This window comes from Babylonia areolata, chromosome 16, assembly GCF_041734735.1.
Source record: "Babylonia areolata isolate BAREFJ2019XMU chromosome 16, ASM4173473v1, whole genome shotgun sequence".
NCBI classification, from domain to species: domain Eukaryota; kingdom Metazoa; phylum Mollusca; class Gastropoda; order Neogastropoda; family Buccinidae; genus Babylonia; species Babylonia areolata.
Genome location: NC_134891.1, coordinates 12,035,569 through 12,156,334, shown reverse-complemented (window position 1 = coordinate 12,156,334; position 120,766 = coordinate 12,035,569). Strand labels below are relative to the sequence as shown.

The 120,766-nt window shown below is 42.9% G+C and overlaps 2 protein-coding genes across 7 annotated transcripts; both read right to left on the bottom strand.

Annotated features, from left to right (window-relative positions):
- Positions 1 to 18,991: 18,991 nt before the first annotated feature.
- Positions 18,992 to 66,175, bottom strand: LOC143291155 (uncharacterized). Of its 4 annotated transcripts, none has more exons than XM_076600838.1 (6): positions 66,073 to 66,175; positions 37,742 to 37,946; positions 35,463 to 35,749; positions 33,852 to 34,010; positions 32,940 to 33,165; positions 18,992 to 28,420 (listed from the first exon to the last, which is right to left on the bottom strand). In XM_076600838.1, exons 2-6 carry the CDS (start codon positions 37,944 to 37,946, stop codon positions 27,501 to 27,503), a joined length of 1,797 nt encoding a protein of 598 aa, XP_076456953.1. In that variant the 5' UTR covers positions 66,073 to 66,175; the 3' UTR covers positions 18,992 to 27,500. The 4 variants fall into 4 exon arrangements, with proteins under 4 accessions (XP_076456953.1, XP_076456955.1, XP_076456954.1 ...); XM_076600840.1 differs by lacking the exon at positions 66,073 to 66,175 and adding an exon at positions 56,450 to 56,640; XM_076600839.1 differs by lacking the exon at positions 66,073 to 66,175 and adding an exon at positions 44,359 to 44,562.
- Positions 66,176 to 98,191: 32,016 nt separating this feature from the next.
- On the bottom strand, positions 98,192 to 112,207 carry LOC143290884 (protein FAM167B-like). Of its 3 annotated transcripts, none has more exons than XM_076600428.1 (4): positions 111,639 to 112,207; positions 106,668 to 106,939; positions 105,522 to 106,171; positions 98,192 to 99,116 (listed from the first exon to the last, which is right to left on the bottom strand). In XM_076600428.1, exons 3-4 carry the CDS (start codon positions 106,071 to 106,073, stop codon positions 98,859 to 98,861), a joined length of 810 nt encoding a protein of 269 aa, XP_076456543.1. In that variant the 5' UTR covers positions 106,074 to 106,171; positions 106,668 to 106,939; positions 111,639 to 112,207; the 3' UTR covers positions 98,192 to 98,858. The 3 variants fall into 3 exon arrangements, with proteins under 3 accessions (XP_076456543.1, XP_076456545.1, XP_076456544.1); XM_076600430.1 differs by having other exon boundaries at positions 98,192 to 99,113; XM_076600429.1 differs by having other exon boundaries at positions 112,048 to 112,207.
- Between the last annotated feature and the right edge of the window lie 8,559 nt (positions 112,208 to 120,766).

Here is a 120,766-nt window from a genome sequence, read left to right as displayed (position 1 = left end):
TCACTCTTTAACCTTAGGAGGCTTCAAGCAAAAACCAAGGTGAGGACAGACACCGTCAACGACTTCCTGTTTGCTGATGACTGCGCTCTCAACGCTGCCTCCGAAGCTGACATGCAACACAGTGTCGACAAGTTCTCTGCTGCCTGTGACAACTTTGGCCTCACAATCAGCACAAAGAAGACTGAGGTGAAGCACCAGCCAGCTCCAGGAAAGCCTTACGTTGAACCAAACATCTTCATCAACGGGCAACGACTGAACGCGGTGGACAAGTTCACATACCTGGGCAGTACACTCTCTCGCACAGTTGTCATCGACAACGAGGTGAATGCCAGACTCGCCAAAGCCAGCGCTGCCTTCAGCAGACTCCATAAGAACGTTTGGAACAGGAGAGGCATCACCCTGGAGACGAAGCTCAAAGTATACAAGGCCACACTGCTCTGTGGATGTGAATCATGGACGGTCTACAAACGCCACGCCAAAAAGCTGAACCACTTCCACACCACCAGCCTCAGAAAACTTCTCGGCATAAAGCGGCAAGAGAAGATCCCTGACACAGGTGCTCACTCGTGCAAACTTGCCCAGCATCTACAACATCTTGATGCAGGCCCAGCTGCGCTGGGCAGGCCATGTAGTTCGCATGCCAGACCACCGGCTCCCCAAGAAACTGCTGTACGGCGAACTCCAACATGGCAAGCGCTCCCATGGAGGCCAAAAGAAGCGCTTCAAAGACACTCTGAAAGCTTATCTGAAGGCCTTCAACATCAGCCACGACACATGGGAGCTGAATGCAATGGACAGACCAAAGTGGCGTTCAGCTGTCCACAAAGGCGCCAAATCCTGTGAGGCCAACAGAATCGCTGCAGCAGAGCAAGGCAGACAGGCCAGGAAAAGCAGTGCCAGCAAGTCCCCGACAGCCGCCACCATCCCCTGACCAAACTGCGTCAGAACCTTCCAGGCGCGGATTGGCCTGACCAGTCATCTGCGCACCCACAGAACCAAACCCACCCACCCCCAGGATGACTAGATGGTCCTCGTCGATCCCGACGGACGAACCACACCTTCCAGACGAGTTACTAATACCAGAAGGCTGGAAGAATAGACTACTGAAGAATCGAAGCCACTCCGAGGAAAAAGATCCTCACAACTGAACTGAGCGCAGAACCCGGGCAAACAGCCCCGAAGAACACCAAACAGGTACAACTGCCTCCTTTGACAGTCGCGGGCGAAAAGCCCAGAATCATGTTGTTGAATCGCAAAGAAAAGTGGCAGCCTGAACTGAGATCGATCCGAGAACCACGTGCAATCAGCACAACCCACACTGCTCTCTAGCTGGATGGCGTGGGTGAACAAGGAGGGGGTTAAGTATGCACAACTGATTTGTCATGAGATGTGACAGTGTGTGTGTATGTGTGTGTGTGTGTGTGTGTGTAATGCACGCATGTGCATGAACACACGCACACAGACACCGCATTGGACAACACAACACACACATGCACACACGCACATGCACAAACTGATACACATAAACACACATATGTGCATGTGAATCTGTGCATGGAGTGCCGAAGGATGTGCCCTCAGTTCAGTGTCTCCGAATGCGCTGTGTGTGTGTGTGTGTGTGTGTGTGTGTGTGTGTGTGCGTGCGTGCGCGCTAAATGTTTTGTGTTTGACTGTCAGTGGGTGTAGTACGCCGTGTGCCGTGATGTGTCGAAGTGTGATCGTGTGTCATAAATGAATTGAGTTCCTGTGTGTGTGTGTGTGTGTGTGTGTGTGTGTGTGTGTGTGTGTGTGTGAATCTCAGTATAACACATGCACGTGAATACTGACATACACATACATACACACGCACGCACACACACACATGAGTGAAGACAACTGTTGCTTATTTGTAAAGTGTGTGTGTGTGTGTGTGTGTGTGTGTGTGTGTGTGTGTGTGCCCAACCAGTCAATCAGCGGTGTGTATGATACACATGTGTGTGTTTGAAGGTGTGTATGCCGTGTGTGCGTGTGAGAGAGAGATCTAGAGTGTCAGTGCCAGTGTGTGCCAATCACTAGGATATGCGCCCCGTGCGTGCATGTGTGTGTGTGTGTGTGTGTGTGTGTGTGTGTGTGTGTGTGTGTGTGTGTGTGTACCAGTGAGTGTGTGCCTGTGTGTGTGTGTGTGTGTGTGTGAGTACGTGCGCGCGCGCTCGCGCGCGTGTGTTCTTGTCCACTGCTTCTAACGGATCCAGTTTTGTGCAGCCGGCCTGTGTGGGTCAGTAGACTGACTCGAGATATCATGGCGCGCGGCACATACTGACCGGCTTGGACACTGACACACGTGGCGCGCACACACACACACACACACACACCGTCAGCGCCCGGGCGGCCACACCCTAAATGGCACTGGCACACAGACACTGTGACATACAAACACCATCACGGCTGACGGCACACACATACACACACACTCACTGGCACACACACGCACGCACGGCGCACATATCCTAGTGATTGACACACACTGGCACTGACACTCTCGACCTCTCTCTCTCTCACACACACACTGATGGCACACACGGCATACACACCTTCAAACACACACATACACACGCGCGCGCACCATCACTGGTATACACACGCTACCACAAGGACGAAATGAGTCAAACGTAACTCGCTGAGGCCGAAAATCCGCCATCTTTGATCAGCAGATCAACTTCGTCCCTCACCAACTTTTCATATAGTTCTGCTGTATCACACACTGCTTTCCAGTGTAAATAAGAAAAAAACATGGTACACATACATACAATACACACTTTTTCACCATGCAGCCATCGCTGAAATACATACACACCACAAACAACAACTAGTGGAGACTTTTTCTGTGTTTAGGTTAGACTCGGAAATTCTGCCGGGGTGAATGGCCCGGTCAAATACACTCCGTACAGTTGTACAGTTATCGTAAGACCCCCTGGACAAAATAATACATGCTGTTGGTTGTGAGTGTGTATATGACTGTTTCTACAGCCGTGGGTCTGTGTGTATTTCACTATGAATCCTGAACGGAATGACACGTCAGCTCAGAGCAGAGGCTGCAGTAAGCCGCTGTTTTTGCTACTGACCATTCCTGAATATAACGGTTCCCAAACCACTCGAATCCACGACATTTTTGTAATCTACGTGTGTTTTGTTCACACATATTTCACACTAACATCGTGAAACGGGTGTGCTGGGATAAAATATTTCGGACTACCTGTGCGTCAAGACTTGAAAGCCGACTGACGACGCCATTATCAATCCGGCGTTCAACGTTCTGGTCAGTGAAAACACTACAAGGAAATGTCCATTATCCTACCTAAAAAGCCACACATACTAACTATAAAACTACAAATATTGTTTCCTGGACACTAAGAAATATGCTGAATCATAAAAAAGTATAGTTATTTTCCCCTGATACAGACACAAATGTGGACTGAAAAGATTACTAAGCACAAAGAGGGACTGGGACAATGGCAGACCAGCTCCAACTTGTGGTTTGTGCGGGTCAGAAAACTGCTTCAAACTCCCCTCACATAACCGTGAGAGGCAAACAACTGGTTAAAATCAATAGAAGACAGTCACAGCCATTTGTTCATCACGTCAAAGGACAGACTGAAGCTAAATTCTGGGGGAAAGGAATGATTTTGTTCAACGAACTCGTTTCAGTTGGTCCCAAACATCAGAATTATTTATAAATTCCCTTTCAGCAGAAGCAAATTACGCTTTGTTTTATACGTCAAAAGAAAGCCTGACTTTAGCAGATTCCAGTGATATGCATTGTGTGTGTGTCCTGAGAGTTGCTATCCGATCAGAAGTCATGAAATGCCGAACATCAACAAACACAAAATTAATTGGCGCTGTCGAGGCCTGACGAGGGCCGATTTGCGTGTGTCATTGTAGTTCGCTTGGTTTGCATATATTCAGAAACGGCAGCAACTGTAGCATGCCTACAGCGCCCTACCAACACCGAAACGTCAGGGATTCGAACCCCCATGAGACCCCCATGCAGAAGGCATGAAGACATGACCCCACCCCTTCAGACCTCTCTTCCTGTGCAGCTCCTCTGCCCCCCGGGCACCGACCCACCCCCACTAACTCATGTCAAAAATGATGCAGACACTGAGAACCATGCAAAATACCATAGAGGAGCAAAACCAACAGCTCCAACAAGAGAGGAAGGTAAGAAAAGTGGAGAAAGAACAATTATTGGCTGAACTGAATGCACTGCGCTTAGTCAAGTCCAAATCCCAATCCACTCCTCCCTCCCCACAACGGAGCGCAAGCAGCACCCGCCCCGCTGCTACCCCCGGCCAACGGGTAGGCAACAGGCCCCAAATCCAACCCCCCCCCCCCTCCCCACCCCAAAATGTCAGCGAGAGCGACCGGATGAATCCCTTCGTCGCCTCTGCTGCCATCATAGTTGCCCTAACACGCACCACATCCAACCGAAAAGGACAGACACCCTTAACCCCCATGAGCAACCCAAATGCAGGATATCCATCCTTCAGTGGAACTGCAGGACGATCAGGGGAAAGACCCCTTCCTCAGCGACTACCTGCGGACCCACACCGGGATAGACGTTCTGCCTTTACAATCCCTCACCCCCCCCCCCCCCCCCCAAATCCTTCCCACTCATTGACGGGTACTGTTACCCACCCACCATAGGGGTAGAGAGGGACAGGGTGGTGGTGGCCACATACGTTAGTGCCAGGCTCCCACACACCGAGTTTGACATCCCTGAACTACCAACAAACTGCAGACTAGCTCTCTGCACAGTGACTATCCCCACGAACAACAAACAATTAATTAAAATAGCAAACGTCTACTACCTGTAGGAATTAGACAAAACGAGGACGTAGCCTGGCTACAAAGCGTCAACAGTAAGGACGGCAGCTGGGTGGTAAAGGGCGACTTTAACACCAGCCATAAACAAACTAGCTTCCATCAGTACAGAATCCGACTTGAGCATACTTAATGACGGCTCTTTCACTAGAATAGGGACAACAAACCAGCGAAGCACCGCTATAGACCTCACCCTAGCAACCAATGACATAGTCCCAAACACAACTGGTACAGAGCAGATGACCACCTACAATCTGACCACCTCCCCATACACATCACATTAGGACAAATACACCCAACCTCAACCGACATTGACGAAACACCAAAATACATGTACCATAGAGCCGACTGGGAGACTTTCGCCTCAAACCTTGAAACGAAATGCGCAACGACAGACCTTGCGCACCCCGACATTGACATGTACTACCACAACATCTGCCACATAGTCCTCCAGACGGCAGACATAACCATCCCCAAAAATATCCTAGGTCGTAGAGGAAAGCACTTCCAAACGGCAGAATGGTGGGATGCTGACCGTCACAAGGCCACAGCCGCCAAACGAGAGCAATGCACTCATTCCAACGAGACACGTCAGAAGCCAACAAGATTGCTCTAGAAGAAGCCACACACCAGTGCACCATCATCACCACCAAAGCCTGCCAAGACCACTGGGAACATTTCTGCCGAGAGGAAATTCGGTCCCCACAAGACAGCACCAAACTCTGTGGAGGAGAATCAAAATCGCCCGCCAACGAGCACGCCGACCAGAACGACCGCTCATAGTAGACGGGAAGCCAACCAAGAACAACCAACAAAAAGCAGACGCACTAGCAGAAGCCTTCGCTAAAGCCAGCCGAACTGTCCATCTCCCGGAGAACGCCAAAAGGCTTCGACGTGATGCAGAATCAACCTTCCCACAACCCACCCATGACGACACAACTCCCATCAACAGCGACCTCACTATAGGTAGTGCCACTTCACGCCATGGGAGCTGACAACAACTTTACAGGAGGGAATGCTGTCTCATACGCCACGATCCGCGGGTTTCCAGATACGATGGTCCGGGTTCTTCACAAGTAAAACAAAGACAGACGGGGGGGGGGGGGGGGGGGGGGGGGGGGGGGGGGGAGAGAGAGAGAGAGAGAATTTCAGCAAAAAGCCTGCAGATCAGACTCATAGGATGGGTGCAACAGCTGAGTGATTAAAGTGTTGGACTTTCAATCTGAGTGTTGGACTTTGAATCTGAGTGTTGGACTTTGAATCTCGGTAATAGAGCCTGGTGGGGTCAAGGGTGGAGATTTTTCTGGTCTCCCAGGTCAGCATATGTGCAGACCTGCTAGTGCCTGAACCCCCTTCATGTGTATACGCAAGCAGGAGATCAAATACGCACGTTAAAGATCCTGTATTCCATGTCAGCGTTCGGTGGGTTATGGAAACAAGAACATACCCAGCATGCCCACCCCCCAAAACAGAGTATGGCTGCCTACATGGTGGGGTATCAATGGTCATGCACGTAAAAACCCACTTGTGTACATACGAGTGAACGTGGGGCTTGCAGCCCATGAACAAAGAAGAAGAGAAGAAGAAGACTCATAGAATTTCAACTGTCATCAAGCGAGATACACACTCACACGTAATTTCAACAATCAACAAATATAGTTTTATTAAGTCACTTGAATCTAAGGCGGGTGACAAAATACATCTGAAAGACCAGACAGTTGACAGCAAGAATATCTCCCTGGTCAAGTCAACAGGAACGTCTGTTGTTTCTCTCAATGAAACCCTACAGAATAAATAAGTCATGTATAAAGCCAACACACTCTTTAGACTGGAAAGCAAGTGAACAGTGGAGGCACAAAAAGTGGAATGACTGAAATACATATATATATATATATATAGAGAGAGAGAGAGAGAGAGAGAGAGAGAGAGAGAGAGAGAGAGAGAGAGAGAGAGAGAGAGAGAGAGAGAGAGATGAGTTTCAACTAGTTTTAAACCTTTCATGAGTAGCCCTGTGATTTTCTTTTTGCAATGAAAATAATTTTCATTTTCATACATTGCAAAAACAATGAACTACAAGGCAGACAACAGCAGATTTATTTCAAGGCTGTTTAAGAGTTATTTATTTTAGGTTATTCTGAACTTGATGTCTATTTTTTGTTTAATATTGATATCAGTTCAGAACAAGATACCAAGAAGATTAGACAGTTCTTTTAACAAAGCTTTATTTTATACAGTGCTCAATCTGAGTCAAGGCACATTTCATTATCTGTTAATGGATTAACATCACCTTTGTTTAAATATGCATCATATTTTGGTTTTATTGTCCGTCAATCCATTGATCCATTGGTCATTTCCCTTTCCTACCATGAATACTGCTCAAGTTGATATGAATATGTAGCATGTAGTATATTGTAATATAAACAATAATAATAATAAATAACAATAATAATAATGATAACAACAATCATACATCATCATCACCATAATAACAAAACTGTAGATACGTCTGGATGAAAAAGGGGTATATTGAGCCAGTCATATTTTTAAAAAATCATGACTTTTCAGAGAGAGAGAGAGAGAAGAGTGCTGAGTACTAAACAGTACTGTTCAAATTATGCATGTCACTGATGCAGATTGTGGCATGATGTACCACATATCCTTGGAATAAAAAAAAATCATGCAAGGTTTTATGCCAAGTTGAGTTAGTCTGGGGAACAATGTGATTACTGGGGAACAATGTGATTAAGATAAAAAAAAAAAAAAAAAGGTATTAGAAAAGTAATTGGTGGTCCTGTGAAACTAGTCAACAAATGTTTCTCATCACAATTAAAATGTTTGTCCCCTGTCACGGTTAACCTCCAACATTCACTTGTTTGCATCTATGAACAGGCTTTTATGAGTATGGGCATTTCAACCCAAATATTTGGGAAGCTATATTCTATCTTTGAGGGTGTCCATGCTGGGTAAGTTCCTGAACAGACATGGATAATGGGATCTTTAAGTAATGAGTGAATCTAGTGTTCCTCATGTGTAAATGCACAAACAGGGATCTGGCACTAGCAGGTCTGCACATATATTACCTGGAAGTTAAAAAAAAAAAAAAAAAAAAATCCTTTAACCCACCAGACACAGCAGGGATTGAAACCCAGGACTCTAGGACTGAAAGCCCAGTGCTTTAACCACTCAAACCTAGGACTGGAAGTCCAGTGCTTCAACCACTCAACCCTAGGACTGGAAGCCCAGTGCTTTAACCACTCAACCCTAGGACTGGAAGTCCAGTGCTTTAACCACTCAACCCTAGGACTGGAAGTCCAGTGCTTTAACCAATCAACCCTAGGACTGGAAGTCCAGTGATTTAACCACTCAACCCAATGATTGGAAATCCAGTCCTTAACCACTAGATTATCTTATATTCTATGGTGCTAAGCATGAGTTACTCTTTTTACAACTAAAGCATGTGCAAAACCTGCAACTCGAATGAAAACCCCTATGCTCATGAAGGCTCATGTTGATGAAAATGTTTCCTTGCTTTTCATGAATTATTAAAAATACAAATTGTGGGATCAGGGAGCCTGGTAAAGAATAATATCTAAGAAAATTACACCAAAGGCACTATGATAATGAGTACAGCATTGTTTATCTCCAACATTTGACTTTTCATTTCAAAACACAAAACAAAAACAAAAACTTCATGGGCTTGAGGTGGCCAGAGAGTTGGTGACAAAAACAGACAACTACCCAGCTGGGGAACCTGAGTTTATAAATTGAAAAAAACAACAAAAACAACAAAAAAAAACCCACAAAAAACGAGAGGATAAAATGAGGATTACCTGTACAGACACAGCTGGGTGGGACAGAAGACCCGAACAGAAAGTGTCCTGAAAACACCACAAACTGAGCACACAATACTGACACAGAGCATGCACAAAGTATGTGGCCTTGCACTGCATTTTTTGGAGTGTATGTTTTTGTGTGTATGGTGTTTTGATCACTGCCAGACCGACAGAAAATGTTGGTGCAGACAATAAAAACATTGCATTTGTAAACAATTTGAGCTGTATGCTCCAGCTGTATGCTCCCTGACATAAATCAATCAGACAGTTCCATCTCAAACTCCACTCATTCCCCTGCCCTATTTGATGCTCTCCCTGTTTAACTGCTTCATAGACATTTCTTTTCTTGGGCAAAGATTGTCTGTCAGTTTTCACATTAGATATTAAACTAAGGCCCATCAAGCATCAAGTTTCAGGCATCAGGCATCAAGCATCAAGTTTCAGGCATCAGGCATCAAGCATCAAGTTTCAGGCATCAGGCATCAAGCATCAAGTTTCAGGCATCAAGTTTCAAGAAGAGACTTGAGTGAGCTTTTAAAGCAACAAGTGTTGGATGCCGAGCATCAAGATCGATGATGCCAGGTGCTGTGATGCCTGATAAGAACTTGTCCTATTCCCCAACTGCAAATTGAGGTTGTCCCGAGGAATGACAATCAGAATGATGCCTGCTGCTTGTTGTAGTGTGCCAGCTCCACACCTCGCTGAGGGTTTCAAGTGTTCTCGCTGCAACCAAACCAGGCTTGAAAACATTATGAGCCGGCACAATGCCCTGTGGGCGATGGCCTTTAGCAACACCCTTCTATTGCTGACCTTTAACCAGACTGAACTTAAAACTCGTTTTGCAGAGCAAAACAGCTGTTCACATTAAGACTGAACACTAAAATTGTGATAATGACGGTGATTAACTTGTATCTGCATAAATATGCTCATAGATTCCTGAGAGCACAAATTCAAGTTTAAAAAAAGAAGAGGAAATAAACCAAACACAGAGGAAAACAGCTCTTCAATTGAAGACTGACCAAAGTTGGGGTAATGAGGAGGGTTATGCATTCATCTGCACCTGGGTGCCTGACTGCTTCATCGGGCACAGTGCCCAGGTCACAGTCAAAGTGGAGTGAGTTTGAATCAATGTCATCCAACATAAAAAAAATTGGCATAGTCGCTGCCTGTCTTAACATGTTGTCATTCTGGTGTTGTCAGTGTAGTGTCAGATCGCTTCCCTCCTCCATCAGCACCCCCACCGTCTCAACTTTTGTTCGACATTGGCTTCTGACAAAAAGAAAGAGTCAGTTAGTTGCTGTTTCTCTACTTTTGTACTGGTTTTAAGACATAAAAAGCGTGTGGCAAATAATGCATCCATTAAACATGTGGAAATAATTTCTTCATATGTGACTTATGTACAAAAGATAAATGCAGGATACTCACCTTGGAAGAGTTCAGTTCTGTCAACTTACAGATCTTTTGTTTTCAAGAGCAGTAGAATTCTGAATCAAATCATACAGTTCTTTACTGCCGAGTCATTTTTCAAGCTGAGTTCCGAAATATTGTGCATTTTACATGAGCATATGAGAACACATTCAGATGAGCTTTTGACCTTTTCTTAGCATCCTCCGAAGTGGAGGGTTCCACACAAGGAACAACACCCACAAGCCCCGTCTCAAAGGTGCTGGCAATACTCTAAAGACACAGTGTCAGGGCAGCAGAACTGGTTGTTTTTGACTCTACAAACATGGACGAAAGGCAGGAATGCCTCCCAGAGCAGCAATCTTAGTAAGAACCAAACTCCCCATGCTCTTTTGCTGCATGCTTGTGGCTGGCCACATCTGTACACTTATGTGGATCCATTTTCTGTGTCTTGTAAAATTCTACAGAAACAAGTCAATGACCACTTGGAAACTTGTACACTTTTCTTCCAGCGAAATGGTGAAGTGATGCTGAATTCTCTGCAAACAGCAGTGTGTACAGGAAATGGAGTAAGCACCACTCACAACCAGACGTACTTTCTTGAGCATGAACCTCCATTCTTCAGTAGGAAAAAACTGAAGCTATCATCCACAATCCACTGAATAATTGTAAATTTGGGCCGAGACATGGATTTTTCACTTTTTTTTTTCAAGCTGTTCATCGTGCATGTGTGCCTGTGACAGGTGTTGGTGTGGTCACTGTCAGACCTGAGTGCAGCATGTGCAGCCTGCTTAACTGAAACCATCTCTTGTTTTTCTAACATTTCAAAACATGCCTGCCTTTATCAAGTGGTCTTTTACTGTCTTGTGGACCCTGCATTTTCCTCTGCACAGTTCCTGGGTTTCAGGTTCACAAGCAAACAAACACAAAAACACAGATTTTGGCTGCCCATGTCTCAGCTTTCTAAGTTTCTGGGAATTCAGAGCATAATCAACACCTTGGTCTGTTTATGGCACACTTTCCAGACAAATGGTTGCACGGAACTAACCATATGAATGGGGACAAAATGTTCATAGTACTGATCATAAGGTGTGAACAATCATATCTTTTTTTCTTGTTAGTTCTTTCACTTACTACCTGCAGTAAAAGAAAAGGTTAAATTGTTATTATCATTTAAAAAAAAAAAAAAAAAGTTTCATGAGTTGTACACTTTCTGATAAATTTTCTCTGAACAGTTACACAAATGTGCCCACACCCCTGTGGAAAAGGGCACAACAGTAATGAATACTGTCAACAGGGCCACCCAGAGAAGGCACTAGCACATCCATCTATGCCAGGTTCCAAAAAAGAGCACAACTGTATGCAGCAAAGAGAACTGAAACTGACAGGACACATGCTTAACTGTAAATACTCACAGTAACACAGACACAGACACACACAAACACACGCTGGAGCATTTTATAAAATACACAGAACAGGCATAAATTTACAAACTGCAAATCTCAACACAATTAGTGCAATTTACAAAAGTAAACAATCAACCACACATGAAAACTAATGTATCATGACAAATCACATGAGAATATTTTTCTTCTCAACATTGCACACACACACACATACACACACTCACAACACACACAGCGAAAATCACCAAAAAAAATCAGCACTCAATTTTGAAAACAAAACAAAATTTAATACCTGATGCCACCAATTCTTCTCTCTCTCTCTTTTTTTTCTCCACTTGTGGAAAACATCAACCCTTATCTGCTGCAAAACATTTCTTCCCACATCAACAGCATGAACAATGAGCTGAGCAGAAAACAAAATCCCACTTGGGACGAAAACCAAAGGCACACACGCAAACATGACGTACACCAGAACATTTCAACGAGAATAAGGACTAGTCCTACCATGAATAAAAATGCCCTTGGGGCTGAAATGAAATGACACACACACACTGTCACGCCAATAAATTAAAAACACACGCAACAACAGTGCATTGCAACAAACCGGAACAAAAGTGCACCAAAACTGAGGAATAAGTTATTATGACACAAACCATGGCAAAAGAAGAAGACAAACTAACTCATGAAAGCATCACCAATCCAAACAGTCAACCTTGGCTTCCTGCTGTCAAACATGTACATGTTTATGGACTGCGCCATGAGCCTGCATTATTTCAAAACAACTTTCACAAATGTTGAAAAAAAAAAAGAAGAGAAAGAAAAAAATTCAGGTATATATTTTTTGGTAAATCCACGTATTTGGTAATGTTCACAGATATATTCCAGAAATCATGAAAGATATAAGCATCATGCAAATGTTTGAACATGATGTCAAACACACAATATTTTAAGAACTGAAAAAAAAGGGGTGAACAGTGTTATAGCTTTCAGGAATCATTGAAAATGACGATGTAAAAGCAATATCAGAATACATAATAGTTGGGCACACACACAGAGATGCTGGCACTCAACAGAGAGAATAGACACAAACACACACACCACAGAGAACACACACACACACACACCACAGAGAACACACACACACACCACAGAGAACACACACACACACACACACACACACCACAGAGAACACACACACACACCACATAGAACACACACACACACCACAGAGAACACACACACACACACACCACACACACCACAGAGAACACACACACACACACACCACAGAGAACACACACACACACCACAGAGAACACACACACACACACACCACACACACCACAGAGAACACACACACACACACACCACAGAGAACACACACACACACCACAGAGAACACACACACACACACACCACAGAGAACACACACACACACCACAGAGAACCTACACACACACACCACAGAGAACACACAACACACACACCACACACACCACAGAGAACACACAACACACACACCACAGAGAACACACAACACACACACCACAGAGAACACACAACACACACACACACCACAGAGAACACACACACACACACCACAGAGAACACACAACACACACACCACAGAGAACACACACGCACACCACAGAGAACACACAACACACACACACCACAGAGAACCTACACACACACACCACAGAGAACCTACACACACACACCACAGAGAACACACACACACCACAGAGAACACACACACACACCACAGAGAACACACACGCACACCACAGAGAACACACAACACACACACACCACAGAGAACACACACACACACACACCACACACACCACAGAGAACACACACACACACCACACACACACCACAGAGAACACACACACACACACACACACCACAGAGAACACACACACACACACCACAGAGAACACACAACACACACACACACCACAGAGAACACACACACACACCACAGAGAACACACACACACACACCACAGAGAACACACACACACACCACAGAGAACACACACACACACACCACAGAGAACACACACACACACCACAGAGAACACACACACACACACACCACAGAGAACACACAACACACACACCACAGAGAACACACACACACCACAGAGAACACACACACACACCACAGAGAACACACACACACACACCACAGAGAACACACACACACACCACAGAGAACACACACACACACACCACAGAGAACACACAACACACACCACAGAGAACACACACACACACCACAGAGAACACACACACACACACACCACAGAGAACACACAACACACACACACCACAGAGAACACACACACACCACAGAGAACACACACACACACCACAGAGAACACACAACACACACACACACCACAGAGAACACACACACACACACACCACAGAGAACACACAACACACACACCACAGAGAACACACACACACACACACCACAGAGAACACACACACACACACACACCACAGAGAACACACACACACACACACCACAGAGAACACACACACACACACACCACAGAGAACACACAACACACACACACCACAGAGAACACACACACACACACCACAGAGAACACACACACACACACACACCACAGAGAACACACACACACACACCACAGAGAACACACACACACACACACCACAGAGAACACACACACACACACCACAGAGAACACACAACACACACCACAGAGAACACACACACACACACACACCACAGAGAACACACACACACACACCACAGAGAACACACACACACACACACACCACAGAGAACACACACACACACCACAGAGAACACACAACACACACACCACAGAGAACACACACACACACACACACCACAGAGAACACACACACACACACGCACAGAACACACACGCACACCACAGAGAACACACACACACCACAGAGAACACACACACACCACAGAGAACACACACACACACCACAGAGAACACACACACACAGAACAAACACACACACCACAGAGAACACACACACACACACACACCACAGAGAACACACACGCACACCACAGAGAACACACACACACACCACAGAGAACACACACACACACACACACCACAGAGAACAAACACACACACCACAGAGAACACACACACACAGAACAAACACACACACCACAGAGAACACACACACACACACACACCACAGAGAACACACACGCACACCACAGAGAACACACACACACACCACAGAGAACACACACGCACACCACAGAGAACACACACGCACACCACAGAGAACACACACACACACCACAGAGAACACACACACACAGAACAAACACACACACCACAGAGAACACACACACACACACACAGACACACCACAGAGAACACACACACACACCACAGAGAACACACACACACACCACAGAGAACACACACACACACAGAACACACACACACACACCACAGAGAACACACACACACACCACACAGAACACACACACACACCACAGAGAACACACACACACACCACACAGAACACACACACACACCACACAGAACACACACACACACACCACAGAGAACACACACACACACCACACAGAACACACACACACACCACAGAGAACACACACACACACCACACAGAACACACACACACAGAACACACACACACACCACAGAGAACACACACACCACAGAGAACACACACACACACCACAGAGAACACACACACACACACCACAGAGAACACACAACACACACACACACCACAGAGAACACACACACACACACACACAGACACACCACAGAGAACACACACACACACCACAGAGAACACACACACACACACACAGACACACCACAGAGAACACACACACACACCACAGAGAACACACACACACACCACAGAGAACACACACACACACAGAACACACACACACACACCACAGAGAACACACACACACACACACAGAACACACACACACACACCACAGAGAACACACACACACACCACACAGAACACACACACACACCACAGAGAACACACACACACACCACACAGAACACACACACACACCACAGAGAACACACACACACACCACACAGAACACACACACACAGAACACACACACACACCACAGAGAACACACACACACAACACACACACACAACACAGAAAACAAAGTGAAAGCTGATGCATGAGGCATGAAAGAAAACTATGGTGGTTTCAAACATGTACAACAAAAAGGGACAACATGTACAACACACATGCATACACATGTATTAACACATACGTAACCAAGGACTCTTCTTACACCTCAGAGTACATCTATGGGCAGAAATGTATCCTTAAAAAATGTTGCATCAGCACCAAAATCGAAACAACATCAAAATATATAATATATATATATATGCCAATTAAATAACCTTATTCAATATTATCCATTATCAATGTACTCAAATATTTTTACCAACAGGAATGTATGCAAACTTTCACCATCAATTATACATTCCACAGATGCTATAATTCATCAGTATTTAATTCATGTGACCTAGCTGTCTGCACTCAGTACAGTAGTTTCAAAGCCAACCACACTCCTTATTCTTTTAAAAACTTGTTCTGTAATGATTACTTTTTTCTACGATTATCATCATGCTTGACAGACTACAAATCAGAGCACTGTTCACACATCCATACACAGTTCTGTCCACACACTGTTCACACGTCCATACAGTTCTGTCCACACAAAGTTCACACATCCTTACAGTTCACACATCCATACACAGTTCTGTCCACACACATCCACACACTGTTCACACATCCATACACAGTTCTGTCCATACCCAGTTCACACATCCACACACTGTTCACACATCCATACAGTTCTGCCCATACACAGTTCTGTCCACACACAATTCACACATCCATACACAGTTCTGTCCATACCCAGTTCACACATCCACACACTGTTCACACATCCATACAGTTCTGCCCATACACAGTTCACACATCCATACACAGTTCTGTCCATACACAGTTCACACATCCACACACAGTTCTGTCCATACACAGTTCACACATCCACGCACTGTTCACACATCCATACAGTTCTGCCCATACACAGTTCACACATCCACACACAGTTCTGTCCATACACAATTCACACATCCATACACAGTTCTGTCCATAGACAGTTCACACATCCATACACTGTTCACACATCCATACAGTTCTGCCCATACACAGTTCTGTCCATACACAGTTCCTACATCCATACACAGTTCTGTCCACACAAAGTTTACACATCCATACAGTTCTGTCCATACACTGTTCACAAACCCACACAGTTCTGTCCATACACTGTTCACAAACCCACACAGTTCTGTCCATACACAGTTCACACATCCATACAGTTCTGTCCATACACTGTTCACAAACCCACACAGTTCTGTCCATACACAGTTCACACATCCACACACTGTTCACACATCCATACAGTTCTGCCCATACACAGTTTACACATCCATACAGTTCTGTCCATACACAGTTCACACATCCATACAGTTCTGTCCATACACAGCAGTCAGTATGATGTACTGGCAAACACACACACAACACATCTGTGTTATTGGTGAATACGAAACAGACACAATTCAAACACACACACAACACATCTGTGTTACTGGTGAATACGAAACAGACACAATTCAAACACACACACAACACATCTGTGTTACTGGTGAATACGAAACAGACACAATTCAAACACACACACAACACATCTGTGTTACTGGTGAATACGAAACAGACACAATTCAAACACACACACAACACATCTGTGTTACTGGTGAATACAAAACAGACACAATTCAAACACACACACAACACATCTGTGTTATTGGTGAATACGAAACAGACACAATTCAAACACACACACATCTGTGTTATTGGTGAATACAAAACAGACACAATTCAAACACACACACAACACATCTGTGTTACTGGTGAATACAAAACAGACACAATTCAAACACACACACAACACATCTGTGTTACTGGTGAATACGAAACAGACACAATTCAAACACACACACAACACATCTGTGTTACTGGTGAATACAAAACAGACACAATTCAAACACACACACAACACATCTGTGTTACTGGTGAATACAAAACAGACACAATTCAAACACACACACAACACATCTGTGTTACTGGTGAATACGAAACAGACACAATTCAAACACACACACAACACATCTGTGTTATTGGTGAATACAAAACAGACACAATTCAAACACACACACAACACATCTGTGTTACTGGTGAATACGAAACAGACACAATTCAAACACACACACAACACATCTGTGTTACTGGTGAATACAAAACAGACACAATTCAAACACACACACAACACATCTGTGTTACTGGTGAATACGAAACAGACACAATTCAAACACACACACAACACATCTGTGTTACTGGTGAATACAAAACAGACACAATTCAAACAGGATCAAACAAGTAACTAAATGAATGGATCAGGGGTGGATTGCATGGGCCAACTTAGCAGCGCTAAGTTTGCGTATTGTTACGAATGTTCCAAACTCCACGGTAAATTCCATATACTTAGGAACATTCTTAACTCTATGAAAACTTAGTGCTGCAAAGCTCACCTCATGCAACACGGCTCTCAAACACAAAGAAGAATTCTTAAAAACTGTGACGCTACTGCAAACTCCGAAATTTAGACAGTATCGACAAACTTTGCTGTCTGTTCTGCAACAAATAGGCTTGTGACCTGATCAACAAGTAAGTACTGCGCAACTCTGCCCTTGCTCCAACTCAACCCACTGTACCCTTGTGCTTCCATCTCTCTCCAGCAAACAACAGGTACAAACAAATCAGGAATTTCATGTACCTCCCCCCAAACCCCCTCCACATGTACACACAGACGAAACAACATCAACAACAAAATACAAAAACAAAAGCACAAATTTGTCATAACTGACAGGTACACCGTGTACAGATTCTGTGATAACAGATTTCAACTAAGAGTGAAATCTATGCAGTGTACATTTTCTTCAGCTGAATAGTAATATCACCACACACACACACACACACACACACACACACACACCTCACTTCTGCTCTGTAAAGTCTTCACTGACATTTATTTTTGGCTCTTTTCTTGAAAACAATATGTTACTACTGCTGGCATTCTGTTAACTACTAGACTGGACTAGGTCACTCTGACATTTTAACAGTAGAACACTGACGACACAAAATCAAAATTTAACATCCATCTCATGTCACACCCACACATTCTGAATACTGAGTGAAAAAGTAAACAAACAAGTAAAAACATCATCCTTGCCCCCCCCTCCCCCCTTTTCCCCGCCCCCAGCCTGCGCTTCCCCCACACCCCCCTCCCCACCCACCCCCCTCTCTCTCTCTCTCACACACACCATAGCACATCAAATGGACACAAGGCATTTGGAATAACACTGGGGGAGAAGATGACCACCCCAAAAGGAGCACACTCCTGTTATCTGCAGCAAGTTTTTAATTCTTATCAAACAACACAGTGATCCATGCGCCATGTTTTCGCAAGAGACACGTCCATAAGAAACCTCCACACACACACCAGGGGCACTGGGGGTGGTGGGGGGGATTGGGGGCACATTGCAATCAGTTCAGGAGCTGTCTGAACCCCACATGATCCCTGACAGACACAGTACAAAGTGAACATCACACTGATACCCTGATATACATCCGAGGCACAAAGTGGAATTCCATGATCCAAAAATATTATTTCCATTATTTTCTTCTTTTTTCTTTTCTCTCTTTCAAAAAACAAAACAAAAAATGTACAGTTTCCATCAATGACATCAAAATTCTTATTTCAAAAAATGAAAAAAACACCCAACGGAACTGAAGCTATTATGTATGACTGCTTTGCCAGCACTGTTGAGAAACGAAGAAGAGGATATGGGACAACAAACGCTTCACAAGTAAAATGAAAAAAAAAAAAAAAGAGAAAAAAAAGGAATGTTTCCCAAGTATAAAAATCCAGTCAGTGAGAAAACACCACATGAACATTTTGACCAAAAAAAAAAAAAAAAAAAAAAAAAAAAGGCAGAAATACTCAAGACCACACAACACCTTATACATAAAAAATAAAACAACAAATGACATGCCTCACACATTCCCAAAGAAATGAGTACAAATGAGCACTGAGAGTAAAGTCAAACAAATGAATTGTAACTGAACAGACTGAGTGCAGGACTAGACGGTGGGGGGGGGGGGGGGGGGCATGGGGACAGTGCCGGAGACAGAAAACCTGGAGACAGCAACAGCAGGGATGGGACCAAACACACCTGACACCTCCCCAGGCTGCTGGAATGATCAGTGCTTATCACAAACCCCGACTCGTGTGGTCCTGAAGGAAATCACATCATTGAAATCACAAGCAGTCAGACAGGAAGGCCTCTGCCTTCAACAACGGCAGAGAAAACATTAACACAATGGCAATGGCACGGCATCATTCCACTTGGTCTCAACATTGGCACTGTGGTCGTTTCACAGGATTTCGGCTTCCATCGTCAAAAAGGGGGAATGAAATAATAGTACTCTTTCTGCTTTTCAGTTTGCAGTTTGTCCTGTTTAATTCATTGGAGACATTTTCTGATAAAATATCATTTAAACCAACTAAAGAGCATATGTGATGATTTCCAGTTTTGTAGATACTATCATGTCTTACATGTGTGACGTTTCTGCCTTTCTCTTTCATGAACATTTTCTTGTATCTCTCTTGTTATCTTTTCCACCTTCTTATTTATTTATTTATTTATTAAAAGATGTCACTTTTGTCAGTGGGACTTCTTGTGTGTGAATGTGGAGCAGGGTCAATCATGATTCAGATGACAAACCTATGACATATGATGCTTTAAACTGCATTTCTTTGCACATTAACAAATGTTTATCTGATTTTAGCAGGAAGTTTATTCATTTGCTTTCATTAAATACCTGATTTTTAAAATGATTCAGTGTTTTCTGTCAACTGTCAAGTATGACTGCAATGGAACATCATCTGTTTAGTGTTTGTGTTAGTAGTGGGGATGAGGGAAGGTAATGTGGGGTGTGTGTGTGTGTGTGTGTGTGTGTGTGTATGATGCGTATTTGTGTGTCGACGCATATGTGTGTGCCTGTGAGTGTTTATCTGTTGTATACAAGGGTACTGACAGCTGCTTGTTTGTTTCACTGAGCGTTTCATCTACAGAATTATCTGGGCAGAGAGCAGACCACCATTTCACCTGTGGCAGAAAATGTAATGTGATCTGAGTGATCTCAGTCAGTCAGTCTGCAGGATGCTGAAGTCAGAAGCTACGGCCAATCTCTCAGGCCATGAACTTTTAACTCATTCTACCCCACAGCTATATGTATACGTCTGCTGCAACTCTCCTGCACAAACACTACATGAGACTACCATAGTTAAAAACAGTATGGTTCACTAATATGGTGAAAGTTGATGAGGAACTGTCCATTCAATCAGTCAAACAAAGCTTTGAGAGAACATTTGTACCTGGTCCACCGGCCAGTTATCATGGTACAAGTTAACATGGACTAAAATGAGTTAACCTGTGCGGTCTTTACAAAAACAACAGCAATAGCAACCGTTATCTGTCGTGCTGACAGCCAAAAGAAGTTCATTCAGCAAACACAATCAGCCTCTCGCCACCTTTCACTGTAGCTGAAAACTGTAGACATGAGCACTGCAAAACTCCCTGAAGTAAACTCCTCTTATTTTAGCCCTCGTGCATTCACTCCAAACACTAAGAAGAGTTTCTCTGTGACATATCATGAATGCAAAGAGTTTTAAAAACAACAACAACAAAAAAACCCAAAAAAAACTATGGCTGGGGATATCTTATATCAATCTGAAGAAAACGTGGATAACAAAAGAAAAAACCCCACCTGAACTGAAGCAATTTTTTTCTTTTTTGATCATTTTATTACACCGAGGTTGGTTGATGCAAGCCAGGTTGATGTGAAGGCTGGGGGTGGGTGGGGAAGGACAGACAGAACCCATCTCTCCTCACTTCCCGCCCAGCCCTTGACACGGGGCCAGGCCCACTGTTCTAAAAATAGGTGGATAGCGCATGCCTTCTTTGAGCCCCTTTGCTAACTGAAGCCAATGGAAGTGTTCAATCAGACATTTTACTACTTTTGTCAGTATAGCGCGAAACGGTAACTGGCTATGATGACTGCTTCATGGCAAGCTTTCACTTGCTCGCAGCGTCAGTTAAGCTGACATTCCTGTGTGTGCCTCCACAGCAAGTTTGAGCTACGTGTCACTGTACTATTTTCCTGTCATAACTTTGGTAAATAAACCATTGGCACATATCAATCAAAACGCAACATTTGGCATGTCGTGGGGGCAAGCATAACACAATTTGATACGCGGTTATAGTTCAGAAACTATCACCAGTTAGCAGACGACTTCTCAATGGACTGACAGCCGGATACAAGTGTCAGTATGGTGTCCAGTTGGCCTCAGCTTTCCTGGCCAATGAGCTGTCCATCTATTTTTAGACAGAGGGCCCGGCCAGGCCCCAGGGAGGACAGTGCAGTGCTCTGGGTCCTGAAACACCTGCCACACCCATCACTTCCTACTGCTGACCACCCTGACAGCTGACTGCACACAGGCCACTTGAGGCTGCAGATACCAGCACAACAGGGGATGGGGCAGAATCACACTGAACACTGTCAACAACATCCTGAGAAGGGGGAAAAGCAACAGACTGGACAAAAAAACCACCCCCACCCCCACCCCCCAAAATAAACACCAAACAACAACAAAACAAACAACAGGTATCGATCGACAGGACATTAACAAAATTTTTATTTTAAAAAGCCATCCCCAAAACCAACGTGTCGATCAGCTGAAAGTATCACTGTTTTCAGTGGGACTGACCAAGTGATTGACTGGGTACCAACACACACACATATGAAACAACATATTGAGCAAAAGGACGTATCTTGACACATGCCGACAAGCGCATGGAGGTGGTTTCTTTGTGAGCAATATTATGGCTGGGAAAAACCACACACACAAAACAAACAACCAAAAAAAACCAACCACCAGGTCGACATAACTAAAGCCATTATATACACAAAAGTGTTTTGGACTAGCGATGCACAGACTTCAAAACGAATCACACAAGTACAGGGAGAAAAGCAAAAAAAAAAAAAAAAAAAAAAAAAAAAAATCCAACATCACTAAAATCAGACACTACGCCAATGAAAATGTACAAATATCAAAGTCTTCCATCAAAAATGTACAAAACACCGTAATCAAAATTTCGTAGAAATAAAATCATGTTCTGTTTTGATGCCAAAATATAAATCAAACATCAATTGTGAACCTTCTGTAATTGTAACCTTTGGTAAATTGATCATGTGATAAAAATGGCAAACTGTCAAGAACAATATCAAGCACAAGCCACTGTGTGTGTGTGTGTGTGTGTGTGTGTGTGTATACAAATGCAGGCTCTTGTATGCTTGAAGTGCTGTGTGTATGTGTATGTTTCAATGTGTGTTGCTCATTCATGGGTCTTGACATGCATGCTTTTCTTTTTTTAAAAATATTTTATTATCATATATTTATTATGAGGTATGTCTTACAGAAAATGAAATTTTGATTTGGAGTTTAAAAGTTAACAATGCACTCATGTACAATATGATATTTTGTAACCAGTAGAACTGATGAATAAATACTGCATAAGTATCATTCAAAATATCCAAGACAAGGTGGGGAAAAAAAAACTGGTGTTAAAAAAAAATTAAAGAAAAAAAAGAAAAGAAAAAAAGCCCACCATATTTGGCATCATGGTCATCAACATATTTACAAATAATACATCTTTGGTGTTTTTTTATTTTTCATATTTCTTTTTGGTTGATTTTATACCCATACAATGCATGCAGTAAAAGAGATGAAAATCTGACGCCACTCCAAAACTGGAGGAGTAAAGCTAGTACTTTGAGTAAAAATATGAAATGAAAACCACTTAATCTCAATGAATCTCTTCACAAAGAACACAATGGCCCTCACTGTGACTTCACACACACACACACACACACACAAACACACACACCGCACAAACACGCACACCACACACACACACACACCACACACACACCACACAAACACGCACACCACCACCACCACCACCAATGGACACCTAATTTTGATGAAGACATTTTTTTTTTTTTTCAAACAAATTTGGAACACCTTAACGAATGAAATCAGAACAAGTGTTACATTTGATATGCTTCTTCCATCCCCTCCCTCCCTCACACATAATATTACGAAAGTGATTTGAATCATTCTTGTGTCAATGATAAAAAAAAAAAAAAATGAAATCAAAGAGCAGTCAATGTCGATCGTGAGTTACCGCCCCACCAAATGGCACCACTGATTCGCACCATGATACACAATCATCACAGATTTCCCTGAAAAGTTTTTGTATGCAGTACAGAGACGAGTGACATTAGAATTCTTTACGCCCTCCTGTTACTTTGGGTGCCATCACTCAAGTTGCTGTGAGGTGGCTCAAACACCACAGCAAAGGTCACAGCTTGATTCAAACTTCTCATCCTTTCTTTTCTGTTTGTGATTTTTTTAAATTTTATTTTGATTATCAAGCCAGGGTAAAGTGATATGCGAAGATCTGAAAGACTTTTGCCAGACTTTTCTATTAAATATCAAGAACAGAACAGGTGCAAATATGATCCAACATTTAATCTCAACAGTTTTAACTGCCTGATATAATTAACATGATATCATATCACTGTTGAGTTCACTTAGCATTATCTCCCCTGTTGAACCAAACAGAAAAAAAAGCAGTATGTAAAAACAACAAGGACCAGACAGAACTGAAACCCCTACTTCACCACCGGCAGAGAGTGGATGATATGTACACTTCTCCTGATCCCAGAAAAGTGAGATATATTCTGCACTGACCTCCACTGTCTGAGGACTAAATGACAAACACGTAACCAAAATGTACAAAATTAATAAAGGGTGTTCAAATCCCAGTATAATGTTGTCAACAGAAATACATACGCTACAGCATTTTAACGCTGAACATAACTTGGAATGATTTTGAGAATGTAACTTCTTGTGTTGAAAGAAAAAAGATGACAGTGTCAATTTTACAACAAGGAGTGATGTCATAAAACTGTCTTGCTACAATGCTCTCTGTAACTGAAAATATGCAAGTACTCAAGAAATTGCACAGTTAGCAACACACAGCTATGAGCAATAAAATCAAATTGATGATCATTAAAACGATGGAATGACACACATCTAAAGAAAACAACAACACCACCAAACAATGATTAAAACCAAAAAACAAACAAAACAAACCAGCCAATGAATTAAGAGTGAAGACAGAAAACTCGATGACCAGACAGTGGAAAATCTCAAACTGAACACTGCACATTCAAACAGTTTTGAAAAAAGAAGAAAAAAACATAACAATTATGATTGTATTGCAACATTTCCAAGACATCTCTGGTGGCATTATTATGACTTGTATTTACAAACAGCAACAACAGAGAACAGGACTTGAAAAGGTAACATCTGGGACAAGGTTTCGTAAGGCGCTCATTGGTTAACGCTATCACCTCAATTGCACCACGGTGTGACTCAGTCAACAAGGTTCAGTACTTGCACAACTATCATAATTGAATAATACGTCTTAAAAAAAAATCGTCAAAGGCCACGATAATATTCTCTTATAAAACCGTGAATTCAAAAACGATCAAATTCACACAATCCTTGAAACTGCACAAAACGTGAAGAGGGATTAGCGCACCAACCAACCATGTCTCCTAGAACTTGACTGCTTGTCGCTAAAAAAACCATTTTCGACTGTTCAAGTGTCAGCATTTCCTGACTGCAACAAATGTTGACCAGCACAGCTCTGTGATCCCCCCTCAGACAGGGAGCCGTCTCCACAGACATCAGGCAGATCAGAACTGACTTCCTTTTCATTGTGAGTTGTTGAATCACAGCCCACCAATCATTCTCTCTCTCACAGCAGTCACCACCATGCTAAGTTAACATCACATCTCAAAGATGAGGGACTTCAATGACCAAACTTTTCAGCTTGAAAAGAAGCAAAACAAAAAACAAACAAAACAAAAAAATCCAGCCCACCATCTCCCATCCACCCGTTTCCATGACCACAAGAAACAGGACAGTGATTATTGCCTCTCTTATCATTCCTGTGAGGAGGGGGAATTTGTGACAGAAATGAACAAGTGAGTTTGTGTGCAAGGGATTCTGCAAACACAGTCTAGCAGCCAGCTTCATCTCCTTTCAGTAATATGTTCTTGCAAACTGTCAACAGGATCCACATCCTGATATCTGCTCCCATCGGGGCTTACTGTCTGCTGTCATCACAACAAATCATACAAATGTGTCGTATTTGTTTGTCACATTTGATCGGGATTAATAAACTAATTTTTGTGATCTATGATGCTGTTGTTAAAATAAATTTGACTGGGAAGCAGTGTTCCAGGATACACTGAACAGGAATTTCTATAATAATTCATATGCACAAAGCAAACACACAAAATGGCCAAGCATCGCTAAGCGCACTGGTTTAACCTAAAATACTACTTTAAGGGCAAACGTAAATAGTGTCAAGCCTTTTAATGCTGGAAGTTACTTCTTAAAGTTAATGTTTTGGATGTATGTGTAAAAAAACAACAACCCAACAAATTCACAAAGCATATTAAGATTCACGTCCCATCACAGGGCAGCGGTGGGTTACGCTGCGGGTCAGGCACCTGCTTAGCAGATGTGGTGTAGAGTATATGGATTTGTCTGAATGCAGTGATGCCTCTTTGAGAAACTGATACTGATACACGGCAGAAATTGCCACTCCCAGCAGATTATGCATCAATGTAACTTCTATACAAAACAAAAGAAAGTGCTAAGTCGTAAAATGACTTCTATTAATCAATACATCAACTAGTAAGATTAAAAAGCTGAAGTTTTGTGGGGGAAAGAAGTTCAGTAATTGTTGAAATATTTGATTCCCCTGCCCTTTCTGGCAGTGCACTCTCATCGTAACTGAAAATGTAGAAAGAATTTTCAAAGTAATTTTCGTGCCAAATTTGGTGTCCCAGGACTTACCACCACACACACACAAACTGAAAGATAACTTAATGCACAGACTCTCAAAGCAACAGAAACGACAATTTCACATTGCATTATTTCAATGTGGCCAGGAGTCTATGCAATCATCAATGAGAAGTAACCACAGAATCCCAACACGGGAAGGTGAGGAGGGTGGTGGCGGTCAGAAATATTCTTTAAAAGCTGAAAAGGTTGGCATATCCACCAAATAATTCAATACTACCCTGATCTGCATTTTTCATTTGCAGTCTCTTCTCTGTTCCATTCTCCTCTGTCTCTCATGCAGGGAGATAAAACCCGTTTTCATTGAACAATCTCATTTCAATCTGTTATTTTGCAAAATGCACCTCTTCTAAATATCCTGGTTTCCCATTAAAACCCAGCTAAACAGATGCTTAGTAAATTTCATGAACGGTATAGATAGTCTCTTTCACCTCCTTCCCATGATGCTTTGAGATAACTAATGTATCTTTTTCAATTAAGACACCTTTGACTGACTCATTCATAGCTGTGATTCCTTTAAACAACTCTTTTAATGAAAAAAGAAACAATTCTGTCTTCAGTGCCTCAATAAATAAATACAGGATCGATCACCTCCATATAGTACAGTTACTGTTCAGAAATCTCAAATATTATAAGCATGCAGGTTCAGGACCAAACCAATGGAATGCTGCAAAACAGGAATGCTGTCGAGGTATGATTGTGCTTTTTGTCAAGTCCCACAGTTCATCCTGTCGCTTCGTTAACGCCCTTCAATTCTCTCCGTTGGTATGATGCCGTCTGGGATAGCAATTCCCAAGCCGGTGCTGCCTAATCCAAAATATGATCTACTATCCCAGGGGTTGTCCGGCAAGATGGGTCGTGATGACTGGGGTGTGTGGAGCTGCAGGTGTTTGTTCAGCTCATACTTTCGCACAAAGGCTTTTGTGCAAAGGTGACAGGCATGGGGGCGCTGACCGGCGTGTATTGACTGCACATGTCGCTTCAGGTGGTCACTACGGCTGAAGTGCTTGCCACACATGTCACACTCATGCGGCTTGATGCCGGTGTGTGTCGACAGGTGTCTCTTAAGGTGAATGTTCTTGGCAAAATGCTGACCGCACGTTGGGCAAGAGAATGGTCGGGCACCCTTGTGACCCCGCATGTGGACCTTCAGGGCACAGTATGCTGTAAAGGGGTGCTGGCAGTATTCACAGGGGAATGCTGGATTGTGCCCTGAGTGAACTCGCATGTGCCCTAGGAGGTGGGAGCGGGTGCTGTACCGCTTGTCACAGCCGTTACAGGAGAACCCACTCTGGGAGTGAGTACGCATGTGCTTGCCCAGGCTCTTTTTGTCAGAGAAAACCTTGAAGCACAGCTGGCACATGTGCTGGTCGCCACGCTTCACCGCCCCATCTCCATCTTCGTTTCTAGAGTTGGACAGATCGCTGGGGGAGCTGGGAAAGCCGTTCTCCAGGATCTCCCCGCTGTCCCTGAAGAGCAGCTTGGTGCACTCCTCCTGATGCTGGCTGAGGTGGGCCTGGGTGTGGAAGATCTCCCCGCACATCAAGCACAGCGGGGACGATGATGGACTGTCCGTGGTGTCAGAGGGAATGGAGTCTGAGGCATCTTCTCGTAACAAGGGGCTGTTCATGGTTAGGTCCAGGCCTTTCAGATCACAATCTGTAACAAAACAAAGTGAACTCAATTGCCTTTTCAATAAACCACAGATGATCTGAGAGAGTTTAAGCTCCACAGAGTGTGATTATATCTGCTGGGGAATGTCAAGTACCTTGCTTTTGTTTCAGCTGTGACCCACTTCGACCAAACATGTATCACAAACACACACCTGAGCTAATTACAACGTGCCCAAAGAAATGACCAAATAAAATTTTATACTTATTCCAGACCTATTCCAGGCCTAAATGAAAGTTTTCTTTTCCAAACACATATTTATACTCAGGCCTAGTTTGCATCAGTTTGACATGGTACAGTATATGACACCAAACACAAAGTTATACTGTATAAAAAAAACAAAATGCTGTCTGCTATATCATAGAATGAGATCAGCACATATCCTGGTATCAGTGTTCCATTTTCACCACTTTTTGACTTTTGTGTAAACAAAGTGAGTCTATGTTATAACCTGGTTTCAGTTGTCTGTGTAAACTTAAAGTTGTCATTTTCTCTGGAAATACTTTTAACACTAAATTTGGCATTTAAATTAGAAAAATTCAATTCTTTCCACTTATTTTGCTTAGAATGACAATGCACCTCTTGGATGGGTAAAAAAAAAAAATTAAAAAAAAAAAGAAGCCAAAATACTGCATAATAAATATACTATTAAATCTAATTCTTTATTCACAAACCTCAGCACTTTGGTTTGATATACTGAATCACTGATTAATGGCAGTCACTTTTATCAATTTTTTTTGTTCAAATAGGGATTTCTTTCATTTAGTATGGATACACTGATGAATACATCTCTTTGGGGCAGCTAATAATATGGGAGATTAATCTGTTTTGAAGCATGGGCTTTCATTTGTTTTCAAACTGATCTTTCTCATCTGAAACACTGCATTTTAAAATTATACTTAGCGTCAAGACCTTTCACAATGTACATTGGCCCAAGTGGTCTTATTTGGAAAATACAAAATCGATAGCGTACACCATTATATTAATATTCTTTTAGCACGGCGTGTGCAGAGATTGCTCGCAGAGTTGAACAGCCACATTTTGTTTTTCATATAGCGTATCTGATCAAGAATCCAATATGTGATTATAAAAGGAGGCGAAGAAAGAGAAAGATTTGTGCATGCCTCATCACTTACTGGATTATGCCCCAAAATGCGATTAAAAAAAATCAACAAAATGAAATTCAGTACACTTTTTACTGTCAGTTAAAATACAAACCCAAAGTGTTAGCTCCCTTGGTAAACCTAGAAAATTTCCAGTTTTGACAGCTCTCAAAAGCAAGTCCTTCTCACCTCAAACAATGCTGTCTAGTACTTTGATTTTGTCCTACAAATCAGTTTAACAAAACACTGAAGTTTCATATCAACATTCATACCATTATCAAGAACAATTCTTAATTCATGAGATTAACCTCGACAGGATTAACCTTGACACATCCTGTCGACTGCTAAACAGGCTTCATCGAAAGTTTTTATCATAAGCGTTCTTCAGACACAGAAAGCTATGATGCCATGGATAATTACTCTTATTCACAAACCATTCTGGCGCCCAGCAAACTGAACATCGTTTGAGCGACAGTATTCAATGAGAGGAGACTGGGGAAAGTTTTATGTTGCCAAGGTCCTCAACTTCCACTTTCAGACATTGATACTGCACTTTTGTCTTCTTGTCTTGTCTATTTTCCCGTGGTAATCCCTGTGCAGGGCAACAATCCACAATGGGGAGGGGGTGGGGGTTGGGGGGGTGGGGGGGGGGCTGTGCTCAAGGAAACCGATGCTGATGTATGGCCGTTCAGCTCCTTAGTTCAGCCAGGGGCCCCACTCAGCATCAGTCAACAACAACAACAACAACAAAAAAGCAAAACAAGAGAGGCAAGGCCTTCAAGACTCACTTGTGATAAATTAAGTCCCCTAGCATTAATTACAGAGTAATTTCCCTTTTTTACTAGCTGCACCAAAACGTTTGGAAAATAAATAAAAATTCCATGCTTAGCAAAAGAAGCTCCTGTTTGAACAAAAAATGATAATAATGACTCATATTGTTGTTGTGTCAGAATAAGAGGTCAAAGTGCCAAGTTTAGAGAATACAAAAAATATAAATATAACAGTAAATGCAGTTTGCAAATAATTAGGCTTCTTTTATTATTTTTTTGTGCTCATCCCAGAGGTGCAATATTGTTTTAAACAAGATGACTGGAAAGAACTGAATTTTTCCTATTTTTATGACAAATTTGGTGTCAATTGACAAAGTATTTGCAGAGAAAATGTCAATGTTAAAGTTTACCACGGACACACAGACACACGGACACACACAACCGAACACCGGGTTAAAACACAGACACACTTTGTTTACACAAGCGAGTCAAAAAAAACACCCTGTCCTGCAGCTACAGTGAGCCTACTGCTCACAGCCAGGTCTCAGTCCTAGTCCTGATGGCCCAAGGAGAATACACTTCCTCAATGATTTTAAACAATAGGAGGAGTTTGTATTATACTCCATGTTTGGTGATACATATACTTACCATGTCAAACTGATGCAAACTAGGCCTATCGGTTTGCTCTGCTTGGCCAAATTTCGTGCGGCTAACAGTGAAAAGACGCCCCTCTTTGCCTGGTCCGCTCTTAGCCAATCAAACGCCTCTAAAAGCTATAAGCGCTGAATCATTCCGTTGGCCAAGGCTCTCCACGCCATCTTGTCAGGTTTTCGCTCTGTCTCGTCGTGCGCTTTTTTTGGCTATTAAGCGTGTTCATTTGGCCTTATTTTGTTGTATGCGGCTTGTCTGTATATTTTTCTTACATTCTGTGTACTTGTTTCGACTCGGCCCCCTCGATTCGTTCATATGCTAATATATATTGATTTGAGTATGTTTCATCTCTGATTTGTCTCTGCACAAGATTCAGCTATATAAATATAATAATAATGTTCATTGTTGTGTAAAATATTTTGGTGTGTGTGTGGACTGGGTGGAAAGCGGGGAAGAAGAGAGACTTGTTTCAATATAGTGATATCATTGTAATATCATTTGTGACACTATGTTGTTTATGTACACATATGTGCTTTGAACACAAAATATAACAATGTGGAATGCATTTACTAAATTATCAGTGTACAAGAGAGAGAGAGAGAGAGAGAGAGAGAGAGAGAGAGAGAGAGAAAGAGATTTTTTTTTTTGAGGATAAGAAATATCAAGCATTGGTGTTTTTTTTTTTTTGGTTTTATTTTACATCCAGTCCCTGCCCTTGATTTGGGTCTGCACTACATGATTTTAAATAAAGGCATAAGAATGGTGGAAATAAAATGTAGGGAAAAAAGGAAAATGACAAACACACACACATGAACGCACCAAACAACTTTCCTTCATTCATTCATGCCCCCCATCCATCTCACCTTCTCTCTATCTATGCCCCCCATCCATCTCACCTTCTCTCTATCCATGCCCCCCATCCATCTCACCTTCTCTCTATCCATGCCCCCCATCCATCTCACCTTCTCTCTATCCATGCCCTCCATCCACCTCACCTTCTCTCTATCCATGCCCCCCATCCATCTCACCTTCTCTCTATCCATGCCCTCCATGTGTGTGTGTGTGTGTGTGTGTGCGCGCGCGCGCGTGTGTGTATGTGTGTGTGTGTGTGTGTGTGCGCGCGTGTGTGTATGTGTGTGTGTAGTATTCTTATTTGTTTGTTTTCTAAATAATCAAACTGTTTCTTGAATGGTACCAGTTAAGGCTGTTATCAAAATTAAAGGTTCTTCCAGACTCCCCCCCCCCCCGCCCCCCCCTCCAAAGACTTTTCCACCCATGGAAATGGTTCTCTCATTATTTCCCAAGACTTTTTCAGACTGTCGGGACCCAGTGCAAACCCTGTAGCAAACAACAACAACAACAAACAAAAAAACCCCACCCCACAACAGCAGACCTGCAACCCTCTTGCCAGACCTAGGTACCCAATGTCATGTGAGACTGTTGACTTGTACACATTTTACGTCGCTCAGCCTTAAATTTGTATGTTTTATTGTAAAGCACAGTGAGCCCCATGTGAGGTGGGGGTACTGCACTATATAAGCCTGCATTTATTATTATAGATGGTACTGCGCTATATAAGCCTGCGTTTATTATTATAGATGGTACTGCACTATATAAGCCTGCGTTTATTATTATAGATGGTACTGCACTATATAAGCCTGCGTTTATTATTATAGATGGTACTGCACTATATAAGCCTGCATTTGTTATTATAGATGGTACTGCACTATATAAGCCTGCGTTTATTATTATAGATGGTACTGCACTGTATAAGCCTGCGTTTATTATTATAGATGGTACTGCACTATATAAGCCTGCATTTGTTATTATAGATGGTACTGCACTATATAAGCCTGCATTTATTATTATAGATGGTACTGCGCTATATATGCCTACAATAATAATTATCATGATTATTATTACTATTATCATTATTATTATCATTATCACTCTTCTTCTCATTATCACTATCATTATCATTACCCGAGTCTGCAGAGTCCTGATAGGTGCGCATGTCAGACGGGGACAGGTGGGTGGAGACGTCCAGGCCCGAGGGAGACACCTGCTGGCTGAAGCTGGCCGGGGAGAAGCGGGGGGTGGAGTTGGTGGGGGAGGCGGGCAGGCTGTCCCCGTCCATGGGCTGCACCAGCAGGTCCTCAGGCAGGAACTCCTTGAGGCGGCTCAGCAGGCCAGGGAAACTGTGGGCCAGCTGGGGGGACACACAGCACTCTTTCTTGTTTTCTTTTTTTTTCCCCCCAAACATTTTTATTCACACAAAGGATTACATACAAAATACATATTTTACATTAGGAAACGTACAACAATATATTGATCCGAATATCAACCATTCCGCATCAAGCATCACATTGGCAGAACAGCAAATATTCATTCAAACATTGATCTGTGTGATATTATAGCGCACGATTTACAATGAAGTTGTAGTAATGACAGAATTTAAACTATCCATTCACACAGTGGGGGTGGGGGCACCCCCGTCTCAGTGAGTTCACATGGAAAAAAAGACTTCATAACATTTGTGTTGAACACCCGTTATAACACTTGTGCTGATGCAGATTGAAAACACTCTTTATAGCATTGAAAACACTCTTTATAGCATCTGTGTTGACATTACATTGTTGATACAGATTGAAAACACTCTTTAGAACATGTGTTCACATGACACTTAGCATCAAGCATCCGTGGACACAGGGGTGTCAGAGGGAGTTCACAAGGAAAGAAAACACTCTCAGTTACATCTGTGTTGATGCAGACAGAAAACATTCTTCTAACATCTGGTTAAACGCACCCTAAAAAGTAAGCATGAACCTGTTCATTTCCAATCCCTGTCTCAGCTCTTGGGAACCAAATGAGAATTCATGCTGGCTAGACACTCACCTGGGCAGCGTACTTCTCTCGCGAGTGACTTTTATGCTGCACCCAGTGTCGGATGGCCTTGACACTGTCCCGGTGACCAAGCACGGAGGATGGCAAAGCATGGAGAGCCTCGATCATGTCGTCCACCTTCATCTCCAGAAAACCATCACTCTCCAGCACCTGCACACACACAGTCCAATACAGTCCAATACCTTTACACACACAGTCCAACACCTGTATACACACTGACTGATAATCTAACTCATTTCATCTTGCATGCTCTGACAGCCAGTGTGCTTCTTTTTGTTTCTCAGTCTGAGCTGTGCTCAAGCACTGAATCTGAATTCATCAACTCATTTTTTGACTTATATAATTTTATCATGTACTCATAAAAACTGTTGATGTCTTACAAAAAAATATCCACCACACACAAAAAAACAAGAACAAGAAAAACACAAAAATCAAATACAACAAGAAAAACACAAAAACACCACTCATCCCACACCCTTTCATTTTATTTTTTAAACCTTTCTGATAAAGTAAACAACTATGGAAAGGATGTGACTTTTGAGAAACTTCTGGGCACTGATGAAATCTGGACACAGTTCACTATTTTCAAGCATTTAAAAAATATTTTATACAATATTGTGTTCACGGTCATGATTACAAGGCAGTGTTTTATACTTGGCAAATATGAAACAAATTCTTCTGACACATATTCAGAACATTTGATCATGCTAATCATATCTAGAACAAATGTTGTAAACACTGACAGATAAGGCAATATAAGTGAATGGTCTATGTGAAGTGTCTATCTTTTTAAAATCTTATTAAAAAAAACTATTGCAAAAACCTCCCTGGCAGGGAAAGTTTCACAAGCTGTAATCCTTGCAATTCTGAGCAGGTTAACACTAATAAAGACAGACAGGCAGGCAGACAGACAGACAGACAGACAGGCAAACAGACAGAGGCAGTCACACCGTGTTAACTTTTCCATTAAGGTTCCTTTAAAAAAAAAAGAAAAGAATCTGATCTGGATAAGGTTTGAATACTTTTATTTAGAGTGACAATATCAGACTTCTCCAGTTTTCAATGACGCTGTAAAACCTTGGCGTTGGTATCAATAGGTATGATACAGACACACTTGTGATGAAAGCAAACAACAAGAAAGACAGACCATGGCCAGCACAACACTTAGATACTTATGTGGAGTGTTGGCCTAGAGGTAATGTGTCCACCTAGGAAGCAAGAGAATCTGAGCACACTGGTTTGAATCACACCGGCAGTCACCAGTATTTTCTCCCCCTCCTGAGTGGTGGTCTGGACGCTAGGCATTTGGATGAGACAATAAACAGAGGTCCTGTGTGCAGCATGCATTTAGTGCACATAAAGAGCCCATGGCAACAGAAGGGTTGTCCCTGGCAAAATTATGTTGAAAAATCCACTTTGAAAGGAAAACAAATACATCTGCAGGCAGGACAAAAAAAAAAAAAGAAAAAAGAAAAAAAGAAGAAGGGTGGCACTGTCAGTGTAGCGACGCGCTCTCCCTACAGACAGCAGCCTGAGTTTCACACAGAGAAATCTGTTGTGACAAAAAGGGTAAAACACAAACACAATACAAATACAGCTCACCTTGTCCAGATCCTCCTTCAGCACTTTCTGTGCCTCCATGGCCAGGTCCGTCATCCCGCTCCGCAGCGCCACCATGTAAGTCTGCATCGACGTGTCGGGGCTCAGTGTGGACTGCAGGAACTCTGTGCACAAGGTGCACAACTCTGAGATCTGCAGCTGCACTGCTGTGGGCAACAGCGTCCAGATGTTTTTCTCACTGACGCAGATGGAGGATGTGTAGCAGAATTCTATTATCTGCTCCACTGACACGGCGTCAAAGGTCTCAAGCTTGATTTCCCTTGGCACCCCTGCCGAGACGAAGGTCTCTGATGATTAATGAATTGTCAATACAACCCTCATTTTTCACACGTGTCTGAAGGTCTCCAACAAAACAATCATTTTTATTATTATCATTAGTGATACTTACAGAGCACCTAAATTCAGTTAAGAGACCAAACTCTTAGCACTTTACAATCATGGAGTCATATGCACTTAAGGCTGCCTTCCTGGGTAGGGCTGACTGACAGCTGCGTTTATGCGCTCATCATTCATTTCCTGTGTCGTTCAATTAGATTTCAGTCATGCGCATGCAGACACACGTATATCAAATGGCAGTCAAGTAACTCAAAGGAAAAACAGTCTAACACACATGCACACACACACACATTCTCGACTCCAAAAACCTTTCTCGTTAAACCTTTTTCACAAAAATGCCTCCTTCAAACTATTTGCTTGACAAATACTCACTCACAAAAGAAAGCAAAGCTCAGGTCAGGTCTTAATATTTTTCATGTCAAAATGGATTTCTCTGCATGATATTCAAGAAGCTCTCCCTTATAAAACTGCATGTGCTGTGGTTATGCTTTTCCTTGTGCATATGTCTATTTGTATTTCTTTTTATCACAACAGATTTCTCTGTGTGAAATTCGGGCTGCTCTCCCCAGGGAGAGCGTGTCACTACACTACAGCGCCACCCATTTTTTTTTATTTTTTCCTGCGTGCATTTTTATTTGTTTTTCCTATCGAAGTGGATTTTTCTACAGAATTTTGCCAGGAACAACCCTTTTGTTGCCGTGGGTTCTTTAACGTGCACTAAGTGTATAAAAACATACTTGTGTCTTCATGAAGTGTCCTTTGTGCACATGCATGTGTGTGGTGTGTAGGAAAGGGAGATCTAAGAGTAACTTTTAACCCTTACATCACCTGCTATATTCAAGCTGCTAATAGCTGCTAGCTGGCTAAGTCAGCTGCACAGTACAGCTGAAAACGGCTTGCAGCAGAGTAGCCAGTGCAGGGTTCAAATTTCGTGGGTGCCTGGATGCAAATGCTACGAAAAGTTGGCTTGGGCATGCAAAGTTTCTGTTGAGAGTGCCCAGATGGCACTAAAAAATTGAAAGAGGCGAAAGAAAATTAATCAAAAGACACACCAAGAATGCAAGCTCGAACGCGGTCGACTGAAATGTAGTCTGCTGCAGCTCGCTTTACGGAGCAGCATCTTTGTGTGTATGTGATTGGATGTTGACGTTCATGGCGCGTTAGCGACGAACGATGTTTCCAATCTTCAAAGTTAAAAGAAAGGCTCCCAAAACAGAGACAAAAATGCAGGATGACAAAAAGAATAAAAAGCAGGAATACAAATCGAAGTGCCAGCGCGTGTACAATGAAGCCTGGCAGAAAGACTTTCCTTGAAATACCGTTGAAACAAAGGAAGATTTTATTTCATTTTATAACGCTGGCACCCAAAACCACAATTAGGCACTCAAATGTTTTGTCCGGAGTGCCCAACTGGCACTAAAAAAAAAAGAGAGTTAAATTTGAACCCTGCAGTAGGAATGTGGGGTACTCATTTTTTCCTTGTCATGTGGCACGAACTCTTCTCCACTGTCACAGTCAGCAGCAAATTATATTCTGCCAAATAACTTTCAATAAGACTTGCAGATTGCTGTCCCGAAAAGCATGGTCCAGTTATAATCTGAACTGATTGAAGAACTCGCCATTGTTCAAACTAAGTTAAAATTTTTTTTTTAAAAGCCGTTGAAAATCGCACCAAACTGGATGAGAGTTGGTTCAACAATGAAAAGGATATTTCCGGTACATGTGGAATGATGTGCTGACTAAGTTTGGTGTTATTTTCTGAAGAGTAGTGCAAGATTGTGAACACTAATGCTCAAGTTGCCGACCGGTGCCAAAGCGTTCTGCCTACAAGTCGCCGTGCGGTCACTGTGGTGTTCTCCTGGCAAGTCGCCCAGCAGCGACTACAATGACCAAAGGGTTAAAAGCTTCACTCTGCCTTCACCTACCATTGGAGGGAGAGGGGGGGGGCCCCAAGAGAGGACCGAAATAAGGCGAGGAGGCCTCTAGCACCAGGCGGTGGGCGGGAATCCGGAGTTCACCACATCTGATGACAACGTCACACAGCTGGCCTCCGATGCGCAGTCTGTTGATGGCAGACACCAGGCAGGTGGCATGGTTAACCGATGTGTAGTGCAACGCTGTATCCATCATCTGAAACACAGGTGAAATTTACAGGTGAAAAGGTGTATCCCTAATATGAAACAAAGCTATACATTATGGGTGTGATGTTGTATCCATCATCTGAAACACAAGTAGAAACTATAAAGGAAATGTGTGTCCATCTATTGGAACACAGGTGTAAATCATAAGTGTAATGATATATATGTCCACCTTTCGAAACCAGGATCGTATGTAGTGTAATGAACATACACGTGTCCATCATCTGAAAAACTGGTATAAATTACAGGTGAAATGGCGCGTCAACCTTTTGCAGTGTAATGTAATAAAACATATTATAATTTGTGGTGTAATGTAATACAAATAGTAAGTTTATTTTCTCAAAACAGAAATTAGCATGTGGTAGTTTATCTGATCCTGCCTGTATCACTGTGTCCCTGCAGTGAAAGACTGGCCATTGGAGATTTTGTGTACTGTGCTAATTATCAAAAGCATGGGTGTAATGCACTGTGTCGATCATCTGAAACACCGATCATCAGGTGAGTGATGCAATGACATGTCGATCACCTGAAATTGGGTCATGAGATGTGTAATACGTTGGCTTGTTTGTGACCCAGTTACCTGAAACACGTCACCAAAGGTGTAAAGCAACGCAGGGCCCTACCCATCACTCGAAAGACAGTTCAACGCACTTCATGTCTCAATACATTTTACAGCTATCTACAATTGACATGTGTAATCTAAATTCTATTACAGATAAAGAGTGTACAGCCAGATAAGTATTCATCCATTTCATGTGTTCAAAGAGACAAAAAAACATACAATATTTTTTCTTTTACCTTGCAAATTCCTGCATACACCTAAAGGCAGTAAAGGTTCATTACAATGCTTCCCAGTTTTTCTTTCATTGTTTGAAAGACTGAAAACAAACTGAACCAAGTTCACTGGATCAAGTAACTGGCATCCTAGGTATTGACTAAAGCGTGTAGCAATTAATCAGGGTCAGCCTCAGTGATTCTCTCTCTCTCTTTCTCTCACAGTTCTTTTACAGCCACCATTAAGGTATAGATGGGCGCGTCCTATGATGTCATCAGTCCTCTCACCCTCCCCACTCCCTATAGGTAGACTGGGCAGACAAACATGCACACAGACAGATACAGAGAGAATGACAGAAAAACAGAGAGAAAATGAAAGAGGGAGACAGGCAGACTGATACGGACAGAAAGAGAGAGATAATGGACAGAACTGTGTGCAGACAAATATGCAGCAAACAGATAAACAATCTACCCATAGCTGAGTACCACATGGAAACTTCAACCTACTGCTGAGCAGAAATGGGACATAGCTAAGAAGAAAATGGGAACTACTGCCCACAGTTTCACAGATAATGGGTACTTTTTATTTTTTTATTTTCTTATTTTAGCTTAAAACAGATAATGGGAACTCCCATCTCAGAGCCTGTAGAAATCGGAAACTCCTACCCACAGCTAAGTAGATTATATGAACTCTTACAGCTGAGCAGATAATGGGAACTCCTACCCACAGCTAAGTAGACTATATGAACTCTTACAGCTGAGCAGATAATGGGAACTCCAACCCACAGCTAAGTAGATAATATGAACTCTTACAGCTGAGCAGATAATGGGAACTACTACCCACATCTAAGTAGATAATATGAACTCTTACAGCTGAGCAGATAATGGGAAATCCAACCCACAGCTAAGTAGATTATATGAACTCTTACAGCTGAGCAGATAATGGGAACTCCAACCCGCAGCTAAGTAGATAATATGAACTCTTACAGCTGAGCAGATAATGGGAACTCCAACCCACAGCTAAGTAGATTATATGAACTCTTACAGCTGAGCAGATAATGGGAACTCCAACCCACAGCTAAGTTGATTATATGAACTCTTACAGCTGAGCAGATAATGGGAACTTGAACCCACAGCCGAGCAGATAATGGGACCTCCTACTCACAGCAGAGAACATAATGGGAACTCCTACCCACAGCTGGGCAAATAATGGGAACTCAAACTTACAGCTGAGCAAATAACGTGAATTCCAACCCACCGTAAAATGAGATAAACGCATAATGGAATCTCCCATTCTGAGCTAGGAGATAATGAAGACTCTGACCCACAGTTAAACGGATAATGGAATCTCCCACTCAGAGCTAGCAGATAATGGGAACTCCTACCCACAGTTAAACAGATAATGGAAACTCCCACTCAGATCTATCAGATAATGGGAACTCTGACCCACAGATAAACAGATAATGGAATCTCCCACTCAGAGCTAGCAGATAATGTGAACTCTGACCCACAGTTAAACAGATAATGTGAACTCAGACCCACAGTTAAACAGATAATATAAACTCCCAATCAGAGCTAGCAAATCATGTGAACTCTAACCCACAGTTAAACAGATAATGTGAACTCTAACCCACAGTTAAACAGATAATGTGAACTCTAACCCACAGTTAAACTGATAATGTGAACTCTGACCCACAGTTAAACAGATAATGTGAACTGTTACAGCTGAGCAGATAATGGAAACTCCAACCCACAGCTAAGTAGATAATATGAACTCTTACAGCTGAGCAGATAATGGGAACTCCAACCCACAGTTAAACAGATAATGTGAACTCTAACCCACAGTTAAACAGATAATGGAAACTCCCAATCAGAGCTAGCAAATCATGTGAACTCTAACCCACAGTTAAACAGATAATGTGAACTCTAACCCACAGTTAAACAGATAATGTGAACTCTGACCCACAGATAAACAGATAATGGAAACTCCCAATCAGAGCTAGGAAATCATGTGAACTCTAACCCACAGTTCAACAGATAATGTGAACTCTAACCCACAGTTCAACAGATAATGTGAACTCTAACCCACAGTTCAACAGATAATGTAACCCACAGTTAAACAGATAATGTGAACTCTGACTCACAGTTAAACAGATAATGGAAACCCCCAATCAGAGCTAGCAAATAATGTGAACTCTGACCCACAGTTAAACAGATAATGGAAACTCTGACCCACAGATAATGGAAACCCCCATTCCGAGCTAGGAGATAATGAAGGCTCTGACCCACAGTTAAACAGATAATGGACACTCCCAGTCAGAGCTAGCAAATAATGTGAACTCTGACCCACAGTTAAACAGATAATGGACACTCCCAGTCAGAGCTAGCAAATAACTGGAACTGCTTCCCACAGCTCAACAGAAAATGGGAACCCAAAGGTGTATAGACAATGGTCTAAAATAAGAAGACTGGATGGAATCATACCATCAATTGCCAACTGATTGGTAGTGGATGCATTTTTGAAACCTTTCAACATACATTATCATATATTTTGAAATAATATTTCAGAGTGCTGCTCAAATCTACAGGTGTTTGCATATATTTCTCATTTTGTCATTATATATATATATATATATATATATATATATATATCAATCAGTATATGTCTAATGATCTATAATGCTCTCTCTCTTTCCCTCTCTCCCTCTGTGGGACAAATGGCTGTCATATAAAAGAAGCACCAAGTACACAATCTCAAAACAAACTGGATCTCTGCAGCATTACCACTATATCAGTCATCATTATCATCATGTCATAAACCCTCCACAAAATAATGGAAACAAACTGCAACATTCTGAGATTTTTAAGGATTAAAAAAAAAAAATGCAAAGGATGTGGAGAACTGGGGATCTGTGAAGAGGGGAGAGATGGGGTAGGAAGGGGGGGGGGATATAGTGGAAAGGGGAGAGGGGAGGGGGGGATATGGTAGAAGGGGGAGGAGGAAGGGGGAGGGGCTTCAACACATCCTTCATAAAAAGGATATGGGGAAGTTAAGGATGGGGGTGTGGGGGAGGTTAGGAAATACTGGTGGAAAGGGGAAGGGGGAAGAGGTTCACCCTCCAGACAAAGAAAAGGAAAACTTTTTTTTCTTCATATAAAAGGATATGGAGAACTTAGGAATGGGGGGAGGGGGGAGGAGGATCGTGGGGAGTGTGGGGTGTGTGGGGGGGGAGGGGGAAGTGGGAGGAGGGGGAGGAAATACTGGTTGAAAGGGGAAGGGGGAGGGGGTTCACCCTCCAGACAAAGAAAAGGAAAAGGTCCCTCTGTGTCAGAAGAGCTGTGACAGACATATGTATCCTGTTAGCAAGGGGAGATTCGTGAAGGGAGGAAAAAAACGATGACGAAGAAAAGCAAGGCCTCTGAGAAAACTGTGGTCTAAAATAGCGTAAACCCCCATTTCCTTTTCTTTCTTGAAATAAATGTGCTTGGTTTAAACAGCATTTCTTATTTAGAACAAGTCACAATACACCACAATCACACTCACATATAGAGATAAACATGATAACAAGAAAATCTTATCCATAGTTCTGTCCTGATGAAATTGTATCTAAAGTACGTGACAGATGTTTTTGCAGCTAGTAATGCATAAACTGTTGACAAATGATTTTCATGTGTTTAGTTTCCTCAAATCATACATTAGATGCGAGAAAAGTTCAAAAAGATGAATGCTTACCACACCTATGTATTATAAACATGGGTTACATGAGTGAAGTGGAGGAAGAGAAAGTATCCTGGAATTGGTAACCTTATACAAAGCACATGGTTTGAATTATGTGCCTTTGTCTTGTAAGGACTGAAGTATATAAGAGTAAGACTATCAGTATTGTTTGTTTTATGTCATAAACAGATTGAACTGGATATATCTATGTTTCATTACTGTTTGCTTAATACTCTTTTCTTTTTATCCCTGTGAAGAGAGAGAGAGAGAGAGAGACAGAGAGAGAGAGAAACAGAGAGACAGAGACAAAGAGACAGAGATGCACTTGTGTGTATGTGTGAGTGCGAGTGTGAGCATGTGTGTGTGTGTGTGAGAGTGCACAGGCGAACATGCACACAACAAGAGTATGCGGGTGTGTTTGTATGTGTGCATGCACGTGGGTGTGTGGAAAATAAAAGAACAATCACTGACATGGTAACATGACTTCACCATCCCAGATCTGTAAACTAAATGCCTTGCTTGACATTGGCATTTTACAAAATACCCCCCTTCCCACTCCTTGAACACACAGTCAACAGTGTCAAAATGACCTTGGTTGTTCCTGTTGAGGTCCAATGAACAATGATAAGTCAGGTCCCACACATCACAGGGAGGGAGGGCGAGACAGAGAGAGAGAGAGGCAGACAGAGAGAAAGAAAGGCATACTGAGACAGACTGAGAAAGAGTGACAGAAACAGAAAGACAGACACAGAGAAAGACAGAGTGAGAATAAAAATAAATAAAAAATAAAAAAAGAGAGGGAGAGAGAGTGAAGAGAAACACACACACACACACACATGAATATATGTGTATATATATAGAGAGAACTCTGAACACTGAACTGTTTAATGTCATTAGCTGTAGAGCTCAAGTGACATAGTTATGACAATAGGTACAAATGAGAACAAAAATGGTGCACAACAGATAAAATGGAACAGAAAGGAAAAACATAACTGAAGCGGAATGAACTACTAAGGGATAATCCAGAGAGAGAGGGAGAGAGACATAGAGAGAGAGGGGGCAGGGGGGAGGGGGAGACAGAGAGACGGAGAGAATCAGACACTTAATTCTCAAAAACATCTCACTTTGGGCTTTACATCCCACTGTGTACCAAACCAAATCAATGCAGTTAAAGTAAAAAAACAAAAAAATTATACAAAGCAAGCCCAGAAACTGTCCTGTGTGGTTGGCTGTTTGGCCGGCAAAGAAAGCACAACTTTTTTCATTTAAAAAAAAAAAAAAATTAACTTCAGTTTATACCAGACCAACGGAAAATAATCATGAATCAACATGGGAATTTAAAAAAAAAAAAAAAAAAAAGGGGGGGGGGGGGGGGGGGGGGGATAAAAAGCAACTGGTGCTTCATGTACTCTTTGGTCAGAAATTCACCACTGCCTATTTTCTTTCAATTATCACTTCTGTTGTAGTTTTTTGTCATGTCTTTGGAATATAAATCGACAACCGATGAAATGAAAATTACTAACCACATGTCATCTTCAGCTCAGTTCTGTTTTTTTTTCTTCTCCTTTTGTTGCTGTTGGTATCATAAGTTACATAAACAAAATTACTATTTAAAAAAAAAAAGAAAAAAAAAAAGAAAAAAAAGATTTAATTAACAGATCGCATATCATTCCCCCAAACAATGAACAAGCCTGATTCCCTTAAAATTCAGGAACGAACAAGAACGAACGAACTTCAGCAACCACTACTCACCCACACACCCATTCCCGCACGTGCACAAGTACACAGGCACCCTTGTGGTCATGGAGACCCAACCACAAAAAACTAACGACCCAGGACGACAGGACGACTAAGAGGACCTTACACACCAACCACCACCAACACCCCAGACAGATGAAGCATAGCCACTTACTGCTGCGGAGCCTCTCCACACACACGCGCACCACACACACACAGAGCAGCAGAAGCAGCTACTAGCAGAGAGAAAATGCCTGCCTTCCTCCTTCGAACTCCGCTGCAGAACTGAACGGGCTGGTATGGAGGGTCCGGGGTCCGGGGAGCCAACCACTTGTCGTGAGGGGACAACAACAAAGACGCCCCGAGGGCCGGCCGGCCGCCTGAGGAAAGTGTGATATCCAGCCCACGTACACCACGCTACAGGGATGGCATTCACGAGGGTACAGAGTCAGTGCTCACCACTACGGGCCCTTGAGGCCTCCGCCTGCTTACACTCCTGCCGACATGCTCAATCAACTACGAGCGTCCTGAAAGAACTGCCTTGCTGTTGCTGTTACAATCGCATTGCTTAATTTTTGGGACCCTTTTCCCTGCTAACTAGTTATGGGAGCGCATCGCCCATAGGTACCTGTAGGATCTTTGGTAGTGGTTGGTGTAGTTATACAGAGGGGCAGCAGTGACTTGGGAGTGACGAGAGACAGAGAGAGAAAGGGGGTGGGTGGTGGGGCAGCACAGATGGCACAGAGCCCTACCAGAAGGGGAGAGGGTTGTGAGGGTGGGAGGGGGTGGGTTGAGGAGGGCAGCTTTTCTTTTCCCCCCTTAGACGTTTCGTGCTTACAGAAGAAAGAGATGGAGGTGTGAAGGGGGGGGGGGGCAAAGGGAGAAGAGGGGTGTATGAGAGAGAAAGTGAGAGAGGGAAGAGTAGGGGGGTGGTAACTTTTATCCCCAGGGGGTTTGTTCAGTTTAATAGAGAGAGAGAGAAAGGTGTATGTAAGGTGTTGGGGGAGGAGGGGGGGGGGGGGGGTTAAGCATGAGGAGACAGAATGGGGGCAGGGGACGAGAAGACAGAGTGGGTGGGGAAGGGAGGGTGGGTGGGACAAGGACACAAAGACAAACATCAAAAGAAAGAATGGGGGTGGAGGGGTGGGCAGGGGGAGGGGGCTGGGGAAGGTGGGGGGGGGGGATAGGCTGGCCAAGAGTGAGAGGTAGGGGGTGGGGGTGAGATTGTGAGCTTGTTCGAAGGGAAAGAAGCACTACTGTTTCAAAAAGGGGCAACCACTGCCCCCCCCCCTCCCCGCCCCTCCCCCCCACCCCCAAATCTTTCTCGCAAACTGACAATAATACCCACATGGATACCAATATTAATAATACGATGTGCTGCGTCTTATCTGCAATGCTTTCACTGGCATTCCCTTACAAGGCTGAGCCCCCTCCCCTCCCCAGCCCCCTCTGCAGTAGGTGCTTACTTTGAACTACATCATTATTTCACGGAATCGGTTTCCAAGTGAAGAGACGAAAATACAGACTGACCGCACGTGCAGTGCACACACCCATGCAATGCCCGCCCGAGCCTGTACCTGCATACAGACAAAGACACACATTCATGCACACAACACACACACACACACACACACACACCATAGCAACAACACTTCACACACAAAAAAACACTCACATTCAAGCACACACACACACACACAGCTACAACATCACTTCACACACATGAAACACACACAACAACAACAACAAACACCACCATAAACGCTTCACATGACTCAACAGCGTGAACACCCCCCCCCCCCCCCCCAAACACCCACCACCACCCCCCGCCGCCCACCTCCCCCCACCCTGTAAATCGAACTGCTTAATTAAATAAACACAGCAACGGCCACACCCCACCACGAACTCCGCCACAAGGACCACCAACTACACAAACGCCCCAGGCCTGAGAGCCCAGAGCAGCCCAGTGGATGTCGGCAGGACTGTGCAGGAGGAAAGTGATGTGCGCATCGCCAAGGAGGGACGGAAAGAGGCTTTCCTCCTTGACTCGGGGAGGAGGAAGTAGAGGGAGGAAGCGCGCCCAGAGATGACGGAGGAGGAAGAGGGGGAGGGAAGGGGTGGAGAGTGGGGAGGGGGTGGGTAGTAGGCTGGAAAGTGGAGGGGGCTTGGGGGGTGGGGTAGTGGGGAGGGAAGAGGATGTAAAAGAGAGAGAGAGAGGACAGCACTTCACTTGTGTTACCCTTCTCTCCTGTCACGGGTCTTATATGTATTGTGAAGGACGTAATACACAAAGTGTTTGTACCAACCAACACCATCTGTTTTCTTTTTCCTTCTTTCTTCAAAATCATTTTTTGTTCCCAAAGTCCTTCGCATTTCTACACAAACCGTCATCTGGAAACTGAGGAACAAACAAGCTAGCTGGCTTAAGCTTTGCCATAATTATGAATGGATGGATGGGTGGGATGACGGATCATGACGGATGGACGAATGGATTAATCTACATGAATTCACGACAGGACTTATTTATAATATAAGACTGTCTAGTAGTCCAGTCGAATTCATAGTATTAGTACTGTGTGACATTTTCAAATAAAACACTGTATAAACCAACGGATGAAATGCATGGGGAAAAAATGGACAAAACAATTACTGATCCCCCCACTCTCATCCCGCAGCAGTGACTGTTCCGGCGGGCCACTGAGGCTGGCACGGGCTGTATGTAGGGATCAGTTCAATTTGAGGAAGTGAAGGGTCCGAGACAGGACGACACGTGTTACTATCTGCCCGTGAGAGACATCCCATGACTGACGTCAACTGAAGGAACACGGACACACAGACACTGCTTACGTCTACGTACTTTTCTTCGTACTACTCCTTCCACAAATTCTACCACGAATACCACATTTTTGTACTGCTACTACTACTACTACTACTACTAGTACCACGACTACTGCTGCTGCTGCTACGTACTGTTATTATAGTTAGAGCTGCTGCAACAACACACATACATGCATGCACATACATACACAAGCACACGCACACCCATACACACGCGCTCGCATTTGTTTGCCTTTTTCATATCAACCGCCGGTAATACCCCCACCATCATGCGATAAGGTGAATTACTTGATTTGATCAATGACAACACATCGTTTGATTCTAATATCACAGAAGCCGATGTGAAGAATTCTATTCGTTATAACAACCACATTTCCTCTTTTACTTTTCCCCCGACACTCTAAGCTCGTTAGCTTTCAGTCACCGCCGCAAATGCCCCGCGAATCACCGGCGCAATTAGTGTCAAGAATCCTTTGCATTTCCTCTGTGTTGTCAAGTCCACGTGTTTTGTCTTGCTGTGGGGAGGGGACAGAGTCCTACAACGATGCCCTGTCCAAGAACTGATCGCGCAGGAGATTAAAAATTTATAACAGCAACAGAAGTTTCCACTCTAGTCTTTCGGGTTTAACTATTCATAACTAATCAGAACTTTCTGGTTAAACAGCCTGACCTCAGGAGCGTTCCCAGGCCATGTTCAGACGGTCAGTCACTGTACATTATGAGAGGGATTTATCAGCAAGGGGAAAAGGAGAGATGGGATCACAAGAGAGAGAGAGGAGAGGATGTGGGAAGAGAGAGAGAGAGAGAGAGAGAGATGGGGTGGGTGGGTGGGTGGAGGGAAGGGATGGGTGGATGGAGAGACTGGTGGGAGAAAGGAATGGGAGAGCGGCTGAGGCTGAGGGACAGAGAACGAGGGAGAAGGCAGATAGAAAGAGAGAAGATGGAGGAAGGATGAACTGATTTATCAATTGATAATCAGGTTGCCATAATCAGAGATAACTAGAGTGTGTATGTTCTTGGGAGTAAACGGATAAACTGCAATATTATCTTCATCACATCCTTAAAAAAAAAAAAAAAAAAAAGCACTGGAAAGAGAGAGAGAGAGAGAGAGAGAGAGAGAGAGAGAGAGAGAGAGAGAGAGAGGGGAGTGTGTGTGTGTGTGGGGGGGGGGGGGGATTTAAGTTGAGAAAGAAGAGAACACAGATCGTTGTCTATTCATTAATCTTATTGGGTTACTTTCGTTACGTAACAATCGGAGGTTTCCATGAACAGAAAAAAGGGTTCCACTGTTCATTAACATAGACGACACAGCGTCATTTAGCAGCCCACCCACCCAACCTTTACTCCCCCCCTCCCCCCTCCTTCCACCTTTCCTCCTCACCCACCCACCGAGCAGCCATCATCACGTGCCTCTTGAGTTCTCTCCCCTCTCTCCACACACGTCACAGCGGTGTCAGGACGTGTCACCCCCGCCCTCCCCCCTCCTCCCACCGGACCTAGCTCGTCACAGTTCTCTTGTCTGTCTCCCCCACCACCCCCCTCCCACTCTCCCCCTCCCCTTTCTCCACTTCCCCGGTCCGGATCACATCCCTCGTACGGGATTTGCGTTGTTTTAATTAAAACGTATGGTAAAACGTAAGGGCCCAGAGGCTATTATGCCATGGGCTTTTCGTGTTTTTTGTCAGTTCTCGTGCGATTCCGATTTGAGCTGGCAGTAAAATCTATCGCTGTGCCGGGTGTGTGTGTGTGTGTGTGTGTGTGTGAACGAAAGATGAAGAATACATCTTGATGAAACAAACAGAAAACCAATGCAGACTGGCGTCCTTTACCAAACTATATTTCTTGCTGTGCGTCCTGTCCAAAGCACCACCAAAAGAAATATAAATTATGTTTCTCTCAGTCTTTTTTGTCCACTTGAAAATATGCCATAAGCGCCACCCCCCACACCCCCGCCGCCCCCCTCTCCACTCCCCGGGGGGAGAGAGAGAGAAAGAGAGAAAGAGAGAGAGAGAGAGAATCCAAAACGGTTTTTGATTTTTTCTTTTCAGAGACTGCACTGAACTACGTTCATTGTTGGCTGTTCTTGCTTTTGAAGCGTTTCTCGACGTAGGCTGGTGGCCGTTTTGCTTCGATTTTCATTTTTTGTAGTTAAAGAGGCCCTCCCAAACACATTCAAATGACAATAATGATTATCATGAACTACCACACACTCTGAACAATGACCCTCAAAATAAAGTGGAAAACCACTGAAAATGTGTTTCAACACGGAAATGGCACTATCGTTTCATCTAGGCACCAAAAATTGCCTTTAAAATATGTCCTTGAATATAGGATACTAAAACTGGACTTCATCTAAAAACATGGGAAATCACCCTTGGATCTGAACATGAAGACGAGAAGACAAGTTATAACTAAAGTGACGATTATGGACTTGAGAAACGGATACAAATAGAGCCCCGACAACTCCGCGTTTGATTCCTGATGGAGCATACTTTTTTTTTTTTTTAAACCCACAAAGACAACAATATTATTGACACCACCTCCACTACTACTTACGGCAACAATTACAACAAATACTGCTGCTACTAAAAGGAGAATGCCGACTTACGGTACAACATGATTATATATATATATATATATATATATATATATATATATATATATATATATATATATATATAACACTATTTCAAGAATGTTTGAACAAACTGTTTATTATTTTCAAGTAAAAATTTATCACACTGGTAAAACATGGCCGCTGGTAAAACAGTGCGTAAAGTCCCCAAATAACAGTTTGACGAACGGATCCGACTGGCATTTTAAAAACATTTTTCAGCAATCAGTAATCACTGAACATAATTATTTGCTATGTTCCTCAGAAAAAATGAGAATTCCTCCAAATATGTAGAGGTCCTGAGGCCCCTTCCATGTCATAAAATCTGAAAGCAGAAGTAGTACATTTGGGTTGTATGTACGTATGTATGTATGTATGTATGTATATACAACAAAGGAGCGTTACGGATTTAGCAGTGTCATTGGGTTTCAACGCCTTCTTCCTCTCTCTCTCTCTCTCTCTCTCTCTCTATATATATATATATACGGGAAAAACAAGAAAAGGGAAGGTGAGGGGGTGTGGGCGGGGGGATATCATGCCAGAGTGTGTCTAAAAGAATCAACAGGAGAGGCACGTCCAAAATGCCAAGTTTGAAAAACAAACAGAAAAAAACCCACAAAAACCCAACTACTACAACAACAAAAACCCAACAACAACAAAAACCCAACAACAACAAACCAACAAAACAAGACTGAGAAATAGACTGAGGAAGGGTGTGTGGCCATTTTTGAGGAAGTGTCTGGGTTTGTTCCAATGTACCTTTTATTTACTTGTGTGCTAGCTGAATCAGTAGCGTAAGCATCACGGACTTGAAGTTGTGTACTTTGTGTAATGGACAGAGTTACAACTCTTCACTATTTGTTAGTCATTTCATCTCCTGGCCTCATTATTTGTTGTTGTTTTTTTCACACTTTTCCTCCATCCTGCTACGACACCCCCCCTTCCCCTCAACCCCACCCTGTCGCCATCAATGCGTGCCACGCTTCAAATCAGTCATGCGATGGTCGGTGACAGTCCAAAGACGAAGCGCGAGCGAGGCTGCTGCTGCGCGTGCGTGCGTGTGTGCGTGCGCACGTGCTCTTGATCTGTTTCGTGGATGAAAAGTGGTACAACGTAAATGGAGCTCACTGCGGCGACTTAGTGGAAGAAGAGGAAAATCCGCCTCAACAGTCAGTCTGGTTAGTTCGTATTATCGCACCGCCGCCAGGTTTCCTGTCCCCACTACCTCCCCCCCCCCCCGCCCCCACTCTCCCCATCTCCCCTCCTCTTCTTCCGCCTCCTCTCTGCCCCCCCCCCTCCCCGCACCCTCCACCCCCACCTCCGCCCTGCTTCCTCCGCGAAATTCCCACACACACCACCCCTCTCCCGCTTGCCACCGCCCACTTCCAACACCCCCCACCCCACTCACCCGCCCTCAGGCCCTCCTCCCCCATCCCCCTTTCTTCCCCGCCTTGTTGTCGAGGAGTGTTACGGATTTAGCAGTGTCATTGGGTTTCAACGCCTTCTTCCTCTCTCTCTCTGTCTCTCTCTGTCTCCCTCCCTCCACTCCGTGTACATGTGTGTATGTATGTATGTGTGTGTGTGCGTGTGCGATCGATCCCTCCCTCTTGTCTTTGTTCACTTCGGGGTCTGTGCTTCTGTGATCCTCTCTCACTGTGTGTGTGTGAGTGAGTGAGTGAGAGAGAGAGAGAGAGATATGAGAGAGTGTGTGTGTGTGTGTGTTTTATTTATTGAGACATCTTGCTATAGCGCGCGCGCGCGCGCGCGTGTGTGTGTGTGTGTGTGTGTATGTGAGCGAGTCTGTGTGTGTGTGTGTGTGTGTGTGTGTGCGAGAGAGAGAGACAGCGTGAGAGAGAGAGAGAGAGAGAGAGAGAGAGAGAGCTCAACAACACCTTTGTTCCAACATTCTCATCCACCCATTTCAGTATTGAAACCACTCGCCTCCACATCCCGAATAACCCACTGCTAGCGTCCGACTCAGGACAGATCTCCCTTCTCACTCTTCTCGACTTGTCAGCCGCCTTTGACACGATAGACCATTTAATCCTTCTTTCCCGTCTTCATTTTACATTTGGTATCAACGGCACTGTTCTAAACTGGTTCAAATCTTATCTCACTGATCGATTCCAGTCTGTCATTGTTGATAATTTCTAGTCTGAACCTGTTCAAACACGGAGCCCCACAGGGATCTGTTTAGGCCCAGTGCTCTTCACACTGTACACTGCTCCTCTCGCTGAAATTATCAACTGCCATAATGTCAGTCATCATTCTTATGCTGATGACACTCAGAAAAACTGTCGTCACTCTTGCAAGCAACATCCAACTGCTTCCTGGACATTCAAAACTGGATGACTCTAAATAAGTTACAATTGAACGTGGACAAAACTGAAGCAATGATCATAGGAACTAAACAAAAACTCTCTTCCATCACAACTGACACAATCAAACTTGGCAGTACATCCATCCCTCTTTCCAGTTCAGTCAGGAACCCCGGCGTTGTCCTTGACAACACACTGTCCATGCAAAAAAAAAAAAGAAGAAAAAGAAGAGTCAGACATGCCAATCCTGCTACTGTCAATTGCGGCGCATCAGTTCCATCCGGAAATATCTGTCCACTGACGCAACATCTAGACTTCTCGTTTCTCTCATTCTCTCTGGCCTTGACTACTGTAACTCTCTATTGTCTGGTTTGCATTCTTCATCCATTCAGTCCCTCGAGCGCATACAAAACTCTGCTGCCCGACTCATCCTCAGAAAGAAAAGATCTGAGCACATCACTCCTCTTTTGAACATCTCCACTGGTTCCCTGTCTCACACAGAATAATGTACAACATCAGCACTCTATGTTATAAATGTATTCATAAATCTGTCCCTTCTTATCTCTGTGGCTGCCTTCACCTCTACACTCCATCTCGCTCACTTCGATCGGCTTCGGATCCACTCTGTTTACGCATACCCAGATTTAAACACTCCACCTTTGGTCGCCGTTCTTTCTCTGTCGCTGGACCTTGCAATTGGAATGAACTTCCTCTTTCTCTTCATCAAGTCTCCACACTCAGCTCTTTCAAGTCTGGCCTTAAAACCCACCTCTTCCCAAAATAGCCTCCCTTCCCTGCCTCTTCCTTGTCTTCAGTTTCTCCAGTTTTAGAGTTATGCACGCGTGTTAATAACAGGTTCAAAGGCGCTTTGAAAATTTGTCTCTGCACAAGATTCAGCGCTATATAAATACCATTATTATTATTATTAGACAGAGAGAGAGAGAGAGAGAGAGAGAGTGTGTGTGTGTGTGTGTGTGTGTGTGTGTGTGTGTGTGTGAGTGTGTGTGCGCGCGCGCGTGCGAGAGAAAGAGAGAGAGAGAGAGAGCGAGCGCGCGTGTGTGTGTGTTTGTGTGTGCGTGAGTGCTTTTGTTTCAAAGTAGCCCTCTTCACAAGCGGCAAGTGAATTGGGTGATTATCTATCATGGACAGACACACATAGGCGTGGGAGGCTGGGATGGGTCTGAAAAGACCGAAAAAAAAGAAAGAGAGGAAGAGAGTGAGGAAGAAAAAGAGAAACGGGGAGAGATAATACGAATACAAACGTTTTACTGATCAAATACAAAACGGGAGAAAGAAAGTGTTAGACAGAGAAGAGAGAGAGAGAGAGAGGAGGGGGCGGGGGGCGGGAGAGAGAAACCTAGAAAACTGGGAACAGGGACAGAGATAGAGAGATAAAGACAGAGTGGAGGATACAAATAGACAGTTGGAAAACCAGAGGAAAGAAAGGGGAGGGATAAAGAGAGAGAGAGAGACAGAGAGAGAGAGAGAGAGAGAGAGACAGACACAGAGAGAGAGACTGACAGACAGACACACACAGAGAGAGAGAGAGAGATGGGAGGGATTGAATAGGGAAGACGAACTCTTGGGGGTTATTTTTATGAACAGTCTGTGAATGGCGATTACATTTCTAATGCCCATTATTATACTCTGGTGTGGTTACAATGGTTGGTCTTTACTTCGCCACCTCCTTGATCAAGCAAAACATAAGCGCCCAGAGCACTTTTCTGGATAGAGCGCGATATGTATTCATCATCATCATTATTATTTTTATCGTTATCATTATTATCATTATCAAAACTTACCACACAGTTTTGACATGATTGGTAAAATGTCACCACTTCATGAACCCAAAATTTAATACATTATTGATTATTACACACCTCGTGTCCCTCCCATAAACTATACTCTGTCTCTTACTTTATACAGTTATACTGTTAAGAGAGAGAGAGAGAGAGAGAGAGAGAGAGAGAGAGAGAGAGAGAGAGAGAGAGAGAGAGAATAAAACAGAAAAAAACCACAACAGAAAATGCCGTGGCTGGCAAGTGAGACATCTTGAGAGCGTCTGGACCAGTAGGAGACTGAAGACGACGTCTTGTCTTCGCTCATCCTAACAAGTTGGGAGTGGCTGTCTGACTGGGTCTAAGTGGCTGGATGTCTTTTTGGGTGCCTGCCACGGCTCTCAACCACACTCCCATGTCACATCAAACAAGGGTTTTTTTCCTTGTTTTTTGTTGTTTTGTTTTTTTAACAGGAAAATGTCAATACTCTAACAACATGGTGATGACCAATTAGGAACAAATGATCTTAAGAAGTCATGTATTCAACACACACACAAACACACACACACACATGTGCACACATCATATCAGCAAGAGGAATGCCACCTGACTGAAACCAGAATAATGTTCAGACTTCTCTTGTCAAAGAGTGCTGCTTGCACTTGAAGAATTTGCGCTTCTGCATGAAACTGATGGATTTATTTATCAATTTATTAAGACAGCTTGCTATAGCTCATATTCTTGAAGCTCTTTGCGCTTGAATTACATAAGGCTTCCATAATCATGCTGATCATGTGCAGTGATCACAAAAAATAAGGCTTCCATAAATTGTGCAGATCATATGAAGAGTTTACATAACATAAAGCTTCTCTAAATTATGCAGATCATATGCAGAACAGCTAAATGTCATTGCCAACCATTTATCAAAAAGATGAGCAATAAAAATTATACATATCAGTGGCATTAGGATGTCATTTGGTCACTGATTTTATTCAAGCTGTCAATTCCATCCTGCAAGCTAATGCTTTTTACATCCAGAGCTTGTGTTATCACTGGCAGCATACTGTGTTATAGCTTGTGTTATCACTGGCAGCATACTGTGTTATAGCTTGTGTTATCACTGGCAGCATACTGTGTTATAGCTTGTGTTATCACTGGCAGCATACTGTGGTGATAGGAAGACTCAAGACTGCTGACAATTTTCACTCATAAGAGATTACATGACAGTGGTATGTCAGAAGGCAGAACCTACAAAGTGATCCTTTTCAATGTCTTTATTAGTGGCCTGCCACGGGCACAAAACACCTGTCAAGTCTTAATCTTGTGTCAAACAGGGATTCATTCTACAGCAGCATCAGTTCACCATTTCAAAATAATAATTAAAATAATTGTTAAAGTGATAACCAATACTACAGCTGATACAAAATATACTCATTAATCTTCAACACATCTGATCTATGCAGTGTATTCACTTGACATATGGAATAAAAACCCAAAATAATTTTAATTACAAGAGTGAAGTAGACCATTTACAGGCAGAAATGTATCACAAAAAACAAAAATGACAGAGTACTTTTTTGGTTGTCAGGTGGGGAAAATGAGGTCTACATTTGCTGACGGTTAGGAAAACATGTAAATGGTCCAACAATTGAGACCAACAGAGGGGTGTCACACACTGTGCTACTAAAAGTTTCATTTTTGTAACACATTTTACATACTACAAAGGCCAACAGCTGTAGGGAACCTGTGTTTGGAGAGAGGAGCAAGAAAGCACTAAATACCATACCCTATAATTATAGAAACAGATTAAGACCTTCTGGTCTGAAAACTATGGGCAGGGCAGCACATCATTCAGACAAAAAGAATACCATCACTAAACTGAATAATTAACCAAACTGTAACAACTAGCTGTTCACAGTAACTTGATCTACTAAGTCAAGAAAAACTACACTGATCAAATTTTTGCTTGTTTGTTTGATTTAGCACTGTCTAAACAATCTCTGTACAGGTTTAGTGACCACATGCATGATTGCTAAATAAATTTGCGAACAAACTAACTTTCATTTCAAAAGAAGAAAAAAGCAGCAACATACTGGCTCACATGAAAAAAGCTACATGAGTTTTCACAGTTAAGCTAATCTTGAGTGCACAAACTTCAAGACCTGACCAGTACTATCAAAGACACAAAGACAGGACAAAGAAAGGCCAAGTGACAACACAGATTGTTCATGCCGATGATAACTGAACATCAAAAAATAACCTTGAGCAACAATGTTCCTGTACATTGTGGCTAGGTTTCAAGTTGTGAAGCCCACATTTCTCATTGGCTTATAATAAGTGAATGAAAAAAAACAACATACCAGACCACACACACACACACTCACACACACTGGTGAGAGAGAGAGAGAGAGAGAGAGAGAGAGAGAGAGAGAGAAAGAGATGGAGAGAGACAGACAGACAGAGACAGAGGGAGACAGAGAGAGAGAGAGACCCACATGAGACCACACAGTAACAGGGAGAGATACACGAGGACAGTTCCATTCCGCACAGAAAACGTCTCGAAGACCAAAGGTAACCATAACATCCCCACCCCCTCCAAACACACAGTCTGTCACACACACACACACACGCACACACACACAAACACACAAAAAGGGCATGCAACAAAAAAACCAAACAAGCGAACAAACAAACAACCTTGCACAATTCATCACTCACGGAAGCAAAAGAGATCCCCAGTCCGTCCCACAGTCGTGCATGCAGACAGGCTGACAGACAGACGGACACACTGGCGAGCTGGTATGCAAGGGTATATAGTAGCGGCTGAGGTGGATGGGGAGAGAAGACCCTGCTGTCAGCAGTGTGTCACCACACACACACACACACTCAGAGAGACTCCAAGCCGACTGAACGACCACAGTTCGAGACACCCCGTCCAGGCCTTCACTTCCCGTTCGCCCCCTCCCCCCCCCCCCCTCCGCCCAGGCCGAAGTCAGTCAACAACACGCCCCCCACCCCCACCCCGAACCACCTCCGATAAGAAATGCACGATCATACAGGTCCTGTCAAGAACCTCCCGCTTTCCGTCTATCGTCTTCCCTCCAACCGCCACCCCTTCACCCCGCCCCCCTCCCCAGCCAACACCACCATCACCCTCCCACCCTACACAACATTCAAGTGCTCACTCCTTTACCGTCCTCCTCCTTCCCCCAATCCCCCTAAACCTCCTCTATTCCTCTCCACCCCCACCCCCTTCCCCCACACCACCTCTTCAACTCCGTTCCCCTTCCCCCGTTCTCCCCCACCCCCATCCCACCCCCTACTTAAGACTCTCTCCTCTTCCTCCCTCCAACAATGAATCGCAACATCTTTCTTTTTCCTTATCGCACTACTACTTCTGTCCCCAGCCTCCTCCCCTCCCCTCCCCCTCCCTTCTTCCCCCAGGCTGTCCGCCCTCCGTCGTCTACTTGTTTTTCAAAACGACAAACTGCTAGCTCCCTGGGGGTAAGAAGGCTGATGATGAGAGAAAGGTGTGGAGGGTGGTGGTGGGGGGGAATGGGGTGGGGGGTTGAGGGGGGGGTGTGGGGGGGGGAAGGGGTGGCGGCGGAGGAAGTGAGGGGAGGACAAAGGGCTGTGTTTGGGGTGGATGATGATGGGTGAGACTTAGTGGCTGGACGTTGGTGGGGAGTTGGGGGAAGGGGGGGTAGAGGTAAAAAGAAAAGGGTGTGGATGGTGGGGGTGGGGGGGTGGGGTGGGGGTGGGGGGGGTGGAATGACAGGGGCTAACACAATGGTCATTACGTCAGCTTCACTCCAGTCCGCAAACAATGTGGAGCTAATTGATAGTCCTCCCCCACTCCCCCCCCCCCCACCCCCCTCAACCTCAACCCTCACCACCCCTTCCTCCTGCCCGCGGTCAGTCAGGCAGGGAAGGGGGGGGGGGGTCATTTTGTCTGCTGGGGGTCTCTCCATTCTCCGTTGTGTGCTCCCTCCCTCCACCTTGTATTGATAGGGAGAAGGGGGAGAATCTTTATCACCAAACCGTGTATGTCTAGGGCAGGGGGAGGGGCAGTTGGGAAGGGGTGTGTGTGTGTGTGTGTGTGTGTGTTCGGGCATACGGTCAGGAGGGGGGGTGACCAACCCCATTCAAAGGTTAAAAGACCACACTCTGTCACAAAACCAACTGGCGGTGTCTCTGTTTTGTACAAGCTAAGACAACGACAATGAAGAACAAGAGACAAAAGAAACCCAACTTATGAAGTTAATCTCATAGTGTGAAAAAACGTATTATGCTGAAAAGAAATATCCTCTGTCTGCCCATGTCTGCTCTTCCTTACAGAGAGATGAAACAAAAAAAACAGAAAAGAATCAACAACCGTTGAAATCAAAACAGAAAAAAAATGATATAAGTAATCAATGGGTAAAGAAGAGTGGAGTGATTTCAGTACAACAAGTGATGATGTGAACATGATGAGCTGTCAATTAACAGCGACAGCCATTTACTTTATAAACAGCAATCACTTTCTCTCCTCAAATTACTTACACACTTTAAAAATTTTTTTAATTTTTTTTTTTATTGCAAATCACTGTGAGTGTAAACCAAACAGAGGTTGCCTTCCCAACAAACCTTACAAAAGTGTGTGTGTGGAGTGAGGTAGGGTGTGGAGGTCGTTGTTGTTATTGTTGTGTGTGTGTGTGTGTGTGTGTGTGTGTGTGTGTGTATGTGTGTGTGAATAAATGCCAAAAAACAACTGATTACTTCTGCAGTTTTTCTTTTATTCTTACATTTACAGTCCATATCAGGGGATATTATTACTTGTTCCACAAAATATTAACACCTAATCAAGTGGTACATTATAATTTGATCGCTCACTTATTAAACTTGAAAACCATTCCATAGTTTAAATAATATAATCTTTTAACAGGACAGTCCATCAAACAAACCAGCTACTGAACAAGCCATCAATCAGAAATTATCAAACAAATGATTCAGCAACAGTGACAGGTCATCAATGAGATATATAGATATTTTATATATATATATATATATATATATATATATGTGTGTGTGTGTGTGTGTGTGTGTGTGTGTGTGTGTGTGTGTGTATACATACATGTGTATGAATATAATATCTATGTCTAGATAGGCAGACACACACATATATATATATAGAGAGAGAGAGATAGAGAAGGAAAGGAACATTATCGAAAACAGTAAAAGCCGATTTGACAGACACATGGACACACGCAAAAGCAGAGACAGAGAGGAAAACACACACACACACACACACACACACACACACACACACAGACACACACATGGAGAGAGGAAACAAACACAAACACAAGGAGAAAGAGAGGGACAGAGGAACATATATCTAGTGTTGGCCGAGTGGTAACGCGTCCACCTAGGAAGTGAGAATCTGACTGCACTGGTTTGAATCGCACCGGCAGTCGCCAGTATCTTCTCCCCCTCCACTAGACCTTGAGTGGTGGTATGGATGCTAGTCATTCGGATGAGATGATAAATCGAAGTCCCGTGTGCAGCATGCATTTAGCGCACGCAAAAGAACCCACGGCAACAAAAGGGTTGTCCTTGGCAAAATTCTTGAGAAAAATCCACTTTGAAAGGAAGACAAATAAAATTGTAAGCAGAAAAAATACAAAAAAATGAATGGCGATGTCAGTGTAGCGACACACTCTCCCTGGGGAGAGTAGCCCGAATTTCACACAGAAATTTGTTGAGACAAAAAGAGTAATACAAATACAAATACACACACACACACACAAGGAGAGAGAGAGCGAGAGAGAGAGAGAGAGAGAGGGGGGGGGGAACATACACACACACACACACACACAAGGAAAAAGAGTGATACTGAGGAACACACACACAAACACACACACACACATAAACACAAGGAGAAAGAGTGATATAGAGGAACACTCACACACACACACACACACACACACACACAAGGAGAAAGAATGGTAGAGGAACACACACACACACACACACACACACACACACACACACACAAGGAGAAAGAGTGGTAGAGGAACACACACACACACACACACAAGGAGAAAGAGTGGTAGAGGAACACACACACACACACACACACACACACACACACAAGGAGAAAGAGTGGTAGAGGAACACACACACACACACACACACACACACACACAAGGAGAAAGAGTGGTAGAGGAACACACACACACACACACACACACACACACACACACACACACAAGGAGAAAGAGTGGTAGAGGAACACACACACACACACACACACACACACAAGGAGAAAGAGTGGTAGAGGAACACACACACACACACACACACACACACACACACACAAGGAGAAAGAGTGGTAGAGGAACACACACACACACACACACACACACACACAAGGAGAAAGAGTGGTAGAGGAACACACACACACACACACACACACACACACACACACACAAGGAGAAAGAGTGGTAGAGGAACACACACACACACACACACACACAAAGGAGAAAGAGTGATATAGAGGAACACACACACACACACACACAAGGAGAAAGAGTGGTAGAGGAACACACACACACACACACACACACAAAGGAGAAAGAGTGATATAGAGGAACACACACACACACACACACAAGGAGAAAGAGTGGTAGAGGAACACACACACACACACACACACACACAAAGGAGAAAGAGTGATATAGAGGAACACACACACACACACACACAAGGAGAGTGATAACTGATATTGAGGAACACACACACACACACAAACACACAAGGAGAAAGAGTGATACAGAGGAACACACACACACACACACACACACACACACATGCGCTTGCATGCGAAAGGATAGACAGAGGGGGGTCGGGGGGGGGGGGGGACACACAGACACACACCACCAATGCACCAATCTGCACAGGACAGAGCTATACAAGCAGCAGCAGGACAGGAGGACTCCGGAACCCGTTCATACAAGACACGGTGCAGCGATGACAAGAAAAGCCCGGACAGCCAGCCAGCCAGCCACCGCTGGGACATCACTTGCAACTCCCCCCAAAACCTCGTGAGGCCCCCTCTTTGCCAGATAAAACCCACGCACTTCCCAGCCCTTGTCCACCTTCCAGTCCTGTCCTGTCCTGTCCTGTCCCGACCCATATAGATCTCAGGGGCTACCTATATATGTATATATATACATATACCTCAACAACAAGCAACTGAACACAAGAGGGCCACTACCAGACCTTCCCACTGCCCCTCCCCCCTACACGCCCCCCCAAGCCCCACACCGCCAACGTCCCCCCTCCCCACCCCTCCAATCCACCCACCATCTCAATCCCCAGATAAGTCCAGCTGGGAGCAACCCCCCACCCCCAACCCCGACCCCCCTCCCTTGTGCTGTGAACAAAGTACAACACAATGTACTGCTGTACACAATGCAAGTGGGTTCAGTACAGCCCCTCTCCTTGCCTGAACTGATCCCCTCCCCCTTGCTGCTAGGTTAAAGTCCTAATCTGGCCCCCTAATCTGCTTGCTGGCTTGTTCTCTCTCCCTCCCTCCCTCCCCACCCCCCTCACTCATAGATTAGATTACAGGAGGTAACCTATACCTTACACCTACTTGTCTACATACTCACTCACACAGATGAGTTCGACAGCCATGAGGGGTGATGTGATTTCAACAGTCAGCATTTTGGGGGTCGAAAACAAGTTAACACTCTCCAGCCCCCTTTATTTTTCTTTCTTTTTATTTATTTTCTATTTTTTACTCCTGCCTTGTTTAACCACCTCACACACCACCCCTTTCTTCCCTTTCCCTCTACCTTTTACATCCAAGACATCCAGTGAAAGTCACTGTTGTTTCATTTTCTGATCCTATTCCCATGTGAAATGGGAGACAATGTAAATACTCTCTGTGTGTGTGTGTGTGTGTGTGTGTGTGTGTGTGTGTGTGTGTGTGTGTGTGTGTGTATGCATGCATGTTTGTGTGTGTGTGTGTGTGTGTGTGTGTGTGTGTGTGTGTGTGTGTGTGTGTGTGTGCATGCATGTTTGTGTGTGTGTGTGTGTGTGTGTGTGTGTGTGTGTGTGTGTGTGTGTGTGTGTGTGTGTGTGTAGTTTGCAAATTTCTTAAAACCAAAAACCTGCAGCACAAAACCTAACAGTTAGAAAACCTATAACTAAAGGCAAACCCTACACAATGAAACTGAAGTGTGTGTATGTAATGTATGAAATTGCGTGTGCATTTATGTGTGAGCCTGTGTGAATGAAATGTGGAAAAAGACATAACAACAACGACAACACACACAACAACAAACAAACAAATAAAAAAGACTGATAAACACACACACATGAAATCAGCATTTGATTATGATTATATGCTCTTCGTTCTAACCCTCTCTTCTTTGATAATAGCACTTTATAAAAAAACAACAACAACAAAAAAACCACACATATGATTATATGATATATAATTTTACATGTATGAACAGACTTTTTACATGTTTGACAGAAACTTTAGGCAGCCACATGATCTTGTTTCCATAACCCACCAAATGCTGATATGGACTTCTGGATTATTAACATGCATGTTTCATCTTCTGCATGTCAATATATGCCAAATGCTCACATGGATGGCAAATCTTCAACTCCTATGTTTATCCTCTGCATGTGAATACACACAAATGAGTTGGGGCACCAGCAGGGCGTATGAACATACTGCTGACCTGGGAAGAAAACAATTTCCAAACCTGAAATTCACCACACCATGGTGCCAGAATAAAACACAAGACCTTCGGACTGAAAGTTCAGTGAGCACTCAAAACCACCTGAGTATGGTGCCTGTCTTTATCAAGTTCAATACTGAATGCTGCCACTTGCTTCCCTTTTACTTAAAGAAGAAATAAGGAAGGAAGGAAGGAAGGAAGGAAGGAAGGAATTTAGTAAATGTGTGTGTGTGTGTGTGTGTGTGTGTGTGTGTGTGTGTGTGTGTGTGTGTGTATGCCACTGTGTCACTGGCACATATCGTGACTTATATTCAATCTGTCAGATTTCATGTTGGACACTTCTGCTCTGTCAGGTTTTGCTCAGTTGAGTGGAGACCCTATCTCTTTGGACAATGATTAAATGTTCAATCAATCAGTGCAAACCCCATCCACTCACTCTCCCTTGATAACAACTGAAACCAGCTATCTGGATGCATAACCACACTTTCCCCAAAGCACACTTCGTGTTCTGCAAAGCGTGTGAGGGTACCATTTGCTCATGGCAGCTTTTATGCAACCCCCACTCAATGGAGGGCAGTAATGTTTTGAATAATCTTTCCACTTTTGGGTGAGACCTGTACAGGGAAATGTCTGATGGGATGTAACCCCTGTTACAGTGTTACTGGGGAATCTGAATGATGGGACACTCTCGGCTGGTCCACAAGCTCTTTCCTCACACACTTGCATCCTTTGCCAAAAGGGGACATGATTTTCAAATGCAGCTGGAGTCCTGGTTCTTGGTATGGGAGCAAAGTGAGAAAACCAATTAATTAAAATAAAAAAAAAAAGAACGAAAAAAAAATCAAACATGAAAAAAAAAAATCAAGAGAGAAATCAAGTGAGAGGCAATTTGTTGCTCAAGTTCCCTGGAGTGTGCATGCACGAATATGCATGCTTGTGTTTTTTTGCTCTCTCTCTCTCTCTCTCTGTGTGTGTGTGTGTGTGTGTGTGTGTGTGTGTGTGTGTGTGTGTGTGTGTGTGTGTGGTGTGTGTGTGTGTGTGTGTGTGTGTGTGTGTGTGTGTGTGTGTGTGGTGTGTACTTATGAGGAAGAGGTGTGTGACTGGGGAAATCAAAGGGAGGATGAAGGGCAGAAAGAGAAGGGGGAGGTGAAGTCACACGATTGAAAACAGCAGCTGCTGGGGCACCAGTGAAAATGGACGTGAGCAAGTAGATACGAACAACTTCAGCAAACATCCCGGCATGAACTGACACAATGTGCTGGTCTTGCTGAACTTAGAAATATGAAAAACAAGCACTCTACAGCCAGCAGTGGGTGAGGAAATTTCGCTTGTGACCCAAACTGAATTTTTTCTCAAGAGTTGGGCCCCTGTTTATGCATCTGATTACAGCCACAGGACATTACCGCAATGACTGAACAACTTTTGGAGTTTCACAGACCCCCCTCCCCACTCCTTCCCCAGCCCCTAATACCTGCACCCTGGGCCTTCCCACCCCCCTACCCTGCCTCCACAACTTCCCCTCTCACAGTGATCAGGAAGCAAAATGAAAGATACACTTCAGTACAATGTGACATTATAAAAAGCAAAAACAAACAAACACACACAAAAAAACAAGGATCATAACTCATGTTTCCAATGGGGGAAGAACAGTTTGAATATGAAGAGGTCACAAAAAAGAAAACAAGCAACAACAAAAAAAGAGTGTGGAGGAAAATCATGATGGTCTCTAATTTGAGTGGGGGGAGGAAATGTTTTTCTCAAACACACAGGTTATCAAGTGTCAACTGTAGGGAGTTATTGTTGGGTTCTCATGAAGATCACAGAGTCGGGAGGAAAAGTTTGAAGTGGCTTTGTGTCCTGTTTGGGTGACTGGTACAAGTGATGGCTGTACTTGTGCATCTGTTGTCATCCAGAGTACACATAGTATACTTTTGTTTTTAGTTTGCTATGGTAAATATGAGTACTTCCCCAAGTTAATACCTAGAAGTAATAATTCATGTATGTATGTACACACACACACATGCATACATATATTATGTGTATGCTGAGAATGGTGTGTGTGTGTGTGTGTTTGTGTGCACGCGCGCGCGTTATACATATTATTTATGTAAGAGGCTGAAGGGAAGAGAGGAGAGATAAAAAGAATATATAGAAGCATGTGTTCATTCAATTTTATATTACTGGTAAATAAATCCAAAATGTGGTTAACAATCATTAAAAAAACAAAGAAGCTTGATATGGATACTTATTTTGCACCTAACGTGGTACAACTGGCTGCCTGCCTGGGTAGAGTTGACCGACAGCTGTGACTGGGTGCTATCATTCATTTCTTGTTTCGTTCAACCAGTTTTCAGTCATGCATACACACACATTCACACAAACGTGTAACAACTAATTAACATGTTTGACATTTATCAGACCTATCTTTAAGCCTACATTATAGTTATTACACTCCATCTGTAGACAAAGAAAATAAGCATTCAACTTGAACTCATATCAAAGATGCTAATGTTTTCTTTTCCTTGCATTTTTTCCTTACATTGTTTTTCTACAGACTGTATTATTCTCTAAATCCGACATAAAACTTATAAAATCAATCAATAGATCTATATTTTCATGTCTAGAGATGACTGTGTGTTTACATTTGCTATTTTGATGTCAGCTAACACTGGAGAACTTACTAACATACATGCTCACAACTGAAATATAGTACTTAGAAACAACATACACACTATATGTTCACAAAATCTTGTGTAGAATTAGAACCAACAACACACATTTGACTTGTACCTACACACCCGTGTCACACACACACACATATATATATAACTGGTATGATTTAAAAGCAAAAACCAACAACAACAACAACAACAAAAAAAGGACAAGAAAAAAAGACAACACCCTCCTAAAAACAACAACAACAAACAACAAAAAAACCCAACAAAAAGCAAAACAAAAAATCCCTACTCAACTAAATAAAAACCTGAAACATTTCCATACTTGTTTTTCTTCTCTCTTATTTTGTCTTAAAAATAAAAATCGGGAAAAATTTTGGTGGATTATTTTTTCTCTTTTTTCCACTTTCTCAGATCTATAGATACAAGCTGCAGACGTTTTTTGTTTTTTTCTTTTTTCCTCCAGGTTTACCACTAATACCAGGCCCTTCCCTAGCACTTATTTTCATCCCCGTTTCGTAGAGAGAATGATGTGGCTATTAGAGGTATCACATCACATGTCCTAAATACACTATCCTCTGGTGTAAAAGGGACACAACGACTTGATATATCACTGATCAACAGACCAAACACTGTCGTCATACCTTACCTCTGCTTCCACATGAAAGAAAGTCAGGGCAGATCTGACGACGCGACGGTCACTAACAAATCTGGTATTCACCCAGGCATGCAGTAATACCGACTGATCGCCTTAGACCACACTGACGTCGTTGTCAACACCCCCTCCCAAAGCGGATCACACGCGCCACCGCCTCCCTCCCGTTCCCAAATCCACCCCATACGCTCCCCAACAAAAGCTGCCGATTCAAGAAAGCTAAGCAAATAAAACAAAACAAAAAACCAGTTACTACGGAACTTCACTTACCTATGGATAGTTCTGTATTTCTGGTTCCTCCTCCCAAATCGAAAGAGGGTAGAGGGGTGTATTCGGGAGAACGTCTTCCTTCCCTCTGTTGAGGGTGTCGGCTGTGCCAGGGAGGAGGAGGAGTAAATTTCCCCGAAATGTGTGTAGACGTCATCACTGATTGCGAACCTCACGGGAGGCTATGCAGTTTTGGTCCGCCTTGATTCGTTACTGAGGGGATATGTTTATCTCCCTTAGAAATGAGTCTCCATTCACAAATAGGAGTAGTATTTTGACATAGAAAGGACACTTAATCTATGCAATGGGAATGTAGCTCTAGCAGAATATGAACAAAAACACACAGATGCACACTTCCACGCCCACACACAAAACCGATATCAAAAGCGAAAATCAGATGGCCCCGGGGTCAGAGATACAGAGAGACAACTCGATGAAGACAGAACGAAATTACTGAAGGGATATATATATATATATATATATATATATATATATATATATATATATAAGAGAGAGAGAGAGAGAGAGAGAGAGAGAGAGGACAAATTCTTTATTTCGAGGATAATAGATAAGCACTGGTGTGCTTTTTTTACATCCAGTCCCCGCCCCGGCTGAATAGGGTATACACTACACAATATTAAATAAAATGAAAACATGGTGTTAGTAGAAATACATAACACAGGAGATAAAAATCCAAAAAATTATCTTTAAAAAAAAGAACAAAAAAGAACACTCACACACACACACACACACACACACACACACACACACACACACACACCAGCATGGCATACAGGCACAAGCATGGTGTTAGTAAAATGCGTAGGAAAAAAATGAACAAAATGAAAGAAACACACACAACACACACCGCACCACAGACCAGAATGGGGGATGGAGGGTGAGGGAGGTTCTCAGTCAACCATACACATTTGACAAACAGTATCATTAAAATGAACGATTTACATAGCACATTATGGCGTAAGGTGGGAAAGGCAATGTTTTTTGAAGGTGGCTGGACAAAGTTGTTGTTTAATTGTTTCTGGGAGTGAGTTCCATAGGGTGGCGCCTGAGTAAACCAGACAGGATTTGAAGTCAATTCTTTGGATTGGGATATGGACTTTAGGTTGGGGGGGGGGGGGGGGGGGGGGGTTTCCTTGATGAATTTACAGAAAATTTGTCTATTAATGTTGGTGGTGCGTTACCTGTCATAATCTTTTGCATCATGATTCCTTTATTATACTTTACGGTTTAGTGGGATGATATTTGCTTGTTTATAGTCCGAGTCTAAAAGGGAAGTCTTTTTAAGGAGTACCAGCTTGAGCCCCAGTTTATGAAGATTCTGTAGTAGTAGTAGTAGTCTTCAGTTTAACGTCTTCCACTTTAAGTGATATTAGACGGGGGGGGAAAAAAGTGGGGGTGGGGGGTGCGGGGGGGTGCGGGAGGGTGGAGGGCGAGGCGTGGTGGAGGGAATGGTATTGGGCAGAGGGTGAAAAATGGTGTGTGTGTGTGTGTGTGTGTGCGTGTGTGTGGTGGGGAAAGATACAGAGCATTGGAAAAAATAAAGCATTAAAACGGGAGATATAGGCACAATATAGAAGGAAACGCTAACATCAAACACCTGTAACAACTATAACAAATGTCCAATTGGACTATGCAGCAAACCTTCTGCAATAGCAGATAGCATCTTGAAATTGTCAAAAATACATTCAAAAGAATTTTCCGAGAAGTTTGGTAAAAACGATTTCAGACTCTGACATTCAAAGAGTATGTGTTTTCTAGAAATAGATTCTCCACATATGCATTTAACATCTCTGCTGAACTTTGTTATAAAAGCGTTCAGCTTTATCCTGTTTGATAATGCCCGAATTTGCCTTAATCTGAATAAATTACTGAATGTATTTGATTGATTGATAGATTCCGGTTGTTGAATATTATTTATACTTTTATTTAAAACTTTGCCATTTTGCTGGTATACTTCCCTGACTGCTCCGTGATGCTTTTTTCTAGTAAGCGGTACCACTCTTGTACAGACAAAGGTACATAAAGGTATGTGGTTCCCTGTTGGTGTTTTACACCTTTTCTTGCAGCCCTGTCAGCCCGTTCATTATATAGGAGACCAAGGTGAGAAGGAACCCAACAAAAAGTTATACGTGTTCCTATCAAATTCATAAGATGTACAATGTGACTTATTTCTATTATTATTTTGGACTTGTTCTTACAATTTGATGAGTTTAAAGCGTATAATACAGATTTTGAATCAACACAAAATAAGACTTGTGGAAGGCAAACTGGAAGATCAAGAATATAATTTAAAGCCATAAGAACAGCGATAAGTTCAGCTGTGAATATTGACCGATCTTTACCAATATGGTATGATCGTTCAGTTTTCTGTTTTGGTATAACGAAAGTTGAACCTGCTTGGCCATTGTCTAGGAGTGAGCCGTCTGTGTAAATATGTAAGTGGTCACGGTATCGATTCTGAAGGTGTAATCGGACTTCTGTTGTCATGATATTTGGATTTTCTTTTTTTGCAATGTCAGTATGATTGATATCAAACTGTGCTTTACTCATCTCCCAAATGGGGCATGGACTTACTGTTTTCTGCGTGTCTACATTATCTGGATTAATTTCGGACTTTTGGAAAAGGTTTGACACAAACGTGCCAATTGGTGTTAGATAAGATATCGTTTTAGCTCTTTTTGGGAAGTTGTTTTCAGATGTAATTCTTACTTCCTCCGATGTAAAATTTTCAGTTGTTGAGCTTCTCAATACGTATTTAGCACATGCCAGGTTTCGGTATTCATCCAAAGGTAATTCTCCTATTTCTTTATATGTTCCGAGGGTTGATGCGTGGAAAGGTACGCCAAGGGCAAGTCTATATGCTTTACAGTCAATGCTTTGAAGTTTCTTTAACAAATACTTTGGAGCATTGAAAAAGACTTCTTGTCCATACGATAGTTTGGATCGAATAAGTGATGATGATAAATGTTTCAATATCGTTGTATCTTGTCCCCAGTACTGTTTACTTATAACTTTGAGCAAGTTTAAATATTTTCTTGCTTCTGTTATTATATATTCGATATGGGCATTCCAAGCTAGTTTTGAAGTAAGCATTAAGCCTAAAAATGTTATCATATCTCTGTACTGAATGGGCTCGTTTTCAATTTTAAATGTTGGTAACTCTTTGGATTATTACCATTGTTAAAAAGCATAATGTGAGTTTTTTCTGCTGATAATGTAAGACCATTGTCGACAATATACTTATTCAGTTTATCTATTTCTCTTTGGTATGTTTTCTTAGTATAGTTTAATGCCCTTTTTGATGTATTTCTTTTCATAGTTACATTCATCCACATACATATATCATCTGCGTATTGCACTAGGATCACGTCTTTTGATAAATGTTGGGGTAAGTCGTTCAGCAAGATGTTAAATAGAACAGGGGCAATAACAGAACCTTGGGGTAATCCCATGTGAAGAGTCTTAGGATTTGAGTATGTATTTCCAACTCGTACTTGTATACGTCTTTTATTCAGGAAATCTTTGATATGATTATAGAGACGCCCTGAAAAGCCAACAGATTTCAGTTTAAAGAGTAACTTTACATGCCAAACTTGATCATAGGCTTTCTTTATTTCAAAGAAAGTTGCAAGAACGTTTTTTCTTCTAGCAAATTGTTTTACATGTGTTGTAAGTTTAACCAAATTATCAATTGCAGATCTACCTCTCTGAAAGCCCGCTTGATTAATTGGGATAATTCTATTTTTATGGCAATAGTACATCAGTCTTCTCAAAATTATTTTTTCCATCAGCTTACCAGTATGTGATGTTAGCGCAATTGGCCTGTAACTGTTCTTATCTGTTTTACATTTTCCTTGTTTATGAACTGGCATTACAATAGACTGTTTCCATTGTGCTGGCATTAAACCATCAATCCAGCACTTTTGAAAAAGCTTAAATAACAAAACAACAAAATTTTCTGGTAAGTGCCTAAGCATCTCATTTGAGACCGCGTCAAGTACTACAGATGTTTTCTTTTTAGGGAGGGATAGTAATGCGTCTTTAACCTCACTGAGTGTGAGTGGAGCACTGATGTATTGGCCGGCTGTTATCGGGACTTGGATCTGTATAATCACTTTTTCTCTTTTCTTCGGTTCTGTGTTTACTCTTTTTAGGCGATAGACCTTCCAATCGCATAGACTCTGAGAACATTTCCACAAATGTTTCTGCTTTCTCTGCACTGGACGGGAATTCTTTGTCTTCTATCTTAATTGGGCAAGATGGCAAATTTATACCTTCTTTCATTTCACTGAATTTTTTCCAAACCTTTTTAGTATCTTTATGACTGGATATCTCATTATTACAGAATGAGGACCAATATTGTCTTTTAGCCTGTGCAATGATCATGTTACTATAATGGTTTGCCCTTTTCTTTTCAATAAGATTTTCTTGTGACTTGTTTTTCATATAAATTATAAACTTCATTTTTTTATCATTTACTGCTGCTTCACAGGCTGGCATCCACCAAATATTTCCTAAATGCTTGTTTGATTTAAGCTAATTACATTTTGGGATTGATATATCGGCGGCTTGTAATATGGTGTCAGTAAAGAAAGAATATAAATTATCTATATCCCCAGTGTTTACGGACTCCGTGTTTTTGCAAGCAAGCATACTTTCGAATTCTCCCAATCAGCATCTTTATAGTTATACTTTTGGACTTTGTCTTTTTGAACTTCTGTATATCTTTCAGTTCCATTGAAAGTCATGATGATCGGTAGATGATCACTTCCCAGTGTATCTTTATGCGTTGTCCATTTACATTCTGGATACAACGTAGCAGATATGAAAGAGAGATCTATTGCAGATGCCCTGTGAGTTACAATATCAGGGATTCTGGTAACGCTGCCATCATTTAAAAGGCTTAAGGAAGAATCAACAACATTTTCTACGAAGATTCTGTAATGGCTTCATGGTGTTCGCACTTGCGGAGTCCCATAGTGTTGATGCATAATCTATTGCCGTGTAGACTGGATATGTGCTTGAAAAAATAATTTCCGTGAGTGAAGGTCAAGGAAATGTTTGATTTTGGATAGTTGATGGGTTTTCTGGGCTGTCTTTTTGCGAAGGGAATTCATGTGAGGATTCCAAGTGAGATTGTTGTCAATTATGATCCCCAGAACTTTATGATCACTGACCTGTTCAATAGGTTCGCCTTTATTTGGATGGAAGGAAAATTATGTGTAATGTATTGCCTCTTTTGTCTGGTTGTGATTAAGATGCATTTTGTTTTCTGTGGGTGAAGAGACATGTGGTTTAGTTCGGTCCATCTAACGAGTTCATCAGTACTTTCTTGTAAGTCTTTTGCAAGAGCGACATTGTCAGTATGAGAAGTGTAGAATGTTGTATCATCCGAAAAAAGTTCGCAGACGGATTTCATACGGAGCGGCAGGTCGGTTATGTATATTGAGAATAGTAAAGGGCCTAAAATAGACCCCTGAGGAATGCCACAATCACGTGTTGCTGGTGCGGAGATTGATGTACTCATTGTCACGCATTGTTGTCTGTTTGTCATATAAGATTTAAGCAAACTAAGATTATTGGTTGACAGACCGTATAGTTCAAGTTTTCAAAGTAAGAGAGAGAGAGAGACAGAGAGAACGATAATAATGATGCTACAACTGATGTTGCTACTACAGACACTACATGTACAACTACTGCTACAACTATTACCAGTAAAAACAAAAAATCCAAAATGAATAAATAATTTTTTTTTTTTTTTAGATGTCACGCAAACACAGACTTTGACACTGTGACACACCGTGGCCGCACACACACACACACACACACGCACACACAGTGCACACCTTACGTTACACACAAACGCGTGCGGCACTGACTAAACTGATGGGCACAATTGTGTGCGTGCGTGCGTGCGTGCGTGTGTGTGTGTGTGTGTGTGTGTGACTTGAAACACATTCACACCTGTGTTCAAGTTAACCCTTTGTCTGTTGCTGACAAATATTGTCTCCAGTGAAGGCCTGTCACCTGACACAGACTGAACTTAGAGGTGAAGGAGTCAGTGTCCAAATCAATTACTGAGAATTCGTCTTCCCGGGCCCTGGGAATTGCACTACTTTTGTCTTGGAGAACCAACGCTCAGAGAGTACACATAAAAGCAGTCATTGCCCCTAAAACTGATGGCCCGCTGATAGCTTTCCACCAAGGTTCAGCAGTCGAGGGGTTAAGAATTAAAAGCGGAATACGATTGTCATCAGCTGACTGTATCTGACAGTGACGTTCATCAGCTGACTGAATCTGACAGTGACGTTCATCAGCTGACTGAATCTGACTGTATCTGACAGTGACGTTCATCAGCTGACTGAATCTGACAGCTGACTGTATCTGACAGTGACGTTCATCAGTTGACTGTCTGTATCTGACAGTGACGTTCCTCAGCTGACTGAATCTGACAGCTGACTGTATCTGACAGTGACGTTCATCAGCTGACTGTATCTGACAGTGGTGTTCATCAGCTGACTGAATCTGACAGCTGACTGTATCTGACAGTGACGTTCATCAGCTGACTGTATCTGACAGTGGTGTTCATTAGCTGACTGTATCTGACAGCTGACTGTATCTGACAGTGACGTTCATCAGCTGACTGTATCTGACAGTGGTGTTCATCAGCTGACTGAATCTGACAGCTGACTGTATCTGACAGTGACGTTCATCAGCTGACTGAATCTGACAGCTGACTGTATCTGACAGTGACGTTCATCAGCTGACTGTATCTGACAGTGGTGTTCATCAGCTGACTGAATCTGACAGCTGACTGTATCTGACAGTGACGTTCATCAGCTGACTGTATCTGACAGTGACGTTCATCAGCTGACTGAATCTGACAGCTGACTGTATCTGACAGTGACGTTCATCAGCTGACTGTATCTGACAGTGGTGTTCATCAGCTGACTGAATCTGACACCTGACTGTATCTGACAGTGACGTTCATCAGCTGACTGTATCTGACAGTGGTGTTCATCAGCTGACTGAATCTGACACCTGACTGTATCTGACAGTGACGTTCATCAGCTGACTGTATCTGACAGTGGTGTTCATTAGCTGACTGAATCTGACACCTGACTGTATCTGACAGTGGTGTTGATCAGCTGACTGAATCTGACAGCTGACTGAATCTGACACCTGACTGTATCTGACAGTGACGTTCATCAGCTGACTGTATCTGACAGTGGTGTTCATCAGCTGACTGAATCTGACAGCTGACTGTATCTGACAGTGACGTTCATCAGCTGACTGTATCTGACAGTGGTGTTCATCAGCTGACTGAATCTGACAGCTGACTGTATCTGACAGTGACGTTCATCAGCTGACTGTATCTGACAGTGGTGTTCATCAGCTGACTGAATCTGACAGTGGTGTTCATCAGCTGACTGAATCTGACAGCTGACTGTATCTGACAGTGACGTTCATCAGCTGACTGAATCTGACAGCTGACTGTATCTGACAGTGACGTTCATCAGCTGACTGTATCTGACAGTGACGTTCATCAGCTGACTGAATCTGACAGCTGATTGTATCTGACAGTGACGTTCATCAGCTGACTGTATCTGACAGTGGTGTTCATCAGCTGACTGAATCTGACAGCTGACTGTATCTGACAGTGACGTTCATCAGCTGACTGTATCTGACAGTGACGTTCATCAGCTGACTGAATCTGACAGCTGATTGTATCTGACAGTGACGTTCATCAGCTGACTGTATCTGACAGTGGTGTTCATCAGCTGACTGAATCTGACACCTGACTGTATCTGACAGTGACGTTCATCAGCTGACTGTATCTGACAGTGGTGTTCATCAGCTGACTGAATCTGACACCTGACTGTATCTGACAGTGACGTTCATCAGCTGACTGTATCTGACAGTGGTGTTCATCAGCTGACTGAATCTGACACCTGACTGTATCTGACAGTGGTGTTCATCAGCTGACTGAATCTGACAGCTGACTGAATCTGACAGCTGACTGTATCTGACAGTGGTGTTCATCAGCTGACTGTATCTGACAGTGGTGTTCATCAGCTGACTGTATCTGACAGTGGTGTTCATCAGCTGACTGTATCTGACAGTGGTGTTCATCAGCTGACTGAATCTGACACCTGACTGTATCTGACAGTGGTGTTCATCAGCTGACTGTATCTTCTTCTTCTTCCTCGTTCGCCTCCCGTTAGATGAGCAGCCCGGTGTCCTCGATGAAGGCTGCCGTCCGTCGCAGCTCTTCCAGGGTGCCGTACAGCTTGGCTTCCACTGCTGTCGGTGTTGGCCAGTACTTCCTCCTGGATGCTGCTTGCGTCGTACAGTCTTGAAGGATGTGGTCGGTTGTCATTGGTCCCTCACCACAAGGGCACTCTCCACTCTGTCCAATGCCAAATTTTGTGTGCATGTGGTGGAGCAAGTGGTTGTGTCCAGTCCTCAGGCGGAAGATCCTGACCTGTTCCCGTCGTTTCAGCAAATGGTGTATGTCTCCTGGGTTATATTTTGGGGTGCTGGAGGCGCCACTTTATTCCTTGCTGTGCCTTGATGATTGTCTTGATTTCATCGTATGACACCAGTTTGTTGGCCTGCTCCTTCTGTGAACCGTCTTTTGCCAGAATGTCCGCTTTTTCGTTGCCTCTGATGCCACAGTGTGCTGGTACCCATTGTATCACCACTTTCTCCACTCTGGCACTCAGGGCAACAAGAGCTGAAGTGAGATGGTTCTGTTCTTTGCAGCAGAAGTTCTTGAGGGCTTGCAGCACGGAAAGAGCGTCTGAGAACACCACCACCTGCCCTGTTGTTCTTGTGGAGTTCTGCGAGACTGTTGTGGCTGCCTCACAGAGGGCTTCTCGCTCAGCTCGGAAGTTGGTGGAGTTATTTTCCTGTTGGGATTGCAATTTCTTCATCTCCGTCTTTGTATCGGAGGAAGATTCCAGCTCCACCATCTCTCGTTGCTTCTGTGGCAGAGCCATCTGTAAAGACATGGGCCCAGTCTTCCTGGGGGTACTGGTTGCAGATGTACTCCATGGCCTGGGCCTTCCTTTGGGTGACGACTGTTGGGAACACCCGCCTCTTCCAAGATGGGTGGGTGACATTTGTCGGGATAGGCTTTGCTTCGTGTTCCATCAAGATTGGGGTTTGTCTTTCAAGGCGTCTTGACTGGTGGATGAAGCTGCCTCTTTTCAGCCGGTTCTTGGTGGGTCTGCTCATTCTGTTGTTCATTGGATGGTTTTCAAGGCGTTTGAATTTTGCTGCCTGGATGAGGATCTTTGTGTCCCTTCTGTCCTCCGATGACTGTAGCCCAGTGGTCTCCTCCATCTTCAGGATTGGAGTGGATCTCATGGCGCCAGTTATGACACGCTGAGCTTGGTTCTGTATCTTGTTGAGATGGTCGAGGTTACACTTTGCAGCTGATGCCCATGCAGATGTCCCGTACTCATCTACAGGTCGGACTCTCTCCGTATAGAGTCTCTTTAGGATACGTTCATCAGCCCCCCAGTCCGTCCCTACAAGTTTCTTCATGATCGCCAGTCTCAGCTTGGTCCTGCTACAGCATCTGGTGATCTGCTGTTTCCAAGTGAGCCTGCGGTCAAAGGTCACTCCCAGGTAGGTAGGTGTGGGTTCCTCTGCAAGCCTTTGGTTGTTCAGTGTCAGTTTAGCCTCTTGCTTCTTGCTGGATAGGCTGAAGACTGTGTAGGTTGTTTTGCTTGAGTTGACAGAGACAAGCCATTCCTTGGTCCAGTTGCTGATCTTGTTGAGCGCAGTCTGGAGGCGTACCTGTGCTGTAGTGGTGTACTCTTCAGAGCACCAGAGTACCAGGTCATCTGTGTAGATCGCTCCTCTGACCCTTCTTGGCAGTTCTTTGACGATGTCATCTATGAAGATGAGGAACAGCACTGGCGAAAGGACTCCTCCTTGTGGTACTCCCTGTCTCAACACCTTCTTCTTGCTCTTCTGGCCCTGAATCTTGACTCGGGCTGACTGTATCTGACAGTGACGTTCATCAATTGACTGTATCTGACAGTAGCATTCATCAGCTGACTGTATCTGACAGTGACGTTCATCAGCTGACTGTATCTGACAGTGACGTTCATCAGCTGACTGTATCTGATAGTGGCGTGCACACCAACCACTCTTGGCTTCCATACGCCAACACCATCATCTGTATTGTATTGCATTGTATTGTATTGTGGGTTATCATCGTATCATATTAGTAGCAGGCTGTGGCATTACTTTTGTCACAACAGATTTCCAAAGTGAAATTCGAGCTGCTTAGTCTCCCAGGGAAAAGCGTCTCGCCACAGTGAGGCGCCATCCACTTTTTCTCCTTTAAAAAAAAATTTCTTTTTACACCCACAGTGTCTGCAGTTGTATTTGTTTTGCTAGCAAAGAAGATATTTCAACAGAATTTGAATAGAGAGAATGTTGCTGTTTTCTTCTTTATTTTATTTTTTTGTCTTAATAGTTGTTTTTTTTACGCGCACTAAATGTATGCTGCAGTACTACACACAATCTCGGTTTATCGTTTCTTCCGAAAGACTAGCACCCAGACCACCTCTGAAAGTTTAGAGGCAGGGTGAGTAATAAAAACCGGATCTGCGTATAGGACTCGAATCCGTGGGCACTCACTTCATAGCTGGGCACATGACCGCCAGGTCTGTCGTCACGTGGCAAACTGGACTTCATTCCATCATCTGCGCTGCGTTCAGTTTATTTATTCATTTTCACCGCAGGAAACTTTTAATATGATATTGTGTATGATGTGTATGATAGTCAGTCGTGTCCGACTAAGACCATCAGGACGGCAGAGGAGGCAATTGCTGATTATAGTGGAGGTTGTTTTGCCGAGTTAAAAATTCCCACTCTCTAGTCTTAGCCAAGAGGGTTTTAGGACAGTGGGCGTTGGGATGGTTCCGAAAGGCCAACCAGCCCCCCAAGGCTGCAGCACTACGAGCCAGCGCAATCTTGCCTCCTAGTTTGAGAGTCATAGTTTAAAGACTAAGCTGTAAATGAAATTGACAGTGCATTTCCTACGTTCACCCCCCCCCCCCCTCCCGACTCTCCCTGCCCGGTCACCACCGTAACATAGGAGCCCAGCTGTCCAAGGGAAACAATTACTATTGCCTTTGAAAGGAGAAACAGTTGTTTTTGAAGTGTGTTACTTCCCGTTACAATTCGGGTGATTGTGGAGTTAGAATGAGTTTTATTTTTAGTTTCACAAAGTCGTAAGTATATCTATAAAAAAAAATTGCTTCTCAGCAGCTTGCACATGGCAAAATAGAAACGAAGGAAGAACTGAAGTAAAGTGAGAATTAGAAGGAAAAAGAAAGGAATGGAAAAAAAAAGAAACCACTTAAAATAAACAAATGTAGCCGTGTACCCTTGTCAGTGGCTTAAAATAGAACGGTATAAGAGAACTAATTAATGATGTTTTACTTTGAAGTAAAGGATAGTTAAGAATCCCTTCGCACAGGCCAGGTACATGAAGAGACCAGTAACAAAAAAAAAAAAAAAAAAAAAAAAAAAAATTCCATTGTTTTATTTCTACAATAGTTTCTAACAAGAAGAACTGAGAGATGAAAAAAAAGTCCAAACTAGGATGAGGAGAAGAGGAAAACAGTGCTGCGATACGTAGCGAGATGTCAGCCTCTGGGTCAACGCACACTGCTTGCGACACGGGAGAGAGAGAGAGCGGCTCTGTTCAGATGACTGAGCAGGTAGATAGTGGCTTAAATTTATTATTAGAGATTTAAAGGCTTAACACATCATCCTTGCTCACAACGCCAAGTTGTAACAAAGTGCACTTGGTGGTAAAGGGGCTGTGCTTTAGGGATGGATTTAATTTCGATAAAAGAATTGAAACATTAAAAGGAATGATTTGGATCAATCTTGTGATGGACATTTATCCTGTCGGCGACGCCACTTTTGTACCGCCGTTCCCTTATAAAAAACCACTCGGGACCACGGCTACTCAAACAAACAACACTGAACAACAACAAGCAATGGAAATAAGAAAGGAAAGACAGGCTTATGAAATAAAGAAAATCCATACAAAAAAACAACAAAAAACAAAAAACAAACCCTAAAACAAAAGCGAAATAAGGGGAAGGAAGACATGAAAGATTTGATGAAAGAGAGAAAGAAAGAAAGAAAATGTTGAAAACTGGAAGAAAGTAAGTAAGAAATAAAGACATCAATGTTATGTGTATTTACAAGGCTAAGGGCCTTGTCAGCATTTTTTTTTTACCCAACCACCATCCCTCAAACACACACACACACACAAACACGTGTGCACACAAACACACAGACGCACACACACAGACATATGCATACAGAGAGAGATACGGATAAGGATAATCTGTTCATCATGCCACAGCCCCTATGAAGGGTTACACAAACATCTGTTGCTTCGCATTTGTTTGAACAGACACGAAGAAACAAATCACATGAAACAACATTTATAATAACAAAACATGTTATGAAGTTGCAATTTCTCTAAATTTACATGCTTTATGCAGGAAGATGGACAAAATTCCACACATCATTTTGCCGTTTTGAAGACATCAACAAACTAAACTTGAATAATTCCTTCTTTGCCACATATCCCCCACACCCCCCACACCCCTACTCCCATTTCTGAAAATAACGTTAGATTTTTAAGTCAGAGAGAGAGAGAGAGAGAGAGAGAGAGAGAGAGAGAGAGGCCGAACAGATTATTGATTTCAGACAAACTATTGCCAAGAATGGCATGGAAACTTGATGATTTATCTTGACTGCGAATAAATCTATCATCTGTTATAAATATATTTGTGCATGACGTATTTCTGACGTCAGTTTCCAAAATGAACGCCGGTGAAGGAAATAACAACAAATCAGCGGGTATCTAACTGAATGCTGAAATGTCGCTGATTCTCTGACATGTCGTCGAACGGCGACAACTTGACGGATCACTATCACGCTGAATTGTCATCGATCCGCCGAATTGTCGCCGGTCAGCGGAGGTCTGTTAAAGTACTTTACCGTTGATTCGTCGTCGGGCTACTGATCTATCGCCGATGACAATTCAGCGATTAACTTGGCACCGCCAAATTCAGTGTTGCCAGCGAAAAACAATTCCAAAATACGCATCCGTGAAGTGGACGATCCTTGCCTGTGTGGTCCCAGTCTGTTATTTTGAGCCACAGCACACTCAGCTCTGGGTTGGAGCCGATCACGGTCCGGAAAAAAACCCCATCACCTATGCTGGGACTTGAGCCGCGTCCTTGCAGTGGTTGGTTTGCTTCGTTTTAACCACTTCACCACGGGGATTCTTGTACATATCCAAGCTATGTCTATAACTCACACAGTTATGTGGCTCTGTGATGAGGCATTTAACACGCTGGGATGTTAATTTCTCCCCCAGGAGCCTCCAGCTTTGTGTACACACAATGAAAACTGACTGACATCAACTTTCATTACATCCACAGCAGTATGTTGTCAGTCACTCGTGTTCATTATTACTATCATTATTGTTTTTATCATCACCACTGTTATTATCATTGTGATTTGATACGAGACACAGTACTCATTAGTGAAACACATGTTAAGGGTCAGTGTCGAAAGGACATCACGCAATCAGGTCAGCCCAGTCCGGCTCACAGTCCGCACAGTGTCGTCAAGCTGTTCAGCACACTGTGTGATGGGGTCAGTGCAGGACGAAGGATGTCACTTATTGGGGCAACTCGTCTGGGGTCGTTCGGACGAACAATAACCTGGCGGTGAGTCCTGACCTGCTGGAGGTGGCCGTCTGCACAGCACAGAGTGGGGTCATGGCCTGGAGGTAACGCGTCCGCCTAGGAAGCGAGAGAATCTGAGCGCGCTGGTTCGAATCACACCGGCAGTCGCCAGAATATTTTCCCCCTCCACTAGACCTTGAGTGGTAGTCTGGACACTAGTCATTCGGCTGAGACGATAAACCGAGGTCCCGTGTGCAGCATGCACTTAGCGCACATAAAAGAACCCACGGCAACAAAAGGGTTGTCCCTGGCAAAATTCTGTAGAAAAATCCACTTCGATTAAAACAACAACAACAACAACAAACCAAACCAAAACAAAAAAAAACAAAAAACAAAAACAAAACAAAACAAAAAAAAACCCAGCTGCAGGCAGGAAAAAATACCCCTCCCCCCCCCCCCCCCCCAAAAAAAAACCCATGGGTGGCGCTCTCAGTGTAGCGATGTGTTCTCCCTGAGGAGAGCAGCCCGAATTTTACACAGAGAAATCTGTTGTGACAAAAAATAACAAGGAAGCAGATTCTGATGTACTTCATTCGCAGATACCATCATCATCATTATCATCGACTGTTTTTTATGAGATGAACACACACAGACACACATATGTACATGCTCAAATCTCCTCCACGCCCCACAATCTACCCCCAGAGAGAGAGAGAGAGAGAGAGAGAGAGAGAGAAACACCGAATTTATTGGCAGAGTTAATTGGAATAAGCATGTATGCTTCTTTACATTCAGCCCTCGGGGCAAAAAGGAAAAGCAAAGCTGAATCTAAAGTGATCAGAAAAATTATGGATTAGATAATTGAGAAAGAGAAGAAGAAGGAGAGAAAGAGAGAGACAGAGAGAGAGAGAGAGGAAGAGAAACAGAGAAGGACAGAGAGGGAGTGAAAGAGAAACCCATCCTTTATCACTAAGGTTACACGTGTATACATGTCAGGTATTTGAAACATCATCATCACCATCGTTGATCATCATAAGAGATCATTATCATTATCATCATTGTTACTGGTAGTGCATGTAGTTGAAGTAGTAGTAGTGGTAGTGGCAGTAGCAGCATCGGTAGTAAAAATATTATCGTTACTTTGTAAATGGTGATTTGTTGTTTCTTCATCGTCATAACCACTGTAACTATACTTCTTTTTTTTTCTTTTCTTTTTTTGCTGTTCCATCAACTGCTCCGTTTCATTGGCATTACCTGCACGCCTCTCATTCCGAGTCCCCCCCCCCTCATCCCCCCCCCAACACACACCCCACAACCAAACCACACCTGGGTCACAGTGCCGGCTGTCCACTTGGAATCATCGATTGTAGGTCGCCAGGAGGCCACACACCGAGACTCTGTACTGTTGCTGAGTCGCTTCGGTGGTGTTCAGTAGTACCTATTCTGCTTTAACGTACTTAGTACACCACCTACTAAGCCTCTTACTGACGACAATAATAGCCTTGTCGCGGAGCCAGGCTGAGTGAGCCTCCGCCCTAAAAGTGAAGACAGCCACCACGTCCTTCCAACAACAGTCTCCCATGAATCTGCCGACACCGAAGGCCTTGACAGGACTCACTCCAAGCACAGAAGCACAGGGGGGCCGAAACTGAGGTCACCATGAGAGCAGGGCATGGAAGGCCTCCGAATCTGGGACACTTCTTATATATAATCATACGATGTTGCGACAGAGGTCCATTTAGGTTTGGGACTACGTGACAAGGCTGTACTCTACGCTTCCTGTCATAATGATATTCCGGCGTTAATCGGGCTGGAGAGATACAGACACTTGCAGTGTTGGTCAGGGAATAGGGAGCAACACACCCAAAGACGTATCCGTGAAGGGGATGACACTCGACTGTGTAGTCACAGTCTTCCCGTTTAAGCCAGTAGAACACTCAACTCTGGGTAGGAGCCGACCGCGGGCAGAAATACCCACCTACGATGGGAATCGAACCAGAGTCCTCCCAGCCGTCAGTCCGCGACGCCAACCCCTTCGCCAAGGCGGCTGGTACTGTAACCAACCTTTCACCATTACTGTGACCAACAACGTTATTATACCCCCTGCACTTTTTTTTTAAAACCACGATTTCATCACCACCAGGACTATCATGACCACAATGAAGTCACCGTGGTTATCACCATTTTCGCGATCATTAACATCATAACCATGATGACCACCATTGTAATCATAATCAATATCATAATTACAATGACATCTGCTGCTGTTTTTACTACGATTAGTGATGCTACTGCTCGCTGCTTTGGCTGCTGCCCCCCCCCCCCCCCCCACCATCACCACCACCACCACAACAAAACAAACAACAATAACTACTATTATTACCACAACAACCACTACCGCTACATGTCCACAAGACTGACCAAAAGCATGCGATCCTCTGACTGGAGTTCTCTGTAGATGGTGAACTCCATCCCTTCACTCTCCATGGCTGTCTGGCGTATGGTCAGTATGTTGCCCTGCCTGTTCAATGAGGCTATGGCCTGGTGCAGTAAAACACAACACCTGTTCAATGAGGCTATGGCCTGGTGCAGTAAAACACAACACCTGTTCAATGAGGCTATGGCCTGGTGCAGTAAAACACAACACCTGTTCAATGAGGCTATGGCCTGGTGCAGTAAAACACAACACCTGTTCAATGAGGCTATGGCCTGGTGCAGTAAAACACAACACCTGTTCATTGAGGCTATGGCCTGGTGCAGTAAAACACAACACCTGTTCAATGAGGCTATGGCCTGGTGCAGTAAAACACAACACCTGTTCACTGAGGCTATGGCCTGGTGCAGTAAAACACAACACCTGTTCAATGAGGCTATGGCCTGGTGCAGTAAAACACAACACCTGTTCAATGAGGCTATGGCCTGGTGCAGTAAAACACAACACCTGTTCAATGAGGCTATGGCCTGGTGCAGTAAAACACAACACCTGTTCATGAGGCTATGGCCTGGTGCAGTAAAACACAACACCTGTTCAATGAGGCTATGGCCTGGTGCAGTAAAACACAACACCTGTTCAATGAGGCTATGGCCTGGTGCAGTAAAACACAACACCTGTTCAATGAGGCTATGGCCTGGTGCAGTAAAACACAACACCTGTTCATTGAGGCTATGGCCTGGTGCAGTAAAACACAACACCTGTTCACTGAGGCTATGGCCTGGTGCAGTAAAACACAACACCTGTTCATTGAGGCTATGGCCTGGTGCAGTAAAACACAACACCTGTTCAATGAGGCTATGGCCTGGTGCAGTAAAACACAACACCTGTTCAATGAGGCTATGGCCTGGTGCAGTAAAACACAACACCTGTTCAATGAGGCTATGGCCTGGTGCAGTAAAACACAACACCTGTTCATTGAGGCTATGGCCTGGTGCAGTAAAACACAACACCTGTTCAATGAGGCTATGGCCTGGTGCAGTAAAACACAACACCTGTTCACTGAGGCTATGGCCTGGTGCAGTAAAACACAACACCTGTTCAATGAGGCTACGGCCTGGTGCAGTAAAACAAAATGCCTATCTAATGAAGCTTTGGCCTGGTACAGTAAAACAAAATGCCTATCTAATGAAGCTATGGCCTGGCACAGTAAAACAAAATGCCTATCTAATGAAGCTTTGGCCTGGTACAGTAAAACAAAATGCCTATCTAATGAAGCTATGGCCTGGCACAGTAAAACAAAATGCCTATCTAATGAAGCTATGGCCTGGTACAGTAAAACCCAATGCCTGTCTAATGAAGCTATCGCCTGGTACAGTAAAACAAAATGCCTATCTAATGAAGCTTTGGCCTGGTACAGTAAAACAAAATGCCTATCTAATGAAGCTTTGGCCTGGTAAATGCATATTTAATGATGCTATGGCCCTGTGCAGGAAAACCAAATGCCTATTTCATGAAGCTATGGCCTGACACTGTAAAACAAAACGCCTGTTTAATGAAGTTATGGCCTGGTACAGTAAAATAAAACGCCTATTTAATGAAGCTATGGCCTGGTGCAGTAAATCCAAATGCCTATTTGATGAAACTATGGCCCAGTACAGTAAAATCCAACGTCTATTTTATGAAGCTATGGCCTGGCACAGTAAAAGAAAATGCCTATTTTAATGAAGCTATGGCCTGGCACAGTAACACCCAACACCTGTTAAATGAAACTATGGCCTGATTCAGTAAAAAGCAATGCTAGTGTGTGTGTGTGTGTGTGTGTGTGTGTGTGTGTGTGTTGTGCTAGCGTGCGTTTGTGTGCGCGTGCGCGTGTCAGTGTGTGTGTGTGTGTGTGTGTGTGTGTGTGTGTGTGTGTGTGTGTGTGCGCGCGCCTAATTTCAAATTGCACCCCCCCACCCCTCCCCCCCGACCCACTTCCTTCAATCACTCCTCCTCCATCCAGCACACCTTCTTCGCTCTCTTCTTCCGGCTATATCCTTCCTGGGCACTACTCCCACTCCAGCCTCACACCACCCATGACCCCCACCCGTCGCCCCCCACACACAGACACACCCACACACACTCGTTCTCACCTTCACCTTACTGCCGTCAAAGTTCTCCTCCTCAAACTCCTCCTCCAGCCGGAAGGTGTTCTGGAAGTTCCTCAGAGGGGACAGCATCTTGATGTTCCACTCCTCTCCCGTCACGGTGATTTCCTCGAAGGTGGTCATCTCGCAACTAATGTACCTCCAAAACAAACTCATGCCTGCCCACACACAACCACGGTATATATATATATATATATATATATATATATATATGTGTGTGTGTGTGTGTGTGTGTGTGTGTGTGTGTGTGTGATAGCGCGCCCGCGTGTTTGTGTATAATTGTGTGTGCGCGTGTGTGTGTCCACTACGCCTTCAGACATAGAGGACACAAACAAGAATTTTTTCTTTCTTTTTTTTGTTTGTTGAAAGTTTTGAAAACACACGGAATCTGTTTGTGTGTTGGATTGTTTTACTGCGGTACAGTCAAGACCCCCCTCCCCCACCCTCACCCCCAGCCCCTTCATCACACCCAGCAGTGGTAAATCCACCCCTTCTGATAAATGAGTCAGTATCAGTAAACTGATTCGGATAACAATGACAATATTTTTTGTTGACAGAATGGATTTCATTCACACACAGAGAGAGAGAGAGAGAGAGAGAGAGAGAGAGAGAGAGAGAAACACTGTTCCATGCTAAGCAGGCATCTGACTATCGCACATTCCATCGAACAGTTAATCGCACACTCCGTCCAAAATTTCAATGGGGGAAAAAAAAACACAAAAAAAGAAGAAAGAAAAGACAAAAAGGCCGATCTTTCAAGCAGTCTGCTTGTTATGACAACCATTCAACTCACGCACGTATTCCTATCCAGCTGATTCTCTCTCTCTCTCTCTCTCTCTCTCTATATATATATATAATTTCATTAGCAAGGGATGTTAGCAAGCAGTGGAAAGACCATCCCGTCCATTCAAAGGGAGCAGCTGGCCGACTCACCGTCCCAGATTTAGACCAACCAACCAACCGACGAAGCATACAACTGCCTACTCATCGGGAAAACCACCAACCTTCCTCTTTCAGAAAAGCGTCCCAGTTCTCGTTGGAGAGCAGCTTCCAGCAGCCATCCAAACCACGCTGCTCCTTCTGGCGTAGGTTATCATCCACTGAAGACGTTGCGTCACAGTCATACTCCACATCCAACACCGCCTTCTGGGCACCTATTTCAGTATCAGATTTCGGTGGCACAGAAGACACCGAAGACTGTGGTGTAGACGTCCGCCGTGAGTCTGCGGACTTGGTCGGCCTGATGTTGGATAAGACCTTGGTCAGCAGCCCGGAGGACCTGTCCATCTCCTGGCCGCTACCATCCGCTGACCGCGTCCTGTCCATGTCATTACTGGACAGCTTCTGCAACAACTTGGACACAGGGCTGAGGTCCACCAGTCGTCGTGGCAGTGAGTGCGAGTTGGACGAAGTGGCCTCATCCTGTACCTCAGAGCCGGTGGGAGTGGGGGGGATGTTGGGGGTATTCAGGCAGCTGGATGGGTGCTCTGTCTGATCTGGTGAGGTGGAGAGGAGGTCCGGGTCCAGTTGTGAATCAATGAAGGCCACCTGCGAATCTGTTCCAAATCATGGTATCAGCGTTCTGGAACACAGGTTTGTGGACCTGTTGTCTGATTATTAACTGTTTTACGAAATCTTACAGACCTACTTTATGTAATCACGAAGACCGACTTGCATTATGCCAGGTGTTAGAATGAAAGATTGTTTTATATCTATACTTTCAGTCATTCCAACGGCTAGTCTGCATTTTCTGTTTGTTTCTTTTGTCCGGATCTTGCGTATTCATTGAATTGATTGATTTTATTCGTGTATTCCTCTTTGGACTTTACAGTATGTCTATACACATTGATACGGACAGACAAACTGAATATACACGCGTGAGCCCGTGCCGGCTTTGTTTGTTTGTCTGTTTGTGTATGCGCGCGCGCGCTCATGAGTAAGATTCCCCCCTCCATGTTTATGTGCCCATGGCCAAAGAACATTAAAATATTTCATTTCATCTCTCTCTCTCTCTTTCTCTCTCTGTCTTTCCCTCTCTCTCCTCCTCTCTCACATTCTCTTCTCCCTCCCTAACCCCCTCCCTCTCTGTTTCTCTTTCTTTTCCCCTCTCCTTCTATTATCTGCCTATTTTTCTTGACCTCCCTCTTGTCTTCTCTGACTACTTTACTCACCAGCCTCTCTTCCTATTCCCCAAGCAACACTTCACACTGTTCTTTTCATGTTGCATGCTCTGGGTGCAGGTTTTTTTTTTGTTTTTTGTTTTTTTTTTCATTTTTTTTCATGAGCTTTGTAAACCTTTTTGTTTTCTTTGTTGGTGTGTGTGCTGCATTTTGACATACCAGTAAACGCCCTTGACGAAGACCAGTGGTCGAAACCGGTCGGGCATGTAAGAAACAGTTTTATTGTTTTCCTTTTTTTCTACTGTTATATATATATATATATATATATATATATATATATATATATATATATATATGTGTGTGTGTGTGTGTGTATGTATTTGTGTTTGTATTTTATTTGTATATATATACAATATATAAATACAAAACAAATACAATATATATATATATACATACATACATACATAGAGAGAGAGAGAGAGAGAGAGAGAGAGAGAGATGAAATGAAATATTTTAATGTTCTTTGGCCATGGACACATAAGCATTGCGGGGGAAATCTTACTCATACCATCATAGCATAGCACATTCTGCGACTTAGCATGTAAATTCAATTGCACAGTAAGTCTTTTAGCATACGTTTCTTCCTTCAGTAATTTCCCATGATTAACCGAGTCGAATGCTTTTCTGAAGTCAATGAAGGTAACATAAAGTTTTTGCCCTTTCTTATTTAAATATTTTTTAACAATAGCATACGAATTGAATATTTGGTCCATGGCTGAATAATTTCTTCGGAAGCCTGCCTGGTTTCCAACAATTTTATCGCTGGATTCCAACCGTAAGCTCAGTCGTTTGTTTAAAATGGATGTATAACACTTATATGAAGCATTGTTAAGGGATATTCCTCTATATTTGTCCGGCTGATCAGCATCACTTTTTTTTTGAAAATCGGAGTTACAGTTGCCTTGGACCATTCTTGGGGATATGTCTCGGAATTAAATATTTTATTGAAGAGCACTGTGAGAAGATGTCTGCGGGGGTTCAGGGGCTGACACTGAACAATTTCTTCAATGCAAAGATGTGAACATTTTCCATTGCTTTCTGCTATGTTAAACCCCATATTTCTGATCCATATGGTAACACTGGCTAGATTTGTGAGTCGACCAATTTTACAACAATGGTTGCTGAACAATCTCCTAATTTTCGAAGAGTTTTAAAAATGACAATGACCCCTTTTTCTCGCTTTACGAGTCCTAATACTAATATATTTTTAAAAAAATCAGACCCAGCTATTTATAAGAATTTACCACTGGCATTACGTGACCTTTGTAGAACCATATTTTGCCACATATCCCCCATTTCTGAAAAATAAGAATGTTGGATTTGGCAAGATCTACATTAAGTCTTCGAGATGGAGAGAGAGAGAGAGAGAGAGAGAGAGAGAGAGAGAGAGAGAGAGAGAGCGAGATGTATGTATATAAATATATATATCTATATATATCTATATCTTTGAGAGAGAGACAGAGAGAAACACACACACACACACACACACACACACACACACACACACACACACACATATATATGAGAGAGAGAGAGAGAGAGACAGAGACAGACATAGAGACAAAGATTGCCTGCCACAGAATCTTGGAAGTTTTGTTGCTGGTCCATAATCAACATGTTGACACGGTCACTACAGTTGAAGGTATCAGGGTGGGTGGACTGAAAACGTTGAACTGATCACTGTCACCGTCGTCATTGTCGCCAACCACCAGCACTGTCACCAACATTTGCCACCGAGTCAACCTTTACCACCTTCTAAACAAACATTACAACCACAATCATAAACACCAGTAAAAAAAAAAAAGAAAAAGAAAAAAAAAAGAGTCAGTGACCATCTTCATCGTCATAAAACAACAACAGGAACGACAGTAAAGCATAATAATGATAATGAGAACAAGAACAAGAAGATCAAGAACAAGAAGTCAGACCTTCGAGATTCACGCGTGACACACACTGAATTCAATGATGGAGTGGAGAAAAAAGCACTGTAAATAGATAATCTTGAAACAGGGCATCAGTCACATTGTTGTGACCTTGGTCTTTACATGTCATATTTCTTTTCGAAATGGATAATATTCCGGCTGTATCCAACCAAACACAGCTCAAACGTTGATGAAAGTTGAATGAAAAACCACAGCTCTTTTATAAAACGATTGATGAAAATTGGATCAAATACCATAAGACTACATTTTCCACCTTCCCATACTGTCACCTTGATCTTTGACCCACGTCCTTGACTCTCTGCGGGGATTTTGCTCTCACCATGACCCCTGACAGTTTCCACGAAGGTCGGATGCACCTGTCCGTCTTGTGCCTACAAAGCATTCTATAAAATGCCACCTCGACCTTTTGTGACCTATTGTGACCTCGACCTTTGATCTCTGAATTCTTAACAACGATCCTGCTTCACTATGCCCGGTATACATCCTTGATAAAAATTGGAAGAAAGTGCGAGCTCTACTGTGCATGCAAGCTTTTGTCTATTTTGCCAAATGTGGACCTTGATCTCTGGCCTCTCATCCTGCTAATACTTCCTTAGGAATGTTGACTAAGGTCAAGGTCAGAGTCGGGAGAATTCATTGATGAACGCAGCACTTATTCATCGCACTTTTGGAGACCCATTTCAACATGGCTTTCGCAAGGAAATTCAGTACCTATTCAAGACAATGGATGGCTGACATGATTTGGGCTGACGGTCACAAGGACAAGCAGTGTTTGAATGCCAAGCTCCTCCCTTTCCTAAACACTTTTGTTTGGAATTACACGACATCACAAAACACTGAGCTGCCGCAAGGTTCTGCTTTTGGAAGTGACTTTGAGCACCTTAACCGGCAATTACCGGTAATACACCGGTTACATTTAAAGGCGACCGATCAATTAATTAAAAAAGAAAAGAAAAAAGAACTACAATTAACAATGTTTCCTTTCATGAGCTTTTTCTTTCTTAGCAGCTAAGCTCTAGAACTTTCTACCATACTCTCTCTGACACAGGCAGTTCCTAGAGTCTTTCAGGTCAGGCCTGAAAACATATCCCTATGCCCATTACTATGATTAACCTATCCCCACCCTACCATCTAAGAATGTGCTGTTTCCATCCAGACTGATTACTTAACTGTGATGTGTGTGCATGAGAGACAGCGGGAGCGTGAGTGCAGTCAATTGCGCGCGCGCGCGCGCGCGCGTTTGTATGCATCTAAATGTGTACGTCTGAGTGTGCATGTCTGCTAGATAATGAGAGCAATTGCTTTGAAAGGCTACAGTGTAACATAGTATAATGAAAACGCTACATTTGTAACAAAACACTAAAAACTATAACAATAAACCAGCTGGACTGTGACAAAGATTGAATAAAAAAAAATCGTACTTTGACAATGGACTGCTGAAAATTGTCAACAATGAAGAAGAATTCGGGTCAGGGATGAAGGACTTAAACATGTGGCAAGTTAGTCGACTGTTATGGGAGCACCACATGATATGCGAGATTAATTACCGACGTAAAATTTATCTTCCATCTGCAGATCAAAGAAATGATTTGCCATGGAAATGTTTTCCAACGAACACACACATGTTCTTTATTTCTTTATTTAAGCACCGTATAGAAGGGACGAAAGGCTCAATGCAGTACAGTGCCAGTCACTATCACTGCTTGTACCACCACTGCTGCAACTCCTTCCACAACGGACCTCAACATGCATGGCTGAAATGGTCTTTTTATGCTGTTCAGTGTTTGCGACATGTAAAACTTGATTTACATGTTACCTAGAATGAGCCAGACTTGAGTTAACTGGGATTTTAAACGTTGTTTTACTGACCTTTTACACGATCTTGAACAGGTTTTAAGAACTGCCAGGCATTCAGCCATTTTCCGGTCAGCTGGGGGTATTTATTAGCAATGTGGTTTGATTTGATATTTGATGCAACAGTGAAGTTCGCCGCTCTTTTCTCAGGCCTTTTAAATAGATGTAGAGGCAATTCCTAGGTGTTTTAAAATGGCAGCATCAGTTTTATTTCTTATGCATGAATAAAGTACCACTTTCACAAATGAAGTTTCGAGACCAGTAACATTAACAACAACAAACAAAAACAAAGAATAACATACACACGGAGCTACCTTTCGTACGAGCGTTTCCATCGGAAAATTTCAGCAGAAACAATGTCACTTTCGAAATGAAAACATTTGAACCTCCATTCCGACACAAACATGGTATAAATTTTGACACTATTTTTCCATTTGAATTTATGTTGCTCTTTTCTGCCATTAGCGAAATGACAACGTGATGCTTCTTGCGAAAATACGTAATAAAACCTTGACGTCGAATATGACGTATTTTGTTCATCGGAAGTTTGTTCAAAGCTAAGATGCCCTAGTCCTTCATTTTGCCATTTATCATATCATATCATATCATATCAAGGCGTGCAGGCCTGACGAGGCCTTTTGCCCGCTTGATGTGGGGAAGAAAAAGAGAGTCCCCACATATGTCTGATGCATTTTTCAACATTGAGTGCGCAATGCTCGAAAAATCAATAAATATGTAAATGAGTTTTGTAATTTAAATTTTTCAAATGAATATCAAGATAATTTTTAAATGTATTCACTGTTCCTGCGGAAACAACATCTTGTGACAAATTGTTCCAAACATTTGTTACTCTGTTAGTAAAGAAATGTGCAAATCTGGAAGTTTTAACTGAAACTTTTAATAGTTTGTATGAATGGCCTCTTGTGGTACTGTTCTCATTCAATGTAAACAAAGAGTTTATGGTTCTGCTGTCATATAATCCATGTGTCATTTTATACATCTCTATTAAATCACCACGCAGTCTTCTATATTCTAAACTAGGTAACTTAAGTGCTTGCAACCTACGTTCATAGTCCATATCAGCAAAGCCAATGATTCTTTTAGTGAATCTTCGTTGAACATTTTCAATACTGTCTGTATGTTTCACTAAACCCGTATTCCAAACAACATTCCCATATTCTAAGACTGGCCTGACTAATGACTTAAATAATGGCACCATTATGTCGTTACTTTTACACTGTATGTTTCCAACTAGCATTCCGGTCAATCTATTGGCTTTTTTAATGGTTTCATTAATATGAACATCAAAAGAGAGACCAGAGTCAACAATGACTCCAAGATCTCTCTCCGATGAAGTCTCCTGCAAGTCCGTACCATTCATATAATACTTATAATGTGGATTATTTCTGCCTACGTGTAAAACTTTACATTTATTGTTATAAAATTTAATTTGCCATCTATCAGTCCAGTGTACTAAATTATCAATACTAACTTGTAATTTCAATCTACCGACATCAGAATCTACTTCCTCATAGATCTTTGTATCGTCTGCAAAGATTTTCACAAAACAGTCTAGTATGTCAGGCATGTCAGTTATATAATATACAAAGAGTGTGGGCCCCAAGACACTGCCTTGGGGAACACCACTACTCACCTTAACAGGACACGATGACTCAGTCCCTACTGATACGTACTGTGTTCTCTCATCTAAGAAATCTTTTATCCATTCCAACAATTTACCACAAATACCGTACCCTTGCAATTTAGCAATTAACCTATTATGTGGAACTTTATCGAACGCCTTCTGTAAGTCCAGATACATTACATCCATTGGTTTATTGTTTTCAAGTGACTGCATCCATTTGGAGAGGGTGAGAGGGAAACCAGCAGTGTCATTGCCATTTGGAGAGGGCGAGAGGGAGAGGGACACCAGCAGTGTCATTGCCATTTGGAGAGGGTGAGAGGGAAACCAGCAGTGTCATTGCCATTTGGACAGGGCGAGAGGGAAACCAGCAGTGTCATTGCCATTTGGAGAGGGCGAGAGGGAGAGGGACACCAGCAGTGTCATTGCCATTTGGAGAGGGCGAGAGGGAAACCAGCAGTGTCATTGCCATTTGGAGAGGGCGAGAGGGAGAGGGACACCAGCAGTGTCATTGCCATTTGGAGATGGCGAGAGGGAGAGGGACACCAGCAGTGTCATTGCCATTTGGAGAGGGCGAGAGGGAAACCAGCAGTGTCATTGCCATTTGGAGAGGGTGAGAGGGAGAGGGACACCAGCAGTGTCATTGCCATTTGGAGAGGGTGAGAGGGAAACCAGCAGTGTCATTGCCATTTGGAGAGGGTGAGAGGGAAACCAGCAGTGTCATTGCTACCAAACCACCCTCAGGTGTTCCACGGTCAGCGATGGAAAGACTGAAAAACAAAACTAATGATCCAAAATCAGTTTGATTATAATTACTTTTGGGATTGTGTAGCTAGCTCGAGCTTTTCGACGTGATGTCACACAACGCAGACGGAACACTGTAGGTGTGCATTGAACGTATCTAAATAGATCTAATCGCACGAAATCGTCACATGGACCTCTACAGTCTCTTGTGGTAATATCCAGTTTTAGCAACCTAAATTTCTGGAGCTATATGCATGGTATATTTCGTGTATGTTGCAATGCAGGCATGAACTTGGTGAAGTATAACATAAATAACAATGATTTGACCTTTGTCATCCACTCTGAGTAGGTGGAGAAATTGCCGTCATAGCCCCATACTAACCTGATCACGACATGCACGCTTTCCTGTACAGCCGCCAAAATTGCAATTGCGGGAAAGCGTGTGATGTCGTTATCAGGTTAGAAAGGGATGGTGACGGTGGTTTTTCAGGCAATTTACACAACAATTTACCTGCTCAAAGTGGATGGCAAAGGTCAAATGATTGTTAGTTATGTTATACTTCATGCATTGCAAAAGACACGAAATATACCGTGCATTTAGCTCCAGGAATTTAGGTAGCCAACATGAGATGCTCTCTCAATATCGGAGCAACTATTCGTAATCTGACTTGAAGGCATGAGAAAGGTGCAGCAGGAACTGAGTGCAGAAAATGGTGTCGTCCCGATTCGCCAATTCCCGATTCGTGTATTTCCGTTTTGCATATTCCCGATTCGCCCATCGCTAATTTGATGACCCCTTTTAGCCTATTCCCAGCTCTTCTACGTACACACGCTCTCTCTCTTTTATTAGACTAACTGTTTTATATTCACATTAGTTTAGTATTTGTTAACATACACAATGTATGCTTATGTGTGTGTGCATGTGCGTGAAAGAGAGAGAGAGATAGAGAGAGAGTATGTGTGTGTTCTGTGTGTTTTTTGTTGTTTTTTTTTTTTTCCTGTGTCGTTTATTAATACCATGCGCGTGCCTATATGTGTGTGTGTGTGTGTGCGCGTGCGCGCGCGCGCGCGCGTGTGTGTGTGTGTATTTTATTATTACCATGCTTATGCCTTTATGTAGTATTATATTCGCATGTTATGACTTTAAGTAGCATTGTGTAGTGCATGCAACGACATATATGATGTAGTATTGTGTAGAGTAGACCCTGTTTCAGGGCGGGGACTGGATGAAAAAAAGCGCGCCAGTGCTTATCTATTATTCTCGAAATAAAGAAAGAAAGAATCTCTCTCTCACACGATCGGTTGAAATTTACAAGTGTGTGTTTACAAGCTTATAGTGGCACATGTGCATAAACATAATCATTTTAACTCTCACCCGTGCATGGACACACACACACACACACACACCAAACACCCACACCAAACAAACACCCACCAAACACACACACACACCAAACACACACACCAAACAAACACCCACCAAACACACACACACACCAAACACCCACACCAAACAAACACCCACCAAACACACACACACACCAAACACACACACATGCATGCATATAAGCTAAGTATGTCATTCTGTCTGCACGCACGCGTGCGTTTGCTCGTGTGTGCGTGAGTGTGTGGTGGGGGTGTAGGGTGGAGGGTTGGGGGATGATGCTAGCCGGACGCAAGTGGCGTAAAATCTTTCTATCTTGAACTCAACTGTTTTTTTTTATTGCATTAATTTGACTTTCATTGACTAATACTAATGTATATTAAGTTTCAAGTTTTGTTTTGTTTTCTTCTTTCCATCTTTCTTTCTTGTTTTATTCTCTCCCTTGCTCTCCCCCCTCCCCCGCTCTCTCTCCCATACACATAGAAAAATTCTTTTTACTTTTTATTAGAAGTGTCAGTTGAAACAGACATGGGCAACTCCGGAAAAAAGAACAAAAAACAAAACAAAACAAACAAAAAAAAACAACAACAAAAAAAAACAAAACAAAACAAAACAAAAAAAAACACACAAAAAACCAACCAACCAACCAAACAAAAACAACAACAACAAAAACAACAACCCACCATGATGAATGTGTTTACCAGTTTGTCACGTTGCTTGGATAAATTTGCATATGCAATGAAATGTGGGGTGTATCTCTCTTCGCCGGACCTGTTGTAACTACCACTTCTCGGGACACGCCGTTGCGAAAGTTTAGGACAGATTCACATTGCCATTATCATAATAAACTACTCCGCAAGGAAACCGCTTTTTGAATAAATATGGAAACGAACTCACACAGACATAATCATACACACACAGAGACACAGACAGACATACACATATAGAGAGACATAGACACAGACATAGACAGTTGTACCGGTTTTAAAAGCAGGAAAACCTAAACGTAATAAAAATAGTTACAGGCCTATTGCTTTGACCTCGCATGTCTGTAAATTGATGGAAAAAATAGTCCTGTTTAGAATTATAACTTACTGCGAAAAATACAATATCATTCCAGTGAACCAGGCTGGATTTAGAAAAGGAAGATCAACGGTCGAACACCTAGTAAAGATTACAACTCAAATAAAACATCAGTTTGCCCGCAGAAAAAGTGTCCTCGCAACGTTTTTTGACGTAAAAAAAGCCTATGATCAGGTTTGGCATAAACGTCTTTTATTCAAACTGAAATCAGTTGGAATATCTGGTAATCTCTATGAGTATATTAAAAGTTTTTTATCTAATAGAATTATTCAAGCAAGGGTGGGAACACATTATTCTTTGCCACATAAACTTGACATGGGAATTCCACAGGGCTCAGTTATAGCCCCTATTCTCTTTAATATTCTTATTCAGGATCTACCAAAGGCATTGTCAAATCGTGTAGTTTTAGTACAGTATGCTGATGATATATGTATGTGGATGGGTGTCAATTTAAAAAAGTCAACCCCACAAAGAGCACAGAATTACATACGTCGTATGTATCAGTCTGATCTTGATAACATTGGTAACTATATGTTTGAAAATGGTCTAGCTTTGTCGACTGAAAAAACATGTATGATGTTGTTTAATTCAGGTGGTAACCCATCTAGCATACCCATTTTTAAATTACTTGGTGACGTCATTGATTATAAACAGGTAGTGAAGTTTTTAGGCGTTTATCTTACTTCAAAGCTGACATGGAACATTCACTTTGATTACATCTTAACAAAGGCAAGGAAAAGTATCAATTTTATGAAAATTATAAGCCGCTTACCCTGGGGAATGGATACAAAAACATTGATTCATCTTGCCATGGCCCTTGTAAGATCTAAGATAACCTATGCACAAGAAATATTTTTCAGTGCACCTAAATATCTATTACAAAAGATTCAAGTGTAGACTGTAAGGCTATCAAAATTGCCCTCGGAGTGCCCTCTCATGCATCCAATCAGGAAACATACAAAACAGCCGGAATTTTCCCTTAAATGAACATCGTGAGTTAGCAACAGCAAAATTCGCTGTGAGGTACACTTCAATGACAAAAAATTCATTGCTGAAAACTGACATAAGATCAGACATTATTTCCTAAAAGAGCTAAGCCTCTCAATACAGGAAACTGAATCTAATTCACATCGTAAAGAACTGAAGTTAAGCAGAAGAGTTAGCTGCAAAACCTCATTCCCATTCCATTTGGAAATTTAACGGTTTTGATATATTATTCTGCCCACTAATGATGAAACCCTTTTACATATTCCAACTCTAAGTACACGCCATTCATTTAATAAAAATTTTCATAGAATTGTACTCCAATGTATGTTATGATGTGTCATGTCTAGATGAAAAAAAACGGTGGTGCTGTGTTTTTTGTTTTCTTTCCTGTTAAAGTTGAAAAATCTGACCTTGTTTGTGCTTGTCCGTCCCGCGCGGCGTGTGTGTATTTATATCAAGCTCTATCTCTTATGTAGCATTAATTAGATTTTGACTTGAATAGCATTTTGTGATGTCACAAATCAGTATTTATTGTTAGAAACCTGATTCAGGCACTGATAAAAAGCCGCATGTTATCAAATATTTGAATTGAAAGAAAGAATCGTCTTGCTCAGTGTTTGATTTGGTGCTTCTCAATTGGGCATTCTGGCAAATAAATTGTTAACTTACAGCAGCTAAAAGAGACCGCAAGATCAAACACACAAATCAACAAAAACATGTCTCCCCTAAAAGAGCATACACTTGTGTTAAGCAAAGTACATGGTCGATTTCTGACGCACGGTGGAGTTAGTGTTTTAACTGAAGTTGTTCCGAGATGATTAGGGATGATAGATACCGACTCAGTGCGTATAAAATTTAATAACTCTACTTTTTTTCCGCATAATTAACTTGATTGCTGAAGATAAAGTATATAGTTTAAAGTTTTGTTTGTGTTTTCTCTTTCATCATTGTTTTTGTTTCATCTGCCACTTCTCCCTTGCCCACGCTTCTTCATACAGATAGAAAATTTGCTTTTTATTTTTTTAAAGTGTGTTCGACGATGGTCTAACTCGGAAAAACTAAAAACACAAAGCATATCAACCAATTCACACCATAAATCACCACATAACAAAATATTATAAAGTCAACTATAAAACATACTGATTATGGTTTGTTTACTGTTAAATTTAATAGCATGTTGTTATACCCTCTTGCCCGACCTAACCCACCCACCCCTTTAAATTTTTGTTTTTTTTTTTTGTTAACGTCTAATATCAACTATAGATGAAAGACGCTAAACAAAAGAACGAACGATAGACACAGACATATACACACACAGAGACATATACACAGACACACATAGAGACATAGACACAGACATACATATACACACACAGAGACATGGACACAGACAGACATATACAGAGAGAGAGAGAGATAGACAGACATATACACACAGAGACAGACACATACACAGAGAGACATAGACACAGACAGACATATACACACACACAGATATAGACACAGACAGGCATATATATATATATACACAGAGAGAGATAGACACAGACAGACATATACATAAACAGAGACATAGACACAGACATATATACACAGAGAGACACAGACAGGCATATATACACACAGAGAGACAAATACACAAAGACATAGACATATACACACAGAGAGACATAGACACAGACAGACATATACACACAGAGATATATAGACACAGACATATACACACAGAGATATATAGACACAGACAGACATAATACACACAGATATAGACACAGACAGACATATTAACACAGAGAGATATATAGACACAGACAGACATAGACACACAGAGACATGGACAAAGACACACACACACATATATATATATATATATATATATATATATATATGATATACATGTTTATATTTTTCACACATACACACACACGTATATATATATATATCAAGGAGAAATCCACTGCGATGGGCAAGAAGTGATTTAATGCCACGTATGACTTGCATGTAAATCACGAACGTTAGTGTTGTCATTGCTGTAGGCTATTATACTCATGTTACTGTCATAATGAAACGCTATGCTTTCATGCAGACAGTGTTGTGATCAGTGCCAATGGTCATTAAGAAGGGTGACTTCAGGGAAGAAATGCACGGTCAGTCTTGGTCAGTGTTTCTCTGCTGGTGAGTAACTCGACATGTTCTGGGTATTTCTGAAAGTCAGTCCCACGATCTGTTATCTTTTTATGCACAGTGGCCAAGTCTGGCATTAAATAAAACCAAAACTAAAACAAACAAAACAACAACAAAAAAAACACCTTCTTAACAAAATGTGGAACTGGTAAAATGATCACACGTAAACTGAATGAAGACATTTCGTTGCAAACAAGCTGCAGTTGTTTCCCTTGGATCAGTAGCATTACACTGCGGTCAGTTCCACTGTGCGGGGGGAGAGGGTGTGGTGGTGGGAGGGTGGACGTGGGTAGGTAGGGGGGGGGGAGCAGGGATGAGGAGGGTTGAGTGCCTTCCATTCACACTTTTCCTCAGCAAAATGTAGCACACGGTACAATTTTGACTGTACGTTCGTTGCTCATCAGAACATGAAAGTGGCAACCGATTTTTCCTCCTCTCCAATCAGCACGTGGAGAACCTCCGAGCGTAGATGTTCATGCGAGTCACTCCCAGATGGCGCAGCGGGGTGTCACTGAGCGAGGCAGCACTGGGCAGGTCCAGGACGTCAGGCAGTTCCTCCTGCTCCTCCATCTCAGACTGCACGTCGTCCAGCAGGTCTTGATGCTGCTGACAGCTGCGGCTCAGGCGGAGCTGGTGGATGTCGTGCCGGAGGGAGAGCAGCTGGCGAGCCAGGTGCTGATCCACACACTGCATCTCCTTCTGTCAGAAAAAGAAGAAACGGAATAGAATACAACAGAATACAATGGGATCAAAAGGTAAAAGTCCCATAACCGTTTGTGTCCATTAGGGCAGTAAATTGATTTCCACTGTATCCAGGGCTCGGCATTTTGTATGATTGTCAGTCGTGTTCGACTATGACCATCAGAACAGCAGAGGAGGTAACTGCTGTCCCAACTATCTGGGCTAGAATTTGATTACAGTGGAGAATGTCTTGCCCAAGTTACTAGATCCCCACTCTCTCGGCAACAAGGTTGCAGCACTAAGAGCCAGTGCAATTTTGCCTTCTAGTTCGAGAGTCATATTCCTTCTTGATGTTCCATCCAGATCTTTATAAAAGTTCTCACTTGTTTGGAGGCAATAAATCAGGAGATTTTATTTTAATTAGCTTCCCAGCACTCCCTATCTGGGTGAGGAAAATCGAGTAATGTGTTGGTTACCAACCCACACTGCCGTATAACGGCCCGAACCCGATAGGGCAGCTAAAGCTACAACAAAAATAATTATGATAGTTAAAAGTTAATATCCATTGCTTACAAGGAATATACCATTAGCTACAGTAGAGACTTATAGTCGTTGTAATCAACAGGAATAAACCGCTGTAGTTAACTTCAAAACTTTAGTACCATGCGAGACCATACTGGCTTGTCAGTTACAATATTAGCAAATAATATCGGAGCAGTATTTCAACAGTAGGATAAAGTTTAATTATACCTAACAATTACGAAATTATATTTTTACACAGTTATATGATGAATCGCTTTGTTACAAGTGAAAGTGTGTGTTCACATCAGGTAAACTGAGTAGTTACGTTTTGGACATTTTAGCATTCAAATCATTATTCGTTGTCGTTTACAACGTTAGAAATATCTTTTTTACAACTTATGTAAATTTCCCAACTGTAGTTAAGGGGTTTATTTTTAGTGATTGGAACTGATTATTGTTTTACCATAATTTCATCAACAGTCCACATTTCTAAATCCCGCAATTTGCCAGTGTTTCCCAAATCTTCATCAGCAAAAATCACCACCCAATTCAGAAACCGTAATATATCTCAATGTTGCTCCATCTTTTACTAACAATGTCTTCAATCACCGATATTCGTGCGACATAACAAAAATCCTGTCCTTATAATCCTTCTCAAATGTCTACCCCCCGGAAATATTTCCACATTGCAACTAGAATACCATTGTAAACAGTCTCACTTTGGTGGCTACATGCAGGACTCGGGGCCATCTCTTCCTTGCTGAAGTCTGTTAGCCTTCCTCCAGCCTGGGCCTTACCCTGGATGAGGAACCAGCTAAAGTATTGTTTCCCAAGGACAAACAAATCCGAGAAGTGTCCTCAACAATGTCACTGAGTAACACTTGGCCTACATCATGTAAAAATAATTCATCTGTAGTTACAAGTTGAACTATTCATCTGTCTGGTTAAATCTAGGAATATCTTGTTGTTCAACGACGTTTGGAAGCGTTTGTAACTAACGTAATAAAGTCTTTTACCGTTAGGAAAATATCCTTGTATTCACAATCAGGGCAGTAGCGGTTTAAGTTACCAGAAGTTTTCTTTTCCTAGCATGTCTTCACCTTTAAGGAATGTCGTTACTTTAGCCTTCATTTACAAATGATTCATTGTACGCTTACAACTTAAGAGATTATGTGTTTAGTTCTCTAGGAAATACCAGTTTAAACAGTCTTGTTACCACTGAACACCAGTTTGGGCTATGCCATTTACGTCAACAGAACCTTATGCGTTTTGTGATAGTCTATTATGTACATTTATCACACCTGGAATCTTAATCCTTGTTTACACAGTATTTTCCTGAACGTTTTCAATGGAACCGAATCATCTAGAAACATGTTTCCTCAACATAAACTTTGACGAACGATTGAACAAGACGCAAAAAACAAAATCAAGGAACAAAATAGAGTGTCAAAAAAAAACAAAAAAAAAAAAACAAACAAAAAAAGAACCACTGTATTTTTTATGCACATGTGCCTCCACCTCACTGACACGACATAAACATCAAGCCGTATTTTTTTGACCATCGTTATTTTACAATACCATAATTTGCTGTCCTTTTAATTTGAGCCTGCCTACGGTCAATTGTGAAATTTTCAATGATCGGTTATTTCTCATACGAGGAGCTTAATACAGTCCATATGGACAAATCCCTGGCGAGTTACAGTCAGGACTATATCTTCTGCCTGGTGAACGGAACTCTCCGATGGTAGTTACCTACTTTTCAGGAAATCTATGGCTTAAACAGTTAATTTTGTGTAGTTAAACACAACATAACAACGTGAGAAGATTTTCACGAAAACTAAGAGCACCATTCTCTCTGTGCCGTCTCTCATTCTCGTTAACTCATGAAGTTCTTTTTCCTTCCAGACTGATCCAGCTGAATACCAACTTTTTGAATCTAGAATTTTCTTGTTCACATTCCCTAATAAACTTCCTGCAATCGTTTTGATTTGTGTTATGCTGAAACCTGTTAAGTCGTTTCTTCGCGTTGAAATGATTGGTTAAAATAGTTGGCGAGTGTGCATTCAAGGTACGCAGCGAGTTTTTCTTTTGCTATTGCTGTGACAATTTTTAGGTCCATCCTCACGTAATCCTTGAATGGGCTTACATATTTTTGCTTGCGTGCACAAAGCTTGCTGCATTGTAATCGCTGTTGCATCTCTAAGGATTTGTGGTCTGAGTTGTTCTGGTAACATAGATCAGGTTTAACCAGCTGCCAATTGTTCTTCCCTCAACACGCAGTCATGGGTCTCACTCTCCATTATCGTCACAGACCTCGTATGCTTTAGTGCTTGAGTTAATTTGTGACTGACTCCACCCCTAGCGCTTGATATTTTTACGACCTCCCACCCAGTTTTCTCGTTGAGTCTAGTTTTTCTGATGGTACTTTACTCACACCACAGTCAAGCAAGTTATCCTTCCTAAAAAGTAATTGGGACAACACTGATCTTGATACAGGCACAAAAAAAAATAAAGGAAAAAAAGAAAAAAAAAGGAAAAAAGAAGCATAAGAACAACAACTGAACAAAAAAAAAAACGCAAAAAATTGATACCAACAGGCTGTTACGAGTTGACAGTTGACGATGAAACACATGGCAACACCACAGAACAGCACGTCACATTGACTAGCTCGTGAAGGAAATTTTCGATTTTGTTTTTAATTGTGCCACTACTCGTATTTGGTCGATTTTTTTAGGATTTTTTGTTCGATTGTTTGGATGTGTAGTAAGTGTTATGTGTGATATTTTTCCAATGGGAATTATCGATTTTTTCTTGAATTCGATACAAAAGGGAAAATACTGACTTGCAGTTTCACTTTTTGTGGGCATACATAGCATGCGACGTTGACAGTATGCAAAGATCCTGTTAAAAAAAAAAGAGTCAACATCAAAATAATATTGAATTAACGTTTGGACATATTTCGCGTAGTTACAACAACAACGACAACAGTGACGACGATGACAACGAAAACAACAGCACCATTCTCCTCTGTCCGTCTCTCATTCTCGGGTTAAGAATATTTGCAGTGTGCAGAAAGAGACATGCCGTACTGACTTTTAACAAAATTTATTGGCTATTGCTGTGGACAAATTACTCTTAAGCCCCCACCTCCCTCACGGAATCCAAGACACGTGAACTCCGGTGCTTACATTTTATGTTGCTTGCGTGCCACAAGAGGCAGCTGATGTTTGCTGTTGTTCTCTGTGTGTGTGTGTGTGTGTGTGTGTTCAACATAAGATCTGAAGGGTGTGAAGCCAGCTGCCAAAAGGTGTTCTGTGACCACATCACACACCGCCGTCAGTGGTTCTCTTCTCCTGATCGTCCTGAAGTCGATATTGCTCGAGTGCTTTGAGTTAATTCCCTGCCTGGCTGAGTCACACAGCGCTTGTAGTTGAGTTTTGAGGACCCACCAACTGACGGCCAAGTTGTTCGGGTGTTGGGTCTAGTTTCGCCTCTCTGAGGTTTTACGTTTACGGCCACACCACCAGGTGACAAAATATACTTGGCCTAAAAAGTTAGGATTGCGGCCACACCACAAGCTGACAAGCTTTATACTGGGCACAAAAAGTTAAGGCTGCAGCCACACCACGAACTGACAAAATATACTAGGCACAAAAAGTTAAGGCTGCAGCCACACAACGAGCTGACAAAAATTAATATACTTGGCACAAAAAGTTAAGGATGTTGCCACATCACGAGCTGTGAGCCGAGCTGTGACAGTTGTAGCGATGAGAAAGGTGACATGGTGTCACTGCACACCACAAGAGACAGCCACGCACGTGATGCTAGCTGCGAATGAAGAGAATGTTTCCGATTTTGTTTTTTATCGTCGCTCACAGCTCGTTTTTTGTTTGTTTTGTTTTGTGTGTGTGTGTCACTGTGTGTGTGTGTGTGTGTGTGTGTGTGTGTGTGTGTGTTTCTGTTCTTTCCCACATCGGTCATTTTATCATTTTTATCACTTAGAAGATTGCGATAAGCAAAAGGGAATAAAGTGGACCTTTGGGGTCAGTTTCTCTGTTTCAGTGTCAAGGGCATAAAGCGTGCAGACTGACCATATGCACAGCACCATATAAAAAAAAAAGAAGATCCTACACAAAATAATACTAGAAATATACTTTCAAGAAAAACAACAACCGTGTCTTCCATCTCTACAGAAAACAACAAAGGAAACAAACAAAAACCTTTAGGATTTATTGTTCTCGTTCAAGAATGACCTCAACTCTGCAATGGTAGGCTATACCCCCGTTCATCAAACAGAACTGCTTGCAGCCAAGTGACGAAGGTTTCTGACAACTCACAATACAGAAGACATCTCCACTTGCCAACATTCCGCACCTGACTAGTTGCAATGTGCCGACCAGCAGTGTGATATATATATATAGGTAATGTTCAACTTTAGAATTACTAAACTCAGGGGGGCTGTTTAGACGAAAAACAAAGGGTGTCTTAGGCTCACCTCGATGCGCTAAGTTGAATGGAACCCTCAGCTAAGCTGTACGACCACTACTTTCCCATGAAACTGCGACAATTTTATACACAGTAAGCTCAGCCGATCACAGCCAGAGCAACCACCTGCAAGCCATTTTGACTGCTGATCACGCGGGTGGTCGCGTCATCAATCTCTGTGTGGGTAGTCTTCAGCTTACTGTGTATAAAATTGGTAAATTCAATGGATTGGAGTACTTCTCTAACATCTGGCGAGTAGCAGGTATTCCCATTTTGTTGTTGACATTTGGGAATAGAGAAATAACACCACACACTACAAAACAAGCGTTTTCTGGCAGTGGGGTTACTTTGTCGTTGATGTAGTGTAGAAATTCTTTGCTGTCCAACACTTGGTACGGTAAATGTGAGACTGAGAGTGCTTATATATATATATATATATATATATATATATATATATATATATATATATAAAAGAAGTAAAGTGATTACTACAGTTGTAAAACAGACGTTATCATCACTGATATTGCGAAAGCTTGCGTTAAGTCTTATGTTTTGAGACTGTGAAGTTGGTCGTGGTTGGCACAAGTTGATAATGATACTACTGATGATAATGATATACATTTATATAGCGCCCTTTCTCTCTAAGAGCTTTGCATGAAAGAAAAATATTACAAGTTACATAAATCATTCATGACCACTCTTTCTCAAAACCCCTCCCCCCACTCTCCCTTTCCCACTCTTCACGCATCCATAGAGTATATGGATTTGTCCGAACGCAGTGACGCCTCCTTGAGTTACTGATACTGATACATGCATCCAAACTGAGCTGACATGGGTGGTGCTGGAGAACAAGGAAGCTGAGAGTGGTTATTGATAGGAAATTAACAAACAATGAGGCCAAGAGATGAATGATTAACAAACAGTAAAGAGTGGTAACTCTCTCCATTCCCAAGAGTGACTTGAAGCTGTGTACCTTGTGAATGGAGAGAGTTACCACTCTTTACTGTTTGCTTACAGATAGATTTTAAAAAGATGAGTTTTTAGTGATGAGCGGGGTGGAGGTCCAGGCATTGATGAGTTTTTCTCTGTTTCCGACAGACGAGCAGCAGACGACGTTGTGTGTGTGTGTGTGTGTGTGTGTGTGCGCGCGCGCGTGCGTGTGCGTGTGTGTGTTCCCCCCTCTTTCGCAGACACACACACATCCCCACCGTGCTCTTTTTCTATGAACATGCACACAGCCTACGGGCATGCTAATACACGCACTGTCTGTCCGTCTGTCTCTCTGTGGATCCCTCTCACATATGCTTCTCTGCTTCACCCTGACAGAAATGAGAGTCTGTCACAAACACATACAGGCACACACACACAAACACACACACACGACATGAATATCAATAACGAGAAAACACAACGAACCAGCTCCGTTCTCAGCCATGCAAGAGCCTCGTTAATCCGATCCCTCCTTTCATTGGTCAGCCTGCCGACACACCCGTCCACTTCCGCCGGAACCGGAAGCAGCTCGGGAGGCGGACAGGGTCTGTCCAGCCATTTGGCCTGCCACTCGAGGAAGCTGGAAGTGCGCGTGCGCAGGTGCAACCTCAACGCAGTCGCCTTCACCGTGGACAAATCGGAATTCTCCGGAACTTCCAGAACGTTCGGAGAGTGACGTACAGCGCAGGAAGGGGAGGTCACACGCTTGTGTTTGATGCCTGTGGTGCTGAGCGTTCTCTCCTCCTGTCTCCCGGTGTTGCCTGTACTGTCCGTCTCCTCGTCGCTGCATCCTTCGATCTGGATGCTGACGGGGCAGAAGGCGGCGGGGTTTCCATGCTGGAGCAAGGTGGTTCCGTGTCCGTGCCCGTTGGGAGTGACCGCCGCCCGAGAAGCCGAAGCAACAGCTGAGTCTTCCAGCTCGCCTCGCCTGTCGGCCGTCAGTGAGACACATTGGCGGAGTTCTTGTTCTCTTCTCATGATGGTGGGTGGACTGGTGGTGGTGGGTTGTTGTTGAATGACTTCAGTACGAGGTACAGCAACACTTGTCTGTCTGTCTGTCTGCCTGTGCCTTGGCCCTGACCAGTAACAGCAAACAAGTTAGTGCGTGAACGATCAGTCAATGAATGAGTTCGTCAGTCAATCAGTCAGTCAACTAACCAGTCAGTCAGCCATTCAGTTTATCAGTCAGTCAGTCAGTCAGTCAGTGAGACATGGTCATCCACGCAATCTGTCGACAGGAAATTGAAAAGAATCAGATAAACATATAAATCCAAAACATTCAAAAGTTGAAATCAATATGAAAATTATTCCGTTTTCGTTCTTGTTTTTTTTTGTCTGGAAAAGTCCGTTAAACGGACAGAACAGATTATATCAAACAACACACATTATCTTAGTTAATCGAAATTGAACTTAGGAATAGTTTGAAATCCACGTTAAAAAAGAAACAAATTTAACGCCAGTTTGGGAACCCCCCCTAGCCCCCCCCCCCCCTCCAAAGAAAGGATTATTAACAGATATACCCTCATAAAACAAACCAAAACTAAAACAAACAATAAAGGAATCAAATCATACCAGAAGAATGATCGTCAACAGAGACTCAGTCTCGTCAAAAAACGTGCTCCAACAGAGCTGAACTGCCTGCAGAACATCCCAAAGAAGGTAGATCCTGAGGAACCACCATCCCCCAAGGCAGTCAGCACTAAAAACCCCCAGTGTTTGAACACATCGAAGACCCGTTTTGAACGCACAAAAGATGGATTCAGCATCACCTCCTGACGACCGAACGTTTATAACGTGCGTGACCTGACAGCGGGAAGATCTTTGAGCTTCTGACAGCTGGAGACCTGAAACAGAGGAAAGGAGCAACAACAAACAATGAATAGAAGCGTCGATGTTAATGATGAAACGAGCGTTTACCTGCTTCTAGGAAAGCTGCTTGCCAGTGATGGATATGAGAAAAAAAAGAGAAAAAAAAAAGAGAAAGAAAATGGTAAGAAAAAAGAAAACAGAAAAGAGTTCTGGAGTTATTCGTGTGTGTGTGTGTGTGTGTGTGTGTGTGCGCGAGAGAGAGAGAGAGAGAGAGAGAGAGAGAGAGAGAGAGAGAGAGAGAGAGGATAACTATGCAACAACAACAACAGTTTCAGTTTCAGTAGCTCAAGGAGGCGTCACTGCGTTCGGACAAATCCATATACGCTACACCACATCTGCCAAGCAGATGCCTGACCAGCAGCGTAACCCAACGCGCTTAGTCAGGCCTTGAGAAAAAAAAAATAGATAGATAAGCTTACATAAGTAAATAAATAAATAATAATTATGATATATATATATATATATATAAAAGATAGAAGTAATGAAAATAATGATAAAATAATAATAATAATAATAAATAAATAATTAAATAAATAAGACAACAATGATGATAAATAAGCAAATAAATATAAAACATGAAGACACACATTCACACATACACCCACACATGCATAACAGATATGCCCCCAAAACGCAGTTTCACAGATATGAAAGCACAGTCAAATACATATAAACGTACATGAGCTCCAACACACACACACACACACCACAAATTACCCTGCACCTCCTCTACCCCCTCCTCCACACACTCATTTCTAGTCTATGTATCGCAGCTTCCACGACACACACACACACGCACACAAACACGCACACGCACACACACACACAGATGAACGCTTACTTGTACAAGCACACACACACACGCCCATATCTCCCACCCCCAACCCCACACACATATATACAAAGATATATATATAATATATACGTTCCAATATCCTGTTGCTCCCACAGTGTAGGCATGCATACACTCACATACCTCATCCTCTACCTCACCTCCTCCCTCCCCCTCACACACACACACACACACACACATGCACAGAACTCTCCTGACACTTGTTTACACTTAAACTCTCACGCATGCACAAACGCACTCAAAAACACAGACCCACACATGCACACAACACACACATACACACACGCACAGAGGCTGCCACTGATTGGCCACAAGAGGGATGGGAAAAGATCTCTGATGCCAAGAACGTGGCGTCTAGTGTGTTGCTCAGTCTATTGTATTTGGAAAAGCCCACAGAGACTCTGTTCCGTTTTGAAGAAATTTGCGCAATGTTGGTTTGGAAATGATGCCGATATTTGTTTGATTTGCAAAGGATCGTGCTCTACCTTTCATGTTAGACTTCTGGCCGCTCCCTCTCTCTGCTTTTATTTCTTTTAGGCGATCAATGGTGTGATGGCCTTGTACCTGTTCTTTTTGATATTCTACAGCAACAACAACAAACAAACAAAAACAAAACAAAAAACAAACAAACAAACAAACAACAACAAAGATTAGTTTCCCGCATGTATGTCAAACTAAGATGGATGAATCAGACTGTTTCACTTTGGGCAAACATTTACTTCAATAATCCAAAGACGATGCTGAGAAAAATCAAAGTCTGTCCGGTTATCGGAACGAGCACTGTCACTTACACAACAATGTCACCCTGCAGTTTTCAAACAACAAAAACAATAACAAACAAGAGAGGCAAAGCCTTCAAGACTCACTTGTGATACACTTTTTTTTTTTTTTTAAATCCAAGCTTTTTATGTATTGAGTATAATGCATTTACTGTTATATTTATATTTTTTGTATTCTCAAAACTTGGCACTTTGATCTGATATTCGACCCAACAAAAGATCTGTCATTATTATCATTTTTTGTTCAAACTTTTGTTAAGCATGGAAGTTTTGTTTATTGCAAACGTTTTGGTGCAGACAGTAAAACAAGGGAAATTACTCTGCTGGGGGAACTTAGTTTGCTTTAAACTGATCTTTCTCATCTTAAACATTACATTTTGAAATTATACTCAATACATAAAAAGCTTTGGGTTTTTTTAGAAAGTGCATCACAAGTGAGTCTTGAAGGCCTTGCCTCTCTTGTTTCAAAATGTAATGTTTAAGATGAGAAAGATCAGTTTAAAGAAAATTAACTCCCCTAGCATTACAGAGTAATTTTCCTTTTTTACTATCTGCACCAAACGTTTGCAAAATAAATAAAACTTCCATGCTTAGCAAAAGAAGTTTCTGTTTGAACAAAAAATGATAATAATGACTGCTCTAGCTGTTGGGTTGAATATCAGATCAAAGTGCCAAGTTTAGAGAATACAAAAAATATAAATATAACAGTAAATGCAGTTTGCATATAATTAGGCTTCATTTTTTTTTGTGCCCATCCCAGAGGCGCAATATTGTTTTAAACAAGATGACTGGAAAGAACTGAATTTTTCCTATTTTTATGCCAAATTTGGTGTCAACTGACAAAGTAGTTGCAGAGAAAATGTCAATGTTAAAGTTTACCACAGACACACAGACACACACAGACAACCGAACACCGGGTTAAAACAAAGACTCACTTTGTTTACACAAGTGAGTCAAAAAACAAAAACAGCAGCAGCAGCAACAGCAACAACACCAACACAACAACAACAAAAACCTATGGGATCTTCACCCTGTAACCTTTTTCCATTCAGTGCAAACCGTGGTCCAAATTAGACACTGGTAAATCGCCCACAACAATGGTACACTCTGTTGCTGGTGAGTGTCGCTCGCGTTCAGTTCACAACATGGTGACAGGACAGAAAACATCGTCCATCATTCCACACAGCTCAGTAGCGTGTGTAGCCAGCTGCCTGGACGGTTACAGTCACCATACAGCAGTTCACGAGAACGTACACACACTTGTTTATGATGGTGATGTGACGTGCAGTCTCAGCTGGATGATTTAAGTACCCAGGCACAGAAATACCACAGTAGACAGAAGCCTGCCTTCCAGAGAGCGTTGACTGTGTGTACATATTGTGACGTGAAAGTCACCGTTGTTAGTTTTGTTGGAATAACCTGCGTAATTATGACGCGCTGCGACCTAAGTTCCAACGTAAGGTTCGTCAGAAAACTCCCCCACGCCCCCTTTTTTAAAATTTTTTTAATAAAAAACTTTGGTGGCAAACCCGTGTCTTTCTTGTTGAAACTGCCTATCAAAATTAATGATCTAACGAAGAATGTGGTCTTTCATGATGTATACCTGTATGAAATTATTTATACTTTCTATCCCCCCCCCCCCTTTTTTTTAAAGTACTTGTTTTGCTGCTTACCTTCTTATGTCATTATTTGTTTTGATATTTTTCTTTCTTTTTTTGTTTGTTTTGTTTTGCTTCTTCTTCTTCATCATCATCATCATCATCACCTACGTCTTCTTGTTATTATCAATATCATTATTATCATCGTCATCATGCATCATCATTATCATTACCACTGTTGTTATTATCATCATCATTATCATCATCATCATCATTATTATTATTGTTGTTGTTGTTGTTGTTGTTATCATTATTATTAATAAAAAGGATATATTATCACTGTTATTGCTATTGTTATTATTATTATTATTATTATTATCATCGTCGTCGTTGTTGTTGTTATTATTATTAAAAAGGATACTTCTCTAGCGTGTTCAGAAGAGCTCTGCGTGATTCGATCTTGATACACCCATTGGCATGAGTATTTTGCTGATGTATAATATGTTGACACCATGTTTGTTTTCTACGTGTCCACAACACGGATCAACGCGGAGAACATGGTTCTTGCCGTGCAAGAGAGGAGAAACGTAGTTACCGATCTTGCAAACGATCGGACAAATAATTATAACCCTCCCCTACAAACCAGTCCCATTTTCATATCGCAGTTATCAATAACACACCCAGCAAGTTCCAACGTCTTCAGTAAAATAGAATAAAACTCAAGGTTTATAAGTTAAAGACCCCACAGCCTTACACAGCCATCAGTGAAATGATATCCGCTGTGTTCAGGGCTCGGCGTAGGAAGGCGGGGCCCAGTCCTCTCTTTCCGCTGTTTTAACTGTCCCTAACGGAAATCAGGTATCCATTGACGCCTGGATGGAGTTAGGAACACCGGAGTTAACTGCCTTCCCCAGAGACACAACACCAGGTCGAAACGGGGGATTCGAACCCTGACCACTGGGCCAGAAGTCCAACGCCTCGCTGATTCTATCACGGCACCCCCTACAACCTCCTGTTACTTCCTGTTATTGATGTGGAATGATGGTCTAGAGGTAACGCGTCCGCCTTGGAAGCGAGATAATCTGAGCGCACTGGTTCGAATCACGGTACAGTCGCCAAGGAAAAACAAATAAAACTGCACGCAGGAAAAATTAATTAAAAAGAAAAAAGAAAAAAAAAAGTGGTGCTGTCAGTGTAGCGACGTGCTCTCCCTGGGAAGAGCAGCCCGAATTTCACACAGAGAAATCTGTTGTGACAAAAAGAGTAACACAGATACAAATACAAACCTATCTGAACACAAATCTTTCCTTAATCCTTTCAGATGTCTACAATGAGACTTAACAATAAACAGAATAGCAGCAGCTACATGAGATGTTCATTGCCAGCGATGAACATTTAATTCATAAGTGGAATATTAAAAAAGATATATATACACACACGATACCTTCACAACTGATTTTTTTCTCCCCAGCGGCTGAGACCAGTCTGTGTTGGAGTCAAAGTTAACCAAGATCTGATCATTGTCAAATCTGACACAGGACCGCAGATGTCCGATTGTCACCTCCTGCATACCGTACTCCATTCTGACGTCGCCAGCTCAGCCGTCATGGTTCCACTTAACGTCTTTTACGTCGCTGGTAAGTGTCAGAAACAGCAACATATTCAAGAAGACGATCAACAGAAGTTCAACAAACAGCGAAGTTTTTGTTTGTTTGTTTGTTTTTTTTATTATTTTTTTAGGGGGGTGGGCGATCACATTACCCTCACCAGTTCAAGGCATAACTACCTGATCGACCATTGGAACATGACTGACTGATTAGCTGATCACAGGACACCGCTTCTTTTTTGCTCACCGTTTTTCCCCTCCTCTCTTCCTTCCTTTTCTTTCCTTTCCTAGCACGGGAGAGAAGCCCAAGTGGTGGCGGCGGTCCCTACGTGGCCCGGGCACGACGAGCGGGGCGTGATGACGATGGAGAGACAGGGACACCACACATGTGGCAGGATCTGCTGTCTGTTGTCCTCTTCACCTGTGGCACACCACTGCTGTCCCCCCCCCCCCCCCACTCCCCCCTGCCCCCCCCCCCCCCATTCCCCCTCCCCTCCCCTGCCTTGCCCCCTCCCCTCCCCTGCCCTGTCTTGCCCTTCCCTGCCCTCCCGCACCTTTATATAGGGGACATAAGTAGAAGGCAGGTGATTTATTTCCTGTGTGCCACGAAGGTAGTGTGTGAGAGGAGGGGGGGTACAGATAGAGAGAAAGGGGGGGGGGGGGGGTGCACAGAGAGAGAAAGGGGGGGGGAGGGAGAGAGGGGAGAGGGAGCCATAGAGAGAGAAAGAGAGCCAAGAGAGAGAGAGAGAGAGGAGAGAGAGAAGGAGGGGGAGGGAGAGAGAGAGAGAACCAAAGAGAGAGGGTGAGAGAAGGAGAGAGATGGGGTGAGAGAGAAAGAGGGAGAGAGATGGGTGAAAGAGATATGGAGAGAGAGAGAGAGACAGATACAGAGAGAGAGAGAGATGATATGATGATATGAGAGGGAGAGAGAGAGGGGGGGGAGAGAGAGGAGGAGGGGGAGGAGAGAGAGAGAGAGAGCCAAAGTGAAAGAGAAAGAGGGTGAGAGAGAGAGAGAGAAGGGGTGATAGAGAAAGAGGGAGAGAGAGATATGGGTGAAAGAGAGATGGGGAGAGAGAGAGACAGGGATACACACACACACACACACACACACACAGATGATATGATGATATGATATGAGAGGGAGGGAGAGAGAAGGGGGGGGAGAGATATGATATGTTGATATATGAGAGAGAGAGAGAGAGAGAGAGAGAGAGAGAGAGTGGTGGTGGTGGGGGTGGAGGAAAGCGGGACGGTGGAGGACCAGACATGACGCGTTTTTTTATGTTTCCGACAGGCGAGCAGCAGGTGACATTGTGTGTGTGTGTGTGTGTGTGTGTGTGTGTGTGTGTGTGTGTGTGTGTGTGTGTGTGTGTGTGTGTGTGTGTGTGTGTGTGTGTGTGTGTTTCTCTGTGTGTGTGTGTGTGTGTGTGTGTGTGTGTGTTTCTGTGTGTGTGTGTGTGTGTGTGTGTGTGTGTGTGTGTGTGTTTCTGTGTGTGTGTGTGTGTGTGTGTGTGTGTGTGTGTGTGTGTGTGTGTGTGTGTGTGTGTGTGTGTTTCTCTGTGTGTGTGTGTGTGTGTGTGTGTGTTTTCTGTGTGTGTGTGTGTGTGTGTGTATGTGTGTGTGTGTGTGTGGACAACGCCCTTCCTAGATCTTCGTCAGCGAAGCCAGGCCATGATGATGATGGTGTGTGTGTGTGTGTGTGTGTGTGTGTGTGTGTGTGTGTGTGTGTGTGTGTGTGTGTGTGTGTGTGTTTCTGTGTGTGTGTGTGTGTGTGTGTGTGTGTGTGTTTGCGCACGCTTGTATGGGGTTGTGAGTGTGTGTGCGTGGGTGCGCGCGTGCTTGTGTGTGCTTGTGTGTATGTATGTGTGTGTATGCGTGTTTGCGCGCGCGCGCGTGTTTGCGCGCGCTTGTGTGAGTGGAGTGGGTTAAGTGGTTGTGTGTGTGCGTGGGTGTGTGTTTTTGTGTGTATGGGTGTGTGTGTGGAGGGGGGGGGCGTGTGTGTGTGTGTGTGTGTGTGTCGCGCACACGCAAGTGTGAATGTATATGCGAATAATGGCTGGTTTATATTTGTTGCGCACATGACTATAAACGAATGTGTCCGTCAAAACGGGCCCGTCAAATATAATGCACCACGTCAACAGTTTATTTTATTATGAAAATAAAAGTGATGGTGAGCTTGTCTGTATTCAGACACACCTCTTTTTTTTTTTGTTTTGTTTAAAACCTGTCCTTCCTAATCTGCCTATGCGCGGACATGTGTACAAGCTTGCCAGAGAGAGAGAGAGAGAGAGAGAGAGACAGAGACAGAGAGACAGACAGAGAGAGAGAGAGAGAGAGAGAGAGAGGCTTTATTCATATTGGCCACAGCCCCTTTAAACGGGGTATACAGTAAAATGATGAAGTCATACATTCAAAAGTCTTAATGATGTAACAGGTACACTTCTCCTTTTGAGTGCTTTATACAGATAAAAGGAGAGAGAGAGAGACGGATACGGATACGGATACGGATACGGATGATGTATCCATTACAGGCCAATGCCCCGAATGAAGGGATTTAAGAATAGTTTGTAACAGTTATAGCATATAATGAGGAGAACACATGATAATTAAACCGCGGAAATAAAAAGAATATATTGATTACAATTAACAGAACAGTTTATGACGTAGCTGTTTCTCTAAACGTAAAAGCCTTGTACAAATTCAGAGATAAATTGTATCGTATTTCTCTTCTTTTTTTTTTTTTATCACAACAGATTTCTCTGTGTGAAATTTGGGCTGCTCTCCCCAGGGAGAGCGCGTCGCTACACTACATTTTTTTTCCTGCATGCAGTTTTTGTTAGTTTTTCCGAATTGGATTTTTCCACAAAGTTTTGCCAGAAACAACCCTTTTGTTGCCGTGGGTTCTTTTGCGTGCGCTAAGTGCATGCTGCACACGGGGTTTTGGTTTATCGTCTCGTCCGAATGACTAGCGTCCAGACCACCACTCAAGGTCTAGTGGAGGGGGAGAAAATCTCGGCGGCTGAGCCGTGATTCGAACCAGCGCGCTCAGATTCTCTCGCTTCCTAGGCGGACGCGTTACCTCTAAGCCACCACTCCACAAATTACGAACAACAGTAACTTCAGTACTTGACAACAAAAAGACCGACTTAAACACACAGGGCTGTGTGTAGTATTTAGGTCGGATGATACATTCTCCGACGTCACTCAGTGCTTCAAAACAAAGGACAAAATAATGTTCTTCATCTTCTTCTGATTTCTTACATGATGGACACACACACACACACACACACACACACACACACACACACATCTTATGCCTTAAATGTTTTATGAACAGACAAATTAGATGTACCGAATCTAGATATTGTAATACTCCCGTGGTTTCTGTCAATGTCTAAAACAGATTTTCTACTTCATCATCATCATCATCATCATCTTCTTCTTCTTCTTCGTTCGTGGGCTGCGACTCCTACGTTCGCTCGTATGTACACGAGTGGGCTTTTACGTGTATGACCGTTTTTACCCCGCCATGTAGGCAGCCATACTCCGTTTTCGGGGGGGGGGGTGTGTGTGTGTGCATGCTGGGTATATTCTTGGTTCCATAGCCCACCGAACCCTGACATGGATTACAGGATCTTTAACGTGCGTATTTGATCTGCTTGCGTATACACACGAAGGGGGTTCAGGCACTAGCAGATCTGCACATGTGTTGACCTGGGGGATCGAAAAAATCTCCATCCTTTACCCATCAGGCGCCGTTACCGAGATTCGAACCCGAGACCCTCAGATTGAAAGTCGAACGCTTTAACCACTCGGCTATTGCGCCCGTCTAACAACAGATAAGGTGACTGATCATGACTGCTGGAAAATGTTCTGTAAAGACAAAACCTTTCACTCGTTAGTTTGTAGATTCCAACCATTGGCGACAAGTGTATAGAAAACTTTGAACACAACCAGCACCTTGATTTGACCACACTTGGTGTTGGTTGTTTGAAAAGCTGTCTGTACACTTTTCGCAAGAGATTGATTCATTGCAGGTGGCAAGAGAGAGAGAGAGAGAGAGACAGACAGACACTGACACAGATTTGATGTGAAGGCCACCGGCCCACACCTAACAGAGGTGGGGGTATCAATGGGACAATTCAACATGCAGAAGGAATATATATTTCGCTCGTCCAAATAGTAGCCTGCATTGTTCATGAGTAATGGATAAAAACTGGATGAAAAGGAAAGGTCAGTAAATGCAGAGAGAGAGAGAGAGAGAGAGAGAGAGAATTCTCTGTATTATGTGACTCTGCTGAGTGTATATCGCTGGACAAAGTATGATATTTGTCTTGTTTAACACACACACACACACACACACACACACACACACACACACATTCAAATCGTATTCCATTTTCACAGCTGAACTTATAGCCATACTTATGGCCTTTAATTATATTTCAGACATTCCGAAAACTGTAAGTGAAATTTTATTATGTGTAGACTCAAAGTCAGCATTACAAGCTATAGAATCTCCAAATTCAAAGAAGCGAATTGAGATGACAATGGAAATAAAACATATTATTCACCAACTGACAAAACAGGGCATTAAAATAACTTTCTGTTGGGTACCTTCGCACTGTGGAATATCTTCAAATGAGTGGGTAGACCAAGCAGCTAGAAGAGCAGCACGTAATTTCGAATTTGACATCCAGTTAGATCTACATGAATGCATTTGCTGTATAGAAAATGTGTCTAGATATCGATTTAAGAAATTACTTATTGATTCAAATAATCAATATTACCAATAACACAAAGAATGCAGCTAATCCCAAACATATTCTAAATTCGACACCAGCAGCACATTCAAGACAAATTACAAGTCTAATGTATAGACTTCGTTAAAATGCCTTTCGTACAAAATTTTCTAAAAATATAAAATGTATATGCGGTAAGCAAATAACTGTAAGCCATCTACTCATTCATTGTCCGAGCATAAGACAGTTCATTCCAAAAGATGTAGTTGACTTTTCTTCCAATATTTCATTAGCCACTGAAAAGATTTTGAATGATTATTCATTGCTTAGAATGTTTTCAGAAATTTTAAACTCCAGTCCAGTTGGTATCCTCCTTTGATGCATTATAATTAATACTGTTATTTATATTTACATTGTTGTATGTTAATACTTGTTGATATGCATATACATATTCTCCTTCCCATGACACCTCATTCAATACACACCACAATCTCTTTAGACTTTTTCTTATAATATTACTTTTCCTCTGATACATAACATGAACACTATTTTTACACTAATATTCACATGCATTCCCTTTCCTTTATCCACTACTTTACTCCTTTCCGTCTAAAAACACTTATAGTGAATAGACGTTAATCTGAAGAAAACACACACACACACACACACACACACACACACACACACACACACACACACACACACACACACACACACACACACACACACACATCCATCTACCCCCCACCCCCCACACGCACACACACACATCTACCCCCTCCCCCCACACGCGCACACACACAGAGATAGAGAGAAGTGAGAGAGGGAGAGGGGGGGGGGAGGAGAGAGTGCGTGGGAGGTACAGACCCCTTTTCATTCAGAACGGATGGGGGAGGGGACAGGGAGGAGACAGAGAGGAGGTGCCCGGGAGGAGGGGGGGGGGAGGGGGCTACAGAGAGGGAGGAGGGAGGGGGCTACAGAGAGGGAGGAGGGAGGGGGCTACAGAGAGGGAGGGGGAGGGGGCTACAGAGAGGGAGGAATGGGGAGGAGGTGGGCAAGGATTTACGGCCTGTCTCGTGCCGGTGGATGGGAGATGGTGGTGGCGGCGTGGGGTGAAGGTGGGATGGGCGGGGGATAGGTCAGAGGGACTTTATCTGTTATGACGAGAGAGAGAGACAGAGAGAGAGAGAGAGAGAGAGAGAGAGACAGACAGAGACAGCGACACAGATGCATTGAGAGAGACAGGGAGAGAGACAGAGACGCAGAGGGGCGGAGAGAGAAAGAGAGAGTCAGACAGACAGACAGACAGAGATAGAGAGACTGACATTCAGACAGAGACAGAGACACAGAGGGACAGAGAGAGAGAGAACAGAGAGACGAAAAGAGAAAGAGGGAGAGAGAGAGGGAGGGATGGAGAGAGAGAGGAAGATATATATATATATATATATATATATATATATATAGAGAGAGAGAGAGAGAGAGAGAGAGAGAGAGAAATGGATAGATATAGAGACAGAGAGAGAGAGAGAAAGAGAGAGAGAGATACAGACAGAGAGAAAGATAAAAAGAGAGAGGAAGAGAGAGATATATACATATATATAGAGAGATACATATAGAGAGAGAAATGGACAGAGATTGAGAGAGAGAGAGAGAGAGAGAGAGAGAGAGAGAGAGGGATGCGGGAGGGGGAGGAGGGGGCAGAGACAGAGACAAAAACAAGACAGGGAAAGCGACACAGAGAGAGACAGAGACCGAAACAGAGAAAACACAGTGCCCTGACACTGCAGACTGCTGTGAAATACTGTGGCTCCGTACACATTGCTAAGTACATACATGATGATATACAGACCTGTCCGTCACAGCACCTTCCCCCTCCCCTCCCAGCCTTCGGTACAGTCTCTTTGGCCGCTGTCTCTTTCTCTCTGTCTGTCTATCACTCATAATACACCTTGCCACTGGCTTCCCTGTCCCCCCTGTTTCCGTTTGTCTTAGTCCACACTTTTAGCTCGTTCTCGTTAATTAAGTGAGCGTGTTTGTCAGGGCAGTGAACTCTGTATGGTGTTTTCTCTGGCCCAGAACTGAAGTTGTTACGCAAAGATGTATTTCATCAAAATATTGCAGACAGCCATCTTTATTAACCTTTTTCCTTCTCCTTGTAGTAGTAGTAGTAGTAGTAGTAGTAGTTGTTGTTGTTGTTCTTGTTCTTCTTCTTCTTCACAGTTTCTGTCCAGCCTGCCTGATGAATGACGCTGTCCTCTCCAAGTCCCCACTTTTAATTTTAATCTCATTGCGGCTTCATACAAACTATTCAGCTGTCTTTGCAAACCTATTACTGATATTGATAATAAGGTGACATCGTCAGCAAATAATAACATAAACAATTAAACAAAATCAAAAGATAATCCACGTTGCCCATTTTCCATAATTTCTAATGCAAGCTCATTGACAAAGAGCAAAAATATGACTGGACTATACACGTCACCTTGTTTTACCCCTCGTGTACAATATGTAAATTCAGATAATTTCGCTCCACTTCTTATCCTAGCTTTTAGTTCACGGTACATACTTTTAATACATCTGTATAGCTTACCCTTTATTCCATTCTTTAACAACACAGGCCATAACAGCTCATTGAAATTGAGTCAAATGCCTTTTCAAAACCCACAAATGATACATATAACTTTCGATTTTAAATAAATTGTTTGTGAACAGCAACTAATAAAGTAAATATATAGTATATTGTACAGTAATCTTTCTCAAAACCAGCCTTCTGTTCGCATTTTGTGTTATTTAAACTTACCCTTTCCTGCGACTTATTATTAATAACAGCACTATGTATACTTCACTACTTATGTTACATAACAACATACCTCTCGAACTGTTATTGCCATTCAATTCGCCTTTCTTGAACAGTGGTAAGATAATCAATCCTGTCCAATGTTCTGGAAGAATAGCATTGTCAAACAAGTGATTAGATACTTTCACTAAAAATGCTATCGTTGACTCACCTGAATTTTTGAAAAATTCACCAATTAATCCATCAGGCCCAGCTGATTTTTCCATTTTCAACTTTCTAATTGTTAGTAACACTTCTTCTCTAGATACTGGTCTATCTAAAATTTCATCAGCTTCCTGCTCTGTGTGACATTCAACAAACTCATCAGCTTCCCTTTCTAAAACATTTTCAAAATTATCAAACCACTGATCGATGGAAACAGTTTTGTGGCTGATGAAGTTTACTTTTCCCAGAACATTTTCTGACATGTAATGGAATCAATAACTCTCTGAAAAGTGGTTGATTTATTGATATATATATATATATATATATGTGTGTGTGTGTGTGTGTGTGTGTGTGTGTGTGTGTGTGTGTGTATGTTACCCCAGGTTTATGTCCCCCCAGGTCTATGTCCCCAGGTCTATGTCCCCCCAAGTCTATGTCCCCAGGTCTATGTCACACCCAGGTCTATGTCCCCCAGGTCTATGTCCCCAGGTCTATGTCACACCCAGGTCTATGTCCCCCAGGTCTATGTCCTCCCCAGGTCTATGTCCTCCCCAGGTCTATTCACACCCAGGTCTATGTCCCCCAGGTCTATGTCCCCAGGTCTATGTCACACCCAGGTCTATGTCCCCCAGGTCTATGTCCCCCAGGTCTATGTCACACGCAGGTCTATGTCCCCCCAGGTCTATTCACACCCAGGTCTATGTCCCCCAGGTCTATGTCCCCCCCAGGTCTATGTCCCCCCATGTCTATTTCCCCCAGGTCTATGTCCCCCCATGTCTATGTCCCCCCAGGTCTATGTCCCCCCATGTCTATGTCCCCCAGGTCTATGTCCCCCCCAGGTCTATGTCCCCCAGGTCTATGTCCCCCAGGTCTATGTCCCCCCCAGGTCTATGTCCCCCCATGTCTATGTCCCCCAGGTCTATGTCCCCCCATGTCTATGTCCCCCCCAGATCTATGTCCCCCCAGGTCTATGTCCCCCAGGTCTATGTCCCCCCCAGGTCTATGTCCCACAGGTCTATGTCACACCCAGGTCTATGTCCCCCCAGTTCTATGTCACACCCAGGTCTATGTCCCCCAGGTCTATGTCACACCCAGGTCTATGTCCTCCCCAGGTCTATGTCCCCCAGGTCTATGTCACACCCAGGTCTATGTCCCCCAGGTCTATGTCACACCCAGGTCTATGTCCCCCAGGTCTATGTCACACCCAGGTCTATGTCCTCCTC

Bases quoted from the DNA above. Each gene is read 5' to 3' on its own strand.
- LOC143291155 (XM_076600837.1), bottom strand. The intron at 33,166-33,851 runs GTGAGTGTCTAG...GTGTCCCCCCAG, and splicing joins GAGAGAAGTACGCTGCCCAG to CTGGCCCACAGTTTCCCTGG. The intron at 28,421-32,939 runs GTAATGATAATG...GTTTTGTTACAG, and splicing joins TCAGGACTCTGCAGACTCGG to ATTGTGATCTGAAAGGCCTG.
- LOC143290884 (XM_076600428.1), bottom strand. From the start codon at position 106,073: ATGAGAAGAGAACAAGAACTCCGCCAATGTGTCTCACTGACGGCCGAC. The intron at 99,117-105,521 runs GTTCGTTGTGTT...TTTTTCTGACAG, and splicing joins CATGGCTGAGAACGGAGCTG to AAGGAGATGCAGTGTGTGGA.